This window comes from Pempheris klunzingeri, chromosome 5, assembly GCF_042242105.1.
Source record: "Pempheris klunzingeri isolate RE-2024b chromosome 5, fPemKlu1.hap1, whole genome shotgun sequence".
NCBI classification, from domain to species: Eukaryota; Metazoa; Chordata; class Actinopteri; order Acropomatiformes; family Pempheridae; genus Pempheris; species Pempheris klunzingeri.
In genome coordinates, this window is record NC_092016.1 from 12,323,956 (window position 1) to 12,445,851 (window position 121,896).

At 41.0% G+C, this 121,896-nt stretch overlaps 12 protein-coding genes across 17 annotated transcripts; 6 read left to right on the forward strand and 6 right to left on the reverse strand.

The window, feature by feature from the left end:
• Window positions 1-5,081: 5,081 nt before the first annotated feature.
• On the forward strand, window positions 5,082-13,750 carry LOC139201890 (circadian-associated transcriptional repressor). Of its 3 annotated transcripts, none has more exons than XM_070831324.1 (6): window positions 5,082-5,301; window positions 7,402-7,861; window positions 8,230-8,305; window positions 9,007-9,085; window positions 10,967-11,093; window positions 12,142-13,750. In XM_070831324.1, the coding sequence occupies exons 2-6, from the start codon at window positions 7,442-7,444 to the stop codon at window positions 12,532-12,534; spliced, it is 1,095 nt and encodes a 364-aa protein (XP_070687425.1). In that variant the 5' UTR covers window positions 5,082-5,301; window positions 7,402-7,441; the 3' UTR covers window positions 12,535-13,750. The 3 variants fall into 3 exon arrangements, with proteins under 3 accessions (XP_070687425.1, XP_070687426.1, XP_070687427.1); XM_070831325.1 differs by having other exon boundaries at window positions 5,082-5,287; XM_070831326.1 differs by having other exon boundaries at window positions 5,082-5,229.
• Window positions 13,751-23,511: 9,761 nt separating this feature from the next.
• Window positions 23,512-39,499, reverse strand: dapk2b (death-associated protein kinase 2b). Of its 3 annotated transcripts, none has more exons than XM_070830914.1 (12): window positions 39,340-39,499; window positions 38,641-38,801; window positions 31,845-32,066; window positions 30,931-31,069; window positions 29,549-29,678; window positions 29,390-29,438; window positions 29,269-29,295; window positions 29,011-29,163; window positions 28,479-28,524; window positions 25,488-25,577; window positions 25,323-25,403; window positions 23,512-24,592 (listed from the first exon to the last, which is right to left on the reverse strand). In XM_070830914.1, exons 2-12 carry the CDS (start codon window positions 38,715-38,717, stop codon window positions 24,515-24,517), a joined length of 1,092 nt encoding a protein of 363 aa, XP_070687015.1. In that variant the 5' UTR covers window positions 38,718-38,801; window positions 39,340-39,499; the 3' UTR covers window positions 23,512-24,514. The 3 variants fall into 3 exon arrangements, with proteins under 3 accessions (XP_070687015.1, XP_070687014.1, XP_070687016.1); XM_070830913.1 differs by having other exon boundaries at window positions 38,641-38,806; XM_070830915.1 differs by lacking the exons at window positions 23,512-24,592; window positions 25,323-25,403; window positions 25,488-25,577 and adding an exon at window positions 26,894-27,737 and having other exon boundaries at window positions 38,641-38,806.
• A 1,674-nt stretch (window positions 39,500-41,173) lies between these two features.
• Window positions 41,174-53,352, reverse strand: tbc1d2b (TBC1 domain family, member 2B). Its single transcript, XM_070830298.1, has 13 exons — window positions 52,963-53,352; window positions 51,996-52,146; window positions 50,049-50,223; window positions 48,819-48,973; window positions 48,394-48,653; window positions 46,342-46,767; window positions 46,054-46,164; window positions 45,639-45,835; window positions 44,693-45,187; window positions 44,490-44,607; window positions 44,033-44,218; window positions 42,712-42,833; window positions 41,174-42,339 (listed from the first exon to the last, which is right to left on the reverse strand). The coding sequence occupies exons 1-13, from the start codon at window positions 53,302-53,304 to the stop codon at window positions 42,144-42,146; spliced, it is 2,934 nt and encodes a 977-aa protein (XP_070686399.1). The 5' UTR covers window positions 53,305-53,352; the 3' UTR covers window positions 41,174-42,143.
• A 3,617-nt stretch (window positions 53,353-56,969) lies between these two features.
• LOC139201877 (uncharacterized) lies at window positions 56,970-59,853 on the forward strand. Its single transcript, XM_070831309.1, has 6 exons — window positions 56,970-57,128; window positions 57,766-57,855; window positions 58,204-58,369; window positions 58,451-58,606; window positions 58,719-59,435; window positions 59,544-59,853. The coding sequence occupies exons 1-6, from the start codon at window positions 56,974-56,976 to the stop codon at window positions 59,589-59,591; spliced, it is 1,332 nt and encodes a 443-aa protein (XP_070687410.1). The 5' UTR covers window positions 56,970-56,973; the 3' UTR covers window positions 59,592-59,853.
• Window positions 59,854-62,956: 3,103 nt separating this feature from the next.
• cib2 (calcium and integrin binding family member 2) lies at window positions 62,957-69,483 on the reverse strand. The gene is made up of 6 exons (XM_070831173.1): window positions 69,432-69,483; window positions 67,892-67,926; window positions 65,776-65,887; window positions 64,372-64,519; window positions 64,075-64,270; window positions 62,957-63,697 (listed from the first exon to the last, which is right to left on the reverse strand). Exons 1-6 carry the CDS (start codon window positions 69,480-69,482, stop codon window positions 63,676-63,678), a joined length of 564 nt encoding a protein of 187 aa, XP_070687274.1. The 5' UTR covers window position 69,483; the 3' UTR covers window positions 62,957-63,675.
• Window positions 69,484-70,814: 1,331 nt separating this feature from the next.
• Window positions 70,815-74,462, forward strand: lrrc61 (leucine rich repeat containing 61). The gene is made up of 9 exons (XM_070830796.1): window positions 70,815-70,995; window positions 72,023-72,118; window positions 72,199-72,345; window positions 72,423-72,483; window positions 72,681-72,766; window positions 72,852-72,917; window positions 73,415-73,483; window positions 73,696-73,821; window positions 73,919-74,462. The coding sequence occupies exons 1-9, from the start codon at window positions 70,968-70,970 to the stop codon at window positions 74,023-74,025; spliced, it is 786 nt and encodes a 261-aa protein (XP_070686897.1). The 5' UTR covers window positions 70,815-70,967; the 3' UTR covers window positions 74,026-74,462.
• A 798-nt stretch (window positions 74,463-75,260) lies between these two features.
• On the reverse strand, window positions 75,261-87,870 carry acsbg1 (acyl-CoA synthetase bubblegum family member 1). Its single transcript, XM_070830504.1, has 17 exons — window positions 87,861-87,870; window positions 87,589-87,763; window positions 85,509-85,613; window positions 84,796-84,851; window positions 84,344-84,612; window positions 84,132-84,220; window positions 83,800-83,920; window positions 83,641-83,721; window positions 83,410-83,559; window positions 83,091-83,267; window positions 82,788-82,969; window positions 82,457-82,687; window positions 82,146-82,363; window positions 81,334-81,473; window positions 80,834-81,080; window positions 80,642-80,709; window positions 75,261-75,347 (listed from the first exon to the last, which is right to left on the reverse strand). The coding sequence occupies exons 1-17, from the start codon at window positions 87,868-87,870 to the stop codon at window positions 75,261-75,263; spliced, it is 2,406 nt and encodes an 801-aa protein (XP_070686605.1).
• Window positions 75,624-80,171, forward strand: idh3a (isocitrate dehydrogenase (NAD(+)) 3 catalytic subunit alpha). The gene is made up of 11 exons (XM_070830795.1): window positions 75,624-75,713; window positions 76,850-76,912; window positions 77,037-77,120; window positions 77,221-77,335; window positions 77,666-77,853; window positions 78,115-78,248; window positions 78,351-78,453; window positions 78,584-78,648; window positions 79,093-79,177; window positions 79,305-79,457; window positions 79,549-80,171. Exons 1-11 carry the CDS (start codon window positions 75,687-75,689, stop codon window positions 79,630-79,632), a joined length of 1,101 nt encoding a protein of 366 aa, XP_070686896.1. The 5' UTR covers window positions 75,624-75,686; the 3' UTR covers window positions 79,633-80,171.
• dnaja (DnaJ heat shock protein family (Hsp40) member A) lies at window positions 87,751-91,800 on the forward strand. Of its 2 annotated transcripts, none has more exons than XM_070830314.1 (8): window positions 87,751-87,766; window positions 88,140-88,280; window positions 89,113-89,287; window positions 89,398-89,502; window positions 89,591-89,818; window positions 89,915-90,145; window positions 90,971-91,071; window positions 91,158-91,800. In XM_070830314.1, exons 2-8 carry the CDS (start codon window positions 88,149-88,151, stop codon window positions 91,371-91,373), a joined length of 1,188 nt encoding a protein of 395 aa, XP_070686415.1. In that variant the 5' UTR covers window positions 87,751-87,766; window positions 88,140-88,148; the 3' UTR covers window positions 91,374-91,800. The 2 variants fall into 2 exon arrangements, with proteins under 2 accessions (XP_070686415.1, XP_070686414.1); XM_070830313.1 differs by having other exon boundaries at window positions 87,756-87,770.
• Window positions 91,785-93,365, reverse strand: rps27l (ribosomal protein S27 like). Its single transcript, XM_070830317.1, has 4 exons — window positions 93,253-93,365; window positions 92,477-92,585; window positions 92,148-92,258; window positions 91,785-92,008 (listed from the first exon to the last, which is right to left on the reverse strand). The coding sequence occupies exons 1-4, from the start codon at window positions 93,256-93,258 to the stop codon at window positions 91,980-91,982; spliced, it is 255 nt and encodes an 84-aa protein (XP_070686418.1). The 5' UTR covers window positions 93,259-93,365; the 3' UTR covers window positions 91,785-91,979.
• A 769-nt stretch (window positions 93,366-94,134) lies between these two features.
• On the forward strand, window positions 94,135-97,767 carry LOC139201091 (ras-related protein Rab-8B-like). The gene is made up of 8 exons (XM_070830316.1): window positions 94,135-94,330; window positions 94,866-94,926; window positions 95,014-95,074; window positions 95,175-95,252; window positions 95,395-95,484; window positions 95,599-95,664; window positions 95,757-95,807; window positions 96,610-97,767. The coding sequence occupies exons 1-8, from the start codon at window positions 94,207-94,209 to the stop codon at window positions 96,700-96,702; spliced, it is 624 nt and encodes a 207-aa protein (XP_070686417.1). The 5' UTR covers window positions 94,135-94,206; the 3' UTR covers window positions 96,703-97,767.
• Window positions 97,768-98,029: 262 nt separating this feature from the next.
• Window positions 98,030-108,604, reverse strand: LOC139201089 (transient receptor potential cation channel subfamily M member 1-like). The gene is made up of 26 exons (XM_070830312.1): window positions 108,472-108,604; window positions 108,121-108,334; window positions 107,682-107,806; window positions 107,410-107,581; window positions 106,904-107,078; window positions 106,689-106,812; window positions 104,916-104,988; window positions 104,704-104,804; window positions 104,149-104,325; window positions 103,900-104,034; window positions 103,726-103,776; window positions 103,471-103,611; window positions 103,338-103,367; window positions 102,947-103,239; window positions 102,493-102,721; window positions 102,172-102,303; window positions 101,940-102,071; window positions 101,722-101,850; window positions 101,372-101,623; window positions 101,081-101,255; window positions 100,368-100,388; window positions 100,134-100,278; window positions 99,831-100,036; window positions 99,505-99,637; window positions 98,575-99,415; window positions 98,030-98,535 (listed from the first exon to the last, which is right to left on the reverse strand). Exons 1-26 carry the CDS (start codon window positions 108,472-108,474, stop codon window positions 98,059-98,061), a joined length of 4,686 nt encoding a protein of 1,561 aa, XP_070686413.1. The 5' UTR covers window positions 108,475-108,604; the 3' UTR covers window positions 98,030-98,058.
• Window positions 108,605-121,896: the final 13,292 nt, after the last annotated feature.

A 121,896-nucleotide genomic window follows, 5' to 3' on the forward strand; every position in this document is an offset into this window, starting at 1 on the left:
CAAAAGATACATTTGGTCACGATATGTATTTGATAGTCTTAAAATATTGGTTTTTATCATTTAAAAATCTCTTTAAATCTCTGAAAGCGCACGTCTGTGTTGCTGTCAGAGCAGGCCTGTTATGAAGTTTCGGGTCAAAACTCCGCTATGAGAGCGCTATGATCATCAGCTCGTCTCCAAGTGAGGTTGGAAGGCTGCCTACTAAGAAATTATCAGCCCATATTGCATCACTTCTAGATAGGATCTCACACTAAAACACCCACATAATGATACCATAAAAGTGCTAGCAGAGGGAGCGTGGGTAGTTCTACATTGGACATAGATTTGGTGGCTAGCCTGTTGTCAGCTATCTCTTCACATGAAGACTCAAGTAAAGACCAGCCTATCAAGAAGAGTTTGTCTCATGTCTACATGTAATTTGCTTCTCAAGAACCTGCTCATTTCATTTCACACCATATCATCACAACCATCAGGGGAATCTATAGCAGAAAAATGTGAGTGGAGCAGTCAGTGCTTGTGTGGGGCTTTTTTTTCGCATAAATCCCCTTATGTAACCCTTACCTTCACATTAAGAGTATATTATAGTGCGACTAGCTCAAAATGTTACATCACCTGAAATCAATATTAAACATTGCTGAAGGCAAAGATAAGCTTCAATAATTATGAATTACATGACAGCGCAGTCAATCTTAAGGCCCTTTTGAAGTGGAAACCAATACTGAAAAGCCAGTTTCTGTGAAATGTGTATTGGCCCGAGCTTCAGCCGAGTGAAGGAATTATTCAATGTGCTGTGAAGGCCATGCTTGTGGTGAGCTCACAGTCCTCAGCATCATGCGTAGCCCTCCTCATCTGTGCGTGGAGAGCGCAGGCTGGAGCACTTACATAACCCAGTTAAAATATACCCCAGTCACATGTAACATTCAGCCCTGCAGATAGATATCCCACTGTCGCTTGAGCTGCTCTGGCAGCCGTTCAGACATTAGAGAGAGTGTAAACACACACACACACACACACACGGCCACAAAAGATTTGACAGTGATTCGCTGCCAGACATTCTCTACTGCCTGCATGTGAACTGTGTGTGGAAAATAGTCAGGGAGCTTTTTCTCTGAGTGAAGCGCATGTGACTGAGTGGAGTTGGACCGGGAAGAAGCCACAAAGGGAGAGGGAGGGAACATGACGGGGTACCGGAAGTCCAGCCCTTTAAAGTCACAAAAATGCGCCCAATATCACTTCTCATCTGACTACATAACCTCTAGCACTAAATCCAAATGCTATTGGCTGAGCCTTGGCACACACAACTGGCACTTTTCCCCCACCACACCGTTGCGGCATGCCCACACTATGTGCAGTCACATTTCTGTTGTGTGGGTGGAGTTAACTCGTCGAAACCAGCGTTTACTGTAACAGGATGACATATCTGGAGGAGTAAACTACACTTGTGAGAGGTGGAAGACACGTTTCTAACCAAGATTAACAAGAGAGTCCAGACTCAGTGGCGTTCTTTCCAAAAATTATGCAAGAAACATGTTTGTTTAGATTGTAAGATTCGGTCCATGATGATTTCAGGTTTACTATTACTGTCATGTAGAACATGAAAACTTTGAATCTGAAATCCAAGCCACAAGTTCTGTTTTTACCAAGAGCAATGAGTGTAATAAGGCTTCAGTCCTCTGAATATTGGCAGACAGGCTCAGTTTAGTTCAAAAAGACGAGCAGCTGGTCCAAGGCCTTAAACTTTACAGGAAAAGTTATGTAATCTTGTTATTACAAAGCCATGAATTACTGCAAAGACCGAATATTCTGCATCAACATCAACTGAGTCGCACAGCCAGTGCATGTGTCTTACAGGTCTGATCCACAGTGACATGGCTCACATGTTTGTGTTTAGGTTTGTGTTCCCTGCAGCGGCTTTACTGCAGGTTAACACAGTTATGAAAATATGAAAACCTGTTCCTCTGGGACACTGTAGCTGTTAGAAGTGAGCAGTTGCAATGTGAACAACGCTGTGGAAAGCCTGCTGATTGGTGTCCCAATCTAGAGACACACTGTATGGTGTATAGCCTGCACATACGTCACCATAGGTCCAAATTTAGGTACAGGACAGCATATGGCCCAGAGCCAGGTTACTTTTATATGCACAGCTCATTGCAGAGTACAGTACCTGCCTGTAAGACATGACACACACATATATGTTCCTCTGCCAGCCAAACACCGTCATACACTGGCACACATCCATATCCACTTGCAGCATACGTTCAAGTAAGGACACATTTTCTCATTATACTGCACACATGTGAAACAAGGGTCGACTGAGGCTATCAGAAAGCAATCCACACTCCAGCGAATGTTTTCAATGGCGAGCTATTGCATTAGACACGTCACCCTGTCTGTAAATGAGGAACAGATTTTGCAAATTCTCATACTGTAAATTGGACACACATGCATGAAACTCTCAGCAGGGCCACAGGGCTTCCAAAACCTCTCTGTCCATAGGATGAGGTGTGGCACTGATGCTCACCCACGCACACGTGCTGCATTTTTCTAGGAGGGATGGTTAGGGCAGATGTTCAGTGTATGCCCTATAATAAAGTGGGCGTGAGGCTCTGATTTGTCTTTTATTTTTTATGAATGAAAGCGGGAAACAGACAGTCTCTGTGGGATACAGAATCAGCCAGCATCTCTGACAAACTGAAAATCACAGTGCCAGTTTGTGTTGTGTGACTCATCTCGGATCCTGACAGGAGAACGCACAGATAAAAGAGTCCCCTTTGTGAGGGGACTGCAAATTGCCGCTGTTGTTTTTTTGTGTGGATGAAAAATTGCGGCGCAAATGAATGCAGCCGGATTATTGTTAATAGATAAATGCTCCTCGAGAGATCACACAGAAGATTTACAGAACAATCTGCGGTTTAACACTGAAAAATACTTTCACCAAAAGACATTAGAGTAGGTTAGTTGCGCTAATCTGTTACTTCTATAAACACAGACATGTCTGTGCAGTTTAAAATGCATTCATGTAAGTGAGACATCCCTTTGATCCAAAAAAATGCAGATGTCTGTTTCCTGTGCTTTGAAGTGGATATGATGTACTCCACAGCCTCAAAGACAAAAAAAAGGGAAATGAGAGTTTGCTGGGAATCTGTAGGAAGCTCTCGGCCGTCACGAAGTCTGGGGTCACCAGAGGATCGCGGTCTGGGGAGGAGAACGACGTGAGGCTGTTTATGGGATGTTTAAAAGATTGCAGCAGCTTACAGGACAATTAAAATTCAACATGAGTGGCTCTCTCTGCCAGCAGGCGTGTCACCTCGACCTGCTTTATGGGTGCTCTGGTGTCAGCGGTGTGCATTCTTCACAGCAGGATGTGATTAAAGGCACAGCAGCAAAGAGTAAACCCACCGTTGCGACATCAGGCCGCTGGTGCCCTTGTCCTGCCTGCTCCTCACTTTGACAGCAGCACATAAAACAAAAGCAGCCACATACGCTCCTCTATGATCACTTGACCACAGAATGCTCTCAGAATCAAATCACCGTGGCACAGGCTCATTATGGGAAAGCACAGAAGACAGTCCAAGGAGCCTTTCTGCATTTTATGCCACACAGATTCGTACCCAGTCGGGGCAGCATCTTCGGCTCTGTAAACATCTCATATGTGACCTGTTCGCTGTGCAAATGTGTTATTCTAAATTCTGTTTGCTCACATTGTCAATTGAGGGAGAAGAGGAAGGGAAGGCTGGTTATGCTTTTTGAGTGGGTGTCTCCCAATCACACGTGATCACGTTTGCTGTGAGAGGGCTGTGACTCACTGGCTCCAGGCTCAGGATCCTTGTCTGGCCTCTGACAGAGTGCTCCTAATCCCACCCTCTCAGGCAGTCAAACAGAGGTCCTGTGAGTCATGCCTTTACCGTCAGTGTGTCCAAAGGAAAAAAATAAGACGCACAGTGAACACGTTCTACATGTCAGTTGCAATCAAAAGTTACTGATAGTTTTTCTTGTTAAAGGACCTGCTTATTTGGGTTAAAAGGCTGGAGCTTTTGAGGATGAGCAACACCCAACTCGGACTAATTAATTCGATTATAATTCATCGTAATTTATCACTTAATCACTCAGGACTCATGAGAGACATCTCATGACTCACACACATGCAAATTGAGAAGGAAATTCGTGTTGTACATTTGCACAAGTGGGATACTTTACTTGAGTATTTCCATTCAATGCTTCCTCCTCATACCCCATCCTCATACTACAGCTTCATTAGGCCACATTTTCACAGGGAAATATTGTATTTTTGAATTATATTTTCGCCCCAGAATAAAATGTTACAAAACATGAACCATTTATATAATTATGATGCACCGATATGGATTAAACTACCAAAAACTATCTCTGTAAAGCAATAATATAACACAGATATGGAGTATTCTGCCTACTGGGTATCTTTACTCTTGATAAGTAAGCTACATTTTTTTTTGTTTGTTGTTTTTTTTATTGCTGCTTTTACTTAAGTGAATGATCTAAATGCTTCCTCTAGGTTTAGTCTAAACTTGGGGTAATGACTGTCTAGACCAGATCGCCAGACAATCCGTGTTCAAATATAGTCTGCAGAAGTGTCCTTGAGCAAACTCTCACACGAGCTTTCCCAGTTGTTCCTGAATTTGCTGACTGCGCCTTTACCGGGCTGCTCAGCTTACTGACATGCCACAAGTCAGGCATCATCATCCAGATGATATAATGAGGAAGAATGCCTGCAGAATGACCAAAACTAGCCCTGGTTTGACTTTTCGCCCAGCTGCTGAAATGAAACCGATCCTCGTGTCCACGTGTTTGTGTCATTTCCATGTCATTTGCATATGTAAACCGGCCTCGCCTATCGCTCCGCAGCTGCACGGAGCCGAGAAGCCGATTTGTCAGTCGGGGGCGACTGAAGAGCAAATGGGAGAGCAGGTCCCCGCTAATCCCGCCCTCCCAGACACGTTGCCTTGGGAGAAGCAACACGGGCCGATCACTGGCTGTACCGTCTCCCCATTCTCTCTCTCACACTCACACACACACTCACACACACATACACACACACACACTCACTCACTCACTCACACACACTCTCTCTCTCTCTCTCACACACACACACGCCCCGCACGTCCAGCACATCAGCTGCTCTGTGGCCGACGGTCCTGCCGGATTCACCGCTGAACATCGGGAGAGTTTAAGCAGCCGCTCCATCCTGGGAAGGTACGAACCTGCTCTACCGATCCACATCTTAACCAGCAGACCAACATCACTCATTGCTGTGAGTGTGTGGAGGTGATTTTTTTTAAAATCTTTTTTTTAAATCATCCACAGGAATTTGACGCAGACGTGATGACCACAAGTTAACAATTATTTGCGTTGAATGATTTATATGACAGACATAGGGGTGACTAATCATCCCCGTCTGCGTTTATGGTTTTATATAATCTAAATGTGCATGCTGCCAAATTTACTATGACTGATGAGGAAGTCTATTGTGTCTGTTACCCAACTGATTTGAAACCCGCATTTAGGCGGACAGATCGGATCGTTCACCTTATCAGTTTTTCCTTTTTTCTATGTGAGTAAGATAGTGATGTTTGATCTCTTCATGCGAATATTATTCTCATAATATTTCGTGTTTATCACCGTCTTAAAAAAAATTATATATATATATATACACACACATATATATATATATATAAGTATATATATATATATATATATATATATATAAAAGAAAAAATATATATATGTGTGTGTGTGTGTGAATATATATCTATATATATAGATACATAGATATATATATATTTGAGTGTATGTGTGTGAAGTGGTGGACATCTCGGTTAATGTGCCCCACCTACACAGGTAGCTGGAGGCATGGAGATCATAAAGGCTCCGTGGTATGAGTGTATTTTATCAAAGAAATGTGTGTCATATTAAAACACACACTGTTTTCAGCATCAGTTTGATTTTCTGTCTGTTCTGTTTCACTCAAAGACTGCAGGCCACTGTGGTGTGTTCAAATGCCCGGGACAAGTGAAATTTAAACAAGTTGAAGTATGCCATATATTTTCAGCTGCACTGACTATAATAAGGAGCAGGGATGAGTAATGTAATACTTATTTTGTGAGAAGTGGTATTTTATTGGCACCAGTCTGCTTGTAGAAGAGCACGAATGTGTGGCTCATTGTGCTGTAAGATGTATGCTTGGATAAAGTAAGACGTGTGTGATATGTAATACCATAAAATACTCCACAGAAAAAAAACTTTTCACTCGTACAGATATCTTGGTCTTCAATTAGACTGACCCCTGCACAACTATTTGCTTTGCCCACAGTTTTGTTTTCACTAAAATTGGTCTGCTGAGGTCTCTGCTACCCGGGAGCCATATTATAACCTTTTTTTTATTGCCTTATCTGTTTGTGTTAGGTCAGAGCTTGTAAAGTCAGTAAATCTCCGCTCCACCCTCCTCTGTAACAATAAGATCAGAAGGTGGTCATCCCGAGACAAAGGGCTAGGGGGCAATTAACTCTCCCAGCCTCAAATTTCACTGGAGACAAGAGACATGCCAGACGTTAAGCACTCAAGACACCAAAATAATTCCAGGGCTGAAAATGCTGTTCTCACTTCCTTTAGCTACTAATCGCCGAGGAAACATGTTGGAGAGATGTAAAGATCCCAAAAGCAATTAAGCATCTGGGAAGAGCATTTGGTCGGAGGGGTTTTTAGTCATGAGGCGTTCGTGTTGTGAACAAACACTGCCAGTCCCCCCCCCCCCACTTGTGTCACTTGTGTTGATGGAAGGTCTGCGTTCTGAGGCACTGGTCGTCATGGTGGCAGACCCCCCCTTTGAATAAACAAGTAAATAATGCTTATGGATCACTGTGGTGGCAGATGAGCCCGAATGGGGAAAAATACTCAAGCTGGCGATGCAATTTGTTCTTGTGTGACGTCATAATGTGGAGATTTATAATTACAATAAATGTGTGAGACAAAGATTCGATGGTTTTGCAGGATCGTTGTGAACACTAGCATGTTTGGTGCTTGCTTTTGATGGTGGCTAGCTCGTGTTTACTGGCTCAGGTGTTGCATCTGCAAAACAAACAGGTCATTGTGGTCTCAACTACTGTGGTCCCACTGCCACCATCTGCTCTGCTGTGTCTCTGCCTTTATTCATGCCTGCTTGGTTGGAGGTGCAGGGTTTTCTATCCAGACTAACCTGCAGTGTTAGTCTTACTTGCCCAAGGACATTTCACTACAGTATTTTGGCTACTTTTGCCCCATATTTAAACTGTTTATGTCTTTTTTTTCTCACCTTCATAGCTGTGCTGCTTGGTGCTTTTTGTGCCTTTCCGAATCTTTGTGTAGTAACCTCGACTTTCTGTCCTTCAGGTCAGTGATGGTCAGTGCTAGTTAGAGTCTGCAGCCGAGGATGTCTGCTACAGATTCGGACAACTCCATTGACTGGCTGGCTAGTGACAACGAGGACAATGAGAGCGAACAGAAGTGTGACTGTACCAGAAAGCACAGCCAGACAGAGGCCTCTCCATCCCCCAGCACCCCGCCACACCTGGGCCCGTCTGACAGCAGCTGCCGCCAGAGCAGCGAGGTGAAGGAAAGCGATAGTAACTGGAGCGAGGTCAGGGAGGCCTACAGGCGGGGATCTCCCCCCAGCTGCATGGAGACGTGGGACAGCTCCAATGGACTGTATAAAACGCAACAAGGAGAAAAAACGAACGGCAAAAACACTCAGCAAGCAGTGAAGAGACCTCACAGCGCCACAGAGGAGGAGGGCAAGGAACGGCAGCTCATTTCCAGTGTGTCAGAGAAAAACAGAGTTTTCAGCAGTAAGGTGAGCACCTCTCTGACTGAAGTCTGTTTCACACAGGAGGAGGTATTTGACTGTCAGCAAAACTAAAGCATGGCCCATCACCTAGATTAACTCTCCTGGCAGTTTTACAGTGTCTCATGCATGCCTTTCCATTAAAGATGGCACTCCTGTATAACTCTAAAAGCAGAATTAGTCATGCTTTTCTGGAGAACTCGAGTCATCCTATCATATGTCAAACTCAGTGAATCAGTTATCTTAATCACATTGAGCAACTTTTCTATGAAAATGAACTGTAGTTTGTGGAAGCCCGTTTGATATCAGCTTTTCAAAAGGTCTTTGAACACGTTTTGACAGATATCACCTACAAATGAATCTATTTGCATTTTCAGTGCAAGGAGCTACAATGCTACATTCATCCACTGTCATCTATCTTGAATGGCCTCCGTTCAGGGAGATACAGAGAACGTAAGTCAGCCATTTAATATCTGTCCTGTTTTTGTCTCTCTGTACTGTTTAACACAACCATTTTTTTAGCTGTGCCTTCATCTCCCCGTCTGTCTCTCTCTCTGCTCCTGTCTTTCTTATGTGTCAGAGAAAAACAATAGGCTGAATACGACAGCGTGCCACTCTAAATAGAATATGTGTCCCTGAGATTTGAGAGGGAGATGTCTGAACCGTGTATTGTTGTAGGACTATCAAGTAACCACAAGTATTTCCTGTGTGTGTGTCTATCTTTCATAATGGAGCTCATTTTAGGTGAAGGTTCACTCATCAATTTCATTGTTTCAAAATGTCTTTTTAAAAGTTACAAACCAAATTTTTTTTAACCAATTGAGAACAACTTGAAAATTAGCTGATTGGCAGAAGCGAGTGAGAACATACTGTACCACAGTGTCCACTAAGGCAGCTGCTGTTTGTGAGTAGTCTGATAAGTGTTATAAGGGTCTCTGGGGGATAGTGCCATGTTCAGACAGGCTCTGAAAACTGCTTGGGATCTTTGCCAAGCCCAGACCTTGTGTGACCCAACACTTCCTGGCCACAGAGGCATCGAGTGTGTTCCCACACACACACACACACACATTTTACACAACCCATATGCTGTGCAGACTCAACCCTGCCGTCATCACAGCTCATGTGGCTCATGGTACGACTTTCTTCCTTTCCAGGACTCAGCAGTTTCCAGGAAAGCGTGGCCATGGACAGGATCCAGAGGATCATGGGTGTCCTGCAGAACCCCTGCATGGGGTGAGTGTCCTCAGCATGGCCCACACACTGTTATACATGAAACAATGAGCTCTATCATCTAATATTCTCTTTGTCTCCTGTGTATGTTTCTGGGGCCACAAACACATCCTGAGCCATATGTTCACTTTCTCCAGCCTGTCTTGTGTCTGTGCAAGTGTTTTACTGAAAGAGAAAACCTCTGCTGCGTCCAATTCCATCAGAGCAACAACAACAATACATTCAACGGCAACACACAATTACAGCTGACAAATGTTTAGAAATGGTGTTTGCTGCCTGTGGGTCAAAGTGGTCTCCGGCATGTCTGGGACACATGGCTCACAGCAGGTTGGCCTGCGAGGAGCTGCTACCCCCACACAATCAGGATGAATTTACTGCAGAGATGGCTGCATCTCCCTATAGCTGGGCATCTTGTTAAAAATGTATCAGGCTCCACTGTGAGCGCAGCACACTTGTGTCTGCTTGATTAGCTCTCCACTGGCCAGACGGTATAATGGAGTATGAGATATCACCCCTTTTAAAAGGAGAAAGTCCCTAGTCTCTGGAACACGATCATCTCAGCCTCTTTAGCATCTGATATTGTATATTTAAGCACAAGGCAATATGGTTTATCAATATATCAATAGAATGTTTTCTGATTAAAAATATAACAATATAACGTATAGTAATAATAATGATGCTGATATGTGCAATTTACTTGCCATTTTGATAAACTTTACATATCTAAAGCAAAAACATCCATACCTAATTTTGCTAGTTTTTTATTCCATTTTCTTTTAAATGATCAATGTGGACTGGGACTGCAACTAATAATCATGTTTTTATTGATTATCTGTGTCAAATGTGACGTATCTAAAGTACCTGCTTTGTCTAACAGCCAAAAACCTAATGAGATTTACAAGAAGTAAATGAGTAACCAAACAGTAAAAATAATTATTTGAATTCTAAATGAGATGATTATAAATGAAATGGCACCTTCATGTACTATTCTCCTCTGAATTTAAAACGGCACCACTGGTACCTGTATGGAAAGCAAATCCTGCCTTGCTGAGCAGCCAGACACTGTGAGGTTTTGCATCAACGTATACTGATTTAAGATAACGTGCTACTGAGTTTGGCACAGACTAATCGGAGCCCTCACCCACCAGCTGCTGCCCTCATATGGGAGACAAAGAGTGGGTGTGGCAGTCTCCCTGCAGACAGCCGGGGTGAAGGCTGGAAGGTGGACTAAACCCCTCCCTCCCTCCATCGCTCCCTCCCTCCGACCCTCCCTGTGCCTGCTCTGTGTTGCCAGCTGGCAGCCCCTGCAGCAACACAATGGTAGATAGGATCAAAGTGACTTTTTTAGCAGCCACTGTTGCGGATAATCTTTCACATGAATTTATCATGCTCTGAATGGAGTATAGCAGGAAGGTCCTGATCATATGACATGGGCTAATCCCTACCCACCATCTGGTTTTGACGGGTGGGAGTTAATCGGACGTTGCTCTCTGCCGCCCACCTCCACCGAGAATTACGTCATCACAACTAGTTTATTTTCGCAGTGACGCTGTTTGAGGCCGTTGTGGCTTTGGTGTTTATATTTAGAGGCGAGCAGAACTGTTACAGGCCTACATCAGGCCATGTGCGAGCTCAAAACATGTGAGAAATGTACTTGAAAAGACAACCTCCCCCCCCTCACACACACACACGCACACACGCACACACACACGTGGAGCACAGGCTTTGCTAAGCAAGTATTAAGTGTTCACTCGCTGTTCAAGATTGCATATTTCCTGTGTGAGCTTGATGGAGAGATACAATTTAAGAGAAGATAACTTAAGGCTTGATAACTTTAGTAAATGTCTCTGTCTTTACACCTTTCCTTTCCTGCCTTTTTTTCAGGGAGAAATATATCAGTATCATTCTTAAAATGGAGGAAATGCTGAAGAGCTGGTTCCCTAACGTGAAACTCCAAGACCAGCCCGCTGTCACCCAGACAGAGGAAGCCCTTCCCGCCAAGCAACCGAAGGTAAAACTGAGAAAAAGCAGAACAGTTGTGTAAGAAGTCTTTAGTTGGACCAGGCCTGCTGCCAAGAACATATGCAGACACAGTGAAGGACTGAATAAAATATCTATTATTATTTAATCACTAGTCTTGGACAGGTATGGGAGGATTAAAAGGTATTTTTGCTGAGGTATAACTGCAGTCTCAGGTTCACTAAGAACAATGGCAGAGGAGAAAAGGTAATTTTGGAGGAGTGCCTCTAAGGGGATAAGAAAGGTCAGAATACTCTCAAATGTTCCTTTACATTTAATTGGTGAGGATTTATTTCTGTGGCTAATCCTGACGCACCCTCCCATAAACTGGAATTTCATGTAAAATGAGTTTTTCTCCATAAAGAAGCTATTTTGCATTATGTAACTGGTCACACTGGATGTTAAAGCAACACAGCGACTTTTAAGCTGCAATGAGCGTTTTTATATGAACAGTTATTGCTGTTTTCAGCCCAGGCAGGCAGCTAGTTACAGTAACAAAACTCTGATGAATCCAGTGTACATTAGCTGCCACTTAACTACTCAACTAGCTAGTGAACAACTACTAGAACCTGAAGGTTTTTTTTAGGAGATATGAGAGACCAAAACAGAGCTTGGGTGGCCAGAAACGCAAGGCTAAAAAGCAATTATTGCAAGATTAAAGCCACAATGTATAGTGGTGTTTGTTAAAAAAAAAGAAAAGAAAGAAAGTTCTAGTGTAAATTGGGGCGATGTACATGTGTTACTTACAATCTGTTCGTCCCAGAGTTCCTAGGTGGTGCCAAATTTGGAAATTTTCAAACGATGTTTGACGTTTCAGAAAAGTTACATGTTAATATATGTTTACAGTATATAAATATATATATATATATATATATATATATATATATATATATATATATATATATATATATATATATTTTTTTTTTTTGAGTGCCTCTGATATGTGACAGGAAGGTTTTTTATTGATCAGTGGGCATCGTCCCTGAATAATAATCCACCACATAGATTAAATTAAACTGTGTTTTCTTCTTTCCTGGCAGGTTACCCCGGCGACCGCCACCGCAGCTGTGAGCCCCGTCACCGTCAGTGATCCTCCAGCCGCTGTCAAAGCCCTGAGAGTCACCGACCTCACTCCTCCTGGAGCCTACTCTGCTAGTAACCTGAAGTGGCTCCACACGTCACCCATCTGCTCCCCCACAGCAGAGCAGGCCCAGGCTGGCCCCAGGCACCTGCTGCCCCCCAGAGACAAACATCTAATGCAGGACAACGCAGTGTCCTCCAGCACAGACAGCAAAACTAATACAGACTCAGTGCCCAGAGGCCCTCCACCAGGCAAAATCAACGCGCCCTGTCTAGAGAGGCTCCTTAAGTCGACAGAGAGCATCATCACCTGCAAGGGGTCGGGCAGTTTGATGGACAGCAGCTGGTCCTAGTCCACACAGAGGGCTGGGTGTCCAGCTGTAAGCACCGCACAGCCCAACCTAGCCTTGCCCACCCTGCCGGGAGCCAGTCAGCTCGCTTAGCCCATTCCAGCCTTCAGGGGAGATGGGAGTCTTCAAAAGGGATGTCACAGATTCCTCTCAATGTGGAAGGAGTGTCGACGAACATGTTGTACTCTCTGTTTGGGAATGTTCCCCCTCTGACATGACAAGTGTCCGCTTTTGTTGACTTATCTTTGTTTCTTTGTTTGCACTCTTCAATAGCGTGTGTGAGACTGGGAAGGATAGATTTCACGTGCCGAGATCACCGGAGCTAGTGATTTCACAACTGAATTTTTCCCACTGGCTTGTAGATGCAATAATACAGTTTGAGTATCTGTGAAACCGCCATTATGCCTGAAAGGGAAAGGATTGCAGGTTGCAGTAGTTTGTGCCGGAAGGGAGTTATCTCAGATATCCAGACATGTCAATGGTCTACATATTGTTGTGCTGAAAATGTGGGTGAAATGTGATGTTAGTTTCTTCCCCCACCCCATGACTCCACTTTTAAGTTTATTGATGTGACTGTTACTCATTTGTATACTTTATAAATAAGTCTTTTGGTACAACTGTTCTACCTCAGTGGGCACCACGTCACAGTTAGTGAGTAGGAATGTGAAGGCTACGCTCAAAGTCTGGACACCTCACCAGATATGCAGTGAGCCAAACGGCCTCAGACAGCGAGGTCTGCAGTACGAGTCGTTCTGCATGTACAAACAGAGGATGTTCTCTCCATGGGGATGCTCTTGTGGCCTGACTGGTGCCATTGTAAAGAATGTTAACTGCAGATTTCTTTTTTGAGTCTCCCAGTAGAAGGCAAACTGTGCCTGTAACGTCAAGCTGTGCCTGTAAGCCGGTTTGATAAAGAGAGAGAACTGTTCAGAATACGTGCTCCTCTGTGGGATGTACAAATCAGGAATTCTCACTCTCCTGCCATTTTCCTGTATCGAGTAAATTATTCAGATCTTGCCAACTACTTTCTGTGGTGGAGTAGAACAATTCTTTTATTTTGCCACAGAACTGGACAGTATGTTAGACCAGCAGAGAGGGACAAGGTATTTCTCTGTGTAAATCTTACAGAAAGGTTGTTGATTTACCCTGAAAAGTGGCCTTTATAGTGTGAAATTTTATACTTTCGAAATAAATGTGGTTATCTTTGTTTGATGCAAAATGACTGCAGACTGTTTTATTGTAATTTATGTATCATAATACAAGTTACCTTTAATGCAGAGAATCAGCAAATGCTCCAGGGTTAGTAGTCTGAGGTTTCACTGCTCTTAAATTTTCCCCAAAGAAAGCGTAATTACCAGAAACATTCTCCACATTGGATTCATCACAATTACATATCACTTTGTTCTACTGATCTCAGCTCTTTTACCTTAATGTTGAGTGAACAATGAGAAACACTTTGCAGAAACACAAGACTCGAGGGGGAAAGACCAACTGTGTCAGCAAAAGGATGAAATAGCCCTCAACTGAGCTCAATTAAGCATCAAAGAACCCCAAAAGAAGGTTGTTATCTGATTTATATCACAGTTTGACCAATTATAGTGTGAGTCGTCAGGGAGCACTCAAAGGGAGCTCACTTCCTGAAGGAATAATAAGATTTATTGTTTGTAAGGCAGGATGTAATTTTCAGTACCGCAGTTCTCTTGTAGGCTACACACAAAGCAACATTTCTGCTTTTAAAGAAGTGCAGTGAAATGTACCAGCTCAGTATCGCTTCACATTTCCCAGAAAGCATTGCTGTTGTGGGGAGGGAAGGTGCATATGCTGATCTGCCTCCACATGCCTGTAGACAAACCAGACAGCATAATTATGCCTATACAACATAAAGACACCTCAGCGAATGATAGGAATAGAAAGCAATGATAGATATATGGGCAGCATTTCCCGTAAATAAATAAATATATTACAGGAATGCCTTTGTATGTGTAAAATAACAAGTAGATTTGAAATTTCTGGAAATTGGTTCTGGAAAATGAGCAGGGTGCTGTAAAAAAAAAAAATGAAGTTTTTGATTATGCTATATAACTTTTTAGTGGCAGAAAAAAGTGCTTTCTAATGTTCTGTGTGATACAAGACACAGTTTTCTACACCTATTGCCTGTGGCTGTACTCTGAGTTGGGTTCAAAGAAACTATACCTGTACTGACAAAAGACACGCAGCGTTTCCGCCAACTAGAATTGAAAAAGAAACAAGTGGTGTCACTAGATTTAAAACTAAATACTGCCATCTATAGTTGAAAGGGTAAACATCACAAGTTTATTGTCTGTTGCTCTGTTAATAGAATATTCTTCATGGACAAAATGACATCATATTTTAGCACTTTGGTTAATATGGCATATCATGAGAGCAGTTTTCTTCTTTTTCTCATTCTCTCTTGGAAAATCCACATTTTTGAAACTTTGGAGTTGCTTTCATTTGTTAAAGCCAACCTTTTAACATTGCATGAATTTTAACATTTTTGTGAAACCACCATGATACCACAACTGTGGGTTCAGTTTCAGTCGGCTCTTTTTCTCAGCCTGTTTCTGTAAGAACATGGTGTAGTCACAGAGCGTGAAAACAGAAGTTTGTGGGAGTTCCTTGGCCTGGACAACAGTCTGTCAGGAAATTTTTTAAATGGTAGATGCCCACTTTTTTTTGAATTTGTCTTTTTCTGAATCACACAGTATAGTCACATGTCCTTTTTTCCAGATTAAAAGGGGTGATTGAGAGGAGGCAGAGGGGTCGATTACCCAGACTGCATTGTTTCAGAGTTGCCGCCCCAGATTCCACCTCCCAGGGCAGGGCTAATGATCTGGACTCACGTGCACAGATGACCTGACGGCATTCACGTCCAAAGACAGCTCAGATCTGCCTCGCACTCGCCTTGAAAAGGGAAGTTGTTATGAATGTAAGGAAGAGCTGCATCAACATAACGGCAACTTTCTCACAGAGCTGGACCAGAGCTGGAGGGAGTTGGACCAAATCACATTGTGCAGTGATACGACTGCCAATGGTGAACATGTGATGTGCTGGGAAATTACACAGAAAACAAAGGGCAGGGAATATAAATGTAACCAAAAGAAAGGTGGTTGAGATGCTTTATTTGAGTGCATTGCAAAACAAAAATGTGGGGTAGTGAAAAAAAAAATTGTCTTGTGATTTTTAAAAATACTTAGATTGCGAAAAGTATCCGAATAAAAAATTAATTTGCTCAATTATGCGTTCAAGTGTGTAATGGTGCCAGAATTACCTGGCAACATTATAGGCCGATATTGATGTGGACAAGACATCATATTGCTTTCCATTTTAAAGGTTCACAGAGGTTACGCTTTACAAAAGTGATTGATGTTCAGGTTTTTTGTCCAGGCTGTGTGTGGGCAAAACTACAAAGACTAACCATTACTGCAGAAGCAGAGATGGGAGCCTTTTGTTGCAAGCATTCAAAGGCGAGTGGGAGTGAGAAAAAAAAGGGGGGATTAGGAAGGAGGACAGGTTCATGGTTCCAGTTGCAAAAAGCCGGAAGGAATAATAAATAGAGCTTCATTTTCTCCAGCTACCCTTTCATTGTAAATTGGCCTTGATTTGTGCTCCAGCTGAGTGTGAAATGACAAGGCTGTGTGGTGTTGAATCAGAGCCAAGGTGACGATGCTTCACTCTGCTGCAGTTATTTATAAGAACTGTATCTATGTAATTCATTTCTTTTTTCAAGTCTTCCCAGACAGAAAGGGGCAGATGTGAAGTCAACAGTTAACTACCATGTCAGTTAATGAATAAAAAAGAAATGCTGTAGAAAAAGCATGAGGTGAGAAAACCTGATATAATTAAACCTTTTCATGCTACAAAAAGGTTTAATTATAACAGTACAGGTAATGAATGAAGGGAAGATAATTGCAGCAACTCTTCTGCAAATCCTTCCTCAAAAACCATCTTCCTCAAGCTATGAAATTCAAATTACAAACCTAATTACCTTCTACAACACAAAACTTGGCTGTTGTATACAATCCTACAATTCTAAAAGGCAGTCCCGTTACAATCATCAAATATTACACGATTATATGCTGTGACCAAAATTTATTTGCTACCAGAAAATCATAGCCTGCTAGCATCTCAGACCCAGACGAGGATTAAACTCTCTGTTATTAACTCTCACTTCTCAAATGTCAGATACCTGAGTGACCATTAAGGCCTAAACCTTAATGGTCACTCGAGTTTTGTACATGAAATCAAGGCCAATTGACACACTTGGAAAATCACAAACACAAGTCATTGGAGCAACAGGAGTTCTGAGGAAGAACAGCTCATTTCAGAACAATCTGCACATTTCAGACTGTCACATTACCGCAAAGCAAGGAATGGACTCATTATGTTATCATGAACTGTACAGCGGATCACAGCCTACAGAGATAATGGTCTCATCTGTCAGAGGACCGAGAACCTTTAATTAAGAGACCCGAAATATCCCCTGCTCAAACATCAGAAGAGCATGTTAAACAAATGATGAAACTGCCATCACAATGTTTTTTCTGCTTTTCACCAGGGAGAGTCATGCTACACTCTGAACTGAGTAGTTCACATTGACACCAGGAGCTCTGGTTAGTCGTTGTCTCAGCTTTGGTTCATCACAGAGACTAGGCAATTTTTATAGTGTATTATTTATCATTTATTTTAATTTAATGCCATGGGATATTGATGTGAACAAATCAATGCTGTATTATGAGAGGCTGCTGTTTCTTCCTCATATTGCAATTGGGAATATTGTCTTGGGACCAAACTACTACTGGCAGTGGCCTCTGTAATTCAGTGCACTGCAATTGATTTTGGTCTTGATTTTTTTCTCCAATAGGTTATCCTCAGCGCTTTTAAGGGGAAGAACAAAGAGCGCCATTGCCATTCCGTGCAGGCTTTACCAGCAGCATTGATTTTGAATATTTCATCAGACACCAAGTTTTTGATATTTCAAATGGCTGAAATTAAACGGGGAATGGTACTTGCGCAGGAAAGTGACATAGATTATGTGTGAAAGGTTCAAACATACATAATCAATTGTAGAGGTGACGTGCACTTCACAGAGCATGTTCACAGTATAAATGATAAGGGAATCATTAATGAGAAAATGTAACATTCAATCTGAGTGAATTAATGAATGACAGCTGTTTAATAATATGTTGACATGGACTAAAATTCAGATCAGTTGTTCAGTACGCTCTCACATTATGGTTAGTTGTCACTGGTAGTATTTTAACTTTTTTTCAGGGGTTAATTGGTATGCAGTTTTTAAAGATGTGAACTGTCAGTGCCTTGGAGACCAATTATGTGAGCAAGGCGTTATCATGCCTCACACCACAACCATCCACATATTGTCAGCTAATTATCTGTACTTACTCTTGTAGCAGTGGGGCAGAAATTATTCTTGTGGGCTTTTGATCTTCCCAGAAGATGTAAACTATGCTGTGAAAGAACAAACAGGACGCATATAGTCCAGTGTCATTTAGGAAATCATCCCTTCGGGTGTATATATGCCCCATATGCATTATACCAGTGGGGATGTTTGGATGTAGGGACCACAACACCCTCAACAACCGCTTCAGACAATCAGACAGACAGTCCGTTCTTGACAAGTTGACATTTTGTCACTGCGCACAGGGCTGTAAAGATGCTCTGAATTTTGAATAATTATTATGAACTATGTGTAAAAATAGATCATGCAACACACCCTGTCTATATTACTTTAGAATAATAATAGTGCTTTCAAAATAGAGGCCTGAGGCAATAACTGCCTGTCACAGAAATCAGTGGCTCATTTTGAAGCTTTGTCAGATCCACTATTGCTCTTATAGCTGCAAAACACAACTTTGATGGAAAGGTCAACCAATCAAATGGCAGGCTTCGTGTTAAAGGGGCATACTAGTCATCCTCTGGATACTAATGAGCAACACCTGTCACCTCCCTCAGGTCTAATCATGCAGATTCTGGTGAAGCAGAATGCCGAGGACGAAGCGTGCACATACAAAGCCATGCCACTCAGTGACACATCAAGACCACGGAGCCTAAATATGGCCACCCTTCATTAAGCCTCATTTCCAAGAATAGGGGGCAGACTATGCTCTTGTAGGTATGAATAATGGAAGCAGTCTCCTGGAGCTCATTTCCAGGGAGTGATCATCATGTTCAAGTATGGCCTAATGATCACACAGATAAAGTGAGAGGCTGGCATCCATGATTAATGCCCTCAGGTCTGTCTCCAGAGTTACACAGCCTCTGCTGCCACAGTGTCTGATGGCTTTGTTCACTGAACACAGAAAATAAGATGCACTATACACTGGAGTCCACAGATGTGATATTGACATTTGTAACTGTGCACGCAGACAGTTGTAAAATCAGACACATAATTCTAAATACAATAACGGCATAAAATTAAATTACAGTAATTCATACAATGTCTACAGTGCAACAAAACTCATTAGTTGCAGACTGAATCTATATTTTGAGAAGATTCATACATACAACTATTTTTTTGTTTTTCACATTTGTAAACAAGTCCTGTAATTATACTACATAAATAACTATAAAAATGCATGTTGGACAATACAATTTACCACCAGATTGTGTAAGCTTCATTTTTGTGTCTTTTGTCTGTATGCTTTGTTGGTGATTTTTTTTCTTTTTAATCTTTGCAATCCATGCTTAATTCCCTCAATTTTGTTATCCTTGGTCCATGAACATGTTTAATGGTCATATGAGTTTTCCTTTTGTCTGTTTTTTCCACAGTCTTTGTTTTCTCTCTCCATTGTTTTCTTTGTAACCAATCAATTCTATGATTACATTAGTTATGATATCTATTTCTACCATTGAGCTTCCTCAGGACATCTTTGTCATGCCCACTAGGTGGCACCATTTTCAAAGAAAAACAAAATATCAATGGAAAGTTACTTCTCTGACCTCAGTTAAAATCCTTAACAAAAAGGTTTTATGTGGTTAGCTGGCGCAGTGGTCTCAAAGTCCCAAGGGTTGGGAATTTGCATATTAATATTCTCTTACAACAGAGGTCCAACACTACCATAAAAGCAGTAATGCAGTAATGTGCTTGCAACAGGCTGCATTTCAGTGTCAAAATTGTGAGGGTGCCTCACACTTCAGATTTACATGCAGGTAATTCACATTCTTACTGAAGCAAATCATCGGATTAATTCGGCTTCATGTTACATATTACAGTTTTGCTTCCTGACACATCACTGAGTCAAGACCTGCCTCACAGATATCTGTATCCCTCTTGATTAAGGGCGTGGTTTCGTATTACACACATACAGCGCTCCTTATTTGTCTGTGTGAAGGGCCCATCCATCAGATCATCCCTCCACAAGTCTGCTGGAATCCTATGATCCCGTAACCCTGTCGCTGGTCGACCACAGAATTGATCCCAACATACCAGCTGTTACGTGAGATGTTTCAGACCTGAACTGTAACGGCTGACTGGAAGGCATGTCATTTCACTCTCTATCAATGACAAAGCTACAAAGGACTCAGCTCATGTTTCAGTGAGACATGGCTGAAATATTTACAGTCACCAGCCTGGAGATATATACTCCGTCAGGCTGGATACAGACGAGTGACCCGAGCATGCTCTAAATGTTTCTTCTTATCTCATCTTATGCCAGTAACTCACAGGTTGTCATTAAACAGAAACATACTGCTGTATGCTCTGATGTGGACTTGGGATGTATAAAGTCAGCAGTGTCCATTCTCCCCTGACAGCTATATAGTGGGGCAAAAAAGTATTTAGTCAGCCACCAATTGTGCAAGTTCTCCCACTTAAAAAGATGAGAGAGGCCTGTAATTTTCATCATAGGTATACCTCAACTATGAGAGGCAAAATGAGAAAAAAAAATCCAGAAAATCACATCGTCTTATTTTTAAAGAATTTATTTGCAAATTATGGTGGAAAATAAGTATTTGGTCAATAACAAAAGTTCATCTCAATACTTTGTTATATACCCTTTGTTGGCAATGACAGAGGTCAAACGTTTTCTGTAAGTCTTCACAAGGTTTTCACACACTGTTGCTGGTATTTTGGCCCATTCCTCCATGCAGATCTCCTCTAGAGCAATGATGTTTTGGGGCTGTCGCTGGGCAACACGGACTTTCAACTCCCTCCAAAGATTTTCTATGGGGTTGAGATCTGGAGACTGGCTAGGCCACTCCAGGACCTTGAAATGCTTCTTACGAAGCCACTCCTTCGTTGCCCGGGAGGTGTGTTTGGGATCATTGTCATGCTGAAAGACCCAGCCACGTTTCATCTTCAATGCCCTTGCTGATGGAAGAAGGTTTTCGCTCAAAATCTCACGATACATGGCCCCATTCATTCTTTCCTTTACAGGGATCAGTCGTCCTGGTCCCTTTGCAGAAAAACAGCCCCAAAGCATGATGTTTCCACCCCCATGCTTCACAGTAGGTATGGTGTTCTTTGGATGCAACTCAGCATTCTTTCTCCTCCAAACACGACAAGTTGAGGTTTTACCAAAAAGTTCTATTTTGGTTTTATCTGACCATATGACATTCTCCCAATCCTCTTCTGGATCATCCAAATGCTCTCTAGCAAACTTCAGACGGGCCTGGACATGTACTGGCTTAAGCAGGGGGCACGTCTGGCACTGCAGGATTTGAGTCCCTGGCGGCGTAGTGTGTTACTGATGGTAGCCTGTTACTTTGGTCCCAGCTCTCTGCAGGTCATTCACTAGGTCCCCCCATGTGGTTCTGGGATTTTTGCTCACCGTTCTTGTGATCATTTTGACCCCACGGGGTGAGATCTTGCGTGGAGCCCCAGATCGAGGGAGATTATCAGTGGTCTTGTATGTCTTCCATTTTCTAATAATTGCTCCCACAGTTGATTTCTTCACACCAAGCTGCTTACCTATTGCAGATTCAGTCTTCCCAGCCTGGTGCAGGTCTACAATTTTGTTTCTGGTGTCCTTTGACAGCTCTTTGGTCTTGGCCATAGTGGAGTTTGGAGTGTGACTGTTTGAGGTTGTGGACAGGTGTCTTTTATACTGATAACGAGTTCAAACAAGTGCCATTAATACAGGTAATGAGTGGAGGACAGAGGAGCCTCTTAAAGAAGAAGTTACAGGTCTGTGAGAGCCAGAAATCTTGCTTGTTTGTAGGTGACCAAATACTTATTTTACCGAGGAATTTACCAATTAATTCATTAAAAATCCTACAATGTGATTTCCTGGATTCTTTGTCCCCATTCTGTCTCTCATAGTTGAAGTGTACCTATGATGAAGATTACAGGCCTCTCTCATCTTTTTAAGTGGGAGAACTTGCACAATTGGTGGCTGACTAAATACTTTTTTGCCCCACTGTATCTGAAGCCTTTTTACTTCAGCAATATAGGTTGAAGAAAAATAAAAACAAACATAAATTAAAAATCTTTTTAAGTGTTTTCTTTATTGTTAGCATAATATTCACTGAAAGAAGATGCAAATAGATATGAAATTCAATCATATGTAAGAAGGTAACAGAGGCACAACAGACTTTTCCCAGTGAGGTATGGTACTGTGGATAACATGTGTTACCTGACATGTATGCTGCTTTATATATGCATATTTATTTACTTAAAATGTAAAGTACAAGTTTTCATGTAGATTCAAATGATCTAAACTAACAAACTAACTGAAGTTAGCACTGTTATAACTTAAAGTACCCGACAGCATGTATGAGTACAACTGAAACAATTCATTCATCAATTAATTAGTCAACTGACAGAAAACTGTCAACTAGTTTGATAATCGTTTGTCATATTTAATGCAAAAATATTTTGTGGCTCCCTTTTGAATTCTATTTGAATTTTGCACTATTGGCTACACAAAACAAGCATAGTGAAGATGCCACCTTCCAGCTGTATAAGAATTTGCGATGACATTTATTACTGTTTATTCAGAATTTCTACAAACCAAAACAAAAAAACTGATAAATCGAGGAAATAATCATCAGTATTCTAAAATCAACCCGTTGATGCCAGCTTGGGTTTGGAGAATTTGTAACAGAAAGGCTGTGTTACAAATTGTGGGCTGAAAGTTTGAAATACTTTAGGGGAAATATAAGACGGTTTTGGAGCTTGACCCACACAAGGTTAAAGGTCGGGATATCTCTGCCTGTGCTGCTTTGTTTTGACCATTCTTTTTGTAATATGTCTCTTGTGATTTATCCAACTTTATGCGCAATACTAAATCATTGAAGCACCTCTTTAAACCCCACATGATTATCGTACACAATACTGTGTATAAAATAGCTTGTGTTCTTAAGATGAACATTGAGCAACTCAGTAATGGGATATTGAAGCACAAACAGGCTTACAGATTTCAGACTGACCCACTTGTTGGTTATGACTCCCTTCTTACCATCTGTGTGGAGCTGGCCTACATTGTGTCACTGCCAAAAATGCATTTGGTTCAGGTCAAATTATTCCCCCAATCTCTTTCAGCCCAGTTGGGCCAAAACAACATTGCTGTTGTGAGACGAAGTAACTGACCAGTGGCTGGATGAAGAATCCGTTCAAGTATCACAATTAGTGCTTGTTGATGTTCAGACAATCAATAATGTATTTATTGTCCAGGGATTTTCTAGTCTTACTCTAGTTTGACAGGGACATCGGCTTGTTTCATCACATTTCTACAGCACAGTCATTGTTGTCTTTGGGTCATCCGAATGCTGATACATTTTTCAAACTCCCAGACCGACATATGGCCATAATCACACCTTTGCACTGAGATTATTACATTGTAAAAGACAATATTTTCACATGATAACATGATTGCCCAAAACAGAAAATGGAAACAGGTTTAATAGTGCTGATTTATATCCAAGAATCTTGAGATGTTCTAATTTTTACATTGTGACGGAGTCATTTATTTTTGACTTAACAGAAACTCAAGAAGAAAACAATCATGTTCATTAATTTATTAAACAAAATGCCAATTTACAATACATACAATACATACAAGTTAACAGAAAAAACCCCCCAAAAAGTGTGCTTAAAACAGTGACAGTTCTTTTTAATGAGCTAAGATACGAGTTGAAATGAAATTAAGACATTTGGCTAATATTTATGTATATTTACACCATAAATACATCAAATATATCACAATCTAACAATTATGTTGAAAAATTCAACTGTTAAAATTATTTTATGTTTATATATGCGATATTTATAGATATTTATTCATATATGTTTAAGATGAAATGCAATTATTGTCCCAGTGGACATGAGTAATTTACATAAATTCAAAATATCACACACACAGTAAACAGTTAAAGGCTTTAGCTAAATTATTCTGATGTGGCAAAAGAGAGGGTTCACGGTAAACAGCGTGTTTGAACAGACATTGCTGTATGTTAAGCAAAAGAACATGTAAACATATGGTTATGAAGTTCTGCTACCATTCTGTCATCCTGCAGTGCTAAACCCTTTCATCTGCTCATTCTTATTAAACACACTTTGTGCAAATCTCCACTTCCAGCCTGAGCAATAAAAAGAAAATAATCTAACTGTCAATATTCGGATGTTAAACAGCAGCTGACGGACTTTTAAGACTACAGTTATTAGAGGAAGCTGCCTACATTCTCATGTATGTGCTAACATTGGCCTCTCAGTTCCTGTCGACAGTAATACAGTTATATCTTCTTAAGCCAGAGAACAGCAGCTCCGATTTAGAAATGGCAGAATGCTATCTAACATACAGCAGATGAACTGGTGGTTTTGTGGGTCACCAAGACAAAATTACCTTGACCAATGAAAACTCTGCATTTACAGCAGTCACTCAAACAGATACTGGAGCTGATTCTTTATGACAAGTAACAGCTGCAAAGTGTGCATCAAAAAGGTGCATTGTCACTGTTCTGCAACCGGAACATTGTTGACTGACACACTTGCTGCTGGTTGTTGTTCTCAGGAAGTGCTGCTTCTCTTTCTGGTCCTCGGCCTCCTCTTCAGGATTTCTTCCTCTTGGTCACTTTCACAATCTCTCTGAAATAATCAAAATAGTTGAGTTAAGAAAGAGCTGGGACATTGTTTGTGTGGTGAGGGTGATGACAGTGCTAGCGCTTAAGTACAGATCAGATAGAAGCTACTGCATTATTTCTGCAAATAAATACTGCTGAATACAACACGTGGCTGTAATAGTAACACCTATAGTAGTTAAAATCACAACAGTTTCACATTTTTAAAAATACATGTATTTGCTTTTTTGCAGAGAGTATTGAAACCACTTTCATGTCTGTTCAGTGCGGCAAACATAAAGCTGCAGCCTGTAGCCCATTAGCTTAAATTGGCAGACTGTCTTCACCTACCAGCACCTCCAGAGCTCACAAATTAAAACCTTTTTTCTTGTTTGTTTATTCTGTACAAAATCTGAAGTGTAAAAATGGTGGTTTTATAAGGGGTTATTTGTTTGACTGTTTCTTGGCCATTTGGTTGGATCAAAGTCATAACAAGACCTTGATCAAGAAATCATCTGGCCCGTAATCAATCATATTGCTGTGAATGTTTTTATGCCATAGATTTATTCCTGTTGTTATGCTAAGATAAGCTAACTGTTGGCTGTAGTTTCATATTTAGTATACAGACACGAGAGTGGTATCGCTTTTCTCATCTAACTGTGCAAGAGAGCGAATATGGAAAATTCTTAAATGATCAAACTGTTGCTTTAAGTGCAGACTGAGCCACCGCTGTTAGATTTAGAAGAGCGAGTTCTCACCCCATCCTGCTCAGGCAGCTTCTGGCCTTTCTTCATGATCCGTGTGAGGTGATTGCACAGAGCCACAATTCTGAATGACAGCTGTTGAACAGATAAAAGCAAAGAGACTGAAATCAGTTGAAAGAACCCTGATTGCTGTAAGGAAATCATCAAACTGTAGTTTACCTTCCACCTGCGTCTGGCGTACTGTCTCCTAAAGTTCTCCAAGTTGACCACTGACAGCCTTTTCACCATGGCCTGTCTGGGATTCAGAGGCTGCAGAGACACAATGAGGGATGACATAGCAGAGAAAGTATCTTTCATGTTAATGTCAAATATTCAAAAGTTCAAAAATATTATCCTTTGTACTTTTGACACTATAATCTGAGGGGCATCTGGAAATAAACTGACATTTCAGATTATAAATCACAATGGAATGTATAATATAATAAATGGTGAACATTTATTTCAATGCTTCAAAGCGTGTATAGGCGTGTATATTTGCTGAGATGCTAACACACTGACAAGGAAGTGACACATTTTTAAACACAAGCGATCTTATCATAGATGTTTTTTTCCTAGCGACTCATACAACATCTCCAAGAAAGAAATAAGACAGGCTTTTGAAATAAATAAATCAACCTTTAGTAAAAGTGCACATTGGAAACTATGAAGAATCCTGACAAATTGATAACAACTGTAAAATAAACATCAACATACAGTCTAGAAAAATACAATGGAATGAAAAAATAAATCAATAAAAACTTCTGATACATTCCATTGAAATGGATTCCTGTTTCATCCTGTGTCTGCTTCTGGCCATAACACAGTAAAAACATTCATGATTAATATTCATCCTCATTATCATTAGGTCTACTTGTCAAAACAAGAAGCTACCAAACCTGCTTATTCAAAAAGAGCACTGCATCAATAAATCTAGTTTATTTATCTGTTGATCTCCCTTCAATTTTCAACTTTCCCTTCAATGACTCTGACAATAGTTGTGGGAAATGTGCTTATTTGCTTTCTTGTTCAAACTTAGATGAGATATTTGGACATATTTGTCCATTAAATGTGAAGCTGCTGACAGGTTAGCTAAGCTTAGAGCTGAAAGCTGGGATACACATTTACCCTGGCTCTGTCCAAAGGCAACAAAATCCATTCACCAGTACTTCAACAAAGATTTTTTTTCTTCCATTTGAAGAGAGCCAGGTCAGCTGTTTCCCTGTGTGCAGTCTTTGTGCCTGTAGCTTATTGTGTAATTCCCATTCCTATTACTATTAAAATTGCTTTAAAGCTGCCATATTCTGCTAATTTTCATATTCATATTTGTATTTGGAGGTCCTTCAAGAACAGGTTTACATGGTATTATGTTATTTTCGTACCAGACAGTTAACTGTAACAGACATGGCTACTACAGCTGTTTTCAGCCTCTTTCTGCATGCTCCGCTTTAGAAGAACAGAACAACGGTGAACAGCCGATGTTTTCAGTGGGCGGCCTGCTGAAGGGCTCTAGCAAGTCACATGTTCAACAGATCCCCTTATGACATCATAAAGGGAGCAAAAAAGTTTTTTTGCACAATATGGGACGTTTAACTGAAATGTATTATACTACAAAATTTGCGCAAGCAAAAAATAGAAGTAAAGAAAACGTAAAGACTACACAGCTATACATTCAAAAATGTGTATTGCTGAAAAGTCAGTGGAATCAGTTGAAGTCAGTTGAATTCCAACGGCCTCAAATTCAAAATCATGTTAAGGTCTTTAAGGTCAATAAAAGTGTGTCTTCATATGTTTATGTCAACCAGACTCTGTAAGTGGCTGTTTGGCCACGGGGCACAGTTCCCTCCTGCACGACTGATGCACCAGCTCCATAAGCGCCTGCTTCACATCTGTGTTCAGGCTGCTGCTGTGGATGCTGCTGTTGACTCCCTCTGGATCCAGAGAGCTCATCACCTCCTGCAGCCACTGCAGCTCAGAGTTCAGCTCCTGCCTCAAAGAATCAAGCTGACTCTGCCTCTGGCTATACTTCCCACTGATGCTCTCCAGACTGGCATCTATAGCCTTCATGTCGTCCTGCAGCAGCCTCCTTGTGGCCTCCACTTTGCGGAACTCATAGTGGACCTGGGATAGCTGCTTCCTCGCAGTCTCACTCTCCTCCTTGTACCAGGCCTCCTTGTCGTTGTAGATGGAGAGCAGTGCTTCTATGTCACCTTGCAGAGTGTGGTGGGCTCCTGCCACCTCTGACAGCCCTGTCTCCATCAGACTGACGTCCTCCACCACATGGGCAAAACGCTCAAAGTTGGCATATGTGTTGTTCTGGGGCATACTGGAGTGGGATTGGATGGTGTACTCCTTAAGACGCTTCGTCTTCAGCTGCTCGCCTTTCTTCTCCGCCTCAGTGGCAGCGCTATCCTCTTCCACGTGGCCAAGGGACTTCAGACAGAAGGGTGGAGGGGGGGGACACTGAGTGAGAGGCTGTCTCATTGTTGCATCTTGAAAACACACACAGCGATGAGTACCCCAGCAGACGTGGCCCTGTAGGATTAGTGTGTGACCCTACAGCGAAAGCCATGGCAGATAAGAGCACCAAAAACAACAACAGACATTCCTCTTGAGTGTGTTATGTTTCCTGGCTTCATGCTTGCATCCAAACAGGCCGAAGACTCCACAGTAAAGCACCATTCACATGCATCTCAGCAGCTGATGTTGGAGTGGACATCTTCAACATTTCAGCTTGTTAAATGTCCGTGCCATTAAAAAGTTAGTGAGATCTTGCTTCAGTTTGATCACTTGAATTCCTTGACACATTGACCTTTTCATATTGCAAAAACACAGCTGTACAAGATGGGTGGAGCTAAATGTGTTGATAGGCGAAGGGTGAGAGAAATATTCCCAAAGGGGGGGTGTGGTGCAGTGACATACATAATATACAGTCATAAAGTATGTTTTCAACAAGGCAGGACATATATAAATAGTTAGTGGATGCCTTTCGGCACATGTAACGATGGACTGTCCTCTGTAATAACAAACAAACCTGTTATTCATATGTTACCTTTGACATTCACTGTTAAATGTTGTTTTACATGTAGCAGCAGCAGGTGATGCGCTGACAGTAGTTACTGAGGACATAAAAACATGCAATAATGCACACAAATCACACCATAAAGTTCATACCTTAATCCAGTGATGGCTGAGGGCGTCTTGTATGGTCATCCGTTTTCTGAAATGATTAGAAAATGAGAAAATGCAGCTGAGTAAATACACTCGAACAGCTACATCAGACACGGAGCATGCTAAGCAGTCACGCTTTAGGATGTTAATCTCTCAGGAATACGTTTCACAGGAATATTTGGTTTCCTGGAGTTGTATTTAAATGGAAACACATGTTCTGTGACAAGAACAGGATCACATGGTACAGAGACAGAGACATATTACAGGGTGCTTTGCCTGTGGTAATTAGTTTATGGCATAAATAATGTTTATTTAGCTTATTTCATTTAGTGTGTTACATTATGCACAAAAAACAAATGTGTCTAAATCCTTGCTCTAGATTTCTGTGGACTGGCTGTCCTTTCATTCTCATTTGGAGCAAGTCTGCGCATTTAATGAGCTTAGGCTTTATGGCAGTGAAACCTCTAATGCTGGACTTTGTATTGGAATTGTCAGACATGACCTTCAGCCTTCAGCTGTTGATCAGTTCCTTTACCTTGTGTCCTTCTCCAGTAGCTGTCTGATGAAGCTCTTGGCCAGCTCGCTCGTGTTGCTGAAGAGCTCTTCGTCGAAGTCGTAGTTCATCGCCGAGATGTTTCCCAGCGTTTCCTGCTTCGTGTCACCGAGGAAAGGTGACGCGCCGCTCAAACTGAAACAACAGCACAAACGTTCACACGCTTGCATAGACTTTCCTCGATAATCACTTAAAATGAATTAAGATTCTTGCACATAATCATGAATCATCCCAACTTACAGTATATATGTGATGACTCCAATGCTCCTGAGAGAAAAACAGCACAAGGTTAATCCAAAGTTATGCACTGCAGCCTGTTCTATGGAAGGCAGCAGAGTCAGAGGTAATTAAAGGCTCTTACCACATGTCTGCTTCCATCCCCAGTGGCTCATAGTTGACTATCTCTGGAGCTGAAAATAGACAGCACACACTCCAGCATCACAAACAGAGCCAGGCCTAACACCAAGCCTCCTCTTAAAATGTCCTACACTGCAAACACATCTCATACAAAATCACTTACCAACAAATTCAGGAGTTCCAAAAATGTTTTTGAAATCTGTCCCAGCTTCTATTTTGTGTGCCAGTCCAAAGTCTATGAGTTTGATGCGGGGTAGAGGAACATTCCTGTCCAGCAGCATTATATTTTCAGGCTGGAGTGTGAAAAGAACAAAACAGAGATGGACTTTTGTCAGCACATTCGTACCAAGATTGGGCGATACTTAAGCAGCACTGAGTGAAACAAGTTACCTGGTTAAAGCCGCCTTTTTTCGGAAGCATTAAAGAAAAAACAATGCAACGGTTACAGTCATACTTTTAGCGTGAAAGATTACAGGAAAAATTATTGGAATCTTGGACATTTTGCTTATTTGCTTTCTTGCAGAGACTTAGATAAGAGGACTGCTGCAACTTTCATGTCTGTTATGAAGTTCCTGTTAGCTGTCTGCTAATGCACTGTAGTGTAGCGCAAAGAGTAGAAACAGTAGGAAAAAGCTACCACCCCAAAAGCTAAGCTAAGCTCTCTATTAACATCCATTTTTTAAATCCCTACAAAGGCAATAATGTACAAACTACAGACTGCCATTTTATGAACATTACATGCTGGACTATTTCTTGATCAGGAAGTTACAGGTTGAAACCAACAAATACCTGGGGAATACTTCAGCACATACACCCTTGTAAAACAGCACCTTTTGTAAGGATTAAACAAATGGAAAACAAAATGTTAAATCATGAGTTTTAGAGGTTCTGGAGGTAGATTTTGTGACTTTTGAACAGTGGTCTGACTCCAGTCATTGTTCTGAGCTACAGTAAGTTAGCCAGCTGCTAGCAGGAGCTTGATATGTAGTTGTGAGAGTGATATTTTCTCATGTAACTCACAACAAGAAAGCTAATAAACAATTTTCCTAAATGTAAAGCTTTTGCGCATAATTAAGCACAATTTTTGCAGATTTACAGGGGTTCAGACTATGGCATTGCTCTGGATTCAATGTCAAGGTCACAATATCTGTGCTGACTAATTATTAACCTTTGGATCTCACAGAAAATGTTAAGCACTACTGAGATCAGTCATTGTTAACTGAACCTCACTGCCTCGCTAAGTGTTCTTTTTCCTTATTTGCCAGATGAGAGTGAAGAACAGTCGCAGCTGCTTAAGAACAGGACAGTGACTATCAGAGAGCAGCGTGGGCAGGACTGCTCTGTGAAAGTGAGGAGATAACCTTGTGGTGTCTGTATCTGAGAGTCTGGATCTCTGCCACAGAAAACAGGAAGGATGTGTGATTCAGAACACAGGTCTCTACATTAGACATCTGCTATGTGTTGTATGATTCCTGTCCTGCTCAACCAAGCGTGTACAATACGAATATAAATTTACATACGATACACAGAAAGAACATTTTGTACCTTCAGATCAAAATGCGTGATCCTCTTGGAGTGGAGGTACTGAACTCCATCGAGGATCTGTTTGATAAACTGAGTGGCCTCCTCTTCACTGAGAGACTCCTTCTGAGCCAAGAAATCGAACAGCTCTCCTCCAGAGACCCTGTAACACACACACACAAACACACAGGCACACTCAGAGACTCATCCTGTGGGCTCAGATAATCCGAGTGGGCTCTCTTGAACATTATCTAAAGTGAGTTCTCAGGATTTGGATGCACTAGTTTCAGGATGCCTTAGATATGTTTGTTTGTGGTGACAATCCGGGTCTGCTTTGAGTCAGCCTGCCCTACTTATGCGTCTCTGTGAATGACAAGCTTTTCATGATAAAATTCTTGAAAAGCTGCTGAAAAGGGGTATAAAGCATCCTTTGGCCAGCTGGCAGTCTATGAACATGATGTTCTTTTATATTCATACAAAGACAACATAATACACTGAATGACGCATGCATGCCATCCTGTGTCTAACAGGATTTGTTATGTCAGTCAGTTCACCCCTGCTTTGATTCGACTGAGCTTTTATTTAGCCCTAATTGTGCCCTCCATGTTCCCAGTCACTTGCTGGATGCAGACGGGGCCCTCTGAGGCCCCTTTTCTGTTTATTGGCTCTGTGAGACCCGTTGGGTCCTCTGTGGCACACGTGATCCTGGCAAACATTGGTTCAATAAATAATCTATGTAAAGAGAAAAAAGACTTGCAGATCAGAACATGGACACAACTTTACCACCACGGATCTGAAACATCAAAAATGACTGCACTGACATCGTGGTTTTTTATTAAAACAAAATGCCAAGCTGGTGTACACCAGTATGATTTGGCCAGCATTTTTTCCCAGTGTACTCGTATTATGATGTATTGTTAAATCATGCAGTGACTCACAGTTCGAGGATGAGCACCACATCTGTGCGATTCTCGTACACATCATGTAGCTCCACAATGTTGGTGTGATGGAGCTGCTGCAGGATGTTCACTTCTCTCTCAATCTCCTCTCTTCTCACACCACGTCTGCTGGCCCGACTCTGACGCTTCTTGATGAACTTGGCTGCATATTCAGTGCCTGTACTCTTCTCCATACAGCGTTTGACAATTGCAAACTGCCCACTGTAGACACAAAAGGAGAAAAAAAAGACACTGATTTTACTCAGTGTAACTGTATTGTCTGTTTAATGTGACACTTGATTCAAGTCTGTCATCTTATCATAATGAGATTTTATAATTTCTGTTAGGTTTTGCTGTACCTCTCATGCGTTGAGTGCACTATACTGTGAGTATCATTTTTCATAAAACAGAGCAATTTCTGATGAAACTTTCAACATTTAACAACAGGACATAGTTGCAGGTGAAGACAGGCATCAGGGAGGAAGCCATGTGTCATAACCAGCTGAAATATTGAGGTGTAGTACATCACTTCCTGTTTCCCAGCCAAACAGAGAACAATCAGACAGGCAGGCAGTGTGTGCGGAGCTGCTGTCCTCCCACTCCAGCAGCTTTCCTGCCAAATTTCTAGCCATCCTCGAGAGATCAGTCCACGGAAAAAAATCCCAAAAACTCGGAATATTTCACAACAGAGGTGTGGTTAGAGACCATCTCTCAGTGGATTATTGTTTCACTTTTCACTGTGCTCTTGTATTGCATGCTACAGTCTGTGGACATGTGGTTATGTAGCATTTAGTTAATGTGTTTAAATTCTGAGATCTAGTATCCCAATGAAGGCATTTCAGCTCAAAAGACAGGGGTGACTCTACTAGTGAACTTATCGGAACATTTTCTTTTATTGTCACTTTCCTCTAACATGACTACAGTCATTTTTACCCTTAACTGACCCACTGACAGACTGAGTGAAGAGTGTGAAAACATTTTCCAGCACTGTCGCCCAGTTAAATATATGTTGTGAGTCTCCATGGCTTTATTATCAGACCAGCACTTGTAATCTCAGACCTAACTAAGCCTGCTGCCACTCCTGCTGCTTTACATGCTTCCTGCTGCTGTGGGCTAACCTGCCCACTCTATACATTCAGGCTCAGAAAAAACAAGCCTCTCAGTCACTGATCTCTCAGTATCAGGCCACAGAAAGACATGGGGGCGAGAGTGGTTGCAGAGCTGGCAAAGGGTCTCTCAGTGGAGAAGAAGAGTGTTATCTTTGAGAAGACAGAGGAGGAACATTTAGTCAAGTATGCATACAGAATAGTGACTAGGATGATTGGATAAAACATATTAAAGCATCTGGAGTGATACAATTCTTTAATGGAAATTATAAGATACATTGTATAAAAACAACAAAGACATAATAACTAGCAGCCATTTCATATGTTTTCAACATAACTGTCCACACAGAGATTCCAGGGTGGCTGTCTAGTCTGCGTCCACTATCATCATGGTGTCTAGTGGGCTAAGAATAGCCCGGCCCACACACTCGTTCTCCACCTGCCACCTCTCTGCTGCTGCTGCTGGGGATAGGGAAAAAGCCTGCTGAGCCGGAGGAGTGCAAAGAGAAGAAGAGTGAAGAGGAGGGCTGCTGAAAAGAGCTGCTAGATAACTGACCTCAGACCACACTCGTTTCACACAGCAGTTTTCACAGTGCGCTTGCAGAGAGATAACTCCAGCTCATCACAAAATAAATAAATGGATTACATACAAAACTAATCAGCTTTGTGGCTTTAATCAGAAAACCTACTAACTTTAACCTTCCTTTAACCGCAGTAGTGCAGGGCACACCCTGTCCTGTGCTTACACAGTTCTACAATCACATCTGGGAGTAGCTCCGCTGAAGACATTTTGCCAAGACTTTTTCCAAAGTTGATTTGCTCAAAAACAGCAAAACAGCAGTTACTGGGGTGTACTCTCTTTACACCACACTACATTACGCTGGAAGGATAAAATATTTGGTACATCTCCCAGTATTGTGCAACACATCAAAGTATGGCCTCAGACACAGCCTAAAAAGAAAACCTAATTATCATTTATCAGTTGCAGGACACGTGTATTGGGTCGCATTAGTTTATACAGGTGTTGCTAAAGAAGAGGAATGTTTTTGTCCGGTTGATTTCATGCCTTAGAGAGGTAGGCTATCTACTGAACCACAAAGACCCAAGAAGCTATTATTTAGTATCAGGGCAACACAAACACTGCCAAAATAAGATTTCTGACTGAACATGTCTCAACAGAGAATGCAGGAGAGATGACGAGAGCGGGAACGGGGGGGGGCATATGTCGTAACAATGGTCTTCAAAGAGCCACACACACACGCCGCAAAGGAAAAATAAAAACAGGGCTGATGGGGTGCTGAAGCAGAGCAGCAGCGTGGCATCTCAAACGCTCCTTCTATGTGTTCTATTCACAGGACGTTTCCACCCCGGAGACATCCCTGAAAGGCTGACCCTGTTAGAGATGACTATGATAATGTGTGAACTGAAGAGGAGGGTAAGTCACTCAATGAATCCCACTTGCAAAAACAGGCATCAAGTACCCAGAGGGGAGGAACGGTCACATGGCAGTAGCAGCAACAGTGTACTTGATTTGCCTTTTAAGCAAAACTGAACAGAATTACCTCTGGTAGGTGAATGTTGCAGCACAAATGTGAGAAAATGCAAACACATATGTCAGTGCGAGGGCTTTGGTTTAATGTTGTTACAAAGTGCAAAGTATCAGCGGAGGGAGCAGTGATGCTGGGAGCGGTATTCCACAACGGGCCGGGCGTGCCGGCTGTCTTAGCTCTAAGCCGGCCAGTGGGGCTGAAAGTACCATCTCTCTGCAGAGTTTCCACTTCCAACAGCTGAAGGTCATTATCCACAGCCAAGGTTGGAGGAATGCTTAGACAAGTGGCGCCGGCCCAATATTTTAACACATTTCTCAACTGAACAACCTCTAGGTCAGTATGATAAAGACAGCCAGATTCATAATTGACCAAGCCCTGTCCCTTACCACCCCGTCCATCTGTAAAATATGACTCATTATTGCAGAAAGTATATTTTCTAGAGTAACAAATGCTTTAAACTCCAAACACACAATCTGTCAGCCACTTTATCTGTAATCAGTAAGAAATATCTCCACATTCAGTCCCATTAAGTGTTCAGGATACTCTAGATTCCCACTTGTTTTGAAGTGGTCCAATCATGTCAGCAAAGCAGCTGTGGAGTAGCAGGGCTTTATGAGTGTCTGAGTGTCGAACGGGAACTCCGGGAATGTCCAACAGGTCAACATGGAGTTCCCTCCATCAGGCACTGCACTGCATAAACACATTTTTCACCCACTGCACAGCAGGAATGTCTGTTCCTCAAAACTGACAACGTGCATTCTTGTCCTGCTCCTTGTACATGCATGCTGTCCGTGCTACAGATACATCATGTACAGTACTTCCCTTCGGAGAACTTTCAGCACTTTACTGCGTTCATCAGCAGCACCTGTCTGCCTTACAACTGTCACCTCTTTTCATTTCAACACATGTAGTGTGCCGCTGCCCTCCCTGCATCCTCTCCACAGACAACAAACTTCTGAAAACCAAAAACAAAAATACAAAAATATTTTGCTAACCAGGATGTGATTTGACGTTTTCAGTGCTCCTACATTCAGTTGAAACTCAACATTTTAGTCTAAAGACAGATAAATTAGCATGCTAACATTCTCACAATGATCATGTTAACATCCAGGTATTAAGGAAGTATGAAGTTTACCATGTTCACCATCTCCATTTAGCATGTTGACATACTAATACTTGTTTATTAGCACTAAACATACAGTATAGTTAAGGCTAACGGGATTGTTAGTTTTGCAGGTATTTGATCGCGAATCATACATTTTGACCAAATAGTGGCACTTGATGAAACCTACAGTTACACAGTTCATCTTGAGGTGGATATGAATATGTATACCAAATTTCACAGCAATACATACAACAGTTGTTGAGACATTTCGCTAAAATCCACAAATGTCAACCTCATTGTGGTGCAGCTCGTGCTAGATAAAAAGTCAGGGTTTCACCAAAGTTTGTAAGATTCAACCTCTGGAGAGCATTAACCCTTTGAGGGTCTTCAGCACTTTCTAGTGTGTTATGATTTTTATTTTTAGCATATTTTATCAGTTTTTCATGCATATTGCTTATAATTTTGCAAGATGGTGAATTTTTCAGAGTTCTCAATTTTTTTCATGTATTTTTTGTGTATTTTAGACCATAAAATGATGCGCATCATGACAAAAACATGGCAATTTAAGGGTTAATTTTTTTAAAAACTAATTAAAATTTGATATGTATGATTAGGGCTGATGCTGGTCTAAAAAACTATTTAAAAAAAAGAAAGATTTTTAACATTTTTATGGCTTGTTTTTATGCATACACATTTATGTGTGTAAGGATCTTTAACGTGATTATTTCTGAGGACCTTCAAGGGGTTAATGACCAAAGTGGTGGGCCGACTGACAGGATGGCTTTAGTAGAGCCGTAATGCTAGCCAGGCTAAAAACACCACAGACCCACGATTGTCTCTGCTAACCGATGTGAAGCCTGTGAAGGACTTCGATCCACTTTAGTGTGAGCACTGTGTTTACAGATTCCAAAATTAGGAGGAAGTTGACAAGCCTTTTATTTTTGTTCAGGCATGCAAAGACAATGGCACTTCCTATCCAACGGTGCATCCTGTAAATTTTTACTCGGTGATGACAGAGATTCATTCAATAAGCGCAGTATCTGCATCTAGTGAAGGAGGTCGCACAGGTTCAAAACTTCTTGGGTCGTTAAGACCAAACATGGACAAGAATCGATCTGCTGTTGACAGGTAGAGCACATACAGTCCGCCATATGCACAGAAGTCCCCTTTCTCTGCCTTGCCTTGGTGGTTACTTGTGCAACAGCTCACCATGGTCTCACCAGTGGCAGCTGTCGGCTCACACTGTGACACTTCCTACTGTATGTCATCAGTGTCATCGCTCAGATGGTAAGACAGGTACAGTTGTCAGTAAATGCCTGACGTCTCAAGTTGTGTGTTTTACAGACAGGCTTACCAAAAATTCTCCATCAGTGGTGGAAAGAAACATTGAGTACAAATGTGTGGGGCCCCCTGACATTAAAATCTGTCAGTAGGGGGACAGCATGATGAATTGACTTTCCTGTGGTGAATGGCTCAACAGTTCCATAGAGCACAGAACATCTTAAACACTCCTCACAGATTAGTTTTTGACCCCCCTCACCAAATTTCCTCACCCTCTTGAGAGGGTGGTTGCGTAGGCTTTTAGGAACATTGTGACGTATATTGGGTGAGGTTGGGCTGCGTCCTCCCAAACTCACTACAAAGATGTCACAACGAGACATGATGACTGCAAGAAAACAATTCCAGCAGCTGAATTGGTGATTAAATTCTCAGACATGTTCCGTGACTGAAAACACTTTTCTTGTTTTCAGTTGCAGCTTTTAACCACAATAGTCTTGTGTTTGTATTTCACACAATAGTGGAGCTGAACATGTACGAAGTTCAGCTCACAGCTGACTCTTTTCGAGCAACAGCTCAACCACAACTCAGTGATATTCTCAGTCTTGAACACAATGCATTTCCACACCTTTCATTTCCCAGAATTACTCTCAAGTAAGGCCCTCTTTATAAAGTGCTATTAAACAATTACACAACAAACTGTAAGTTGTAAGTAATGGTTTTAACAATGTCAAGACATAATTCCCTAATCCTTTATAGATCAGTCAAAATCCATTAATAAGAACATTTGATTTGCCAGGTTGTGATGAGTACTGACATTGTGATGAACATGACACCTGCTTCATCTTTTAGTTAATCAGAAAGGAACCTTTAATGTTGCATAAAAGCATTAAAAAGTTGCTCTATATAGGATATCATTTTAAAGGTGCTTTATATGAAAATGCCACACACTATCATTTTATCAATGTTAATTGTCTTTTTATCCATAGCTGTTTATTAACAGATGCATTTGAATACTTCATGAGGCAGACATATGAGGAATGTTCCTTTACCGGCATATACTGTAAATGCAACTCAAGCTCCCATTTCAGCAGCAGGTCTTGGTTTGACCTGTCAGGGTGTGTCAAAAGAGGCTGTACAGTAAAGGACCAGCAAATACTGCGACAGAGTGTATATTTTGACCAGTAGTGAAAGGTCAGGGGTCAGACACTTCCGTCTCACACACCCTCTCTATCTGTTGTCGGTGAGTGGTGCACATGCCAAAGCTGTCCTTCCCTGCAAAATGGATTTACAGCTTCCTCAATCCATATTGCACTTGGCCAACTTCCTTTAATTAATTTCCCCCAAGGATACCGTTTCCTTTATGTCTGCTCTGTATACTCCTCCTCAACATTCAACTTCAACACTCCAATCCACCACCCAGAATCAATCCTGGCAAAGGCACTAAATCAAATTTGATTCTCTTTCCTGGGCCGAACATATCGTTCTCAAACAGAGCTTGTTTTCTTAGAGCATGCTTACATTTGAAACTTTATCTCCTGCTGTAAACTTCAGCCTACTTAAACACAGGGACACTCCCCATTTCAAGCTTAAACAGGCCAGCTGTTTGCATACCTACATACACACATGAGGACTGCTGCGTCAGGGGAGAGCTGAATCACACTGACTCACACAAAGCAAGGGGGGATCATTTTCTATGACATTAAAAACACCTTTCACTCTACATGCTTCATTAAACAATTTTGAAAACTACTCACCTTCCCAGTTCTTCTCCAATTTCATAGAAATCATCCACATTCTGTTGCTTGAACACCGCCATGCCAGGTGTCTTCATTGATGTAGTTTATCTCCTTGATATGCACCAGTTATGCCTGTCTGTCCGTCTATCCAGCAGTCTTCTTCCCTTTCTCCGCAAGTCCTGCCCTGCCGATGCAAAGAGGTGTTGCTGATGATTTATGACTGAAGAAACGGAAATGTTTGCTACATGTTACAGCCTGCTTCCATGCAAGAGTTGCACCTTCTTTCACCTGACTGTTGAGAAAGCAGCAACACCATAAACTGACCAGCAAAGGAAATTACAAAAGTACACTAAGTCCGTCTTTCACTTGTCTAAATAGTGATTAGTGGCTTTAAGATTTAATCAGTACAACTCATACAACTAGCCAAGCTGGGCATATATAACAGTGTTTGGTTGTTGTGATTATAACAGGATTACGATTTTTGGGGTAATTAGGGCAGGATATCTGTGAAATTTGCACCAGTTGTGAAACTCTGTCTGGTAAAAAGACTGACATTAGCAGCAACATACACTTTGTAATTACTTAGAATAACATTTTCAGATTTTCAGTGAAGACCAGTGAAGAACACAAGAAACTGAAATACCACAAACTTCCTATCTGGTAAGTTTCACTACAAGTGGCTCCACAAACTGTCTGCAATCAAATCTCATGTCTTACCTTCTGTCAGACGCAGAGCTGATGGTAAACTGGGTTCCAAAGTCTCCTACAGCTGGTCTGGCCTCCTCATGGCTGCAGCTCAGACACTACACTGCTCCTTTGGTTTCTCTGTTGTTTCCTGTCACTTATGGCAGCACCATCAGGCTTTTGTGTCTGCACAAGTCCCTCCCCCCGATGGCTCTATTATGAAACTGCAGCATGAGAGGGGCAGGCTATCAATAAATATGACCAGCATGTCTGGTGTTTATTCTGAACGAGCATTTAAGGAACTGAGTATCAACACAGCAAGCTGTTATTTTCTGCTTCATAAGAACACCTGCAGATGGACAGAACACACTCAGTTATTGTTTATTGAGTCTGTAACTGGTATTACAAAACACACAGTGGCGCATACTTAATGCTCTAACATAAAAGCTTTGCACATTTCATTATTAAATGATACCGAAGAACAATGAACAAGATGCCATAGAGATTTACATACAAAAGAATGAAGTGCCCTAGAATGTTTTTCATCTTGTTGCTACACTTGTGCAATAAATTGCTGCGAAAAACAAAAGACAGAAGAGAAAAGATAACATAAAATGTAGCTTATTTGATGTTTGATGCACTTGATATTTGATGCAAACTAGTTTCGAAATATAAAGTTGTGTATTGAGACCTGCTGTATGAGCCATCTGACAAAATGAGTGGACCTAAGACAAGTTTAACCATGATCAAGCTTGAAAATTTTGATCCTCTAGAGAGACCTGCTCTCATGAGGAAAAAAACAAATTACATTTCTACTTCTACAGATCTTCTTTTCATTCACATTTCCATCATTAAAACAATCACGATTCTTCAATTTGTTCACAAGTTCATGTGGTCCAACAGAAAAATTAGGCATGATACAAGATTGTAGCAAAGAAAAGGTGGACAATTATTTTACTGACAGCAAAGAAATGGCTGTAAACAGCTCGAGGTAAACTAGAAATAGAGGAAATTAAAAGTTAGAAACAAACTGTAAACAATACATCAGCACACAAGAGAAGGGGCTAAGTGAGGAGAAAAAAAAACAGTTCTTCTCCTGTAGATTTCCATTTAATCATTCCAACAGGGTCTCTTCCCAAGCAAGTGTTCATGTGTGGAATATTAACTTCTTCTGGTCTGTTTCAGGTGTAAGATGCTCACAGTGCACAAGAGTAAACCGCCATCTCTTAGTACCTAGATGTGGACGACAGACAGATGTTGCTACACATGTTCAGCAATGCAGCATGTTCATGAAATACTTCCCTCATAGGTTAAGAAAAACATATCTCCATTTTTGGCAGAACAATCACGTTGACAGACTGACTTTACAGCCATTTCATCCAAAGCTGATATGCAGTATAATAACCTTTAAAGTCCTACTGCCTGGAGGGTACCTGTGAACTGGTGTAAACACTGGCTGGACAGATGTTATACTGCCACCTGGAGGACAACGAAAGCAAATACATCAGTATTTTTTTTTATACAGGGCTCAGGAAAATGAACCCAGCATTATACATGTACTGTAGGTCTTGTAAAATAGGTTAAAGTCAGGAGGATATACACAGGTTTTAGAAAACTTATAATAAAATATAATCAGGTAATTATAGGGATCCACTGGTGTTTTGAAGTCAATACCAGATTCAAATATTCTCCAAACCAAATGACTGCAAATGTAAGTGCAAAACAGTTTTAGCTTTTCAGATGTCAAGACAAATTTAAGTAATCAAGTGGTGCTTCAGTTAAAAAAGAACTAGCCAATATTATTAAGAGTGATACTCTGCCAAATATGGACTGACAAACTGGACTGATTAATATTACAGCACTGGTTGACACTGTATGTGTAATGGCTCGGTTGGAGGCTCTCTTGTTATTTGATCTGAATCCTGAGATTTAAAAAAAAAAAAAATACAAGTATGGTTTTCCCCAAAATGTTCCACATGCTGTTTATGCAAGAGATAAATACTTGGGAGGAGTCTGTTTTCTGATCCTGGGTCTGATGGTAAAGAATACATTGCTTGATTGTAAGGTGGATCAAAAGTCTGATGGGTTCTTCCTTGGCCCGTGCTGCACCTTACAAACAAAATTCATGAAAATGCACGTGTATTCTTTTAACTAACACCCCTATACGGTGGAATGATATGCACAATTTTGGTACGACTCAGTGCTCTCAAGGCTCTAAGACTTAAATTTTAAGGTTCAGCAGAATTCGAGTATCAGCATAAGTGATTCAAGTGCATCAAGAGACACGGGTCAAACACAAAAGATGTGTTGTCGAGTGGCAATGTGGAAAAAATAAAAAAAGATTTTAGGTGACAACTTTAAGACATTTTGAAAGGAACAAGGGGACGGAGAAAGCAGAAGAAAAAACAAATCAGTATCCTAATGAAAACAGGGGTTCAAAAAATACAATCGATCCTTCAACAGGCATAAACGATCCAGCCATGTTTTTAGAAATACTGATTTGGACTGCAAGAGTGTAGCTTGGCACTGAAGGCTGAAGAACCATGGACAAAGCGTACGGTTTTGGCTGTCACGTAAACAAACAAACACATAAAAAATAAGGCGTTTGGCAGGAATACTGATAGGAAGCCCATTCGGCCTGTAATGTTTTGGTCTTTTGATGCCATTTCCCTCAAAATGTATAGAGAGTTGATTTTTCCAGCTCTGATTCGGAGACCAACTCCCACAATTCTTTCAGTAAACTCTCTTTACAACTGCAGCACATGGTCGGCGTGAGGAGAAGACGTCTTTGCCTTCATGTTTCAGCCACAAGGCCGGGACATATGAAAAGCTTGAAGTCAGTTATCCTCCTCATCATCGCTGACGAAGCTCCGTCGGTCCTGACTCGTCTCCCTCTCCCTGAGGAAGGTCTGTCTGATCGCCTCCAGCTCGGTCAGCTCCAGACGGACTTTCTCTAGGTGGAAGGAGCGGCGGTTCTGGATTTGCCGCATGGGGAACGGGTTCATGTCCACAAAAGCAATGTTCATCAGTTTCCTGGAGAAAAGAAAAGAAAAAAAAGACAGTTCTGTCAGAGTTTTTTTTATTATTCTGTGGTGGATGTGGAGATGTCAACACCCCTGTTTTGTATATTTGTTATAAGTTACTAGGTGTATGCCTTACCCAAAGTCATTTTTGTACAACAATCATGACTATTAAACCAGTTCTGATGTGAGAATAATCATTACGGATAAACTTTAATGCTAGACTCTAGACGACAGGTTTGAATGTATACGCAGCAAGGAGTAACGATCAGCTATTCAAAGGTTAATTATCTTCTTCCTTATTTACTGCAGACACACTGTCCTTAGAAATGTTCATGCTTTTACACATGAATGCAAATAGCAAAACAAATTGCAGTCACTGTGCCTTGAATCCAGGATTGTGCGCGTGAAGTATCGAAGATATTTGAAGATGGTTGTGGAATCCTCCAGCTTCAAAAACTCTTCCTCTTTGTACTTGAAGAGAGCGAGGGCAAAGCGAAATATGATCTGTGGAGGAAAATGATCAAAGCCGTGAAATCTGCCTCATGACTTTGCCTATGTGACCGTTTCACACAACACATCATCACACAGACATGCAAAGCCATGCAGGCGGTATTTATTACTCTTAATATACACACAGCAGAGTATACTGTCTAGTTATAAGGCAAAAGCTATGTATTGGCTTTGTTAACAGCTGAAGCTGCAGATGAGTAAAACTGTGATTCCTACCACAGACCTCTCCTAGGGTCTAAATTGTGGTTTTAATCAATATTTTCAAGTAAATATGACTAATTGTCTTTGAAAGTGGTCGCAGAGAGTAATCCCTCTGCAGTTCCCCTCGGCTCTACGGAGCTTAATAACAGCCTAGGTTCATTCTCGCCACCCTGATTGTGTTGTGGGTCACAGATCGCAGCTGTTTTTCATGAAGAAGCTTTAAAACTGTGTGCTACCGGCTGGCAGCAAAATGATGACAAGCTGTCGAACATAATGGAGTGCTTAGCTGGTTCCCTCAGAAGACCAAATATTGGCCTTACATCCACCAAGTGGACACACAGTTTCAAATGGATGACAATGTTGCTGGTATAATGCTGCATTGCAGAGCATCTCTACAAGCTAAAAACCACACAGTGCTGGTATATCATATTACATTAGCATTCATTTGGCCTCATGTTTGTGTTCGCTTGATGAATATATCCAGTACCAACACTCTAGGTATAAAATATCTAGGTCTTTCGCTTGCTCGGTGTTTGATTTCTTCAGCATCTAGTTGCTAGCTTTGTATGCCCGCCATTTGATACTGTGCAGGTAGCATATGGTGAGCTTTGTTTTGAAACAATAGCTGCCCACTGCTGATGGAAATGAGGATTATGAGAGCAAGACTTGTGGGACAGTGCAACTAAAGGCAAATAAAGTTCTGTTGAACTGAAGAACAGCTGTAAACACTTTAACACAAATGCTGGTTAGATAAAAGTTGGAGACACAGTGGGTACATGTGTCAAAGTGGCACAGAAAACTAGTGAGATGTATCATCTGTAGATGGCAGGCAAGCTTAAAGCCAATCGAATAGTTACACCACAATTTTGAAAGGTCTCCTTATCCTTATTTTCTTCCTTCAGTTTCCTACAGAACTCTGTGAGCATGTCCAGACAGAAATGAGACTATGTGAAATAAGAGGATAACAGTTTTACTTTCGTTCTGACTCTTACCTTTGGACCTTCATACAGAAAGGCATCCCAGATCTTGAAGAGGATGTCGCTCACCACACTGTCCACAAACACCACCAGGAACCAGTTGAAGGTGATGAGGGAGAAGTCCACTTTGTACTGCTCAAAGTGGGCGTGAAGCCGGGGCAGCTTCTCACTCATCAGGTCCTTGAACACGCGCTGGTCAACCTGCACAGATGTAACCAACATATATTTATATATTTACACTCGCTATTGCTCACAGAGCTGTTTATTTCTTACAACATGTGAAAACATGGAATCAGATCCAGATTGATTACTGAGCTGCATTCCTTCTATGATAAGTCATGAGCAGCAGCCTCAGTCACATGAATATGACATCACTGACACCAGAGACACATGTAAACTCTGGCAACGAGGCAGCATCTTGTCGCTGTGTCTCCTAATGCCTGAATACTGTACAGCCATTGAGCTTGTTTACCTGTGAGCCAAGCAGAGTCTTGGTGTAATAGTCTCTTGGCATGAAGACCTCCACAATGGCTATAAGGCTCCAGAAGGCATCCTCTTGGTCCAGATAGAGCAAGGCAATGGCTGCCAGCCTGAAGAAACATGCAATACAAATGAATGGTTACAAAGCATAAAAGGATAGAGGGAGAAGGAGGGAAACCAGAACCCATCCCATACCTGTTCAGTCCCTGGCAGTAGCCGATATCCGGATTCCTCCAGGAGAAAGCCATCAGGACATTCCGGAGTTTCTGGATGCCGCCTGCACTGGGAGAGGCATAGTGCTTGTTGTTGGGCAAAGTACGCAGCAAGTCCAGCTCGATCTGCTTCGAGGCCGGATTGGGCTTATCCCGGGCCACATTTAGTAAGGTCTCATAGTAGTCGGGCGCCAAGTGGTCCCGAAACTTCTTGACATGGAAGGAGACGCACCAGCGCCACACCTGGGAGCGGTGCTCGTGGGGCACACCGCTGCGAATCAAGGCTTTGAGCTCGGGGGAGCGCACCAGGTCTCTGTTCATGGTGCTGGCCAGATAGTTCTCCCACTTCACCCCGACAGACACCTCCTGATCCGTCATAGACAGGGACTTCAGCTCCAGAGCTCTCACCTTCGCAACCAGCTTCTCCTCCTCTTCCTCCTCCTCAGGGACTGTCTTGAAGCCATAGGCATCATACTCACTGATATTAAATCAAGGCAGGGACAAAATGTAGCAAAATTATCATCAATCAGTGATGTTCAATTCATTCCAAAACACATACATCACACACGTATGTGACATATTTGCTTAATCTCCCTTCTGTTCTATATCACTAATGAATTGCTTGAATTTGTACCGATACATTTCGACGAGCCCGTGGGACATGACAGAGCTTGCACAGAAGTTGGAGCAATAGCAATTGTGATCACAAATTAGCAGACCTAGTTTTTCCAGTCAGGAAGAACAGAGTACAGCTGCTGGCGAAGCAGTTGTATAATTATGCTGTATGATTATCTAAAATTGCTTATACAATGTAATTATATTGAAATAAATTGCATTGAATAAAAAATGTAGAGAGATGTATCATACTTATCAATATGAGCAAAAAAAAAAACAATCTATTCATAAAGGTTTTGTGGCATAGTGCATACCTGACAGTATTTGGTTTAAAGATGGCGTGCTCCTGCTGGTCAGGGCTCTCCGCCTGCAATGCATCCTCTAATAATCTGGAAATGACTTCACGGGCCGGGCTCTGCTCTGAAGACGAACACACCGGGGTCTTCACCTCTTGAAGCAGCACCAGATATTTACTCTCCACCTGACACAATTTGGCCTCCAAGGCCGTATACTGCAGAAAAGACAACAGGAAAAAAATGTAAACATAATTGTTGTTTGAATAACTGATGACAGCAAGATTAAAGTTTGTTATTCATTGTTCCTTCTTGGCATTTTTAGGTTTAGGGGGCACCAGCTGAGATCAATGCTGGACTTCCCCTAAGGGCTACAGAGACTTCCTGTTTCTATTAACAGAGTAAAGCAGCATTGACCAACAAAGTAACATAGTACCTTTGCTTCTAAAGCCTTTTCTCTAGTCTCTGCATTTCTGCGTAATACTGTCAGCTCCAAGATCTCTTTGTTCAGGAATTTGTTCTGGGATTTGTAGCCTTGAAGACTGTCCTGAAAATGGAGAAACATGTGTTCAGTTAATTAGAGTACAAATTTAGCCAGAGCATCATCACACCCTGATAAAAAATATCTTAAAGTGAAGCCAAAGAAATTGATTCCACAACCTAATAGAATATTTCCTATGTAATCTATAAACTACATATCTGATTTAGGTGTTTCCAGCGGTACCTTGAGGATGTCCAGCTCGTGCTGATCTTTGCTGGGAGGTGGTGAACCGGCATCGTTTGGACTGCCGCTCTGCTCGGAGTTCTGTTGTGACAGCTTGATGATGACTTCATCTTTGGCCTGGATGGTCTCCATCAGCATCCCCAGCTGGTCGTTTATCTCCCCCACCTTTATTTTCAGGCCCTTCAGCTCTTTTTGCAGACTGTCCTTCTCCAAGGCGAGACGCTCCATGTGGCCACACAGGGACTGGATCTGTGCGTCTCTTTCCTGAAGGAGGTCGTTCAACTGGGCGATCTCTTCCTGGGTTACCGCTGAACCCTGAGCCTGGTCTGAAGCCGCAGATGAATCTGGAGCCTGGGCTGGACGGCGCACTGGCTGCCTGTCGCACTGGGAGGTTCTCAGAGTTTGCTGCAGAAGTCTCACCAGCTCCTGGTTAAGTAAAGAGAATTTTACTTGCATAACTGTTGACCATATTCATAATGGACTAAATGTTGATTACATTTCATCATTTCTTCCACTTAACACTGCTGGGTGCAGAGGTATAACTTCTGTACTGACATGCATACTCTTATAATGCTTTTTATTTTCTACAACTTGTGTATTTTGATTCAATATGCAAGAAAAGCACTGTCAGCCACAGCTTTGTAGTCTGGAAATAAAATCTCAAAAATGTCACAATTCTGTTATATTTGTTCTTCTAAACACCTTTGACTGCACACACTAGTCAGGGTTTCCCACAGTGTTCTATGGCAGATGTGAGCCACCTCGATTAAAACAGAGACCACCCAACATTGTAAAAAAAAAAAACTTTTATGACATGATTGCATTATACTTTATGGAAAAAAACATTTTACCACCATTTTACAGTGTAAAAGCCACCGTATTTAGTGTGCCTATTTTTTAGGCCATTATGTACTGAACTGAAGTGCACGCATTATTATCTGGGTGGTTTACCACCTCGGCTAAATAATTTCCCCGGGAGAGAAACCCTGCACTCTTTAAGTGAGGCCACAGTCATGCTGACCTAACATGTAACACTGCCACCCATGTATCCAGATAACCAACTTCATGTAATTACAGAGCATGAAATTCAATTACAACAGTTTACCAAAGCTATGCATATTATTATATCTGCTGTACTGAGAAAATGTGGCCAATGTGAAAATACTTGGCTCGCACATTTGCACATAAGTGTGTGTGAAGTGCGCTCACACAAACACACACATGTGCTTGACCTAAAAAGTCCATGGAGCGATAGTATATATATTTCCAACAACAGTTACACAGAGGCAGTTATTCAGAGTTGCTGAGTCAATTCTTGTTAAAGTGTGGGCTGGCGATAAATCACTTCATATAGAAAGCATTCACACACACATTATATATTCATCGGGTTAGCGGAAGCCATTGTGATCAATTGGCTGGTCTCAAAACACTACAACAAGAACAGAGAGTAAAGGGAAGGAGCAACACAGTTGTGATTGCCGTTAGGAGAACTACTGTTTCCTTGTTTTTAGCTTCAGCATGACTAAACATTCGCTGTCTTCCTGTGTGAGTGAGAGCATTACAAGTACACCAAACCCTTCAGTCAGGACGCCACGACCTCTGGCTTGTTCTGAATTAACTAAAATGACTCTAGTGTGGGTAATTTACACTGTGTGACGTCAGTCCTGGTGATTTACAGGTAACCGTGAAAACCATCAAATCTTTGTTACATTAATTTTGAGATATTACAATTACTAAACAGGGAAAGACAACTAAGACTAAGACAGGATGGGCAGGGGAGCTTTGGGACACACACACACACACACAAAGAGTTGCTCTTCATCAAGAGTCTTATGAGAGACAAGGAACATATAACATCCTTGTTAAAGTAATAGTATTGATGGCAAAAATAGGTTGGTCTAGTTCCCTCATAGTAAAAAGAAGATAAAATCATTTATGTCTGTAGACAACACTCCCCCAGAATGTTTTCATGTGATCAACATACATGTATAAGAATCTTTTCTTAAATTTCTATGACATTAGGTGAAACAATGACAGTGAGACTAACTGTACCTTCTGACTGGCCAGCTCTTCTCTGAGTGTGGCCTGTTCTTGCTGCATGCGGCTTAGTTCTTCCTGCTGGCTCTGGCTCTGGAGGCGAAGCTGCATCTCCAAAGGCCTGCTGCCATTACACTCCACTGGGGAGCTCTCGGCACTGCGAGTCTCAGCGTTGCGCCCAAATCTCCCGGGGCCCATCATGTCTCGGAGCAAAGGCTTCTTAGGCCGTGAGGAGTTGCGCCCAAAGTCAAACGTAAACGCTGATCCAAAAGAATCTGAAAAAGAAGAGAGTTGCATCACTCACTGTTTAAGAAATAAATATGACTCAGGAGGCTGGGGCAGGCGGAAGACGCTTTGGAAAATACAAAATTTGACAATTTGTCATAGTAGCAAACGGAAAAGGAAAATGAGTATTTAAAGGCAGCAAGGAGTGGACGTACGTCTGTGTGCGTCCGAATTATGTTTCTGTTCAGGGAAGTCCTTGGGTGGAGCATCCACCAGCTCCCAGTCCTCGGCACTACTGCTGTTACCGGTGTAGAACACACTGCGTCTGCTCTCACCTCCTCTGCCCGGCCGCAGATAAGACATGGAGTTCCTGGCAGACCAGAAACCAGGACACAGGGTGAGTAAGACGAGTATAAATGAAATAATAATCACAAATAACATAAAGACCCAAATTGTTGGGGCATTCTTCAGTTCACAGGTTCGTGTCTAAACTCAAGCCAACACAGACTTGTGTTTTTCACACTTCTGAATGTGAGATCACAGCAAAACCAAAATTGCTTGTTTGCAGAAGAAGTTCATGCCTTCCTCACACCTTGTCTACACCGGACGTGCTTGAGCAACTTTTTTCGGTCGCCCAGTCACGTTTATCTGAAGGAACAGACACGCTTCAACCTGAATCAATAGATCTGTCCACAGCAGCCCCCTGACAGATCAAGCTTGATGAGCATAGCTGTGACCCAGTGCATCTTTTCACATCACATTTCTGGTTGTGGCATTCTTGTGCTTCAGTTGCTTCTACTTTAGTCATGAGCTATAACTGCAAAAACTGTCATTGGTAAACACATTTAGACACAAAACTGCTAGTCACAGATAAGATGTTCGACTGGCTCTTATTTCAGTTGGTAAGACACATTTTGCAACTGGAGGCAAAAATGTTAGTAAGCTACTTGCTGAGTGTGGTATATCCTTGGAAACATCATTGCATTTTAAATCATGAGAAGCTAAATGAACAGACAGGTATGGAGACATGCTACTAAAGATGGCGTCTCAAGTGCTCCAAGATTCTCGTGCACCTTTATAAGTGAACTCTCTTTCCATCACCAATGCAAATTGCAAATTCAAAACCATGCCGCATTTTTAGCATTTCAGTGTGTTGCATTGCTGAATAGATGTGTTGTGTGGCCCAGAAGGGGAACTGTTGATGGCTACATACTAGAGCAACTGGTGAACTATGGATACAACCATTTCCTCTAACGCACTCAACCTCAGGAAGAGCTGAAGAGGCGTTTTCTTTCCTCAATACAGTCCTTATTGAGGTGCATAGAAGATAAACTAGTTGTGCCTGTTTGGCAAGGACACAAAACAAAGACTAGAAAATACACTTTTAAAACCCGTGGGTGCAATATCTTCCTATTAGGTTGCAGAGTGATTTGGCTCAGACTCACCTGAGTTCTGTACCAAAGTTTTTGAGGGAGAAGTTGAGGGGGTTTGTGGACGCAGCAGAAGGGCCTCTGGCTGACTGGATCCCCACCATTCCTCCACCATCTGTTTCTGTCTCCATGGCAAAGTCGCTGCGGACCTTCTCCATGCTCTCACTTAGCTTCTCGAAGACAAACCCATCTGAAATAAACCACAGAGTATATTAGAATAACATATGAGTATTATGATAAAAGCTCATAACCCATATCATCACTCCTACTGTTTAAAATCCACTCAGCAAAATCAATCATCTGTTTGAGGAGAGGAGACTGTAATGACCCTGAATGGATTCCAGAGAAAAGTGAAGCAATATTTTGAGTTACCCAGAATGCGATTTACAGCAGGGTGTATGCCTGTGGGTTCATCAGAATTTCTGAGCCAAGCTGGCTAAATATAAATTCTTCCTCTTTGTGTGAAATTAGCTGGGACGGTGTGGGAAATAAGTTCCAAATAAGCTCCACAATCGTGCTGTCGCGCCCCAAAAAGAAGCCAACTGCAACCACACAGCTGTTGTGTAAGCATGACAATGATCAGACTCCTTTTGCTCCAATAAAACATTTGAACTGATATATACAGACAAGGCCCCTCTAAATCTGTGCCAGTTTTAATTAACACAGCAAATTAGTTTATGGCAGAAGAACAGCTGTACGTGTTACAGCGGGATCTGTTTCGTCGTGCAGTACCTGAACCTTTAGAGTCAGGAAAAGCTTAGTCGTGTTAATCATTCACTAGCCATGCAACATAAAACATTTAAACTTCACAGTGAAGTTGTTAAGCAGTTACTGACACATTACTGAAAGTTTGCCTGATTTCACCGGTCTTTCTGGCACCCACGCATTTCATGAAAGCTCACTGATAAAAAGGTCAAGGACTTCTGACACTGAAATAACACCGCATATGAAAAAAATGTGGAAAAACAAAACATCGGAGCACTTTCAAACACATTTTTATTCTGTGTCTTTATCTTCAGGAACAGCAGGATTGGCAATGTGAGATGGTTTATCTTGTATGGGGCTGATGTTGACAAAATTAAGTACTGAAATATTTTTGACTACCTCTAGAGATTATTTTTGATACACAAAGATAAAATGGGTATTTGTGTCTTTTTGAGAGGGATACACACAAAGAAACCCAAAAAAAATAAGAAGCATTTACAGCTCATTTCAGAACAGTCAAAACAAGTGACGGTACATTAATTAGAATAACTTCACTGTATCCAGGAAAACAAAACCTAGTTTTTCTCAATACAACCATGACAGAGCTCTTTTATAATATCTTATCTCATTTCAAAACATAAACTTAGGTTCAATTTAGGTTCACAGAGAAAAAGATGATGCCTTTTATTGGAATTCTGAGTGACTGATTATAAAACCGTAACCCAAAAACAGTAAACCAAAAGTGAAAACAGCCTCATATCCAATTAATAAAACAAGTGAAAGTCATCAAATGCAACATTAAACTTTTACTCATCTTTCCCTTCAGTTCAGTTATGAAAAGCATTTTGCTGGTGTATAAAAGCTGTCAGTATTGTAAGCGCTACCGAGCTGCATCTATTGTGTCAAGTCACTGTGGCAGAAGCTTGTGAGAACGCTTGAAAGCCCCAAACAGTTCACACGATAAGACTTTTCTTTCTTTCAGTGCATTACAATAAAACACACCCCAGATAAAGTAGACGTCAACTCCTTTCTTTTGCCCTTTGTTGATTTCTCATTTAATCAGTGTTTGACACATCCCTGCCCGCATGCCGTTTCTGTAGGAACCTGGCAACAGAAAGCTCGACTTGTGCAAATATTAATCCATCAGACACAAGCGTTTGCTTTAAGCCGGTAGCTGGATGTGATGAAACAGAGCAGTGAAAAATGGGTGTCTGCACTGTACATGTACTGTGTGTGTGTGTGTGTGTACCTGCCTACCATTGTCTTTGCCTACGAGGCCGGTGGGGGGGTAGGCCAGGGTCGGGGAGCTCCAGCTGTCTCTCTGACCGGAGCCTCGTGTGTTGCTGTACTCCCAACGTTTCTGCTGTAACTGCTGGAGCCAGAAATGCATCACCTGCCTGCTGGGGGCCTGGAAACACACACACACACACACACACACACACACACACACACACACACACACACACACACACAGATACACAAGGTTACTCAAGTCAAGGATTGAACTTAAAAATCAATATCAATGTAATGACACTTTGGCTGAGAAAATGTTAAAGGCTGTGGGATTGAAATAAAGTACATGAAACAGAGCACTTGAAATAGCAGGTCACTATTCAGTTTTGTCATGTGAAGGAGCACAGACGCTGGTTTCAGTCTCAGTTCCAGCCTTGGGCAGTGCAAGCTGTTCGGCATTAACCAGTCACACCATCTGCTGAAAATAATGCAGACTTCTGTGGGCGGCCAGGATGAGCGAAACCAGAGGCACCTGTTTTGGCACCTAAACCCTTCGCAGTCACATGACAGCAAAGAAGACGCCATCACGAGATGCTGTGACCCAGTGCAGAGCACAGATGTCATGGGGGCAGATGAGCTCACATTAAATCACAGCCTAAAATCATCTCTGAGGGTAAACACTGGACTGACAGTGTGTTTGGAGCAATCAGCTGAATAATGTGCTGACTAAGCTCTTATCTGGCAAACATGATCCACAAGAAGAATTGCTTTTTTGTTGTTCCTGGCTCCTCTAAAAACAAGAAAAAGCTGTCAGATCACCCCCCCCCCCCCCCCCCCCTGTCAGCTGGAACATTTGCGAGAAAAAGAAAAGCAAAGCTGAGAGTCAATCTGTCAAGGTAGAATGGGTGTGCCTGCCTTTCCACAATGAGAAAGGAAGTGACAGCAAAACAGTGTTGCAAAGCAGCTTTACACATGCTGAAAAGTTTCTAACCTTCAGGAGAAACTCCTTCCCGGCGGTGCGGATCTCAAACTGCCCCTCTTCTCCCTCCACGTCGTAGCTGAAGCACGCATCGCCGATCTCGATGTGTCCGAGCGGCAAGGCATCTTGGGGAGTCTTGAAGTAATACAAGTAACATTTCCTGGGATCATACACGAACCACCTCGGCCTGTACCCCCTCAGAGGCCCCTTGCCGGACAGTTTGTTCAAGTACCCGCACAGCTTGGAGGTCTGCTCCCTCGCTCCCTCGATGTCGGCCACATCCACAGACTTGGAGGCCAAGATCCGCGAAACTGTGCAGGACTTCGCCTCGCTGCCATCCTCCTCTTCGTTCATCTTTCCTCGAAGTTTCTTCTTCGTGCAGTGCAGCGGATGCCCACTCCTGTTTCCATCCGCATGACTGCCTGCCTCCCGGAGAAGGGAGGCATGGGAGTTGTAGTTTGTAGCAACGGTGACGTGGTGGGACCGTACGGTGTGGTGTGTGTGTGTGTGTGTGTGTGTGTGTGTGTGTGTGTGTGTGTGTGTGTGTGTGTGTGTAGAGTACCGCTGGGTGGTGGTGTTTGACCAAATGTGCAACCAGAGATCCTCAATCAGCTACAAATGGTGAAATAATTATTGCCATAATCTAAATACCCCCCCCCCCCAAAACTGGAGATAATTAAACAATAAAAATCCCCCACGAATAACAAATATTTAACATTGTCAGGTGAACATGGCTGATCAATCTGCAGACTACTGCTCTGTGTATGAACCACATGGCCACCAAGGCCCTATTAAACACATTAACAACACTGCAGCCCATCAGCATGCAGCTGCAATATGAAACCCTTGAGATAATATTGTTGAGATGATTTACTTGGGGCTCAGGAGCAGCTGCTCAGTGACAAATTAAAAGTCTTCCAAAAAAGTAGAATTACAAAACTATTCTCAGCAAAACATATTTAAAGCACCAAAAGGGAAAATTGTTGTACTCCGGCTTCCTCCCACAATCCAAAGACATGCACATTAGGTTAATTGTTGTACTCTAAATTGCCCGTAGGTGTGAGTGTGAGAGTGAGTGTTTGTCTGTCTCTCTATGTGGCCCTGCGATTGGCTGACTTAGACTTAGACTTAGACGACCAGTTCAGGGTGTAGGGTCGCCCAAAGTCAGCTGGGATAGGCTTCAGCTCCCCCGTGACCCTCACGGATAAGCGGTATAGAAAATGAGATGAGATGAGAGATTATTACTGATGTTTTATTGTTAACTTTAATGTTGCAGCTGGTTGATATGTTTTGGTTCGTTCAAAGTAAAATACCACAAATTTATACTCACATTGAAGTAAATGTGCTGACTGTATCTACATTATTCCACCGCTGTGTTTCTTTACTGGAATAATACAAAGTGATTAAGTTAGTTATTACTATCTCTGCTCTATGTAGGAGCTACACTGTATTGATCGATAAATCAATCTACAGTCTACAGCTGTTTTGTCACCGGTGTTTAGTCTGTGACGTTGACAGGCACTTAACGGTACAGTTTGTTGCACCGTGTGACTCATGCAGTTAAACTGAGGTCTGTAACAGAGCAGAGTTTGTTCTGTTGGAATATTTTCCTGCTGGGCTCATTGTGGAGCTGCTGACATAAACAAGCTGTTCAAGAAGCTTTCAGGCAGATTGATGGTTGTAGACCTGAACATGCTACGACATGATACATATGGGTCATGGTCGCGGAAACGAGCAGTGACTGACATTTGAATTCTTTAAAACTGATTTTGGAGCTTTTGCGCTTTTGTGCTAACTCGTTGCAAAACAGTAAAACCATAAAACCACCTCTGATGAACGTGTAACTTGTTGTTTTGTTACAAGTTAGGCTACATGATTATTTTAGTCAGACTGAACATTGGCTCACTTTTAGGAGAATAGTTTGTGAGGCTTGTTTTACCCCAAGGCGTAAGCACAAGTGATGCAATTTTCTTGTAATGACATTTTAAAGACGTCAACTGACTTGTGACCTTTTCAAGACCCGCATCCCCCTCATGCTGCCAGTATGTTGCCAGAAGACTGAAAAAAGATCCTACAAAGCCTTTTGTCTGGCAACTAATCTGATAACTCTGCTTCCTTTTATATATCCGTTTACCTCATAGCTGATGGAGAGAAAGCACATTTCTATCTTGCTCGCACACTGTCATCAGTTCATTATGTACATAGTAAGATACTGTGCGTGTAATATTGAACGTTACAAACACAGAACCTGTGATAACGTTTGACCCCAAACCTCTCCACGCCTCCACAGGAGCACATAGTGACTCACAAAGACATTTTAAACCGACACACAACACTGATGAGATGATGCTGAATTTCTAGGTCATGGTACTGTAGCAGGATTTACTCATACATGGAACATAAGACTGCAATTATGGGGTAAATGGTGGTTCAATAGATGGATAATAAGTCTATTAATAAGTCTAATAATAAGTCTAAGTCTATAACTTCAATTATATCAAAATGGGTGAAAAAAATAAAATATTCAGACTTTTAGAACACTTTTAGATTTCACAGATTTGATCGGGAAGTACAGGGGAAATTAGTAGAGTGTCCTTTGAGATCAGAGCAATGTTCGCATTGGGGAATACTGAAATGCGGTCTCATCGCACTCAGTATGACACAGACTCTTTCTGGTTATTGTCTCTCCCCCACAGGGAGTTCCTGCTGCTCACCGCTGAGCAGAAACCAAAGGAGGTGATTCAGGACGGCTATCTCAGCCATGGGGGGAATGAGTTATCCATCATTTATGACAACCTTAAAAACAAGTCCGGGAAATATCTCATCTTATTACGGTGTTGTTCATGGCCTCTAAAGTCTCTGCATACATAGTGAATTTTCCCAAACATTTCCATCCTTTCACAGATTTGGTACCCAGGTCAGAAAACACAGATCAACTGCTGACGCAACTTATCTCCCATTGCTACAGTAACAGTCTGTGGGTAAAAAAACTCCTCTTGCAAACCAACGCACTCGTGTGCACACAAACCACAGTTTCTGTACTGCTTACTTTCCGTTTCACAAAGCAAGGGAGCAGTGTCTGCCATGCAAATGAGCTGTACGAGCCCTGCCGTGCCGTTGCCTCAATGCTGCTGCTTTCCAAGCTGGTGGAAACATTTATGTAACTGTAAATGTCATGTGTCTATATCTCCCATGTAGGGTCATACTCCCTCAGAACACTTTCAGCAAGAGGTTACAGACTGTTCAGAAGTTGAAAGACGCATTTTATTGTTTGCTGAAATGACACCTGGTTCAAACCAGACACTGGCAATCTCAAGGAAAGGTATGTACTGCACCTCAAGTAAGAAATAACTCACCATATAATGAGCTTGACATTTAACATAGGATAGTATCCATTTCTAATCTTTTTCTAGGGATTGACAGGAATTGCTGTATACTGTGCAGACAACAGAAACTCAGATCTGAGAATATCTGTCACTTCTCAGGGTCAAGGACAAAGAATCAGAGAAACACAAAATCTTCCTGCCTCAGTTCCTGTCTGACGTTTTGTTTCAAGGTAAGCGCCGCTACTCACCACCAAGTTCACCATAACTGGTCTCTTAATGCTTTAATTACCTACTAACCTCATATCTGAATGCAAAGCAGCAGTTTGCCTAACATCAGAGTGACATTAAAGCAGAGGAGGTCAATGTAAATAAGGAAGTTGAATGAAAAGATAAAACAGGCTTATTTTCAGAGTAGACTTTTTTTTGAGCATGTGAAATTAAGTTGTTATATGCGACTTAACAGAAAATAAATTGTACAATGTTAAAAATGTAAGCTAAAGTATCAGGTTTTTTCTGCCATACTGCTACTAAACTTTAACAATGAGAACCTTGAGCCACATTTAGTCACTAGTTGACGCCCCCTGGAAAATAAACAAATTAGATTATTAAAATACCGCCTAGCTGAATGTGTTGGGAAATGAATGCCGGTTGTCTTCATCTCATTCGTCTGTGTGGCTTTGATTAGGACCGGACGAGGATGGAGCTAAGGGAACCATCAGCAGATTCTCATGCTGAAGGGACTGAAGGGAGACTCAAGGAACTGGCTTCAAAGTGGTTCATAGAGACTCAAGTGCCATTTATGGTCCACAACGGCCTCTTCCCCACCTGGTTCCTGGGCTTCATCACAAGAAAGTGAGTTTTCATTAAGGACACTTTTCAGTACCTAGACAAAAAATCTTTTCAGTTTTCAGACTGTCAAAGATCTTATTTTCCCAGAAGTGCTACTATGTCTGTTTTTTCATATAAAAATGATTATATTTTCATATAAAACTTTTAGATCGAGAGTAGCAACAAATTACCTGCTGCATTTTTATATAAAAGGTGTTAGCAAATAAATGTATTTGGTTTATTACTAAAGCTCAATCATTTTAAACCAGAATAAGTCTGAGTACATCAGTGCCAGTTTTTCTGGCAACAAAATGTATCGTTGTTATGTCTGGAGAATCAATTAACTTTTTCTGAGGTGAAGTGTGCGCTTGATAACACACCTACTCTCACCTACTGCCCTTTCCTCTGGCAGACATACAGTAGACGCCTACATAAAGAGCACAAGGGATGGTTCATCAGATTGGTAAATAACATGTCTGTGGAAAAGACATGTAACCAAACGGATTTTCCTCTGACATAATGAAATTTCCAAAGTCAATTGCGTGATCCGCGCAAAATCTGTCACACTGTTCCTTTAAACTCAGGTCAAATTTTTGGGAAACACTTGTACTAGAAAGTTTTAAAGTTTTGGGTTGTAAAGTTCTTCACGGTCTATCTACAGGGATGCTGAAGAAATGCTGCGAGAAAAGGAGCTGGGCTGTTTCCTGATCCGTCTCAGCGATAAGGCCATCGGATACATACTGTCTTATAAGTGAGTGTTGGTTTACTTTGACAAACCTGTTGTAACTCAACTGTAAAGAGCCCATGATGTGACAAGTTTGTTTCTTAGACAGCTCCAAAAATCACAAACCACAGGCTTCAGTTGTTCATTAATTCAACACAGATTGAAATATCCTGCTGTTTTCAGCTTGTGTTAACCACAGATCATTCATCACACATTTAGTTATTTTTCTCATTAGAATTGTTATTTTTTGTGTTTTAAATGCCATTAATTGTCTTATTCTTTAACTCAACACTGCCCAACTCTTGTGATAACATGGGGCCAACAAGAATATGTCGGTGAGTCAAAGATTTAACAACCTTTTTTTACCTGTTGCAGAGGCAGGGATCGGTGTCGACATTTTGTGATAAATCAAAGCGAGTCGGGGCAGTTTGTAGTGTGTGGTGACACTGAGGAGCACAACACTGTCTCTAATCTCATAGAATACTACAAGACAAGCCCCATTCAGCCGTTTGGGGAGTATCTGACATCTTCGTGTTTTCAGGTGAGATAAAACTCCTTAGTGACTCTCTTTAACTAATGCTGATCAAGAATGAAGATCTGATTGGTGTTTTGTTTCCTGCAGGCACTGAATGAAGAGCTGTATGATATCATCCAGGTTAGCCCTAAAGGAAAGCCTGCGGCCGCCGTCAGAGCTGCTGACATCATGCAAAAACCACAGATTAACTTGGCCTCGGAGCAGCCACCCAAACGGCCACCAAAGAGCAACAGGACACAAGAGGTGAGTAAAGTCCATAAGTTACAGGGAAATAGTCTAATCTTTTACACTGAAGTGGTTACTGTATTAATATCTCTGAGCTGACTTAAAGAACCTGTCTTGTTTTGTAAAACAGGAGGGACCGCCTTTGCCTCGGAGGAGCAGGCACCTTGATAATGGCCCCCAGAATGACCAGGACGGGGTTTTTTATGCCCAGATCAAGAGGCAATCACCCCGGGAGATACCCAGATCCCAGCACATGTGTCAGGACAATTTAGCTGGAAGTCATCCAGGAAGAGCTGAGAGATCCACAACCCAGGAGCAGAACATAAGGAGGTATAGTCCTCCGTCTGGACCAGACTCTGTTCACTCTGAGCTTGGCCTGCTGGACAGCAAGAGCAGGTCTCTACCGCTTCTGGACAACAACTCTGATGGAGAGCAGTCTTACAGGCTGGGTGCACCGCCTTACATGCCACGCAGACTTTCCCCGAAGGCCGCCAGACAACCGACTTGCCACGGCCCACCGCCAGAGACGACAGACTTGTGCAGCAGACCAGGCAGTAGCCACAGCCTGGAACACATGAGTGACGATGCTGTCTATCACCTGGCTGGCAGGCCCGGAAGCCCCCACACTATAGCGACTGAGCTGAGATCGCTGACACCGGAGCAGGATAGTGATTCAGTGTATGCTGAGGTCCACAGTGAAGCCCCTGTTGGCCGCTTCTCTCATGCCAATACGTATCAGCTGATTCCAGGTCACAAGGACACAACCAAAGCTAAACCCAGCAGCAACACTTACGAGCCTCTGGAGGACATCAGATCCAAACTCAACCACTCATCCTGGGGGTTAAAGGTTAGTAATTTTGTCAAAGAGCTTTCAATTAAATACTTAATTCTTCAAAAATTTTATTTAATGATCATCTTATTTATTTAATGATAAACTTTTTTTTACCTCCTGCAGACTGATAAATGGAAATGGCTGTTCCCTGAGGTCAAAAGGAAATGGTGAAGAGGTTATTTTGCCAGCTACTAAAGAAAATGTTCACTAATTCTACTCTGACACTACGGTGGTCCTGCCTAATGTACACTCTGTGAAAGCTTCTATTATGTATTCAGCATGGGATTACATGTTCATAGCTGTTAAAGTGACATGCTGTAATTTTGCTTTGTAACATATTTATTTAAAAAACGATGACCTATTTAAATTTTTTCCACATGTAAGCCAATGTGCTGGATAAAACACAAATTAGAATCTGATATTTTACAAAACAGATTATGTCAGTGAATACATTCATAAATGAGAAAGTCAAAAAAGGCTGTGCTGTGTTTATTACTGATCTTCTAAAAATATTTTAAGTAGATGCTGCTATCGTCAATGCTGCACTTCACTCACAGGAAACTTTATTTGCATGCACATGCACAAGTGGGTCAAAGATGTTGAAATGTCATTTATTATCTTCTATCATCTCCTGCTTTTGAAGCTAATTATAGTTTTAGTGGTAGTCACTAAAACCACAGTATAACTAATACTTCCAAGGCTCTGTGTGCCTGAATACTTTCCATAGTGACACTCATTGTTATAAGCAATTAAAACTGGAACTGCTGCAATATTATTCTAAGTAGAGCTTGGGTGATAGAAATAAGGTGTTTCCCCCACAAGTAATAAAATGCAAACCTGAATATAATAACCCACACCCTGGAAGATCAACAATTGTTTGACATTTCTGTCATTTTCTCTTTCACAACTTAGATACAGATGATGAAGTGTCACTGGATAGAAATGCCTTTCACTTCTTAAAGCCGATAAACAAGACGTCATAAGTGGTTGATTGTGTATCAGTGGGTTTCCGCATCTGTGAATAATACTCTGACAAACGCAATGCACTTGGGAGAGTATATGCAAAATAGAACAGCAATAGAGAAATCATATCTTCATTTTGTTATCATAACAGCACAAATGTGTGTGCTAAGATATGATTAGCCAAGTGAGAATGTCATTAACTCGAAAGATTGCAAACTAAAGTTGATTTCTAAAAATCCCTTGCCTTGTTGCTAACACATTACTTTAATTCTCTATTTAGCATTTATAAGCGGTATATAAACACACTATAATGTATTAGTGTTATAACTAACATTGTACCAACAGATTGTACGACGTGTTATAAAAGTATAACAGTTTTAAACAGTTTTTAATGTGACCAAAACCTTATGGAGATGTGTTTAAGCTTGAGGATTTAGTGTTGATCTTGGGGGGAAAAAAAAGAAATAAAGAAATACATCATTGTTACAAAAAAAGTATATAGTAATTGCAGTAAAATAAACACTTCATATCTAATATTCATAAAGAACAAGAAGATTTTATATGAGGACATCTGTGTTATATTGTCACTCCACCAGCTATAGAGGCTTCACAGGAGTCATGGTTTAGGTGTCATTGCTTGCAAATCCACACAATAGTGTGTCATAGAGTGTTATAAACCAATTATTAATTGTTTGCATAGCCACTGCTTGTAAATGCTAACTAGGGTAGATTTAAATAAAGTGTATCACTGTCTAGTTTCTAAACTATTTGTTAGTTTTAAGAAAAAGTAAATATGTAGAAAATGATAATACACTATTGCCCATAAAGTTGGAATAATTGTTCAATACCCCCAATTTTGTTAAAGCCTGAATACACAGTTTGCAAAGGTTAATTGTGGTTTAAGTTTCACTGTGATATGTTTGGAAGAGTTTGATCAATAAAGTTGAGAAGATATACACTTTATTTATCAAGAATAAATCACATTGTCAGAATCATTTCATGAAAAGAGGTAAAAAACATTTTATTCCAACTTTATGGGCAACAGTGTATATAGAAAATATGTAGTAAATAGAAACACCAGCTTCCACAAGGATCTGTTTCTGCGCCACTGAGCAGTTTTTAAGGCCTCCACCGTCATCGTGCTGTGAAAGCTTACGGCAGCATCTTAAATTAGATCAAACTGAAACAGACGAGGTCCCATGGAGTGAAGTCAGTGTGAATTTCACACACCGTTGGGCCGTTCTCAACCTCAGAAACTGTTGCTTACAGTAATGGCGGTTTTACAGCCCCAGTATCACGTCGCACCAGAAGCTTCTCTACTGGAATCATAATTAACAGATGTTCTCTGTGAGACCAGTAATTAATGAAGCTACACAATCAGCACTGTATTGCCCTAAATATTTGATACTGCCCTCATAAAGGGAACTGGAGATAATTGAATGAAGAATTAACTGGCTGCTCTGATGACTGCACACTGTTTAACGCACTTCAACAACCTTCCTCATTTAGAAGCTCACTATCCGCTTTTCCCCATTTTTTCAGAGCTGGAAGTGTCCTTGACAACAATCATACTGTCCACCAACATGGTTCCATTTTGTACACTCATGTTTTGGTGTTGATCTGCATGAATGTTTTTTTTTTCTGTCTGCTGTCACGCACAAGATCCACACTGAGAAACTGATGATAGTGTCAGTTACACAGCTGAACTTGTTGCAGTGTGTTACTAACAGGAAGGAAAACTAAACTGTTCCTCAGAACACAGATTAGATTAGATTTTCTATGTTGGATTGCTTAGCCTGCAGCTAGAGTCCCCATGTCTCCTCTTTAGCTGTTCTGTATTTGTCAGACACAGCACCAATTAACCAGGTCATCTTTATTTTGCAGCCTTACTAAAAGACATAAAGATGACTCAGACGTGACTCTTAGCAGATGTGCGGCCTGAACATTGTGGTGACTGATAACAAAATGTTCTGCATGTGACTATTCAACATCCATTTGCTCCATATGACTCAACAGTAGAACCTGAGCTGTACAAAAACAGCACAGTGCACTGTCCTCCGTATGTACCTGATGCAAATCTGTAGCCTACGGCCCAGAAACCAGGACCTGTTAATCATCAACCTACATGACCAAGGCCATTTCCTGCAGCTATTCTGTTGAGATTAACTGTGTGTGCAGGACGTAATCATGCTGAGGCAGCTCACCCCTAATAATCACATACTGCTTAACATGTTATTACAGCTCACATGATGTGCCATGCAGAGGCACAGTCATTTCCTGATCTTTGCTGTGCACAATCCTTGATCATCGTAGGTTAAATGGATGGAGTATTACTGAACTCATCAAAGTAGCAGATCAGGCGAAAGCTTGAAAATAGCAATTTTTTGGTTAACAAAGAATGAGAGGTCCTGTATTTAATATTTCATGTTTTTTTCAGTGACAACAATAAGCCTCACAAATGCATGCACACCGAGTAATTCACTCAGAAGACACAGAAAGAAACATTTATTTAAAGTAAGACAAATACCTGAAGTCACATAAAATACTGTAATGTATATCCAAAAGATGGCCGCATGTAATATCTCATGATAATGGCTGAGGCAGAAGATGAAACCTACCAAAATGAGTTCAGATGACAGAGCCCTTTTCATTTAACTGGAGAACAGTAGGATATGATTGTCATCATGTTCCAGTTCCACAAGCAAAAAACTCAACTTAATGACTAAAAGCAATGCACTGCATGTACAAATATTGCATAGCTCATATAAAACATCTGTATGCCCTTAATGCCAATGGTGTGCTTTCATTCACATCCAGCTTTGTCTTTAGCCTTATAAATACTAAATATCTAGTGTGACATTGTAGGAAGACTTTACTGGGGGTATCTCATGTGCAATATAGGTAGATAAGCATTTTATGCATTTTTACATGTGGTCAATAAGCAGCAATCCAGCGTGTGGCTCATTTCGAACTTGTTTCATTAGCCAATTTCCAGTCTTAAAATGTGGAAATAATAGCCTCATCTCCCAACAAGAGACCAATCCAGGTCAAGCCCTTTTATGGGTGGTAGAAGTAGTAGTTTTGATCCACTGTCAAGTCATTCGGAGTCCCGGGAATTCAGTTTTATCCAGTATTTTGCTTTGTAACTAAGCAGACTTCACTGAGGACTGACGTTTGATATTTTTGACGATGGGAGTGGGAGACAGGCACTGTGCTGTGGCCAGGACGGGGTGCAGGTAGAGTCCTGAGGTTCACCACGCTGCCGACCTTGGAAACTTTCCCCCGAGCCCTCTCAGATTCGGATATGGAAGGTACTGGAGTGACAAAAGAGACAATATGAGGGACCAGCATAGAAACTGTGGTAGTCATCGTGCATGTAAACTACTGACTTACTGTGTGAGTATAAACACACAGGAATCAAGGATGGATGTGTTCATCATTTCAGTGGTGTGACCGTTTGCATATCAATGAATGGGCATAGTGGTGACTCAAGATTGAAGTGATGCTGTTGGGCTGACAGTTAAATCATGAAAATGATCATCAGCCATCTGGGTAATGAAAACTGTAAGTAACATGGGACAGCTCACAGCGCTGCAGCATGAGGGGCACTGCCTGGTTTTAAAGTGCCACTGCTTTATTGAAAAATGCTTTCAAAAAAATAATTTGGCTTAAATGTGGTACTTTTAATTACCTTAAAAAGTCAGGAGCCCTAGTTATCATATTTTCAAAATCAGCAAACGAGAGTTTGTTGTCTCCGTCCAAATCCGCCTCCTCAATGGCTTTCTCACACACCAGCTCCACCTCTTCAGGAGTCAACTCCTCCTTCGTCAGCTTATTCAGAGTCTTTTCCAGGTCCTCTTTGCACAGGTAATTATCCACATTGAAATCTGTGGGCAACAGGGATTATAGCCAATAATCACAAAATTTCACATTATAAATCTTGGAAGATTTAAAAATTAGAATGGATGTTTTAGAGATTTGCCATTACCGTAGATTTTGAAGGCATATATGGCCTTGAGTTCTCTGGGAGCCATTTCACTGAGGACTGAGAACATGTCCACGAATTCATTGAAGCTGAGATTCCCCATCCCATCCTCTGAGAAAGACTCTACGATCCTGCTGCGGAATGGGTTTTCCTGCAAATGAGGATTTGCATTCATGTAAATGGAAGTTTCACTGCAGTAGCTACCCGCAGGGTCAAGAAACAATTCCTTTAAAAATACCATTAAGGAACTATAGGTTTCATGACCTTTTGTTTTTACAAACTGTTCTCAGTTTCACATGTGAGCTGCAGAGGTGTAAACTGGTAGATGTATTCTGCTGATCACACGGCTCAAGTGAAAAAGGCTGACTCCCATTCTTTGCTGGTATGTTGAAGCCAATATTTTCTCCTCCGTTGCTCAACCATAAGTTGCTACTATGGATTTTATATCCCAGGTAATTAGATGATTTGACACAAACTGTAATCAATTCAGGAGATCATCAAAAGAGACTTGCAATCTCACTAATCCTGTACCTGAGAGCAATGTAAGCCCAGCTGTTGTCTGACGGTTAGGACAGTTAGCATGTTTGAGCTCAGCAAAACAGGCCATTTGTATAAACAGCAATCGACCATCTAAAGCGATGCCATTTTTAACTGCATATCGTAAGACGCGTGCGTCAGTGCAGCCTGAATCAGTCCAGTCGACTCAACCCAGCTCATTAAAACCGAGAAAGAAATGTATTTATGAAGCTGTAAAGGACTTTGGGTGACTGTGTATTGTCTGGGCTTCATTAATCATGCTCTCTGTGGTCTCCATCTTCCTCCTGCCATCCTTACAGGCCCTGCAATCATGTGACAGTTTTACAGGCAAGAGCCAATTATGCCCAGAGGAGGGACACATTATGAGTCTCTGTGCTAAACCCTTGGTGGATAAGGATTCCATATAAAATTGTGCAGTACTCGTGTCTGGTGTGTAGGAGAAAAGTGGATGTAAATGTGCCTGTGATGTTATGCAACGCGCCATTTCTAACATTTCTGGATGTTCTTTTCAAATGGCAGGTGCATAAAAATAGGAGGGGATGCATCAGTCGGGATGGAGAGGCTGAGCGTTTCATGGCACATTAACTTTCACAAGCTCACAGAATGTGGTGTCATACAATCAGATCAGGGATGACGACGGTTAAAAATCAATTCGGTCCTCTGAAAGAGAGTGTGTATTGATTAGGTGTCTGCCAACATGAGCAGTGGGTGCCGTGTTTGTTTTAGAGCATCCTTACAGCACAAATCCAAAATAAGACAGCACAGTGCTGGTGCAGACTGCTGGTGGAAAACAAAGTATAGGTAAAAAAAAGAGGCTGATTAATCAAGAAAGATCACATTTGAGGTACTGTAAAGAAGGATTTTTTTTACCTTTAACTCTGGCATGTTGACTATTAAGGCTAAAGGCAGTTTACAATCAGGATCATTGGTGTAGTCCATTGGTACGAGGTGTGGAGCCAACTCATGGTATCGGCCGTGCAACCTAGAATAAAACAAAAAACAATAGTATTTCTTTTCACAGTTTAGCACGACTGATGTAATGACATGATGTAATAGTGATTAATAATTAATTACAAAATTATTAATAATTACAATGTAATGATTATAGAAAGGAACATAACCGCATAATGAATCAAAAATGGTGGACAAAAACATTTAACATGAACATTTTAAACTTTTATCTATGCCACTATACAGTATATTACCTCTACAGTAAAATATGGAGATGTAGAGACGTTATGGTGACTGAATCTAACCTTTCTCTCTCCTTCCTTCTCTTTTCTTGCACTGTGAAAACCTTTAACTTTGTCATTCATTACTAAGAGGAACGTCAACAAACTGCAAGGCTGCATGAATGATAAACACATGATTTCGGGTTAAAGTCGGTGCTTATCTGCAGCCCCGCTTTCACTCTGTCCTCTGAATAATCTTCTCATGGCGCACCTTCGTCTCCAGAGCCGTTTATCAGCTGGGACGCTGTGTCTTAGAGGACAAACTCACTACAATTAAATTAGATAAACCTGTCAAAGTGATGGAGTTTCATTGGGACACTGCAGCAAATGAACGGGTAAACCTGCAGTTCTAATGTGCCATGACCCCTGAAAGTGTTTGGACCGCACAGCTTCTGGAAATGCGGTGGCCTCTCAACACTCGGTTTCCAACGCAACTGCACATTTGAAGATGCAACAACACTGAAATCTAGCATTAATGCTACAATATGACATGAGGCTAAAGGGTTTGAATCAGTGACCCTATGACCACCGATAAGATGCTGTTTCTTTGGTGTTACATAACTGTGCTGTGACCGTTGCAGCTGGGGACAGAAACAAGGAGTGTTTTATGAAGGTCATAAAGTGTAGGACCCAATTACGCCCTCTGCTGATTGTCAATTTTGTTTCCACTCCACTGATGGCCTTGGTATCAAAGCGAATTCAATATTTCTGAGGAGGAGCATGTACATGCATGTACATACATTTGTTAATAAGAGTCCTGCTAATAAAAGAGTATCGCTGTGGTTTTAATCAAGGGTACTAAGTTAGAGCCTAAAACTGAATTTTGATCACCTTTTCTTTCAAAATAAAAAAAATTTTAGGATCAAATAAGCTTATTGTGTAAAGTGGTGAATTTTAATCCTTTAATAAATTCTTGATAATTTGTGTAATTTTAGAAGACACCACACAAATGCCTGCAATGTCTTACTGTTAGTATACAGAGTAGGGGCGAATCAGACGTTACACTGCAGCTTTCTTGAGTATCAGCATTTAATTTAGTTAAGTATCTATTTATCTTCCAACATCTAGAATCACCTCCGAAAGACAGTGAAATGTGAGCACCACTGGTCAATTCCATTAAAGAGAAAAGCAAGCGATTTATTTAATTTATGCCTGTCAGCGAGGGGGTGAGTGACAGGAAGAGAGAAATGATGCTGCCCAGCAGGCTGATACTTATTTAATTTTTTTTTTAGCTGTTGATGTTGAGGTAGAAATGTGACACTTTATAGGTGGCACTGAAAACAACAGCACTGTCAAAAGGTCAGCATGACTTTCAAAGGTTTAGGTAACATATTGATACTGCTACAGGACAGCACCTTTAGATCTAGATGTACTACAAGTTTGTTCTTTTTATCTTCCCCTCTTTGAACAGAGCCCAGATATTCCATGGCAGCTGCCAGTGAAATCACATTAAGTTTCTCAAGTGGGAAGCAGTCTGCTCTGAGGAGTTGGTATGGCTCACACATGAGTCATTTAGTTCCTCTAACAGGAGCCAAACGCAGTCATTGGTAATCTTTTTTATACATTCACCTATAATGAAGTCAATTAGTGTCCACGGAGCAAGGAGGCAACACAGGGAAATAAAAGACAGTCTTAGTACATTTTGGCAACAGTATTATGTGTATAATCTTATGAGCAGCTGGTTTAGAACTGATCCGTGGTCCATCTGTGAACAATGTGTCAGGATCAAAAGGTACAGATGATAAAACTCTTACCGCAGAATTTCTTTGCGGGTGAAAAATGTACAGTCCTGCAATGAGAGAACAACAGCAAGTCAAAACAAGAATATGAGAAATGCTGAAGTTTGATGGAGGACTGTTTGTGTGTGGCAAAGTTTACAATAAACAATAACATCTTCTCTAAAACACCTAATGACACAACTGAGAGTCATTACAGTTACGGTTCCTCTGAGGTGAAATAACCTCACTGTCAAGGTGTCAGGTGCCTCTTAAACGATGGTGTATGTGAGTGTTGTCACCTGCCACTTCCAATAAGAACGAGGAGGCAGGGGAACATGAGCTGCTGTTGTCTGACAAGCATGTGTTGGCACACTTATTATCCAGCAGTCCCAACAGGAGGCACCTAAATGTACAATTTGTCTAGTATCCATTCTGTCTGAGCTGTGAGAAGCAGAGTGCAGCCAGCTGAGCTCTACAGACAATGGGATCAACAAAAAAAATGAAGCTTTCCTCCTCTTCACCGTTGAAACCACTCGAATGGGTTAATGATAATTGTGTGTGAGGATGTGTAAAATTTTATATCTGACTATTCACCACAACACACTCCATAAATCTCCATCGTGTCAGATTACACCTAGAGAGACGTGAAGCCCTGTTCTTGAACAAGCAATACACTCACATGTAGTCAGGTAATGTTGAATTGTTATATGTTGAATATTTCATGCTAAGAAAATAGCATACAACATTTACTGATACCAAAGATGGAACATAATTACGAAAGCAAACAGAAAGCAATAGTATCCTAGTAAGGGCTTTTTAATAGTAGCAGGAGTAACCAGAGAGGCTCTTGAGAGCTAAACCGTCTCCAGAGAGTAGCGTTGCACAGCATATCACACCGGCTTGGCATCAATTATTGAAACCACACCTCATCATGTGATAAACCAGTGGACACGAATATGCATTTCTTCACAGCAGAACCTGGATTATTGTTACATGGAACAAAAGGTCAGATCTTCTCTGATGGTGACATAATTATACGAGATCCTCCAGTTTGCAGTGAAATCAAAACCTCCTGCTACTCTCACCTATCAAGACTGTGTAAATATTTCAGCAGGAGAGTCGTAACTGACCACACTTTAAGAGGCCATTGATTATTGCCTGCCATTAAATGATGGGGGCCAGGACCACCTGCTTGCGTAAGACTGAGGCCAAGTGATGTTGAGGATCAGTCATATCAATTTTCTTTCTCTTGATATAATGTTTAGGTTTTTGTTTGTTTTTTTTGTTTAAATCCAAAACACATAAAGGTTCTATTGTCAGAAATGTTTGCACTTAAGCCTTTTAAACACTGACAGTGAATGAGCACCAGGATTACAGTGCTGCATCAGCACAGTCACATACTTTACCTTTCACAAATATGTATACTCTTAATATTTGTATGACCTGAAACTAAACTGAAGGCCAATACTGTACATCACCATTCACACACAAAGGATATTATGCTATGATTTAACATGACTGGACATACAGTAAACCCTCCAACATGCTGCAGGTAGACACGGCCATGCAAGCTTACCTGGTAGGCATCAAGTTGCTCGTCGGTAAATATTGTCTGCTTATTACCCATCTTTATCAAATCACTTGCTGCTCGCACACATTCACGGCACTGAACGTCCGGAGCCTTTTCTCAGTGAGAGACATTTAGAGGGTCCGCGGAGTCACAGCGTTACAAACTCCTACTAATAAAAAAGGTTGTTGTTGTCCTCACTGGAGGTGTCCGCCATGACTGCAAAACGTGAATGATGCGTCAAAGGCTTGAAAGATGAAGAGCAGAGGACCAGAGTCCGGTGGGGGGTTTTCCTACTGCGGAGCCCAAGAACTGCAAACTGATGTGCTTCTCTTTAAAGCGCCCTGCTGGTGTCTTCCACAGTCATGGCAAACCAATGGGACCTCAGGCAAATAAATAAATAAGCACATGTCTGCTGCAGCCTGCTGGTAGGCTCATTAAGACGCTGTCTGTGGGACTGCTTTATGTTGACCAAACATAACAACTGCATACAATACAATGCTGCCATAATAAACAATAATGACTGATAATAATAGACTACAGATCAGAACAGGTGAGAGCAACACAAGATGAGCCACCTGTTATTATTGATGCATTAATAATCAATATTTTAATGCTTCAACAGCTAAAGGTGAAGCTGCGATCATACACTTTACATCCCCTTTTGGCTCATTTAATCTATGATGCATCATACTTTATAAACTGATCATATATGAATGAACTTAATATTAATATTAAGTACTAAGAACTTAATATGGAGCACATGGCTTTAGGTGTCACATGAATACAGTGGAGTATGATATTTCAATCTGAAGTGTAGTGAAAGACAAGTATTAAGTACAATATTTTCTTCATAAATGTAGTGGAGTGGAAGCATAATACAAAAAAAAGTACACAATTTTGTACTGATGTGTAAATAAATGTTACTCCTCATGAATGGTAACATACACAGGCACTGACTCATCCCTGAGAAGATGACTGTTCCTGGCACTTTCCCTCAGTCTGTTTTCCATATTTGCCTCCCTCTCTTTTCCAAACAAATCAACTTCTATTTCAGCAGCACATTTCTGCAGGTTATTCCACCACTCATACATTAGACTTTATCAATTTATTATCCCTTGTGCTTTAATTGCCAACTGATTTTAGTTATTCGGAGTAGACAATCACAGTTCCACTCCGTAGAGATTTTCATCAGTTACAAAAAAAAACCCCACTTCTGATTAATAAGGAACCTGTTGCACTAGTGCAACACATGACAGATGTTGGAGGCATGTTTTCCATCCCCCTGCACCCTCAGACACGGTCTTTGCCTCCCTCTGTGCCTCTGCCACACTGGACTGCAGTGAGGTCCGTCTCCTCCACCTGCGTGCTATTGCAGCACAGCAGGAACGTTACAGTGAGCGTGTCCTGATTATACCCCAGGACAGATGCCAATATCACATTTCCCCAAAACAACCACAGCCTTGCCTTTCCTCTGCATTGGTTAAAGCCATCGCTTTTTTTTTATTACGATAGGTAGCTTTCACAGTAGCAAAGTTGCCCACGATGGACTCTAAGCGAGATAAAGACCAAGGTAAGTTGTGGTGGATAGCTTGTTGCTACGTTGCTATGCTAGCCACTAGCGGCTTCTGCTAGCTAGCTAGCTGTGGATTAAGCTAAGATGTACCTAACAACGTGTTGGTTCGTGACACAACATTTTACGTGTGTCATCATCAGAGAGAAAAAAAGAAAAATGGACAATTACCTTGCCATTAAATAACCCACCCACTTTCATCCGGCTGAATCATCCCCATGAAATCACGCAGCCGGTGCATCACTACGCTCATAGCTAAGATACAGGTAGCTACCAACATTAGCTAACAAGTTAACGTTTACTGGTGGCAAGCTAGCTTAAACACCATCACTTTTCGTGTTAACATATGCTAGATGTGTGTTTGGTGGCTCTTCTTATCCCACCCACCATTTTGTAGTGATGTTACACCACCCTGCCTGCCAGTCTTTAAATATATATACATATATATATATACACATATATAAAGTAAATAAATGAAATCTGTGCTGATGTAGATCTTAAAATATGACAGGATGAAAAAAATATGTAGACGCCAGCATCATTATCTCTGGTTAACCTGATGAGTGTTTTCTTCAGTGTCCTCAGGGAATCAGTGTCTCAGTTGTGGACGCTCATTAAAGAGCATTCATATGTAGTTAGAGCATAGAGTCAGGGACTGATTCTGCCCTTGGGAATTGAAACCAAATATAACTTCCTCAGTTGTTATTCAGGCGTGCAGGGGGCGAGCTCATACCATGACAGACAACAGCACATCTGCCTTTGTGTGTGACCCTTTTTTCCACTGGAGCTGGCAGAGGACAAGCTCAGTGTGCTGCCAGATATGAAATTCATGGTCTGCTTGAATTGGCATTTACAATTTAGAGATGGATGCATGGGTTATTTGTTAGGTCTACCGCAAACAGAACAGACGCAGTGCTTCCAGCAGTGTGCTTTTGCAGCGCTGGCTGTGATAGTGTTGCATATTGAAGAATAGAAAAGTGGACATGGTTTGTCGTGCTGCATTTTTTATATCTCTTGATTCTTTCAGATGCAGACTTTGAGAAGGTGACTGCTGCACTGCTCAAGTCACGTACTGGAGAATTTGATTTGGAGTCAATACTGTTTCTCAAATTGAGAGGTCTAGGTAAGATTTAATTAATATATCGCTATTTGAGCCTTCAAAACTGCATTATTGCCTCTCATGGTTCATTGTTTGTCTTACAGGAATACACGATCTTGGATGCACTGGGGAGTGTATGAATTTAGAGAGACTGGACCTCTCTGGGAATAACATCACAAATTTAGCTCCTCTGGCGTCTCTAAGGCTTCTTTCTGTACTCAATGTGTCCTCCAACAGGATTTCCAATTTAGGTAAGATATCTGGAGTGCTTTATCTCTACAGGAAGTGGATTTTTTAAAATGTAATATTATTGCTTTTGTGATTTCAGAGCCCTTGCGCAGTTGTGAGAGTTTACAGAACTTAAACCTGGCTGGTAATATCATATCCAGGTATTACTATAAATACCAAATGTTTGCCCAAAATTAATAAGAATGTGATAATGTCACTAATTACCATGTTAATTTAATTCTGTACAAACATGAAATAAATTGAATATGTCATTGATGTTAAACATAAAAATATTCTTTTGTAATTGTAGTTTTAAGAGCAATATTCCGATCATCTCATCTGTTTTGTTTTTCAACAGCATTGAGAACATACACTGCCTTCAGTCTTTGAGAAAGCTAGAAAATATCCGTTTTAAAGACAACACTTACAATTACACCAATCCAGGTAATTTTTAGTGATTTTATTTGAAAACAATCCAGCGGATTGAAAATCTTGTTACGTGAACTCACAGCAATTTTGTGTATTTCAGTGTGCAGGAACCCGTCATACAGAAACATAATTCTTGAGATGTTCCCCAACATCAAGGTGCTGGATGGTAAGATTTTTTTATTTTATTTAGTTCTAACATTAACTCTGAAGGGCCGTCCACACCAAGGCAGGCAACTATAACAATATCTATAAATATGTTGTTGTAAAAATCGTCACTCAAAGTAGATGACAGAGTTCACACCACTATAACAACACAGACAGTGGCGATCAATATCCTTGGGATCACTCTCAGAGTGATTTGATGAACGTTGTAATGTTGTAAATTCTTGTAACAGACTGTGAGATTCTCCTAACTCTTCTCGTCTTTGAAGAATTTCGTGAACCCATACCCCATTCAGCAGCAACAGGTCATCAATGTCCATTTTTCTAAGCTGCTGAAGCGGCAGGAGCTTGTTTGGCGCCACTTTTTGCTGAAAGTTCTCGTTCATCAGTGTGGACTCACATCATTATCATTATAGCTATCTTTCTTGCTGTGGATGGCCCCGTGGACTATGTTAAATGTATTTCTGGATTGTTTTTTTTTTGTGTCTGTTTTAATTGTAGGTGAAAGAGTGGTCGGACGTGGGAGTGACCTGTACCAATTATGCAAAGACATAGATGAGACCATTAAAGGTAGATTTAACTTAGAGTCATTGTACCGTGACTGTTATTACACTCCATTGATCAGATTGCGTTCACTTATTGGTTGTAGTGTTCATCTTACATACACTATCTTCCAGTGGCATTACCGATGTGTGTGATGTAGTTGTTGTGCTTGAATCAAAGTTTTCTTGTTCAAGTAAATCATCTCTGAACTGTTCATTTCTCTTTCTATAAATGTCTAGCTGGTTTATACAAGAATGGACAGATTGTTGAACATCCTGATTGCAAACCATGGGTGGAGGATAACTACTGGGAGATAAAGAGATCAAACAATGCCATTATTGAAGAAGCCTATAAACAGTTCAATGGTAAGAGGTTCTCTGCAGGGCCATAGTGTTTTAAATTAAAGTGTTGCATGTGATCTAACAAGTAATCAACTCGACCATGTTGTGTCTTTTTCTGCAGATGTTCTTCATGAATGCAGACTCCTCAACAACAGAGCCACTCACATAATATCTCAAACTGAAAGATCTGTGAGCCTGAAGAAGCAACCAAAGCAGTATGCCATCTGAGCGGAGCTATTTTTTGACACATCGATGTGCAATATTTAGCAACTTGTTGTCGTATGAAACCATGGCTAATGTACTGTAGGTTTTTCAAACTACTAAGCTTTATCCAAATGCTTGATAAGTATCATTGCCAGACACACATGCACTGTATTGCAGTGTGAGGCATTTTTTTGAATTTGTATCGCATCCTATGCATCTGCTAACTGACGATACATGTAAATGGTTTGAAAACCTTTTTCCATACTGACACCCCTCAGTTTGGTTCAAAGATGTCTTTACTTGCACAGTGTGCATTTTGTACCGTGCTGTAGCCTGCATTTATGCCGAGAGCTATGCTGCTGAAAAATTTCTATATGTTTTAAGTAATTAAGAGCTTTTTTTCCATTTTGCATTGCTGGATACTTTTGGGAGTAAATATGTCCCATGCTGTATGCTTTCTTTGTGAGTTGAACTTTTGCAAAATGTGATTGAATGATTGTTTCAGCTGTTTCTACTTGTTTTATATCATAAAGTTTACTATGTGTACAATCAGCTTGTCGAAACTACTGTTTATAAAGATGTATTTCACTGCCTTTGATTTTTACTCATATCTACAAAGCCTAATTTAGGACAACTGATACATGAGTTTCATACAAGCAGAGCCAAAGAGCCTGTGTGTCTTAAGGATGTGGCTGAAGGAAAGAAGAAGCAACCAGCAAAGCCACTTATAGTGGAGTTTGTCCACTCCCAGAAGCAGTCCACTGGCGCCACTTGCAGGTGGTGATCGACCTGTAAAAACTGGGAAGTGTGTGCATTCATAAGATGACTTTGACTCAGGTTTTATGGTGCTTTCAGTAAACTCACAGGCAGTGCCAAGAACAGTTTACGGGAAGATTGAAATAAACATACAGTAAAGGTGAAGGACAACTAAGGTGAATGGTTAAAAATGAGGTGAGGATAAATGTAGAAACATGAGCATTTAAGTAGGAAAATGGGTGCATAGACAATTTAAATTATGTAAATAAGAAAAAACAATGACTAACAACATGCAATTTCTATATATAAATAAAAAGTTTCTGTAAATTGTAATTAAATAGGCCTACAAATAATGCAAAGAAATAAATATTGGATGGGTGATGTAATAGATCACTTAATATACTGGTTATTTAAGCTACAGTAATTGCATCTATACATGTCTATGTACTGTGTGTACAATGTGCAGGGTTTATATTTGCATGATGGGTGTTAAGTGAGGCAAATTATGTGACCAGCATCAATACAGCTGACCAACAATATATCCTTACTCCATTTATGGTAACAGATATCCTTGATTCCTCTGAGATGCCTGCATTTAGTGTTGTTTCTTCATTGTGTAGTAGCGCACTACTACTTGAGATTAATATAAAGTCACTTATGTAATTCTCAGTGTTAATCCCGGAAGTAAGAGCAAATACATGTAAAATTGCTCAGCATTGTAGAAGAAATGAAAAAAACTGCGTGAATGCACATAAAACAGAAAATAATAGAAATATACATGAATTACGACATTCTCCAATATGTAAACGTGTTTAACACGGGAAGAAAATCACCCAGAGCGGAAATCCGCCCTGTGTAGTGGTTTAAGTCAGCTTGACAAGTACTGCTGCTGCTGCTGCTGCTGCTGCATCGACCTTGGCTAGCTCAGGATGGCAGGGAAGGCGTGGAGGTCAGCGGTATGTACGGCAAACATGTGCGATTTCTTCACAAGTACTACACCAAACGCATGTGTAGCATTGTGTTTCTATTCATCGACTTATATCAGGTCGTATGACCGTCGATCACACAGTGAAAAACTGCAGGCAAAGCGGGGACAGTAGCAACCAAGCTAACTAGCTTGTAGTTACTATAGCAACCCGACTCTATGACCTGCTGTTTAGCTAGTTAGCATGCTCTCATATCACTGCATTGTAAGTAAAGTTAATAGCTCATTTCTCACGTTAAAGTTTTTAGTCACATCATGGCAACAAATGTATATGCAATGTCCCTCATCTACAGATTCTTAATCTACTAAAAAAGTGGGGTTTATCGGTCAATGGCAAGGATAAAATCAAGGCACAGGAAGTAAGTTCAGCATACTACCTCGCTGTGTTCAGAAAAGAGCTAAGCTGGCTAGCAATGTTCCTCAGTAGTACTGTCATTCATATCTGTAATGGGCATTTTGTTTGGCCATCTTTTCTAAAGCAGAGCGCATTTGTTAATGTACGTCTGCTGTGCAACTGAGCTTAACTATGTACTGAATCCTATCAGCTGTGCTTCAAAACTAAAGGTGACCTCTTGCTTCCGCTTAATGCTCATCTACAGTAAATTACAACATTCTTGTTTGAGCACTTGACTCCGGCCTATACACTATCCTCTTTTGGGATGAGGGTGTTTATTATCAGCTAAGGCTAATTATTTTGTTGATTGTTTAATACTGAACAAAACCACTGAAAAAATACCTTTTTGGCAAAGCTAACATGCTATTTAACAAGGACTGACAACTCCTGCTGGAGTGTCCTTCGTCAGAATGTCCTTTGCAGATTGCTCCCAGGTCATATCTATCTATCCATCTGTATATCTATGGTGTTCATCCAGACATGAATCCCTTATGTGTTTGATGTAATTGCACTGCTTTTCATGTTCATATAGTTTTACTGCAGCGACCAATGATTGGTATAATGGTAATCAAGAATGCTGTACTGTTAAATGAATGAATGAATGAGTCATTCTTGTGTGATTCTGCTCTTAGTATTTTAACTCCTCCAGTGAGCACAGTAGCAAAAGAAGTTTGATTTTTGCCTGTAAAAATCTGATCCCTTTTAATTGTCAGGTGTCATGTATGGTTGGAGCTTTGAAAAAAGACACCCTACAACCCAGGACGTTCACCCGTGGAGTATGTATCTTTCCTCTAGAGAATTTTGATCTAACTTATTCCTTGAATTTAACTATGACTCTATCTCTAAAGTGCATAATTACACTTGTATCATTGAATGTTATGCCTTTGTTCTGCCTCGCAGATGCACATGGTTACTTTAATCCCTGGTGATGGAATTGGTCCAGAGATCTCATCTGCTGTTATGAAGATATTTGAAGCAGCTAAAGTTAGTTCTGATGAATTACAATCAGAATCATAAATACAACCTTAAAAAGCTGCATAATGTAAGCTGATCTAGTAATTTTGTACATACATCTTTGATCTAGGCACCCATTCAGTGGGAAGAGAGAAATGTTACAGCCATTCAAGGACCGGGTGGCAAGTGGATGATCCCTCCTGATGCCAAAGAATCAATGGACAGGAACAAAATTGGCCTAAAAGGTAGCCTGCTTAATACACTTAGAATTACTTAAAATAAAAATGCCAGAAAGTTAATGATAATAGTGATTTTTTTCTAAGGACCAGTAACTAGTCTATCTATCAATGCCAGTACTGTAGCATTAGCTCAATTTATCCCCACAGCAAACTATGAGATGTGAAGTTTTTGCAATATTGATAATGTCATTGTATCCTTTGTATTGGAAAGAGGTTTTTACAAATATACAAACATGGCACATTGGTTTAGACCGTGTTCCTGCAGAAAAGTATTTTTTTCTTTTTGTGTTGGCAGATGAACTTGTAAATAATTTTGAATTGCTTAATAATACGCAGGTCCTTTAAAGACACCGATAGCTGCTGGCCATCCCTCTATGAACCTACTGCTGAGGAAAACCTTTGACCTCTATGCTAATGTGCGCCCCTGTGTGTCCATTGAGGGCTACAAGACTCCCTACAATGATGTGAACCTGGTCACCATCAGGGAGAACACTGAGGGAGAATACAGTGGGATTGAACATGTGGTATGACCCCTTAACAACACTTTATTTGTCTAGTTGTTGCATTTTATTGATTACAGTTTTGTTTTTTGACCTTTTCATTACTTTTTGCTATGTATAGTTGGGAAGTTTCATTTTCTGTAGATCTAAACATTATATGTCATCGTCTTTTGTTGTTTTTCCAGTCTAGGAATTGATAATCAGAATTACAATAATTTTGTTTTTGGCAAACGCTATTTAAAGTGTAAAGATTTTACCTGAATCTTTATATTTGTATATTTTCAGATTGTTGATGGAGTTGTACAGAGTATTAAGCTCATTACAGAGGAGGCCAGCCAGCGCATCGCAGAGTATGCTTTTGAATATGCCAGAAATAATCAGAGGGCCAGTGTTACGGCTGTTCATAAGGCCAACATTATGTAAGTTGTATTCAATACAAATTACTTGAACTAATTTGCCATGTTAAAGCTGTTTGCTAAAATTAAATGTCTGTCCTCTGTTGGTATTTTTTTTGTTTACAGGCGCATGTCGGATGGGCTTTTCCTACGAAAATGCAGAGAGGCTGCTGAAAAGCACAAAGATGTAAAATTCACTGAGATGTACTTGGATACTGTGTGCCTCAATGTAAGTTCCAATAGCTTTTGTTATGAATTTATTGAGTGTGACTACATGTTTTAGACGGATGTTTTGCTGGATATGTTGCACCTTTAACATTCCTACATAACAGTGGCATTATCGATACCTGTTTTTACAGATGGTACAGGATCCCACACAGTTTGATGTATTAGTGATGCCAAATTTGTACGGAGACATCTTGAGGTAAGATACATGGCATGTTTTCCATTATCCTTGTGCAACATTAAATTGTACCAAATAGCAACAGTTTTACTTTGCCAGAAAATGCATTCACACTCATTGTGTGCCAGTACATACAACTGTGCATTGTATCGTTTTGTTGTACATGATGTAGTCATGTGTGTGTTCAAAATGAGTGTGCGGTGCTGACCTGTTGTGTTAAACCAGACATTATAAAAGACGATAATATGTAGCAATGGCAACATATTTTGGCTAAAGTGAACTTTAACAACCTAACATCAGTGAAAGATAAGGTGACTAATTTGAGGTGAGGACACACAATGGCAAATAGCACCAACATTGTACGAGTTAAAAACTATGCGTCTATGTACATGAAGCCTAATTAGCAAGGTCAAGGTGTACGCACAAGAGTATATCTAAAGGTAACTGTATCTATTACCATTACAGTGATCTTTGTGCTGGACTAATTGGAGGTCTTGGAGTGACTCCTAGTGGAAACATTGGCGCCAATGGTGTTGCCATATTTGAGTCGGTATGTTCTCTTTATGCATCCCATTTCATAGTTACTCCCATATCACCTGTTTGTATCTTTTCAGAAACTTGACATTTATAGAAACATCAAACCAAGATGATGGATTGTGATTAATTTCTCCTGTCAGGTTCATGGAACTGCCCCGGATATAGCAGGAAAGGACATGGCCAACCCCACCGCCTTGCTGCTCAGTGCGGTCATGATGCTGCGGCACATGGGCCTGCATGGCCACGCCAAGAAGATTGAAAGTGGTTGCTTTGACACCATTCGAGAGAAAAAGGTAATCTACTTTTAAAGAAGTGAAGACGTGCAGGTTTGGTTGAATGTTCTCATTCTGATTCTTAATGTGTTTTTTGTTATCTGTCTTCAAGGTTCTGACAAAAGACCTGGGAGGAAACTCAAAGTGCTCAGAGTTCACTGAGGCAATATGTCAAAAAGTGCGGGATATGGACTAAAAGTATACTAATGGAGTCACGAGTCAATTGTTAAACTATGGCTCTTTTTATTTTAGCATGTCATGTTGTATCATGCATGATGCATATTTTACACCAAAATACCTATTTAAAAAGACTCAGGAGTTTGAGATCCTGAATGTTTTATTTTTTATTGCGCTGCACACTCCAAAGCACTGTCTTAAAACTACTGACCAACAGTTACTGGTACGTGATACACATTTTACTTCTAAACTGTTCAATCTATGGTGGATATTGTCTATTTATTGGCTGAATTTGGCCTCTTGTCTAATGTATTGTATTTGTGGATATATTTCACACTAATGTGCTGGAAAAAAATATAGACTAAGGCTTTAATAATGTAAACATAATCAGGCTTCGTTATCGTTAAACTTATAGATGTTTCTAAGTCTGTTTTCCATGTCATACAGTTTTTCTTGCTGCAGATATCACAAATGTATAAAGAAAGATAAATATTACAATGACATCAGTAATGCCAGACTTCTTATTCAGTGTTATGCAAATGACTCTTGTGGGTGTCATAAGCCCTGTCAGCTACAATGAAGGTGACCTCAATGGAGGTCTGTGATTAGATTCCTTGTGAAAGTAATGTCTATGTTTATATCCAAATTGGTATAAACCAAACACTGATTACCACCAAATGTTAACATAATATACAGGGTTAGATCCTGTCATGCCAGTAACTGGTATGCTTTTAAAGTAGTAAAAATAAATTGTTGACTGGAGACGAAAAGGAATTAGAAACAAATATTTCAGCCTATGTGAAGAGATTATTGTCATAACAAGTATTAACTATTTAAAACTTGATCTTGATTTCCTCTTAAATATTATTTAAATAAATTAAATATGGTCTATTATTTATGCGTTTTGTACACAAGTAATATAATTAAATTCCAAGCACGTCCAGAAGAATGAGATATGCAAGTGACTATTGATTTTCATACTAAACATACTACACAGTCATTTCTCTTGGAACATGAAACTATTCTTGATAGATACTCTCTATGACGTCGTGGTACATCTTCAACACAACGGGGCGATGAAGCTTCATTGTGGGACCTGTAACAAGAAGACAACACATTGAGCAATAGTTAGTGGTCTCAAAATTGTATGACTTTCAATGCAAAAAGCATAATCTGTTTTAGTAAATAACGTTGTCTACTGGATGTTCTGCTAAATTTACCCAGCTCTCCTCCAGAAACAGAAAAGTCCTTTCTTAAAATGGTCCACTTTTGAATGCGTTGAGCATTAGAGGTGGCTGCAGAGTTGACTCTGTTGATTCCCTCTTGAATTGCACGGTACACTTCTTTGTCTTTTCCTCCAATTATGTCAGATACTTCGGTTGCTTGGCTGCCCAGCTGTTGGCAAAACTCCACGGCCTCCACACTCAGCTCCTCTGTCGGCTCCATTGTCTCTGTATTGCTGCAACACTGGAACACAATTAAAGTCCTGGAATTGTAGTTCCACATAAATCATGATACATTGAGATAATGGACAATTGCAGTAATGTCAACTTAGTTTAATTGCTTCACCTTATTTATACTTCCTGGTTTGTTACAAATCATTAGGAAGCTTGAGAGGAGGAGGAAATAAAAACAGCACAAGGATACAACAGTTGCATTCAGAGAATACAGTACAGCATACCATTTTCCATTATCTGGATGAAAATTAATGTCAGATTACCTTTAGGGTCAGAAGCATTGACAAGAATTTCCTCTTGTCCCCAATAAGCATAGCATTGCTGATGATGGGTAGCTCCTTCTTCACTGCTTCCTCAATGGGAACAGGTGGAACATTCTCCCCTCCGGCTGTGATGATCAACTCTGAATAGACAGAGAGGACATCCTGACATTACAGCTGATTATCTCTCATAATAATAATAATAAACTTTATTTATATAGCAGTTTCAAAATGAGGTTTACAAAGTGTGTTATAGTGTAAAAACAAAGTGTTAATCATAAAACCATAAAAATAAGAGTGGTCAATAAAACCTCATAAAATAAGCAATTGCATAAAAAATTTAATAACAATAAAATAGAAAACAACAAAGCAAATGGCTTATGAGATGTCCCAGTGGTGGTATGTAAATAGTAAATAAATTCAAAACCAAGCACTGAACCCTGAGGAACCCCACAATGCAACCCAGAGGAGGCAGACCAACAGTCACTAATGCCAACACAGAAAGTTCTGTCTGTAAAGTACAACTTAAAACACTCAAGGATCGCTGATGCCTACCCACTGCTCTAGACAGGACAAGAGGATGGTGTGACCCACTGAGAGCAAGTAGTACTCAAATGGAGGGACATCTAGCTTCAGCAGCTAAAAGTAAGTCATTCTTAACTTAGAGAGGGGCAGATAATGGAGAATGGATAATGGAGCCGTATTTTCTGTATGGAACAACATGTTCTCAAATGAGGGTCATGTACAGAACATGAACTGGCAAAGTAAGACAAGCAATATTCTTACTATAGCCTCATTTGCCTAAATAGCTCTACCTTTTATTCTCCCTGTGATGTACAAGAAACCTTCTTCGTCTATCTTCCCCAGGTCTCCAGAGTGCAGCCATCCATCTTCATCCAAAGCTTCCCTCATTTTGTCGTCCATATTGAGGAAACCCATGAAAATGTTACGTCCCCAAAAGCAAATTTCACCTGTTCCCTCAGAGTCTACGTGGGCCATTTTGTATAGACAGCCAGGCACCACCTTACCACAGCTTTGTCAGAGAAGAAAATATTTTTTCATTCACAAGATTAAAAGCACTTAAGCCAAACTTTACATACAATAGTTATGGCCTTTGCATTTTTACCTTGGCAGTTTGTAAGCTTTGGGACCTGACATAAAGTGAGGTCCTGTGCTCTCACTCATTCCATATGCCTCATACAACCGGATGTTCAGGCCTAGGAAAAACTGCACTGTTTCAGTACTTATCGGTGCTGCTCCAGAGAAGAACTTTTGACAGCAAGACAGGCCAAGCTCCGCCCGAAGCTTCTGCAGCACAAGGCTGTCAGCAACGGAAAAGAGGAATGGTTTCTCATCCCTAAAAAAAAAATCAACATAATTAATTACATATTTAGGTTTTTTTCATGCGATCATTTAAATCCCCAAATTTGCAAAATTCAAGCTTCATCAGCACTTACTTTTGCATACACTTTTGATTGGCTCCCAGGCTGACTGACATTGCCCACGACACCAGTTTCCTTTTCACGTATCCACACTCACTAATCCCCTGTTTGATCTTCTCCATCATCTTCTCCCAAACACGTGGGACACCCATGTGAGATGTAGGGCAAACTTCCCGCAGTGTTGTTACCAGGCTTCCCTACATACAGAGTTTAAAATGATGAAAACTGCCTATTCACAATTTTTTTCTTTTAAGGCCTGATGTCAGACCATTAAGATACAATATCAACATTTTCTATGATCTGGGCATTTTTATTTACCTTTAAGGCATCTGGCTGTGCAAAGTATACCAGCTCACCCCACTGGATGCCTGTCCAGAGGTCATAGATCTGAGCGGCGATGTGGCTGAGAGGCAGGTAGCTCACTAGGGACTCCTGTTTAGTGTCGGCCGACTGCATTTCCCCGACTCTGCTGGCGTGATTGGCAGTCCATGTGATCTGAATATTCATCACAGATTAAGAGAGGAGCCTTGATTACTTTTTTTCTGCTTTTGCCTACTATCTAATAATGTGCCTATAAGTTAGAACAGCGTCTGACTCTGAATAACTACAGATTAACAGTAGCCACACGGAAGTTTACATTGTCATGACTGAGCATGACTCCCTTGGGCTTGCTCGTGGTGCCAGACGTGTAAATCAGGACGCAGCATTGGTTGGCTCTCTGGCTGCTGATAATGTCATCCACTTCTTTCTCAGAAACATCCAGAGCCAGCTCCATGAACTCCTCCCACTATTACAAAAACAGCAACATACAGCATCATAGCCTGTCACTGTGACCCGTACCATTTCATGTGGTGGCAGCAGGACTTACAGAGTAAAGATTGGGTATCTTCTGCTGGGGTTGTCCGCTGTACTGCACTATGGCTTTCAAATCGGGCAGCCTGTGACGAATCTATAGTATCAAGAGTTACAAATTTACCACAGCATGTTTTGCATGTTGGTAAAGACCTTTATATATTTAAATAAGTACCTGCAGGATTTTATCCAATTGCTTTTGGTTTTCCACCACAATAATGTTGGCTTTGGACTCAAGAGCCACATAGTGACAAGCCTCTGGTGAGTTTGTGGCATAAATTCCTGTCATTATCCCCCTGTATGAAGGATTAGGGTCATTATTACCACAGGAGAAAGAAACAAGTTAGTGAATGTGTCATTGCAGCAGGAGCATGTGACAAACAAAAGAAACGATAACTTCACAATAAGAACTATACGTTGTATTTGGGTATCTACACAGGTAGAGGCTTTTTGAGGTCAGTGCTTGGTGTAATGCAGGTCTGGTTGTTGTTACTGTGTATTTCTCACCCGGCCATGATGGCACCAACTCCAGAGAAGAACCACTCTGCTGAATTGAATCCTAGTATTGCCACTCCATGGAATCGCTCTAAACCAAGCTGCACACATTAACAAACTTTTTTGTCTTTACATTTTTACAAATCTCACCATTGATAGTACGCAATATTTGGCAGTTAGTATATGCACTTCAGACAATAAGTTCTCTTTTTTGTATAAAATACCTTTATAAAGCTCTTGGCTGCTCTCCGGCAGAATTGATAATACTCTAAGAAAGTTATTTTTTCCCATTTGTTGTTCTTCTTGCTGGCGAGTGCATACATGTTGCCATATTTTTCAACTGAGGCTTTGAACATTTGGTGAACTGTGATAGGTTCCTCTGGACATCCTTCGTCTATCCTCAGTCTTACTGAGCCTTTAGTGTCAGTGGTCCAAAGAGAATGAGCTGGAGCAAGAGACGTGCCAGCAAACTCCTCTTGTATGTTCTTCTTTCCTGGAATGAGGGCAAAAGCAAATCTGAAAAACAAACCTAGTCCTTCCCACAGATGAATGAAAGCGGTATGTGTTATTCAGTATTATTCAGAACCAGCAGTGTCTGCTGATGAAGGACTTCTACCATGACACCAGCACCACAGTGGATCCTCTCATTCAGCAGACCAGTGTGCACATAACTCACCTATAGAGGAATGCTCTTCCCTCTCTGTCTGCTCGTGTGCCATAGACTCCTGAGCACTGCAACACACAGAGGAAACATGGGCTCCTAACAGCTCATATACACTCCACCTCACTTTGTGGCAAAGGTTTGGACTGTTGTTTTCATTTCATCACATGGGTCTAATTTTCAGCTGCATTGTTTATCCAACACAATGTCAGGCGTTTGGCACGGCTGAAGCCCTATGGCTTTGTTTGACTGAGCATATTCAATGAAAGCTGAAAAGACTGCTCTCTCACACATTAAAACTATTATTTTGATGTGTAGTATGTTTTATTTAACCAAAGAATTTAAAGTAAAGGTTGCCAACCTTCTTCCCACATATTCTGTAAACTGCCAAATGAGACGACATTGACTTTCAGCTTCCATTCCTTATGTATATTCATAGAGTGTGGGAGAGGGCCATTTTAATACAAAGTGGACAGGAACAGCCATTGAACAACTTGGGTTAAAATGTTCGATACAGACAATGGGATTTGCATGCTAAGAGGTGAATCGGGTTCATTTAACCGTAATCGAAAAGTATTGTAACTTTCCCCCACAGCTTAATTAAAAAACATACAGATGAACTTGAAAGAATATTTGGTGTAGTTTAATGTGACTATAGTATCTGCTCTCCCTCCTCCGTAAAGAAAGAAAAAAAATGGGGGGAAAAAAAGTAATTTTAGGTTGCTTACTTGGTCTGAAGTTGATCATCTTCTTTCTCTTCGTCAGGGAATTCCATACTGTTAGCTGAAGATCTCCTGGTAGTCAGGTTCTGTAGGACCAAGCCTCCGGATTTCCTAAAAAAAAAGACACTTTTCCAAATCTGACGAATGTGAAACACAGAATTGTCTCTTGCAGGACAAGTGCACCAGCAACTGGTAAAGTAAAACGACTTGAAGTCCAGCAAGCCCTGTGAAATTGTTAATGGTTGCGAAACAAGTCAGAAAGGCCATGTGTGCGCTCACTCACTCAAGACCATGTCCAGAATTTAAATGAGCTCGATCTTTTCACATGTAAAACAGTTTATTATCCTCCCTTAAATCACATACAGAAAGTTAAAACCCAAGTTACAGTAATACTACACGTATGTCACCTTCAACCAAGATTATATCTGATAGGAATTATTATAAATGCCTAATATTTGAGTTGAGTATTCCAGAGATTGATCACTTAGGTTTAAGTATCACTTAGAAAACCTCAGTTCACTCAAAGCGCTTTGATACTTTTCAATCATTTTGGAGTTCTCTTATATTACCCAATCAAGGTAACAACTGCAGCTCATACATTGTGGAGTTATACAATCATCAACTGCAATCATTGGTGTGTAATATTCCTGGCTGTTATGTGACGGTGCAGGACCCTGTGAGCAAGTGGAGGAATACTGAACTTTCTCCTATTCAGTTAGAAGTTAGTGCAGTGTGGGAGAAACCTAAGCCCAGGGATCAGTGGCTATTTTCACACTTTATTCCTTCCACCAAGTTATTTCCAGTGCTCTCCTTAAAATCATCTAAGCTGTCATAAAATGTATCTAAGTCCATTTACTCATGTACTGTACCTACGTAAAGTTTTGAGGTACTTTACCTGAGTATTTCCATTTTATGTTACTATATACTTACACTTAAACTACACTATAATTCCTAGGCAAATATTATGCCACTATATTTATTTGATTTATTGACTATATATGTTGCAGGTATACATTATTCATGTACTTATTCATGTTATTCATATACTATTATTATTATTATTACCATTATAAATAAAATTAAAACAAAGATTTCAGAGCAGACTGGTGTTTCAAGATGTGCTGTTCAGGCTCTTTTGAAGAAGCACAAAGAAACAGGCAACATTAAGGACTGTAGACGCCGTGGTCAGCTAAGAACACTTAGCAGATGAAAGACACATTATTCTTCCTTCCCTTTGAAATGGGAAGATGTCCAGCAGTGCCATCAGCTCAGAACTAGCAGAAACCAGTGGGACCCAGGTACACCCATCTATTGTCCAGAGAAGTCTGGCCAGAAGTGGTCTTCATGGAAGAATTGCGGCCAAAAAGCCAAACCTCCGATTTGAAATATTTGGCTTTAGCAGAAGACAGTTTGTTCACTGAAGGGCTGGAGAGCGGTACAATGAGTGTCTGCAGGCAACAGTGAAGTCTGGGGCTTCATTTCTGCAAATGGAGTTGGAGATTTTGTCAGGATTAATAGTGTCCTCAATGCTGAGAAATACAGGCAGATACTTCTCCATCATGCAAAACCATCAGGGGGCCGTCTGATTGGCCCCAACTTCATTCTGCAGCAGGACAACGACTCCAAACATACAAGCAATGTCATCAGGAACTATCTTCAGCGTTAAGAAGAACAAGGAGTCCTGGAAGTGATGGTGTGGCCCCCACAGAGCGCTGATCTCAACATCATCGAGTCTGTCTGGGATCACATGAAGAGACAGAAGGATCAGAGGCAGCCGACATCCACAGAAGATCTGTGGTTAGTTGTCCAACATGTTTGGAACAACCGACCTTCTGAGTTCCTGCAAGAACTGTGTGCAAGTGTACCGAGAACAACTGATGCTGGTTTGAAGGCAAAGGGTGGTCACACCAAATACTGGTTTTACATTTTTCTTCTGTAGACATTTATATTTTATATTTTCACAAGTATTCTTACTTTGCAGCATTTCCTCATACCAGCCTAAAACCTTTGCACAGTTATATTGGGCTGATCTGTCAGACTCCAACACCCCTTCCCTCCCCCAGTCCTCTTTCCTTATACAGCCCACATGCTCACATGCTCTCTGGTCTTTTCTAGACTCAGTCCCAGCCTACGGTACATCCGGTCCCTCTGCTGCTCAGACCTCTCCAGAAAGTTCTCCACCGTGCAGAGACTATAAAGCCGGCCATCTTCCCCCTCCAGCCTCAGAGTAAGTCGAGCGAAAGCTGGGACTCCATCATCACCTGGTCAGTAAGTACACAGTACATAATGTGACATGAGAGAATGTGCAGCTCTTAGACGCTTAACAGTGTTATTCAGGCTCAACGTGATAAGAGCTACCGTGGCACATGCTTGACATGAATTGCCATTGAAGCACACGTGTAGCTGTGATAACGTTTCCTCGCGGTTTATGTATTATTATTTTAATGTGTTTACGCTTACGTCAGTGGGCTAGCATGGAGTTTCAGGCAGCTAATGTTAGCTAATGTTAATTCTACATCCTTGGCATGTGGCTGCTTCGCTGCCCGCAGCACAGGCTCCTCTCATTAGTCACAGTTTTATGTAACAATGCTCATGTTTTTGTTTTTTTTTTTCCCCCCCTGGTTTATGTTGTTGTAGGTCGTCACCATGGTTCACGAAACCGGTTTCTACGATCTCCTGGGTGTCGAGCCCAAATCCTCAGCAGAGGAAATCAAGAAAGCCTACAGAAAGCTGGCTCTGAAATATCACCCCGACAAGAACCCCAGTGAAGGAGAGAGGGTGAGTTATGCTCATGGGTGGTGGTGGTGGAGACCTTTAGGGTGCCCCTGTGGCCCGTTATGGACTGGGCTCTTTCTAATTATAAACTGCACACATGGTTGAATTGACAGAGGAACTTTCTGGAAAGATCTAGTAGCTTCTCAGTATAGACACCTCCTGACACTGTGGTGAAATACCTCAGGCTACAATGTTGGGAGGCCGTGGAATTAATGTTTAAAATACATTTAAATGTGTAGACTGTTTCTTAATATTAAACCCTCATGTAACCAACCTACATTTTCTCAACTAACTCTCACATATCATTGAAATTCTTCACCAATTTTTCAATCAGTTTGTTCCTAATGACTTGGTGTTATCGTTTTTTTTAGTAAATGGAACTAATTGTTGAGTTCATGTTTGACACAGGTCCTTATTTAAAGTAGCACACACTAATCAATGAGGGAAGGTGCATTCTGAAGGAGACAGACACACAGATGCAGCAGACAATGCAGCAGATTTCCTGATTTCCTAAAGTCCAGATGACATTAATTACATGAATAATAATCAACATAAGTAATTGTGTTTTGAGAGGTTTGCTGTGATGGTCGCTTCACAGTAGTTAATTCTTTGGGTTAAATATTTTGGTGGGATGGTTTACACATTACATATGCTAGACGTGCACATATAGTGTCATTATCATAAAATATGCTGATAATGTACATCAAGTAATCAAATAGTAATGATGTAGACTATAAGTCAGGAAACATGAAACCACAATTGTTATTGATAAAAAGCTTTAAATGCAATCTTGTTTTCAAAAGTGCCTGCATGGTTTTTGTTTTACTTCCCACAGTTCAAGCTTATATCGCAAGCATATGAGGTGCTGTCAAATCCAGAGAAGAGATCGTTGTATGACCAAGGAGGAGAACAAGCGATAAAAGAGGGAGGCATGAGTGGAGGGTCCTCCCCAATGGACATTTTCAACATGTTCTTTGGTGGTGGAGGAAGGATGCAGAGAGAGAGAAGAGGTAAGACATTTTATTAGTCTCATTTGTACTAAAGCAACAGGCTGTTTAAACTGATATATTTAAATATCTATAGCTTATATAACTAAAAAAATATGTGTTATTTCTTGTAGGGAAGAATGTCGTCCATCAGCTCTCTGTTACACTGGAGGAGATGTACAAAGGCTCCACCAGGAAGCTTGCACTTCAGAAGAATGTCATTTGTGAAAAATGTGAAGGTACATCACACTGTGTTGTTGTTGTTGTTTTTAAAATCCCACATACATAAAAAATATTGAAATTAAAATGACATCCTGTTTATTACAGGTTATGGTGGTAAGAAGGGCGCCTTGGAGAAATGCTCAAATTGCAAAGGAAAAGGAGTACAAATCAAAGTGCAACAGATTGGGCCAGGCATGATTCAGCAGATCCAAAGCATGTGCTCTGAATGCCAGGGACAGGGTGAGAAATTTAACTCAAAGGACCGCTGCAAGAGCTGCAATGGACAGAAAGTAGAACGCAAAAAGAAAATTATTGAAATTCATATTGACAAAGGTACGTTTTTGTTTTCTTTCCCCCACATGATACTTGTTTTTTTTTTTAATTGTAGTAAATACCACAGACTAAACTGAAGATGAATGTGTTTTGCAGGTATGAAAGACAGTCAGAAAATTTCATTCCACGGAGAAGGCGACCAGGAACCTGGACTGGAGCCTGGGGATGTAGTCATTGTGCTGGATCAAAAGGATCACCCCGTTTTCCAGAGACAGGAAGATAATTTGATAATGAAGATGAACATCAAACTTGTTGAGGCCTTATGTGGTTTCAGGAAGACCATTGAAACGTTAGACGGCAGAACGATCGTCATCAACTCACAGCCAGGTAGTGATTGAGATCACCAGAGGGGTGTTCTACGAAGCAAGATTAGTGGGTTAGTTAGGGAGGTTTGAACCTCAATAAGGGTTTTCAATGACACAGACGTGACTATCTTTAACCTGGCTGGATCACTGTGCCAACTTTGGCTGCAAATTTAACCTGTGGAGTTATGGAAGTGAAAACTGTATGCAGTACATTCTCAAGAAAAAATGACATGCATTCAGTTGGTGATGCAGAAAATCTGTAAATATCACACACTAGTCATATACTACTATACTATACTGCAGACCTGTGAGTCAGGTTTCTATGCTTGATCATGATCTGCTGCAAAGTCCATGGAACACTGCTGGTATTGCAGCTAATAGAAGCAGATTAGAAGACTGATCAATCGATATTAATCGTAGATGACATCCAAACAGCCAAATTAATTTCACTTAGATTTGGCAAAAAATTAAAGTAATTTTCATGTATCCTTCATTACGCGACACTGTCAGACCGTAATGCACCTCCTACAGAGTACAACATTTAAATCTGTTGTATCAAGTTAGAAGTTAAAGTGCTCTGAATGTGCAGCTGCAACATCAGGTCCACGTTGGTCCATTAAATAAAGCCCGAGTTAACTGAGACACTTGATCATCACCATTGTCAGACCTGTTAACTCCGATGGCAAGTTCAGGTTTTTTCGAGCCAGCTCACACAAAGAAAGCTTGGCTGTGTAGAACTTGCTTCGCAGTACACCCCTGCTAGGCACCTGCACTGACTTGTTCTGGTTATTGTGGTTGACAATATTTGTAATGAAAATTTCACGAGCATCTGTCTTTTTATCAACAGGTGAAGTAATCAAACAGGGGGACCTCAAATGTGTCGAAAACGAGGGCATGCCAATTTACAGGGATCCCTGTGAGAGGGGACAGCTTTTCATTCAGTTTGAGGTAAAGATTTCACGAGAGTGACACAACTTTGGATTAAAATGCTTTTATCGGATTCTTGCATTTCATTTTTTTAATTTCTCCCGCAGGTGGAATTCCCAGATAAACACTGGCTCCCAGAGCATCTCATGTTCCAGCTGGAAAGGCTGCTTCCTCCCAGGGAGGACGTCATGATTTCTGATGACGTGGAAGAGGTGGAACTGTGCGAGGTGGATGTGCAGAGACAAGAGAGGAACTACAGCAGGGAAGTTTATGAGGAAGATGACGAGAGTCCCAGAGGCGGAGTGCAATGCCAGACACAGTGATCGTAGTCATTGAAAGTACTGTTGTAGTGCGCTTGGGGTTTTGTGGTGTTTTTTGTTGTTGTTTTTGTTTGTTTTTTTGAAGGACATACCTTCAAAATACTGTTTTCACAAAGTAATGCAAAGTTTAAAGCTGTTGTCAATTCCATCTTTAGTGTGAGTGGCGCACTCATTTCACATTTTATTTGTGCTCTCCAAGTTATCAAAAACTGTATTTTGGTGTTACTGTCCTATATCTTATCTATTTAAGAAGCATGTCTTTTATATGTATATCTTTCCTAAGAAATCTATGGCACAAATGTTTTCTTTTCATTCAGAAAGGACTGCGTGTATGCTTTCTGTGAAGGTAATTTCGGTCATGACAAACATTTTTGATTACTTCTCATTAAAAAAAAAAATCCCATAATACTTCAACTTTATTAACAGCTGTCTTTATTGGCTTATTAAGATTTCACTTAAAATATCTTGAATGTTAAAAAATTCTACTAATTTATAAATTGATCATAAAAGTTGAACCTCTGTACAGTGTCATTAGTGAATGCACAGCTACATTGTAATCACTTGAAACAGCATGGCTTAATTAGACATGATTAAAGGTGCAGTCCCTTTTTAGTGTTGCTTTCTCCTGAAGGAGCAACCTGTAAAAAGCAAAAGTGAAAGTCAGACAAGCCTTCTACTTACAAATTAGGGATGTGTACAGCTTAAAGTAGTGATACTTTCTGACTAAATGCCATTATTAGCATCACTAGTAATGTAAGTGTTCTGTGGATGTTTTACCCTCTGTAAGTCTGGCCTTTCCTCCTTTTGGCTGGCACAACACAGTTGCACATCCCACACAGAGGACCACTGTCTGTGCATGGCTAAACACAGTGGTGATCTTGTAGCAGCCTGCAAAAAATACAGTATCTAACTGTGAACAAACAACAGGCCCAACATATAAAGCTATAAATGTACTCAAGGTTAGTTTTCATGCATGGCCTGTATGTAATGTGATGAAAAAGAGCAAACAAATGGCTTAAAATACTCTCATCAAGCCTTAAGTGCACCTATATTTGCTCTTCATGCATGTATCACATGTCCAGGAGCACTTTAATCTATTTATATACCTGGGCACTTCACGTCCATGAAGTAAGAGTTGGGACTCTGGACAAGTCTTTTCTTCTTGTGTTGTCTTCTCTCGAGGTCAATGGAGGGGTGGAGGAAGTCTTTAGCCAGCTGGAAAAGAATAATAAAAAAAAAAAAAATTCAGATTGGACATTTAATTTTTAGTTTTATATAACATTAGACCTGAGCCAGGTTCACGAAATCAAGTTAGAGCAACCGTGACTTTTACAGGATTATATCAAGCTATTTATGGCACAATATTTTTCAGATTTCTCCATTACTTGCAATCGCTTTAATAGTTACAACGCCACTCCTGTGATAAAGAAGTCGTTCGTGTATCTACAGACAACACGACAGATGAGTTCACATAGTAGCTAACATATTTGCGATACCATGAACTATGGAAAAAACACTGCGCCATAAGTTAAATTAAAACAAATAAAGTAAAATTAGTGTAAATGAAAGTGAAAGAAAGCACAAGAGGAAAACGTTAAGGCCAAGACTATTTCTTGGCCCCAGTCTACTCCGCTGCTGGGATACGGTTGGGTTTCAGGAAGTAGCCGTGGCCCGTGTGCCACACAGGGCTAACATAATGCTAGCTAGGTTAGCTTCGTCTCCATGTGCTGCCGCTGCAGCACATCAACAAACACAACTTTTCACACCGAGGACTCAGCTGCACCGAGTGACAGCGGGGACGTGACAGCAAAAAAAACACGAACAAACGCCAGCAGCGTTGTGTGCTGACCCTGACAAAACAAATGACTAGAGGAAAACTTACAGGCATTTTCACTGCGCTGGGCTTTCTTTGCTGCGCATACGTGTGCTGGTTGGACAACAACAGGTCTGGGCTGCAGCAGCAGGATCTGTCAGACCTGCAGGGGGGAGCTGCGACATCACCGGATACTCTGAGCTACATACTTTAAAAACTTTAGGAAGACCTTCAGTGAAGCTTTGAGGACAGCTAGGCCAGAGAAATAAAAAATAGTAGTGCTGAGGATGCAACTGTAATTGCAATATATTTTAAAAAAAAACAATCAAAACTCACCTCTTCAGAACTATGTATAATATGTTCTGTATGTTTAATTTAATATATGTATACTGCTTTTAATGTGTATTTTTCACGTTTTGTAAAGTGGCTTTGAGTTTCTACAAAAGATCAATAATAATAATGATAATAATAATAATATGAACAGAATAACAGAATAAATGTCATCCTCTCATTAACTACTTAAGTTAAAAAAAAAAAAAAAAGGATATATTTTTTAAGGATATATTTCAACTTTTTATGATATTAATCTATAAAACATTTTGTGTAGCCTGCCTCTAAGCTTTCATGCTTTTTGGGTTTAGAGCATTAAGCTTAGGTAACAATTTTTTTTTTTTTTTACATTTAAGAGCATGAAACGGGTGTACAGGGGGTGTTTTTATAGAATTTTTTTTTTTTCATTTCGTCCTTTATTTGTTCACATTATAATTACAGGGGTTATCGCCCATTAAAACACTCATCATTATGTGCTGAGTTGCAGTCACCTCGTGATTAAATCAGTCAAAGAGCATCTGACTGACCGTCTATCCCTTTAAACTACGTAGACCACAATGCAAGGCGGAAAGTGACGCCACTCATCTCGGCACCGGTCTTGCTGCCAGTCTGCCACAGCCAGCTGAGGACTTCCAGACGGGGGATCCCGGCGGCCTTATATTACAGCAACGTTGTGCTCTTTATCGTGTTTAAATGGCGAAGACGTACGATTATCTCTTCAAGCTGCTGCTCATCGGAGACAGCGGAGTCGGCAAGACATGTCTGCTGTTCAGATTCAGCGAGGACTCCTTCAACACCACCTTCATATCCACAATAGGTTGGTACCCTGCTGCCGCCCCTAAGGATAGATCTGACATAATGCATGTCCTCATCAGCTGAATACACTGTTTTACTGCACTGAACTCATTATAGTTGCACTGATACATTCAGGGTCGTAATTCTTTTATTCTGTTATACAGACCCACAGTGCTTAAAGGGGCAGCAGCTGCATAATAGCAAGACAATGGGGCTGTGAGCCAAATTATAATGATCTGCTGTCCTTGATGGCTCATCGGCATCAGTAAGGTTAAATATGGACGAGGATCAGAACTGTAGCCATCATGTCCACCTTTGGGAAAACCTTATTCAAATGTGGAGGCGTTTTTGTTCCATTCAGATTTGTTTTAAGATCCTATATTAACCTCTGCATATTGTGATGCAGAAGAATGAAGTGTCTGTGAAAAAGTCCTTTCTAGTTTGCAAAGGGCCTGGTTGTGAGAAATGTCTCTTAATGTCATGTTAACTAATCAGTGCAGTAGGTATCAGCCTATGACCCTCTGCCCGTGCTTGTTTATTTATTTATTAAAATGCAGGAATAGACTTCAAGATCAGAACAATAGAGCTGGATGGGAAGAGAGTCAAACTCCAGATCTGGTATGTGAAATTTTGAGAAGGCTTTTTTTCTCCTCATTTTTAAGAAAATCTGTCTGTTAGACATTGAAGTTGATTTGATGCTTTCAGGGACACTGCAGGGCAGGAGAGGTTTCGTACCATCACTACAGCTTACTACAGAGGAGCAATGGTGGGTACACGCTTCATGCTACGCTTCCTCCCTACGGGCTTATCTTTCATATCACTGCGTCTGAGATACCGTTTGTAAGGAGGTGTGTGTCTCTTCACAGGGCATCATGTTGGTCTACGACATTTGCAACGAAAAGTCCTTCGAAAACATAAAAAACTGGATTAGAAATATTGAAGAGGTGAGCTCTGATTTGCAACTTGTATGAGTAGTTTAACTAATATTTTTGACATGAAATTAATTCGCATTTGATGTTGCTGTTGTTTGCCGAGACTAACCTAGTGTCGACTTTGCATAATGAGTCTTTTAACTACTTCTCCCAGCATGCCTCATCTGATGTAGAGAAGATGATCCTGGGCAACAAATGTGACATGACTGACAGGAGACAGGTGTCCAAAGACAGAGGTGAAAAAGTGAGTCTCTGCTGCCACCCATTACTAAAAGCAGCCTCAAATACATTCACATGCAGTGCACTTCTCCAATTCTCACTGAGTTACAGTAACATTGTTCTTTTTTATCTCTTTTAGCTCGCTATTGATTATGGAGTTAAGTTCTTGGAAACCAGTGCAAAGTCTAGCTTAAATGTGGAAGAGGTAAGTAAAAGTTCTTAACACCAAAAATATCATGTAACACAGCTGATGATTATATTCACTTAACATTTTGTGTTGTTTTTCTGTCGTTCTAGGCTTTTTATACCATAGGAAGAGACATATTACATAACCTGAGCTCAAAGACAGTAAGTGGGCAACATATTTTCCTCTTACTTTTCAAAATGTGGTGTCTTCCTCTTCCTCTTCTTCTTACTGTCCAGTTGGCATTTTTCAAATGAGGGAGGAGAGGAGCTAATAAAAATGTTAATACGCTCGTCTCAGTTGCTTTCAATTATTTCTGCACTGACAGCAGTTAACTTTTGCTGGCAGTAGTGAGTGCTTTGCAGATTTTATGAAGAGGTTCACCTCTCAGGCAACAAAGAGACCGCTGCCTTCCCCTCTGACAGGTGAATGTTTGTACCTGCAGCTTCAAAGATGGGCTGCGAGCAACATCTCCAAACTCCTCGGCATGTTTTTTGAGGGGGGAAAAAAAAAAATCATTGAACGTATGAATATAAATTTGTTTAGAGTCAATATTCTCTTAAAAAGATGCAGGAATTGAACATCATTCCAACACAAGACTGTGATCTCTGTTGGAAAGGTGCAATATTTATCATAAAGTAAATTATGATGAAATATAAATAATGAAACCAACCAGTTTTCATTTACATTACTTTATTAATAACACTGCAATGAACATAGCATTCAAATTTTTTGAAAGCCTGATAACCAGTTTCATAATATTGTTTGCTCGCGTGACTGATATGCATATAAATGCAGGAAATTGTTTTCTGATTTTTACCATTTTATTTGACTATCTTTGGAAGAACCCCCAACTTGATGGGCCTCGTCCCCACACCCTTCACAATTGCTACACTTAATGTGAATCCTCATTTGTTTAACACGGTATTTATTACGTCTCTCCTCCATCTTCTCTTTCCCTGCTAGACTGACAACAGTGCCGGAGGATCGGGCAAACCAGTCAAGATCACAGAGAAAAAATCAAAGAAGATAAAATTCTTCAAGTGCTCGCTCCTCTAGGCCTGCCAGTCTTCAGTGTTCACAGCTGTAAGCGTGACTTTGCTCTTTTGGATGGTTCCTCCCGGACGTCCTCCCAGCAGCAGCAGCAGCAGCAGCAGCAGCAGCAATGGTCATATTCAGAGGGCCTTACTGCCAGCTGAAGCTCACAGGTTCATGAGCGGTTCAGATGCCATCTTCTGCTGCCCAGAGGAGGATCAATCAGGAACGAGGCCCGTTATTGTACATCCGCTCATGCAAAAAGACTTGTGTGAGATCGCCATCGCTGGTTTGTAGCTTGTCCTGCCGTGTCTGCTCGCAGGAGGCAGCGATTCTGTTTTTATAATACCTCTGTTTGATCTCACGAAAATATCTCAGTCACACATAGCTGTCTTATAAATGGGAAGCAGTTAAAACATTCAGATACTTTCATAAATTGTAGCATTGTTTTATACTCACTACCTATTGTCATATTTACTATGATGCTGTCAGATCGACATATCAAGACTCAGCATTGATTGTATTTGTCTGTGTGCATTCTTGTATATCGATAAGCCTATATTCTCCTGTCGTACTGGCATCATTTCTATATGTTCATGTGTGCCTAGAGGGAGTCACAGAATTGTGATAGAAAGGACAAAAATAATACATAACCTACTGTATCTTCTGATGAAACCTTTATTTATACATGTTTCTGTGTCAGAATGAAACTGTGAAAGGTTGTTTGTTTCTTGGGAAATGTACTTACTACATATTGTGTTGCGATTGTAAGTATTTGCATGAAAGCTGTAGGGATACCTCTGAGTGGATCTCTATGAAGCACATTTTACAGTATCTGAAAAGAAAATGTTTACAGACAGTATCTGAAAGTGTCCATCGTATAGAGGAAGTTTGTGTGTTTGCTGTTCACGTAGTCTATATGTGAACACAACTAGCTGTTGTGTGTGTATATACGTTATTTTTACTTTGAAGCTGTAGACATCCAACAGGTCTCCAACGTGAAAACACACTGACTGGGGAAAGTTGTAATGTGAACGATTGTCAGCTACTGTATGTTACACCAATGAAAAAGTAAAGACAGTAAAGAAAGTGGGTTTTGAAAGAAGGACTTGTGTTGATTTTCACAGCTTTGCACTGCCAACTAACACTAACTGCATGACTGAAAGAGTTTTGGTATGATTTTTCTTCATTAACGCCATTCCATTATTGCGAAAACAGTCCTCTGAACAGTCTGTGGTGATCTCCAGCCGTTAACAGACTTCCTTAAATTTTACATTTCTCTGCGTCACTGGTGGCATTCAGTTCCTCTTCCTTTTTTTCTCTCCTTCTGTTTTATTGTCCTGTGCTTCTGCTTTCATTGAACCCCTCTCTCTGAGGTTCCTACTTATTTTCCTGCACATCATCGTCTGTCTTCTCTGCTTCCATCTTCTTCCCCACATCTTCCCCCGCCACCCTGCAGGCTTCAGCAAGGTCTCTCTCGCTGCTCGAGGCCCGAGGCCCCTTGCTAACGATCGTGTACTTTGCTTTCCTTTCAGTTTCATTCCAACTCTGTGACCTGTGAGACGGCATATACTTTGCGTCAGCTACGGTCAGGTAATCGGTACTGTCTGACAGGTTTCTCTTGGCCTTCTCCTTTGTTTCGTCTTCCCGTGGCTCTGTGGCTGGAAGAGTTCCTTTACTTTCGGAGGGAATATGATCAGTCTTACTCTCCTCCTTCTTCAGCTCTGTGGGTGCAGTGCCAGTTTGAAACTGCTGGGCAAGAGCTCTGACTGTTGACACTTTAGGAAGATGACCTAAAGTGCTGGGGTGCACCTGGTACTCTAGATTTGCTGGCCACTGTTTTGGTGTTTTAGTGACCTGCTCCACCAATGACTTGTAGTCTGCACTTTGCAGCACATCATCGCCTGCTTCTGCTGGGTTGTAGATGATGCTGCTCATTGCTCTCTGCTTCGTGGTAGGGGATGTCTGGCTTTGGCTCTCAGAAGGGATGTATTTCAATGACTTAGTCCTCTTTGGGGAAGAGGGGGTTTTCAGTGGCAGTTCGGCCTCTGTGGGTTCAGCTCCTTCTTCTGGTTCATCGGGTGGGTTGATTGTCATGGTGCTCATAGCCCTCCTCTTTGGGGGAGAGTTTGGTTGGTCTTCGACTGGATAGTATCTCAAGGATTTAGTCCTTTTAGGAGGGGAAGAAGGCCTTAGTCTATTCTTATCCATCAGTCTGTCTAGCAGCACTGTGCTGCCTTGTTTAATGTTGCTTATGGTCTCTTGGCTTGATGCTGCAGAACCAATCTTTTGTTCACATGGAGATATGAGGATGTCTACGCCTGAACTTGGTCGCGTTCTCTCCAAACCACCAACCTCTAAGGTCTGACCACCTTCCTTTGTGCCGAGGTTACAAATGCTCCTCTGTCTTTCTAGACCGATTTTAGTTTGGTCTTCATCCTTCTGCTTCGATGCAAACTCCTCCATGTCCATGTGGAAGCGGTACAGACTGTAACCATCAGCACTGTTAATGCTGCCCTGGCGGAGCAGGGAGGAGGGGTCACACACGGAGGAGTTTCGTGAATAGGTTCTGGTCAGCTCCAATCTGTCCACTCCTGCAAGCTTCTCCAGGGCGACCGCCATTCGTCCGTGGATCTCCTCCAGTTGGGCCAGGCGCAGATCCACAGTCTGCAGGGAGGCCTTCATAGTGTTCTCCCTCTCATTTACCTCCTCCAGACGCATGAACATATTCTCAACTCTGCCAAGGACACCAGAGAAATAAAAGGTTAAACTGTAATCAACACGCTAAGAAATGTCTAAGCTACACATGAAAAAAAGGGAGTTCACCTTTCTGAGGTAACCTTGATGCGTTCATCACTGGAGGACTGCTGCTCGTCCTCTTTCTCGCGGAAATATTCTTCCACACATTGTTCTTCAAACTCATACAGATTTTTTAGCTCTTCTGGATTCAGCCTAAGCTCTGGTAGAAACAAAACATGACAGATGGCAGTCAGTGTGTGTAAGTGTATATCTATGGGCCACAACATGATAAATGAATCACTTTTGGTGCTGAATTGAAGGTTTCAAATGATATTATTTATGCCATTTAGCCAACAAAATTGCAGTTTATTTGAGTTGTGTGTATTTTTTCTGTATCATTAGAGGTGACTAACTGAGCCCGCGGTCCTTCTCATCCAGCTCTCCCTCTTGTCTCCTCTTGACACACCGCCGAAACAGCCGGTTGAAGAGGATGTAGAGGTGGCTGAAGATGATGAGGGGCGGCGGCAGGATGGGACGGTCGTGGAACGTCATGATCAGCTGATATCTCTGGAACTTCCACACCTGGTTGGAAATGGACTTGACTTCAAAGAAAGTGTTGCTGTGGGACAGGAAACCGAGGACAGTGAGTACACACTGTAATGTTCAAGGCTTCTTGTAAAATAAAAGGGCGCTTAGACGTTGGAGCATATACTTACTTGAACACTGCAATGAGCAAGTTGACCAGAAGAATGTTTGCCACAAGGAGGTAACAGGCCATAATAGCAGGTGTGAGCCAGGCACCAGGGATGCATGGAGGCAGTTTCTTCCCATCCTCATCGTATAAATGTTCACCACATGGAGCTGTGGGGGGAATGAAGGTTATGGAGTATTTATTCTCAGATCCTCAGCTAACTAATTTGAATTGCATTCTTGACTTGAAGACTACTCACGGTTGATTTCCATGGCATAGACTTGGGGAAATTCCAGGAAAATGCAGTCACGCAGAAACACAGAGAAAGCGTTAACATCAATAAATATACGTTTTTTATATCATACTTCTGTCAAGGTCAAGCTGATGTCCACGCAAGAGTGAACTGGTGTTATAAAGATGTTTCTCCAACTTACGGAGAATCAAACACTTCTAAAACCTCTTTTTTTAAACGTTATTTTTAGGGGTAAGTCTAATTTTAAAAGTAGCTGTTTACCAAAATCAAGAATGTGGAGCTTTTCTTGGAGGGAATCAAATATGCAAACTTTCACTATTTATCAGTCTCATTTATATGAATTAAAACAAACAGATAAATTAGCAACTTACATAGAAAACCACTATTATAATAATTAGTAATATTTTCAATAGCTGCTTGTTGTCTTCACCCTGACAGAAGAAACACTGACAGAAAAAAAAACTTGAAGGCAGATGATCATGATTGAGGAGATGAGATAATAGTAATGATTCTGTTCTTCCTCAATGCAAAATTACTGATATGTTGTTAAGTGACAACCGTTAATAAATGTACCAGCAGAGGGAGACAAAGTATTGAGGGGGTTACAGTGTCATGTATTGTTACTGCACATCACGCAATCTAAGACACAGAAATTAGTGTAACACTGATCATCTGCCCAGAATCAGGAAACAGAATCTTACTATGAATTCTAGTCTTACGGTCTATCGAGTCCGCAAAAACCTCTCCATAGATCATCCAGTAGGGCATGTAGAAAATGTTTCTGGCCAGGCGCCACGTGGGCTCTTCATCAGGGTGGAGGATGGCTTGTCGAGCCACCCCAAAGCTCATAAGCACCACCAGCATGATGACCACAAAGTACATCATGTCGATCATCTGAAACACGAGAAACAAATTGAACTCAGGGCGAACTTCTGTTCACTCTGTATGCATGTCATGCTGGTCATGTGATTTTCATACGATTTGCTCAGCTCAGAGTCAAACACTATTACCATCTTTCCAATCATCATCACATAGGGTCCCAGGTATTTGTTGACTCCAAAGATGTCCAATACACGAATGTACCAGAAGATGATGTCGATACAGTAGATGACTCTGCCGTAGCCCATGTAAGGTTCATGCTGCAGCCGTAGCATTAATCCAAGCAGGAAGGTGGAGATGGCAGCCAGGTCTGTGATGTTCCAGTACTCCTCCAGCCACACACTTATCTTCTGTTTCAGCTTCCCTGGCTCCGACATCAGAATCTAAACACCAGGGTTTACAGGTCATGCAGAGTTCATGAAAAGTCTTTAACACACATGACTTGAATCCACTCAATTTGATCATATTTAACGGCTTTTACCTGTCTGACTTTTTCGCTGCCAAGCGTGAGGATGTAAGCAATGACTGTCCACTCTTGTATAGATGGCCAGCGCTCCATTTTCACCAGGATTATGTAGTTGTACAACATCAAATAGCCCAAATAGCAAATCTGTTGGAAGAAAATGCCAGTGCACTTCAGTAACTACACTCTAAGTTTGAAATGTGTTTAAAATTGTCGATTCTATTAAGGAAACCTACAGTGTTGAACCAGAATTTGGTGAATGGTGCATCATAAAACTCAAAGATCCTCTTCCCAATGGGGATTTTGCGGACATGCGTGTTGCCCTCTTCCTCATCCCCTTTTCGGGAAGTTGCATCAGCATTAGGGTCCTACAACACAGGAGCAAACACGCTCAAAAACGTTTTAGTTGATCTTTTTTCACTCCTGACAAAAAAAGGCTCATAAACAGAACATGTAAACTAAACAAACCTTGCTGGATTTTGCGTCATCGTCCTTGTCTTTTTCACCTTCTTTGCCTCCAGGTGCATGATAGGCTGCATCATCTCTGAGGCGGAAATCCAGCAGTAGAATGAGAGGAGGAAAGATGATTCCAAGAATAACCTAGATGAGAAAATGATTACAGTTTTAATAAGATATATGAGTGAGTTGTTTATTTACAATCAATTATTTTACTCTTATACTGTGATGGCAATACTACTAATACAAATATTAGTACTTCTGAAGTGTTGTCCTTATTACTGTGAAATATTTTTACTGGATGCCGAAAGGGAAACATTTCATGATCTCGACCTTGATGCCTGGGTTTTTGCCGATCCTCAAGCAGCCCATCCACATGTCAGTGAGCAACATCTGGCTGCAGGTGTGGGCAATGAAGTCACGTTGTTTGGCAGCCACAGCCAGCTTCAGACAGGTGGAGTTACTCCAGTTCACCAGCTCATATGTTAAGAGTTTCATGGCCACCTGTTCATCATGCTTGTAGGACTGGTCCAGCAGCTCATACGCCAGCTGGCCAAATTCTCTGTGAAAGAGAGGACACAATAACCATAATTGCAGATTAACATAAATTTAGTTACATGCAGTAGCACATATTACAGAGTGAGCCTAAGCTGTTTAGAGAAGTGGACATGAAACCGATATAAAGGTGCTAAAACTAGTGTGATGTGCATCTGTGTGCTTTTGTCTTGAGAAAATACCTTCTGACACTATAAATAAAACCTATAGGAGAGATGTCATATGTACTGACTTGGAGTTGTTCTCCAGGTCTTGGGAGATGTCATCCACCAGTTCACTCTCAGAGCACTCGTGGGCCATGGCTTTATACAGCTTACAGGCCACCAGGGCCTTCGCCATTGCTTCTTCTCCACGCTGCCAGAGGAACAGCGCCATCTTCTGTCGCTTCATCAGCACCGCCCACAGCATCAACTCATGGAAGGGGAACTTGAAGCGACAGACCTCGGGGTCATCTACATCGATTTCCACCTCTTCCTCTTTCTTCTTTTTTGGCTTTTTCTTGCCTTTTGTCCTGGGCTCGTCATCCTAACGAAAAATGAGAAAAATATGATGGATTACTCTGATGTCTGGGTTGTACTGTCTGAGCTACTTGCCGGTATTTTATTATGAAAAGGACACCAAACCTCCATTCCCAGAAGCTTCAGAGCCTTTGGCTGCAAGGAGAGAACAAAACAATTAAAAGAATAATGAAAATAAAAAGTTACTTAATATGATGAATACGCTATTATATAATTATTTTCTTCCACCAATGCATACCCTTTTTAGTCCATACAAATTATTGTAAAGGTTGCGGAAAGCCTTCCTGGTGTAATTGCTCCTGTAAGCTCCACCCATGAAGCACTCCAACACCAGGCCAATGTCAATCAAAGTGATCTGGTAGTCTGGAGGAAGGTTTCCCTACAGAATTCCCAGAGAAGTACATAATACATCAAGTCTCTCAAGGAAATATATAATCTGAAAATCGGCTTGATTTTATGCGGCAAAAGCATTTAATGGGAAAGATCATTTTACCTTTTTGACATCCCTAACCACAGCATGCAGTGTATTAGCAGGCCCAAGTTTCTAAGAGAAGAGAAGGGGGAAGAATAAATGTTTTTTCCCCGTATTTGTCAGATCTCTATTTTGAGGGATTCAGAACTCATTTCAGGTCTCTTTTGCACTTGCTGCAGGGAGCGTTGTGCCCACCGTGTTGTACAGCTCCTCCAGTCTGGGAATGGTGAGAAAGTGGTGAATGTTGACCCCATTCTCAAGGAGCAGTTTGACAAAGTCCACCCGGTCTAGCACCAGAGCATCCATCATCGCCTGCTCCAGGGAGTTCACCTAAGAGAATGTAATGGGTAAAATGGATGAATCATTATTTACACATCACAGTTTTCATTCTATTTTCACATGTTAAACTGAAGTGAGAGTCTTTGTCATAAACCCTTCTCTTACCCAACGAATCAACTCCAGCTTCCTCGGGTCTGTTTCCTCTGGAGGTTCGGGCTTTGCCTTCCCCTTCCCCTTCCCCTTCTTTCCCCGGGTTTTGTTGCGAGGAGCAGTGGCGGGACTCTTTTGTTTCTCCTGAGCCGGGGCTGCAGAGGTTGTGGTGTTGGCAATGGCACCAGCAGGCTAGCCAAGCAGGGAATAATGTCAATAAGTAAAGCTCCTCTGCTCCTTAAGCTGCAAAGAAGCTGCTGAAGCATCAACATATCAGTCTGTTTTCTGCTATTAGTATTACTCGATTACAATTATCAAATTTTTTTATTTTTTCTGAGCAATACAGCATAGATCGAATGACATCTTTCTGTCCTTCTGAGAAACTTTCTCCCCTTCAACAGATGAACCTGAAAACTGTACTAGTGTCAAATTCTGTTTCAAATGATCTTTTTTGCTTTTTGCAACCAAATTCTTTCCTTCAGCAATAATACACCCTTGCCAACTTTGTAACTGCTTTGCAACTTGTGTGGAATGATTCATTTGCACTATTCAGATGTGAGCACCACTCACTGGCAAATTGTGTCCGTAGACAAAGATGTGATTGCGAGCAATATCCACTCTGTTCCAGGCCAGAGCCAAACTGAGCTGGTCAGCTGCTGAAGCGTTTGTGCCTGAAGCAAGAGAAACAGAAGGGTGGAGTACATCATAAGAGAACTAGTGCTGCAGTGTAATTGTACATACACACTGTTGAGATATCTAAGTGTGATGCAGCCAGATAATACCTTTTAACAAGGCGGTAAGAATGGCCATTTCAATATCTTGTTGTCCTTCAGAACCCATTCGAAAAACTGTGATCTACAGGAGAAGAAACGATTGCAGACATGAATTCTTATACTTTACTGGTTAATCAGTTCATAGCAAACCATATGAATAAATGGGTGAATGAATGGAGGAGTGAATTTGTGCCAGGAATGTAGTCCCACTCCCACTGTGGCTGTAAAAATGCGGTGTCAACTAGTGGGAGATGCTTTCAGCCGGACGTCTCACCACAGCACTCTGCTGCTGACCCCTTCGAGCACAAACAGCTAATTTACTCGTCAGACAGTGTGATAGTGCTTTCCTTGTTATGGACTCGACTATATCAAATGAAATTACGCTGACGGGTCCATCACATGGGCAGTCATGATAAATAGGATTAGGTTGGCATGAATATGTGGCATGGTGCCAGAGAAAGTCTTGGGATGCGTTAATAATGGGCAGCGTACATCATTTCGAAGACTGAAAACTTGTGTTGCTCTTTCAGACACTTGCTATGTTGTGTGCTTAGCTTTTTTTGTAAATAGGGAGACTTTTATAATGGTGAGCTCTTAATTCGGTTAAATGTTGTATCCTGGTGTTACATCACAGTAAATTTCTAACTCTAAATCAGTGTTTTTATTTGTCTAACCCAGCTGTTCGCATTGGGATGCACTTAGGATGAAAGGATTATGTGGGGACTAGACAGTGACACTGTTTCACCTGTAAATTAGTCGTGGCACTTTAGATTAAGAGCAGGCAAAAATGTGGCCTCTCAGATGTGTATAAAGAGCTCAACAAGTTGGCAGTTCTGTCACATTGTCTGGACTGGGTATAAGTGGAAACTAAATGCTGCAGGGAAAAAAAGCCCACAGCAGTATGATCTTTGAAAAAGCAGTTTAAGTTGCTTATGTTGAGTGTGTTGGAGCATTAGGCAGTCTAATTCATTGGGGATAGAGGATGCAGAGTTGCTGGTGAAGTGATAGCACTCTGGGGACTGAAAAAAGACCAGAGAGTGGAGAGAGAAACCTGGCTGAGGATTAGGGAGATGGATCTTCTCTTCTCCATCTGTGTGCTGCATGCTTACTGTGAATGGATGAGCCTCCACTAAGCAGGTGGTGGTGTGCACTGATCTTTCCCACCCAAATGTATGGAGGCTGGCGATTATATGCGCTGGGTATTATAAACTACTAATCACATCACTTACGCCTATGGAAATCTGCTGGAGATGCACAAATGCTGCTGCTATTTATGTGCCAAGGTCTCCAGCAAACACTTTGGAGAAACACTCTCAGCTCAGGGATTAATCTTTTATCTGCGAAGACTCTTGCTGCAGTGTGTGCTTCATCGTAGAGCCATGAACTGCATTGTTTACATTGATATCAACACTTAAACTCTGCTTATTCAGACACCCACCGCCACTTTAGAGCTGTGTGCACACACATGAGGGTTGATGATGTCCTACAGTGAAGCTGCGAATGCCCCAGATTACATGACAGACCACATATGGATACAACAAGAAGGAGAGATGACAAGCACGTTGTGAGGATTATGTTTATTCAATATGTTAATGGAAACACACAGATGAGTAGAGTGGATGAATGACGATGGAGACCAGATGCTTCACAACTCAGAAATATTTATTGATTGACACAGACATGTTGTTTTCAAATACAAGATAACTGTGAAATACGTGGCGCTTGAAGATCTTATTAGCCTTATTTTTTTTTTACTTTTATGATGTTTATTCCTCTACTCACCAGTTCCCTCTTCTTCATGCACTCCATAACCATGAGCAGGATCTGCTGCGACTGGCTTTTGCTATAATTGAAAGTCTTCTGAATAGTCACCAAAAGTTGCTCTCTGACATCGTCATTAACCAGGCTGGAAGAGGGGATTTAAAGATGACATGTCAGCTTCATATCAGAGGAATAAAATCCAAATACAGCAAAGAGGAAATCATCTAAACTCTCACCCTCCGTCCTCTGAGAACTTGTGTGCGAAGGAAATGATGTCAGAGGCTCGGCCGCTGCCGTCGCACACCACCACGGGGATGGGAGGCTCGTCTCTCAGACTCTCCAGTGCGATGGAGATCACGTTAGGACCCCCTTCCACTATCAGACACACTAGAGGAACCCCCTGACCCAAACCTGGAACACACAGCCAGCAACAGTCAGTTGGTTTATTACTTAAGTGTCACCTTGCTATAAAAGAACTTTGAGAATGAAATGACGAAGCAAAAGACGTTGACTTGGTGTGTGAGCAGACAAACCAGAAGAGGGAGGGAGTGAAGTCAGTGGTGACAGCTGAGCATCCCTTTGCTGTCCCTGCCTTATCCGAGCTCCAGGCATAGGATGACAAAGGGAAGCCCACAGGTCACAGAGGAGCTCTCCAATCGACAAGTCCAACAAGACTCTGGCTCACACTTACACACCATGGGGGATGGAGTATGTTTTATGCGGAGCACTGTGTCTGACTTACGCGTGTTGATCTTCTGCAGGGAAATGTGCTTCTCCAGCAGCCGACGGAGTTTGACCTCAGAGCCGTACTTGCCACAGGTGCCATTATCGGTCAGGATGAAATGGGAGTGGCTGTTGTTGAGCACAGCCAGCTTGCTCAGTGGATTTGCCATCGTCTGATAGGGTCTGGTCACCTGGAAAAAGAGGAAGAGATTAGTTTCAAATGTTTCAAGAAGAAATATTAGTAAGTCTTTTTTTGTTCTGGAAACTAAAAGCAGCTGCAAATGTTCGCACATCTTTTCCGAGGAGATCCTCTTTGTTTTCCAGGATCCCCCATGGAGCAATTCCTATTGCGCACACTTTCCCCCGTGACTTGGAGGAATGGTCCTTTAGGGCATCTCCAACATGACGGATCACCCCTAAAGTGCAAAAAGCAAAACATAGCCTCATGAGTAATGACTCTTTCAACTGCCTAATGGGGCTGCATCATGGGACACACTGTGGTTACTGCATGCAAAGTCCACACAGATTGTCATTTGTGATGAATTTTCCCGCAAAAGCTCTAATTACAGTGCTTAAACCCGTGACAATGGGCTGGTCAAATCTCCCCCAGGAAATTGCAGAATACGTATTATGCAATGACAATTTAGCGCAAAGGTAATCTTCTAATGTCACAAATTGTTATTTGTTAAGTGAACACTAAAAGCATTATCCTGAGCTGTCAGCGTCCTACCCGTGTTCACTCCACCCGTGAAGATCCAAGCCCCAGTGGTGACGGCAGCTTTGATCAGGCCTTTGCCGAACACTTGTTTGAGTTTGGGCTGGAGGTCGAAGTTCTGGAGACCTCCGTGTACAGAGATGAGCAAAGTGGGCAGCTCCAACTGCCAGTCCTTCACCATCAAATGCAGCAAGTTGTCAGGCTTGGTGTCGTAGGAGACTCGAATAAACTAGGAAAGAGAAGAGGGGGAAAATGCTTTAAACAGAGTGTTTAAAGAAAAAAAGAAAAGCAAAGAAAAACAACTCAATCCAATCACTTCTACTCATCTCCAAACAGATAAGTCATTTATCAGTGACTGGGACTCACCATGGCCTTGTTGACAAATCCGCCACCCTGGAACTCAATTATGCCATAGGCGTCTGTTGGGTAGGTCCTGGTGTGCTTGATCACACTCCATTTATCCTTCGGAGTGTCAATCTGCACCAATTGGTTCGCCTCCTCTATTGAATTGGCACCCGGAGGAATGGCCACATGCTGTGTTATCAGCTGACCGCAGGCACATCTAGATAAAACAAGCACCACTTAGTTAACCTGTCAGTCCTGGTCCCTGTGCAGCCGTGTGGCCTGACTCCTTAACTTAAACTGCGTTGATTATTCATAGAAATCCCCGAGCAGCAGCTAAGCAGTGTCGTCAAGAGTATGAACCATGACTGTAGGTGAATGAGCCGAGTCAAACCCTGTTGTTTAGTCTGCTTGCACATGAAGCCTGTGTCTTTTCCTCGAAAACACTCATTGCACAGGCTCTTTCATGACTGTGCTCATTTCTGGGAAATATGTGCCTCGACGAACAAAGGGCTGCGCTGCCTGGCTGCTCTCAGTCTGTTCTCAGAGCCCAGGATAGTAACTGTGTCCTACAATACACCCTGAAAAATCTGCTTTAATCCTGATAGATGTCTGCTAACCTGTAGTCATATGTGTCATGATTTAGTAAATTAATGAAGGAGTAGAGAGAAATGAATCTATTTAAAATGCTGCTTGTGGTGAATATGAAGCCATCCTCATTCATATTTTCATTTACATTATTCAATTAAGATTTTCATTTGAGTAAAGTTTTATGTAGTAAGCTGTCTCAAACAGTAAAAAGGAGCAACACTGTCAGACTAGATTTGACAGGAAAAAAAAGTTTTGCGTCATGATCTGCATGTTATTTCTCATAAAACAATAAAGTAATAGCTGCTGTTGTAACTTATACAGCTCACATGTTTACCACAATGTGACAAATAAAAGGTCATTTTAGGACCATAATTACCTGGTCGGATCCTTGGTGGGAAATATGTGAATACATTCTCTTTTACAAAAGTTCCTCTCAATCCAAGCTTTTTGTGCCTGTTTAAGAGACAATTTTAGAGAGAAAATAAAATGTTAGTTCACATAGTGTCGTACAGCACTCACAGAGAGATCATCTTTGCTGATATCAGAATTTAAGTTTCACTGTCAAAATCCTCTTAGTAGTAATCCTGTTTAAAAGATGAAGGCTATTTGAATCCTGCAAAGAAACCCAGTAAGAGGGGAGAAAATATGTAACTGAAGCAAAAACATTGTACACAGCCCTGTGAAATTAGACACCTTTTTTTGTCTGATGAAGTTTGATAAGCAGCCAGCGAAAAGGCATCACACAAAAGTACCATGCCCACACACTCTTTGTCAGATCCTGCTCTGATTGCTGTCTTGTTTTTCCAGTGCAGAGCAAAATGACCTGAGTTCAAAGCAAAGTTTCTCTGAGGGCCATTGTTGACGGCGGTGGCCCAATTAAAACTGATGCATCGGAAGCAAATCTTTCCAAGAAAACACTCAGCAGTTAAATGGGAAAAAATGATAATATTCAACAGCTTAAAACACACGAAAAAAAAAAAAATTCCTTTTCCTTTTAATCGCAAGTCATACGACTATAGTTGAAAGACTATAGATAAAATCTACTGAAGTCTTTTGAGCAGTGACAGTACAGTTAATGACAGACAGCCCTGCATCCTGGACTGTCTGTTGTGTTCTGCTGAAAGAAAAAACACTGTGTGTGTACTTTGTGTGTTCCCCACCCACATGAATATTCAGATTACACCAGTATTACCGACAAAAGAGATAATTTGTCAGTAACTTAGTCATTTTTTGGTTTATATGATGCCGTCACTGTATCCACAAACATATAATGTGATCAGGCCTGTAGTTGTCTTACGACCTGTATCTACGCAGTAAGAATAGATGCTGATGAGTTGAACTACTTATTTAGTAGCTGAGTTGAACTATTCTTTATTCTACACCTTTCATCCTTTCCTTCATACATATATAAATAAAACATTTCATTTTCTGACCCCAACAGACTTATTAAAGAATTGTCTCATTTTATCTTAATCCAAAACCATTAAATGATGTGTGATAAATCAATAGATGCAACTGATTTTAAAAATGCAGTGTTCCTTCTTAAAACTACTTGTATTTTTGTAGTTCCTGGTTAAAATGATTGTTTGCATGAAGACAGTTTGAATGAACTGAGTGAATTACAAATACTTTACCTAGGGAAGTTTTTACAAAAATATCACCATTTAGTTGTATTTTTAAAGACTCCAAGGCAAAGTGTGACCGTTGCTCCCTGTTTTTCGTCTGTTTTGCCTCAGCAGTTTTCCGTCTCAGTGTTATCATGCATCATTAAGCACCCAGAACTCATGCAATGCTGCCCGTCCACATTCACCACATCTGAATTCACTTGGAACTATAATTTGTTCCACATCTCTTTCCACTAATTTTGTCATAAAAGTGATGAAATTAAGTTTTAAAAGAGCTGCAGTTATAGAATGTAGATACACTTACGCACGATCTTCTGCTGCAGAGTCCTACCTCTAGTGCTGCTGGGGATAAAGCCTAGAGAGCAGAGAGGAAGTCTACAGTCTGGTACTCCCCTACCAGAGCCTTCTCCGGGTGCTGCACTCCCAGTCGAGTGCTCTCATTGAATCCCACAGGACATGAAACTTCTTCACTTTATGAGGGCCAGCTAATATGATGAGCATGTGAGCAGGCCCTTTGTTCGCCCAAGTCTCATGACTCCAGTTCAAGGTAATCCTTTTGGGAGTCCCATGACCCCTTCTCCATGCCCACAGGGTATTTTCATCCTTCGCTTGAACAAGGCACAATAAATCTACTTTGATAACTGGCCCCTAATCTCCCAATTTGTTGAAAACTCCTTTCTTTGTGTTCACTTCACAGTGTGGAAGATTTTAGCTTGTGTGAGAAGACGGAGCAGACTGGCTAACCTAAAAGCACTGCAGTCTTGTCCAGAGGCTCCCCAACTTTTCATTTGAAAATTTTCACCCCCTCCAACTACTTTGATTTCAACCCAATTTGCATAATTGAGAGAATTGGATGCAGGCATTCTTTTGGAAGGTGCCTTGTTAAGACATGACTGGTCTCCAGTTGGGGGCAAGGTCAGTCAATGCTAATTGCAGTTAATCTCTATTTCCACCCACCATGTTTTTGTGGAGGAGAAGAAAACTCAGCAGACCAGCGATTTAATATTCTCTCAGTCTTGCTTTTTAATTTTGGTCATGTTAAGTGGATTTGCATTGGAAAACATTAGTGGTTTTGTACAATAAATATCCTTCCAGCAGACAGGATGTTACTGTTTAAAGCATCATATTTATCTTATTTGCTGCTGTCTGATATCCAACTATTTAAACTGTAAATCATTTGGACATCAATAGGCTTCTGTTATGTGTAGGGAAAATTAAAATCTGTCATATTTAGATAAGTTTAAATGAATCCTGATTATTGGGCATTTTAGACTTAATGAAGTAATTGAATTAAATCTATTTAAACTCATTAAGGGCTTTCAGGTGCATGCTTAAATAGCTAGAGGAAGGCATCAGATGAGCCAGAAGCTGAGATGGAGTTAACAAGCACAATGTTGTAGCCATCCATTTTGAACCTTCCTCATGTGAAAAGGTTTGATAAGCACTCCTTTTATGGTTGAAGTGAGCAGTTTGAGTGTAACTCACAGTGAAAAAGACAAGGGAGGTTGGTGGTTGATGACTCAGAAAGACAGATAGAAAGAGAGAGAGAAACCCCCCCCCCAACTTTCCCCTTTCGGTCCTGCTCTGGTAAAAACGCACGTGGGCCGCTGTTAATTATAGCCGAAAAAAACAAAGCACATTTCCAGAAGGGTTTGGTGAGTATGACGCAGTTATTTCAGCGTACTTAAACTCATTAACCACAGCAATTAAAACCAAAATCCAGTCAGCAACCAGCCTCGTTAAGAGCTGCATTTGAGCACTTTGACAGCATAAACCTCGAAGAATTAGATACTGCAGGATCAGATTGTGTCACACCAAGCAAATTAACAAGACTTAAGACAAGCCTCGGAACAATAAACAACAGTCATTCCAACATGCAGAATGTTTGGAAAAAATTGTCGTTCTAAACAAAAGACAATTGTGTGAAATAGAAATCATAATTACTGGACTGGTGAAAGGGACACAGAAACGTTATAAAAGAGCTTTATGACCTCTTTTATATTAGCTGTACTGATGCAAGGATGCGTCTTCAAATTGTGGCTGCTATGGGACAGTATAACACATGCTTTTCTCTAAAAATAACTACTTCTATCACTTTCACAATGCTGTGGAGATGTTCTGTTAGTCAAGACACATATAGTCCACATGCACCATTTGCCATACATTCCTGCCTTTTTGCACTGGAATCACATGGTCCTGGTCTCCTGATCCTCAGCCTAGTGAGCAACTAGATCACAGCAAATTTGTTCCAGTACAGATACAATTACATGAAGTATTCAGCTCCGACAGTCATAAGGGTACAATGAAGGCAGTATTTCTACACGTTGACGCCTGACCCGTTCAGTTTCAGTTCGATTTGAACACATAATTGTTGACAGTCGAGTAAAAACTATATGTGTCAAAAAGACGTGTCATTTACTCTGAATATTGTAGTAACAATGGTATTCACACAACAAAGGCCTCATCAGCACAAGTGAAATGGATCAGAAAGGATTTGGGGGTCCTAATGGAATGTGATGTCACCAGGGTTGAAGATAAAAGCAACTAATTGCTCGGCTTTGGTATTGAATGGCGATGTGGTTAGAGCCTGATGCAGTGTGACAGGAAGGAAACCCATTTAGACTCCTTTACTGTCTAAAAAAAATAGTCCAGACTCATGGTCGATCCCACGTGGACCGAATAAAAAGCTGCCCTTCACACATTTTCACTTGAGGGGAAAAATATTTGGACAAAGCAACACATTCGAGTTATAGGCTCTGGAAAGGCAAATTTATATTAACTGTGCAGCTAACTGTTTTCAGTCGGCCCTGTTTGTAAATGCACCCATTGTCCTCCAGGGTTTGAAAATCCAGTTAGCCATCACATGAGCCCAACATGTCACTGATTATCCCCAAGAGTTGAGGGAGTCATAAGACATGTTTTAAAGCTGCTGTTTTTCTGTGTTTTCCCCCAAAGGAAAGTCTGTCTGAAAAAGAGAGCAATTTTACATAAAATCTGGGAATTATAATAAAGATAGCACCTACGTAAAAACTAACGGCCGCTATAAAGTCTTTTCTGTATTGGAAGGCAAAGATTTTCCAGCATGAAAACAGGTAATAAGCTAATAATTTTACATCTTTAAATCTTTATAAGGTATGACAGCAGATTATCAAACCGTTTTATAGGTTTTGACAGTAGTTGTATAGCAAATTATATATTTCAAACACTCAATCAACATATATTATTATATATTATATTATATATATATGATTCTGAAGCATGAATACAGAATGTGCCAAATAATGGCAAATATACCAACTTTTTTTGTGTTGATGTAATTTCCATTTGCTTTGACCACATAGTAGTGATTTATTTTGAGTCATAATTTAGGAACAATAACTTGATAGGTTTATACTTAAGTTATGGGAAGCAGATTTAACTATACTTCACCACACAGCCATTTGTTAATTGTTTAACTTTGTCACAAGATTTGCAAACCTATGTGACCTTCTCACATAGAGGTCTTGTGACCCTGCAGCCTGAGACATTTATGCTCAATCCTGCTCTGACCCTTGTTTCTTTAGTATTTTAAGTATTTTTAGCCCCAATGGCGCCTCCAAGGGGTGGCCTGTTGGGGGGGCTGGGGGGGGGGGGGGGGGTGGGAGGCATGTGCATAATATACGTCTGAGTATGTATAGCATGCTTCTGTCTGGTATTTAACATTAGGCACCATTCATTTCAATCAATAATCTTTTTTTTACAAAAAGACACAGCAACAGCCAAATAAATATGTATTGAAAATAATTGGAGGCCCTGTAAACGATTTGGTCCTGACAATCAATGCACTCCTTCAAATTAAAGCTGTATATTTGTCTTTTTGAAGGACAACGGGTCGCTGATCAGATGTACAGTATATATGGATACATAACACATTATAACGGGGTTGATGTGGAAAAGCACAATGTTAACTGTATTGCATTAGTCTGTGCATATTAGATAACTAGTAACGTTTTATGAGGTCATTCCTGAGGTTGTTTTTACACCTCAAGATTTTCAGTGGCGCCATCAGGCCACCCCTATGGAAAATGTGTGGGGTTGTCGCTGCTCGGCCCTCACATGACCTGAGCCTGATGCTTACATCACACAGTCATATCATCTTGCCAACCCAGAATAAAAAATTATAGGATTTATAAATCAAATTTGAACAGATTTTGGTGCAGTTTTTATTGATAAAGCTAATTTGGTTTAAGGAGTTCGAGCACAGGCTTCATTTGTAATTACTAAAACCTGTCAGGCTGCAGATGTTTTCGGACCATTTCTTTCCTACTGAGCAGTAAGCTGCTCATTCTCAGCAAAGGAGGTAAAAGGTCAGTAGAAGCAGCCTATTTGCTGGTGAACAGTGTTATCTGAACACAGAACAGCAGACTTGGACGTGAATTCTATGCTAAGTTCATTTATGAGAACAAGGTAATATCATGTGAACACATCTAACTGAATGTGCTCTCTGTTGGATGACCTTTCTTCCAACAAACAAGACTTTCACGCTCATTTCTAATCAACTGTCATCCATCCATGCTGCATTCAAAGAGACATTGCCTTTACTCTGTTTCTGATTTCGCACGGATGAAAAATAAATCCTTTTTCATACCCACTGACCTATTGTGAATGACTAAGTCAAGATTATCACCATAGATAACAAAAATATATGATCAGAAAAAATGAAGGACAGAGCAATCTCTCAGCATCCTGGCCTCTACAACCAATGTGTTTATATTTAGCAACGTATCCGATCTCATTAAAAGTGCAGTGGTATTCAGCCGAGAGCCATGACATTCCTGATTGCTTTACAGAGGAAAACCTCATATAAAAAGGCTGTGGATTATACATAGAATATTAATCTCACTAAATAATGCCCGCCGTAATTTATAGAAACCCATCACACTAAATTCTTTTAATGATGTCAGTGTCAGATATACTGTTGAAACCTGATTTAGCCACATGGTGAACAATTTCAAACGCATTTACTGGAATATGTTGATGCTGACAATAGATATGGACAATATGTTATCCACAAAAAATGAATTCAAAATGATTCATGTGTTTTATATTTCCGTCTTTATCTTTTTTTCTGGAAAACTAGATGATTTTATGGCGTAGGTTCACTTGCTCTTCATTACCACTGTAAAATATTTAAATAAGAAATGTTTTTGTTCCCTGTCTGCAATATTTTATCATTATTCTGTGCTTGCATGAATCAACAAAAGCAACACAAACCGAGCTGGTTAGCAGTGTGTCCTCTAATCCCAGCATGCACTGCTCTTTGGATTGAGAGCAAAAGCATGCTTGTATGTAAAAGTGGCATCTTTCTTGCTTTCAAGGACATGTTAACAGGAGTTTGTTAATCACATGAAAGCAGACTTTGGAAAGATATAAAAGTCCTTAATCTGTCATGGCCGTGGCCGTCCATACTGGGCCATTATGAAGGATTAAACTACTACTGTACTCGGGTGAGCGGCTCATGAAGCCCGCTCAGCTTCAAACACCACTTAACAGTAAGTTTGCAGGGCTTGGACCATGTCCGCGCCAATATACAACCAGCAGTCCTGCTGGTGTATGTCATTATGCTGGACAAAGGGGCTCTGAAATGATTGGCTAGGAACTAATGTAGACTCTGTCCTGCTCATAGTAATGGTTCCATGTGACAGTGCTGTGCAACACAAGTCATTCTCAGTTCTATGGTATCTGTTATATGTGGAAATAAGTTATATGGTATCTGTGTGCAAAAAGTTAGCAAAGACTTGAAAAAGCAACAGAAGTGCAGTTGTCAGTCATGAATCACCTGTTGAATCTGACAGAACAGGCTTAATCTTACCTTCTGTGAGCCAGATGTGGTGCGTTTGAGGGAGGACCGTTTAAAGGTGCTACCCGGTCCCTTGTTGTCCATGATGAAGACTTAGAGTTTAAGTCAAACTGACTCAGAAAGAGATCCTTAGAGACTGGTGACAGGTCAAGGTTCAGCAGCAACGTCAGCATCAGAAACAGACAGAAACCCTAGATACCCACTACAGAACCAAGGCATGACAGAAACCAATAGATTCACTCTGCGAAAAAGATCAAAGTTTCACATCATTTAAGGTTTCAGTGCTTCTCTCTCCTGTGTGCAGCTTACTCCCGACTGACAAGACAGAGATCCCAGCCAGGGATATAAATCACTCGATGACACACTTGACACATAGACCCTTTTCCTCTGCCGGGCATCCCATAATCAGGCTTAATGCAGCCGGCTCTTACGAAGCCTCAGAGTCTAATGGATAGAGATTTAATAAATGGTTATTGAAGGTAAATCTACTTTGGCACACCACAACCCCAAAAAAGGCTTAGAGAGACCATGCAAGCTGTGAGGCTAAAGTTAGCTGGCGGAAAGCCAAAGGTTGTCCCACCAGATGAGGCTCAGTGCGTCTGACACAGAAGACAGGAGTGTCCTATCAGGGTGCAAACAGAAAGGTATGCACACATAGAGAGTGTGATGCACAGGCAATAGCCAGAATGAACACACAGTGAACTGACATGTATCTGAAAAGAGCCGGGAATATTCTCGTCAATTATTTCAAACTGCACACCTTCTTCCTACCACGTTGTTAAACTCATTCAGAGAGAACTCCGTTACCATTAGAATACAGCAGAATATAATGGTGGTGGATTTAATCTCTCATTTTAACTGCAGTTAATTGTTCCACATAAAGCAGTGTCACCACACAGATTCAGAGCAACGCGATGTTAAGTATTGTTGAGGGTTTGACCCTTTTACATAATACCAACAAAAGCGATGTAAACTGAAACTATTAAGGCTTAATTCCACATTGCATTTAGAGTACCCTGACGAATAAAAGCAAATATTTTGCTATTCATTTACAGAGCTTGGAATATGAAAAAAAAAAAACATTAGCAGTAATGAACTGTGTTACTTTAATAGTGACTTTACTTCCAGACCAACTGAAACCTGATAATTATGTAACGTCATTACGATTCATTATTTCTACTGAGGGTTTAGCTGAACAGAACATTTGAGGTTTAAGTGCCTCAACTTCTAAATCTGAAAACCTAAACTATGTGCTGCTTAAGAGCAGATCCATTGCAGGATGCTGCATATATGAAAGGAACAAAATACATGATTTTTTAAGTATTTTGCTTTTTCTTCCTATCAAAGGAAAAGCTTCTGAGCTACAGGGGGGAGCGAGATTCAAGTTTTAGTCCAGTTTAACCAGATTAGATTAGATTAGATGTCCAGCAACTCCCTCTACTGGATGCTAAGTGGAAATAAATAATGTGATTAAATTTCAAACTGACTTTGTCCAAATTCCAGCAACAAAATTCATAAAATAGGCTGTTCTCTTTCATTTTGTGTTAAGTAGCTATAAGGTTTAAAATAAATCATCTTATTGTACAGCATCATATATATATACAGTCATACTCCAGCTACAGTATGTGATTTTTACACTGATTGTTATTTAGTGCTGCACATCCCTGCATGGGAGGATTCTGTAGGTCCTTTGTCTCATTTTATATTTCATCACATTTTGCCAGCATGTGCTTTGTGTCTTTACAACCTTCTGGATATCCACTAGAATTGACACCGACAGCGAAGGCTGGCTACACAGTGTTTTTAATGACTGGCCCACCGGTGGGACAGCGGGGGTTTATGAGGATAAACAAAATCCTCCTGCACTGAAATGGAAGCTCACAAAAACACATTGTAGCAAATTAAACTGCAGCAGCACCATCTGTAAGTGCTGCAAAGAGATAATATTCCTCTAATCCACTGTATGAAATTACTGTCTTCGGTGCTGGTGTCAACTTGAGCACCCAAGTCACAGCCTCACCTTTTTTTGGCCGGCGAAGAAAGTTGAACGCTTTCCGCTGGTCTTTAACTGTCCTTATCTCTCTTTGGCCATGTCAAGTCCATGAATGAATGAATGATTTTCTTTTCTAATCCATTCCAGCCATGTGTCTCAGTGTTGTCTACCTCTAAGAATGGATAATGCGTAATTTCTCCTAGTAAGCAGAGACAAAGGAGCTTTATTATCTGTTGGTGGCTTTGCATGTGTCAGTGGAGATTAATTGTGTCCAAGAAGGTAGAGCGCTGAAAGGAGCAGAAGCAAGGAGGACAATCGACCATAAATTAATTACAGTGCACATATGAATTAATACGTGCAACATTCTGGTTGCACTGGTTTTATTGGTTGTGTCAGTTGTTTTGTTTTTTTGTGTGTGGTTCTGTCAGCTTTACTGGTTTATCTGCTTTATTATTGCTTAGCATTAACATTGGGTTTTTTTTTAACGTATCTTAATATATGAAAGATTGTGAGTGCTAAGTATGTCTGCAGAGGGATGTTCTGTAATGCAGTGATGCTGGGCCCAAGAAAATATCTTAATTTGAGGAGCCACACAAAAAAGTAGTTTGGATTTGTGTTATGTTGTTTTTTTGCCGCTGATATGGTTGGATGTGTTGCAGAGGTCACTGTTGACACAATTTGCAAAACAAAGAAGGAGATACTGTCCAGGAAAATTACAACAAGTTGACATAATCTTTTTTTTCACGGGCAGCAGGTAAGATTTAAAGTAAATCCAACCTGACGTGAATGCATCGTTGCACAGGCTATCGTCGGGGGAGAAGATGACTGTCTTCTAGCCAGTAGTCAGAAAATAGATCTCCCTTGTGCTCAAATTATGCAATAATAAATTAATCTTAAATCAGTAAAATCATCAATAATTTGTCAAAATTAAAGTGACAGCTTTATGTAATTCAAACCAAATCTCTGCTTGGATTAATCTAACAGCAGCAATATATCACCTTGCAGTGCACAATGTGCTAAAAATTAAATAAAACTAATCTCTGTGGGCACATGAGAAGTCAGAGCAGATAGTTCCCAGCTTCAGCCACAAGAGGACGCTCCGAGCTCTTGTATGGGCAGGGACCTTCTTCCTGTCTGACTGAGGGGTCACAGCGAGGTTGTAAGAAACATTTTGTGCTTTAATTTGCAGGTAAATCAGGTTGTCTCAGAGGTGACCTGCATGTTATATCCATCAGGTCAACCAGAACCACGAGCAAGAGAGAAATCTGCTCAACACAAAAAGGAAAGATGCACTGGTTTGCTTTGTTTCACATTTCGTCTGAGACTCCTGTTTTGCATCAAGCTCAATTTACCACCAGTTGTTTTACCTGATAATTTGTAAATATCTTGTGTGACTAATATCATCAGTGAAGCCAGATGGGATTAAGCCCACAGCTGGTAAGCAGTTTAGGGTGAAACAACTTCCACATGTGATCGTCTGGAAGGAGACACGGCTTAAGGAAGAGGACATGTTCAATTTTGTGCACTTCAACTGTGCCGTGGAAGCCCGTCTTTGTTCCTGTAAAGTGGTTACAGGCACCACCCCTGGCAAGGAAACCCAAACATTTAAATGTACGGAACACGAGTACTGGAGAAACCCGTGGGTGAAAAACACCAAACAAAAGCACCTACGTCTTCTTTTGTTTGTGTACTCACTGGTTTTTTATCAAGGTGATCAGCGGTGACCCGCACTGAGGAAAACAATAAAAGTTGTGTGTTTTCGACTCTGTGGACAGCCAGTGTTTCTCCTGGTTGCTAAGGAAACGGACTGCACCCTCACCTGAGACCTTGGCGCTTCAGGTGTGCTCAGTCCCTCAGTACTGCAGAGGGGTGCAAACACACACTCAGCTGATAATAACATGCACGCAGTTGCACAAATAGATTAAAAAGCACTACATTACGTGTGCAGAGGGAGATAAAACAACACAGGGATGATGTGTGAGTGCTGACATTTCGTCTCTCTCAATAGACCGAACACACTGCCTGAATTTAAGGGCAGGAAATGGTCTTTAGCGGTTTGTTATGAGTGGATCATGTCAGAACATGTTCTCTTCAGTACCCAGAGCTCCCCACATAATAACCTCTTATTAGGCGTGACACTGTAAAAACTTGATTTGTATTTTTGTCTTAAACTCAACAGAAGGATGTATTAAAGAGGTGCAGACATCAATCAAAAGCAGTCGAACTTTGAATTACAAGCTGCAGTAATTATGGCACAATTTAACTGTGGCACGAGAATAAAAGAAACAGAATTATAACAAATGCACGTGTTGCTTTAAATCACTTTATGAAAAGGGCTTTTGTTATTACACGTTATGCTTGTTACGTCTCACACTATTTATTGCCATCTCTTTGAGCTGACTTTTAATATCTAAGTAATGTCTATATCTGAGCACAATTTTGAGGTAATTGTACTTTACGCAAGTACTTTCACGCTACTTTGAATATGGGATATTTTTTTCTGCAAAATAAGTACTTTTACTTTTGATATTTAAGTACACATGTTACTGATAATACCTCTGTACTTTTAATACAATAATACATACAGTTCTGAACTATTTTTAGTTTGTGTGACTGGCGCTTTTACTTAAATAAAGTTCAAAGTTTTTTTTGCTTACACCGTACATATTTCATACCTGCCTGCTGTTTTTACTGTATTCAACATAACTAGACTCATTCTGCAACATATAATACTTCAGTTCTGGCCATAAAGTGCATATCATAGTTACACTGTACTGACACATTAGAGCTCATCGTGTATACATCACGGATGAATCCATTTTCACTGTCAGTACCCTCAAGAGCTATTTGTGTAAACGACAAGGGGTGTTTTGTAAAGGTGAAGGAGGAAGCCCCCTACGTGGAGTCTCAGCGGAGCCCACATATGTCAGTAGAAGGATGTTTACAATGTTTGGGGCTCAGAAAGGGCCGGAGTGTGGTGAAGGATAAAATTGCGTAAGCATCTGTGTTGAACCACAGGTCCTTCTGAAGCTTACGACTTATGACTTAAACACGGATGCAAAGATTTGTTTTTATGTTTGCAGGAGTGGTCCCTCTGTGCTAGTGCTGTCAGCACAAAAAGGGATTTTGAGGAAGTAGACAGGAAGAAGGCGTGGCAGACTAGAGGTCTGCTTGTGGCTTAACAACTTCACTGGTGAACACCAGGGCAGGCTCGTGCACACCCAGCTGTCTGCGTCTGCTCGCGGACTGGCTCATTGCACACCAGTGGAGCAAAGCTGTTCCTGGAAACCCGTCCCCCCACCCCCTCCCCGGGACAGACGCATTCCATGGATGTCCTGCTTGGCACAGCTAAACGAGCGGCCAGTGTGCACATCTCTATTCTGCTCCTCAGTGCGCGCAAG

Bases quoted from the DNA above. Each gene is read 5' to 3' on its own strand.
- LOC139201890 (XM_070831324.1), top strand. From the start codon at position 7,442: ATGTCTGCTACAGATTCGGACAACTCCATTGACTGGCTGGCTAGTGAC. The intron at 8,306-9,006 runs GTAAGTCAGCCA...CTTCCTTTCCAG, and splicing joins TTCAGGGAGATACAGAGAAC to GACTCAGCAGTTTCCAGGAA. The intron at 9,086-10,966 runs GTGAGTGTCCTC...CCTTTTTTTCAG, and splicing joins CTGCAGAACCCCTGCATGGG to GGAGAAATATATCAGTATCA.
- cib2 (XM_070831173.1), bottom strand. From the start codon at position 69,482: ATGGGTAATAAGCAGACAATATTTACCGACGAGCAACTTGATGCCTAC. The intron at 65,888-67,891 runs GTAAGAGTTTTA...GTTTTATTCTAG, and splicing joins ACCCGCAAAGAAATTCTGCG to GTTGCACGGCCGATACCATG. The intron at 64,520-65,775 runs GTAAAAAAAATC...CCTCATTTGCAG, and splicing joins TCAACATGCCAGAGTTAAAG to GAAAACCCATTCCGCAGCAG.
- LOC139201091 (XM_070830316.1), top strand. From the start codon at position 94,207: ATGGCGAAGACGTACGATTATCTCTTCAAGCTGCTGCTCATCGGAGAC. The intron at 95,485-95,598 runs GTGAGTCTCTGC...TATCTCTTTTAG, and splicing joins CCAAAGACAGAGGTGAAAAA to CTCGCTATTGATTATGGAGT. The intron at 95,665-95,756 runs GTAAGTAAAAGT...CTGTCGTTCTAG, and splicing joins CTAGCTTAAATGTGGAAGAG to GCTTTTTATACCATAGGAAG.
- rps27l (XM_070830317.1), bottom strand. The intron at 92,259-92,476 runs GTATATAAATAG...TATTTTTTGCAG, and splicing joins CATGGACGTGAAGTGCCCAG to GCTGCTACAAGATCACCACT. The intron at 92,009-92,147 runs GTAAAACATCCA...TGCTTTTTACAG, and splicing joins AAAGGCCAGACTTACAGAGG to GTTGCTCCTTCAGGAGAAAG.
- LOC139201877 (XM_070831309.1), top strand. From the start codon at position 56,974: ATGGAGCTAAGGGAACCATCAGCAGATTCTCATGCTGAAGGGACTGAA. The intron at 57,129-57,765 runs GTGAGTTTTCAT...GTCTATCTACAG, and splicing joins CTGGGCTTCATCACAAGAAA to GGATGCTGAAGAAATGCTGC. The intron at 58,607-58,718 runs GTGAGTAAAGTC...TTTGTAAAACAG, and splicing joins AGAGCAACAGGACACAAGAG to GAGGGACCGCCTTTGCCTCG.
- idh3a (XM_070830795.1), top strand. From the start codon at position 75,687: ATGGCAGGGAAGGCGTGGAGGTCAGCG. The intron at 75,714-76,849 runs GTATGTACGGCA...TTTAATTGTCAG, and splicing joins GGAAGGCGTGGAGGTCAGCG to GTGTCATGTATGGTTGGAGC. The intron at 77,336-77,665 runs GTAGCCTGCTTA...AATAATACGCAG, and splicing joins GAACAAAATTGGCCTAAAAG to GTCCTTTAAAGACACCGATA.
- lrrc61 (XM_070830796.1), top strand. From the start codon at position 70,968: ATGGACTCTAAGCGAGATAAAGACCAAG. The intron at 70,996-72,022 runs GTAAGTTGTGGT...TGATTCTTTCAG, and splicing joins TAAGCGAGATAAAGACCAAG to ATGCAGACTTTGAGAAGGTG. The intron at 72,918-73,414 runs GTAAGATTTTTT...TTTTAATTGTAG, and splicing joins CAACATCAAGGTGCTGGATG to GTGAAAGAGTGGTCGGACGT.
- LOC139201089 (XM_070830312.1), bottom strand. The intron at 104,326-104,703 runs GTGAGTGGTGCT...CTGCTTGGCTAG, and splicing joins TCTACGGACACAATTTGCCA to CCTGCTGGTGCCATTGCCAA. The intron at 101,624-101,721 runs GTAAAAGCCGTT...CCTGGTGTTTAG, and splicing joins GCAGCGAAAAAGTCAGACAG to ATTCTGATGTCGGAGCCAGG.
- acsbg1 (XM_070830504.1), bottom strand. The intron at 84,613-84,795 runs GTGAGTTATGTG...CCCTCATTCCAG, and splicing joins GGAAGAGCATTCCTCTATAG to GAAAGAAGAACATACAAGAG. The intron at 83,921-84,131 runs GTGAGAAATACA...TCCTTCATACAG, and splicing joins GTTGGTGCCATCATGGCCGG to GGGGATAATGACAGGAATTT.
- dapk2b (XM_070830915.1), bottom strand. From the start codon at position 38,717: ATGAAGACACCTGGCATGGCGGTGTTCAAGCAACAGAATGTGGATGAT. The intron at 29,296-29,389 runs GTAAGAGCCTTT...TTTTTCTCTCAG, and splicing joins GGGATGGAAGCAGACATGTG to GAGCATTGGAGTCATCACAT. The intron at 29,164-29,268 runs GTAAGTTGGGAT...CTGTTGTTTCAG, and splicing joins GGAGTCATCACATATATACT to TTTGAGCGGCGCGTCACCTT.
- dnaja (XM_070830314.1), top strand. From the start codon at position 88,149: ATGGTTCACGAAACCGGTTTCTACGATCTCCTGGGTGTCGAGCCCAAA. The intron at 90,146-90,970 runs GTAGTGATTGAG...TTTTATCAACAG, and splicing joins CGTCATCAACTCACAGCCAG to GTGAAGTAATCAAACAGGGG. The intron at 91,072-91,157 runs GTAAAGATTTCA...TTTCTCCCGCAG, and splicing joins AGCTTTTCATTCAGTTTGAG to GTGGAATTCCCAGATAAACA.
- tbc1d2b (XM_070830298.1), bottom strand. From the start codon at position 53,304: ATGAACGAAGAGGAGGATGGCAGCGAGGCGAAGTCCTGCACAGTTTCG. The intron at 45,836-46,053 runs GTACTATGTTAC...TCTTTTCTGCAG, and splicing joins AAAAGGCTTTAGAAGCAAAG to TATACGGCCTTGGAGGCCAA. The intron at 42,340-42,711 runs GCACAGTGACTG...TCTTTTCTCCAG, and splicing joins CGCACAATCCTGGATTCAAG to GAAACTGATGAACATTGCTT.